General features: G+C 34.9%; 18 protein-coding genes, 1 long non-coding RNA gene and 1 other non-coding gene across 27 annotated transcripts; 9 read left to right on the forward strand and 11 right to left on the reverse strand.

Moving 5' to 3' along the window:
- Nucleotides 1-2,230: 2,230 nt before the first annotated feature.
- Nucleotides 2,231-4,509, reverse strand: LOC114722630 (lectin-domain containing receptor kinase VI.4-like). The gene is made up of 2 exons (XM_028908707.1): nt 4,057-4,509; nt 2,231-3,960 (listed from the first exon to the last, which is right to left on the reverse strand). The coding sequence occupies exons 1-2, from the start codon at nt 4,507-4,509 to the stop codon at nt 2,368-2,370; spliced, it is 2,046 nt and encodes a 681-aa protein (XP_028764540.1). The 3' UTR covers nt 2,231-2,367.
- Nucleotides 4,510-15,405: 10,896 nt separating this feature from the next.
- LOC114722631 (nodulation-signaling pathway 2 protein-like) lies at nt 15,406-16,887 on the forward strand. Its single transcript, XM_028908708.1, has one exon. It carries the CDS (start codon nt 15,406-15,408, stop codon nt 16,885-16,887), a length of 1,482 nt encoding a protein of 493 aa, XP_028764541.1.
- A 2,861-nt stretch (nt 16,888-19,748) lies between these two features.
- Nucleotides 19,749-21,981, reverse strand: LOC114722647 (protein LAZY 1). Its single transcript, XM_028908723.1, has 5 exons — nt 21,900-21,981; nt 21,731-21,797; nt 20,744-21,516; nt 19,943-20,234; nt 19,749-19,771 (listed from the first exon to the last, which is right to left on the reverse strand). The coding sequence occupies exons 1-5, from the start codon at nt 21,903-21,905 to the stop codon at nt 19,752-19,754; spliced, it is 1,158 nt and encodes a 385-aa protein (XP_028764556.1). The 5' UTR covers nt 21,906-21,981; the 3' UTR covers nt 19,749-19,751.
- A 5,910-nt stretch (nt 21,982-27,891) lies between these two features.
- Nucleotides 27,892-29,190, reverse strand: LOC114722548 (gamma-interferon-responsive lysosomal thiol protein-like). 2 transcript variants are annotated; one of them, XM_028908596.1, is made up of 4 exons: nt 28,871-29,190; nt 28,633-28,779; nt 28,247-28,339; nt 27,892-28,162 (listed from the first exon to the last, which is right to left on the reverse strand). In XM_028908596.1, exons 2-4 carry the CDS (start codon nt 28,711-28,713, stop codon nt 28,025-28,027), a joined length of 312 nt encoding a protein of 103 aa, XP_028764429.1. In that variant the 5' UTR covers nt 28,714-28,779; nt 28,871-29,190; the 3' UTR covers nt 27,892-28,024. The 2 variants fall into 2 exon arrangements, with proteins under 2 accessions (XP_028764429.1, XP_028764428.1); XM_028908595.1 differs by having other exon boundaries at nt 28,247-28,408.
- Nucleotides 29,191-30,203: 1,013 nt separating this feature from the next.
- Nucleotides 30,204-31,956, reverse strand: LOC114722632 (gamma-interferon-responsive lysosomal thiol protein-like). Its single transcript, XM_028908709.1, has 5 exons — nt 31,693-31,956; nt 31,388-31,453; nt 31,024-31,164; nt 30,810-30,902; nt 30,204-30,708 (listed from the first exon to the last, which is right to left on the reverse strand). Exons 1-5 carry the CDS (start codon nt 31,954-31,956, stop codon nt 30,622-30,624), a joined length of 651 nt encoding a protein of 216 aa, XP_028764542.1. The 3' UTR covers nt 30,204-30,621.
- A 531-nt stretch (nt 31,957-32,487) lies between these two features.
- LOC114722633 (gamma-interferon-responsive lysosomal thiol protein-like) lies at nt 32,488-35,498 on the reverse strand. The gene is made up of 5 exons (XM_028908710.1): nt 35,175-35,498; nt 34,267-34,332; nt 33,118-33,255; nt 32,777-32,869; nt 32,488-32,682 (listed from the first exon to the last, which is right to left on the reverse strand). Exons 1-5 carry the CDS (start codon nt 35,496-35,498, stop codon nt 32,488-32,490), a joined length of 816 nt encoding a protein of 271 aa, XP_028764543.1.
- A 1,057-nt stretch (nt 35,499-36,555) lies between these two features.
- Nucleotides 36,556-39,043, forward strand: LOC114722581 (40S ribosomal protein S4-3). Its single transcript, XM_028908653.1, has 5 exons — nt 36,556-36,663; nt 37,379-37,456; nt 37,553-37,733; nt 38,079-38,176; nt 38,406-39,043. The coding sequence occupies exons 1-5, from the start codon at nt 36,661-36,663 to the stop codon at nt 38,838-38,840; spliced, it is 795 nt and encodes a 264-aa protein (XP_028764486.1). The 5' UTR covers nt 36,556-36,660; the 3' UTR covers nt 38,841-39,043.
- A 350-nt stretch (nt 39,044-39,393) lies between these two features.
- LOC114722582 (ferritin-3, chloroplastic-like) lies at nt 39,394-41,589 on the reverse strand. Its single transcript, XM_028908654.1, has 8 exons — nt 41,242-41,589; nt 40,735-40,818; nt 40,581-40,641; nt 40,386-40,473; nt 40,151-40,212; nt 39,965-40,030; nt 39,715-39,778; nt 39,394-39,492 (listed from the first exon to the last, which is right to left on the reverse strand). Exons 1-8 carry the CDS (start codon nt 41,547-41,549, stop codon nt 39,452-39,454), a joined length of 774 nt encoding a protein of 257 aa, XP_028764487.1. The 5' UTR covers nt 41,550-41,589; the 3' UTR covers nt 39,394-39,451.
- A 3,862-nt stretch (nt 41,590-45,451) lies between these two features.
- LOC114722653 (mitoferrin) lies at nt 45,452-46,744 on the forward strand. Of its 2 annotated transcripts, none has more exons than XM_028908732.1 (2): nt 45,452-46,244; nt 46,334-46,744. In XM_028908732.1, the coding sequence occupies exons 1-2, from the start codon at nt 45,498-45,500 to the stop codon at nt 46,529-46,531; spliced, it is 945 nt and encodes a 314-aa protein (XP_028764565.1). In that variant the 5' UTR covers nt 45,452-45,497; the 3' UTR covers nt 46,532-46,744. The 2 variants fall into 2 exon arrangements, with proteins under 2 accessions (XP_028764565.1, XP_028764566.1); XM_028908733.1 differs by having other exon boundaries at nt 46,363-46,500.
- A 191-nt stretch (nt 46,745-46,935) lies between these two features.
- Nucleotides 46,936-47,006, forward strand: TRNAG-GCC (transfer RNA glycine (anticodon GCC)). Its single transcript has one exon. It is a non-coding gene; the product is annotated as a tRNA-Gly (tRNA).
- A 178-nt stretch (nt 47,007-47,184) lies between these two features.
- LOC114722547 (uncharacterized protein At5g01610-like) lies at nt 47,185-48,307 on the reverse strand. Its single transcript, XM_028908594.1, has 3 exons — nt 48,221-48,307; nt 47,691-47,745; nt 47,185-47,558 (listed from the first exon to the last, which is right to left on the reverse strand). The coding sequence occupies exons 1-3, from the start codon at nt 48,305-48,307 to the stop codon at nt 47,185-47,187; spliced, it is 516 nt and encodes a 171-aa protein (XP_028764427.1).
- A 5,030-nt stretch (nt 48,308-53,337) lies between these two features.
- LOC114722595 (abscisic acid receptor PYL4) lies at nt 53,338-54,439 on the forward strand. Its single transcript, XM_028908674.1, has one exon. The coding sequence runs from the start codon at nt 53,484-53,486 to the stop codon at nt 54,105-54,107; it is 624 nt and encodes a 207-aa protein (XP_028764507.1). The 5' UTR covers nt 53,338-53,483; the 3' UTR covers nt 54,108-54,439.
- Nucleotides 54,440-59,415: 4,976 nt separating this feature from the next.
- LOC114722634 (protein trichome birefringence-like 34) lies at nt 59,416-61,408 on the forward strand. Its single transcript, XM_028908712.1, has 6 exons — nt 59,416-59,423; nt 59,518-59,541; nt 59,833-60,010; nt 60,117-60,313; nt 60,663-60,821; nt 60,931-61,408. The coding sequence occupies exons 1-6, from the start codon at nt 59,416-59,418 to the stop codon at nt 61,277-61,279; spliced, it is 915 nt and encodes a 304-aa protein (XP_028764545.1). The 3' UTR covers nt 61,280-61,408.
- LOC114722648 (protein trichome birefringence-like 35) lies at nt 60,761-66,673 on the forward strand. Of its 2 annotated transcripts, XM_028908725.1 has the most exons (7): nt 60,761-60,765; nt 63,044-63,240; nt 63,338-63,617; nt 63,968-64,139; nt 64,372-64,568; nt 64,652-64,804; nt 65,999-66,673. In XM_028908725.1, the coding sequence occupies exons 3-7, from the start codon at nt 63,526-63,528 to the stop codon at nt 66,327-66,329; spliced, it is 945 nt and encodes a 314-aa protein (XP_028764558.1). In that variant the 5' UTR covers nt 60,761-60,765; nt 63,044-63,240; nt 63,338-63,525; the 3' UTR covers nt 66,330-66,673. The 2 variants fall into 2 exon arrangements, with proteins under 2 accessions (XP_028764558.1, XP_028764557.1); XM_028908724.1 differs by lacking the exon at nt 60,761-60,765 and having other exon boundaries at nt 62,939-63,240.
- Nucleotides 66,674-76,589: 9,916 nt separating this feature from the next.
- On the forward strand, nt 76,590-77,229 carry LOC114722668 (uncharacterized). The gene is made up of 2 exons (XR_003738179.1): nt 76,590-76,697; nt 76,810-77,229. It is a non-coding gene; the product is annotated as an uncharacterized LOC114722668 (long non-coding RNA).
- An 8,372-nt stretch (nt 77,230-85,601) lies between these two features.
- On the forward strand, nt 85,602-87,117 carry LOC114722544 (mitochondrial pyruvate carrier 1-like). Of its 2 annotated transcripts, XM_028908587.1 has the most exons (5): nt 85,602-85,678; nt 86,191-86,308; nt 86,394-86,448; nt 86,655-86,790; nt 86,983-87,117. In XM_028908587.1, the coding sequence occupies exons 2-5, from the start codon at nt 86,216-86,218 to the stop codon at nt 87,050-87,052; spliced, it is 354 nt and encodes a 117-aa protein (XP_028764420.1). In that variant the 5' UTR covers nt 85,602-85,678; nt 86,191-86,215; the 3' UTR covers nt 87,053-87,117. The 2 variants fall into 2 exon arrangements, with proteins under 2 accessions (XP_028764420.1, XP_028764421.1); XM_028908588.1 differs by lacking the exon at nt 85,602-85,678 and having other exon boundaries at nt 86,001-86,308.
- Nucleotides 87,118-87,493: 376 nt separating this feature from the next.
- On the reverse strand, nt 87,494-91,567 carry LOC114722546 (uncharacterized). 4 transcript variants are annotated; one of them, XM_028908591.1, is made up of 3 exons: nt 90,555-91,567; nt 90,087-90,185; nt 87,494-87,871 (listed from the first exon to the last, which is right to left on the reverse strand). In XM_028908591.1, the coding sequence occupies exons 1-2, from the start codon at nt 91,434-91,436 to the stop codon at nt 90,129-90,131; spliced, it is 939 nt and encodes a 312-aa protein (XP_028764424.1). In that variant the 5' UTR covers nt 91,437-91,567; the 3' UTR covers nt 87,494-87,871; nt 90,087-90,128. The 4 variants fall into 4 exon arrangements, with proteins under 4 accessions (XP_028764424.1, XP_028764423.1, XP_028764425.1 ...); XM_028908592.1 differs by having other exon boundaries at nt 87,809-87,881; XM_028908593.1 differs by lacking the exon at nt 87,494-87,871 and adding an exon at nt 87,890-88,091.
- A 2,297-nt stretch (nt 91,568-93,864) lies between these two features.
- Nucleotides 93,865-94,567, reverse strand: LOC114722635 (PRA1 family protein B2-like). Its single transcript, XM_028908713.1, has one exon. It carries the CDS (start codon nt 94,565-94,567, stop codon nt 93,905-93,907), a length of 663 nt encoding a protein of 220 aa, XP_028764546.1. The 3' UTR covers nt 93,865-93,904.
- A 2,213-nt stretch (nt 94,568-96,780) lies between these two features.
- On the reverse strand, nt 96,781-99,210 carry LOC114722592 (macrophage migration inhibitory factor homolog). Its single transcript, XM_028908672.1, has 3 exons — nt 98,983-99,210; nt 97,892-98,092; nt 96,781-97,191 (listed from the first exon to the last, which is right to left on the reverse strand). The coding sequence occupies exons 1-3, from the start codon at nt 99,091-99,093 to the stop codon at nt 97,156-97,158; spliced, it is 348 nt and encodes a 115-aa protein (XP_028764505.1). The 5' UTR covers nt 99,094-99,210; the 3' UTR covers nt 96,781-97,155.
- Nucleotides 99,211-101,438: 2,228 nt separating this feature from the next.
- Nucleotides 101,439-103,656, reverse strand: LOC114722593 (macrophage migration inhibitory factor homolog). The gene is made up of 2 exons (XM_028908673.1): nt 103,490-103,656; nt 101,439-101,880 (listed from the first exon to the last, which is right to left on the reverse strand). The coding sequence occupies exons 1-2, from the start codon at nt 103,598-103,600 to the stop codon at nt 101,653-101,655; spliced, it is 339 nt and encodes a 112-aa protein (XP_028764506.1). The 5' UTR covers nt 103,601-103,656; the 3' UTR covers nt 101,439-101,652.
- Nucleotides 103,657-103,924: the final 268 nt, after the last annotated feature.

Consider the following 103,924-nt stretch of genomic DNA (forward strand, 5'->3'; position numbering starts at 1 on the left):
CGCCTCCCTCAACTGTCATTATCTTTTGGGGTCCAAGCCACAAATTGAGATGGCAAGTTGAGAGAGTAGATACGCTGTACGGCAACGTTAGACGGCAATTTCTGACCGGCGTGATGAAAAATGGGTTTAAAATTTCTAAGCTTTAAATGTGTTTCACACGAAAAAAGTGATGAGACTTGATTTCAGAAGAGATGAGAGGCACAATCATTTGGCAAGAAAGTCTCAGGCTTGCTGATAAATATGCGAATGGAATAGAAAGGCAAGAAGATTGATTATTCATTCAAGACCGCTAACATGCAGGAGGAAAGGGATTTCTTGAACTGTTTGATTGGCTTGTTAGTCATATGGCGCCTTTGAATTTGGAGTGGATGGCAATGAATCTGCTACGTTCAATACTTGACAATGACCTGCAACCACTAAATCAAGATGAGAAGAAACTAACAAATATGTCTGCGTATCAAGATTCAAACTTTATGTACGGTATGAGTGACGTAATAAAAAGGAAAAGATAATATGAGCATAAGGAATAAATAAAATAAATAAATTTCATACATACATGTTATGTTATGTTATTTTCTGGTAATATTGATTCTCTTTTCTTTTTTTTTCTTTTTTTGCTCCTTCTTGGCACAAGTTATGCGTTAGGCTAGGGACGTTCAATTTGTACGAATCGTGCATTAATGTCTCCCTTGCAAAGTATGCAAATATTCTAAAATTTTAAACTTCTAGAAGTGCGCATGGTTAATATGGACTTATGAAAAAGATAGGTTAATATTAAAATTCAACTCCCTTCCAACCCCCCCAAAAAAAAAAATCAACTCCCATTTGAATATAAAACCAATATTATAATATCAAAACTCAAATCTATTATATATATGTGTGTAATATGAAATAAAGTACTCCTGCAGTTCTTATTATAGGACTTAATTATTGAGTTTATTTTGGTTTTAAATATAGGACCTATTTCTCATACTTATTATTTTTTTAAATTATCTTTATAGATATTTCATTAATCATAATCAAATAGAAGAGAAAGAGAGGATATTAAAAAAGATGATTATGGTGTTTTAGAAAAAATATGTAATATTTCTTATAATTAATTAACTTATCTAATTTTTTAATCTAATTAAATTAGTTAAATATGTTTTATGTTAAATATCGAAGGAATATATAAAAAGCAGAATAACTAATAAATATAAGTAATTCATTCACGCCATTTTTTGTGCTAAAGAAACAGGCCACAAGCTAAATCTAGTTCTATTCTATTCCGAGGCTTTGAAGCTCATGCAAGTCCTGTATTCTCATATACAGTCAGTGACGAGGAATTTCTTTGTCCCCCCCCCCCCCCAAAATGAAAGGCAATTTTTTAAAATAAAGTAAAACAATACATATTGGCAACCATTTAAACTCGAACTGTCACTAATCTGTTTGATAAGAGAGAAAAGGAGTGAAAAGAAGGGGAAGAAAAATATTAATGAACTTGATTTAAAAATTAAATTTGAAAAAATGAGATTAAAAACTTTAATTTTGCTTGCTCTTTTATATTATATCTTCTTTTTATCAAAATTTTATAATCATATTTTTTTTTAATTTTTAAATTAAACTCGTTAAAAAAAATTTTCTCCACTTTCTTGCCCTCCAATTTCCTCGTACAAACATAGGGTAAGACAATAAAACCAAAAAACCTCAACAGAAGAACACAAAAAAAAAAAAAAAGAAGTTATGAGGAATTTGTTTTCATTTCTCATTGAAGATATATGGTCAGACATTTTTTAATCCTTTTATTACCATATGAAGAGTTTTAGAAGAAGAAAACCAACGCGGTGACATTATATGATATTGTGAAATAAAATGCTGCAACGTTAAAATGTGAAATAAGTACACTGACACCATGGAATGAAGTTTTCTTACATGATATTCATCCAAGAAAACTTTTTTTTTTTTTTTTTTGTCTTTAGGTGTTTTCCAAACACACACTTAAACTTAAAGTACGAGTCCTTTCAAAAAGTTTCAAACAAATTTGGTGCATATTTGATGAATGAACACATTAACAAGAACAAAGACATGATGATACGTACATGCATATATATGTGTGCGTGTGTGTGTGTGTATATATATATATATATATATGAAACAAATAGAAAATGATGGGCAGATAAATAAGAAGTTCTGATGCAAGCAAATATTATTGGAGGGAGGGAGCAAGAAAGCAGCAGATCGAGAATCAATATAGTGAATTGAATGTTCTTCTCATCATTCATAACTGAATTCATGTACGTCGTGATTGACATCAGAAAGTTAGAAAGGATCTAACAGATTCTAATTGAAAGAAAGAAGGTAAAAGAATGTATTAAGATTACATGCATGCTATCTACAGGTTTGGATAGGCCTACTATTTATGCTACTATTAGAGGTTGAGTTATTTACGGTTGAGATGGCACTTGAAGATACAATTTCTAAGAAACCCAGGCTCATTCTTCCACTATCTGAATCTGTTTGTCTCCTCCAATCCCCAATATCTGGCAGAGGGTCATCAAAGTTCAGGTACCTCATCACTTGTCTCATGGTGGGCCTTGACTCTGCATTATGTTGAGCACAGAGAAGACCCAGCTTCAGAACCAATTCCACCTCTTCCTCAACATGATTTGACCCCAACTTAGGATCAACCACTTCAAGAATCTGACCCATATTGTAATTCTCCACAACCCAGTCCACCAAAAAGAATTGTTCTGACCCAATAGGTCTCCTACCGCTAACAACTTCAAGAAGCAAGACACCATAAGCATACACATCAGAGCTTGTGGATGCCTTTCCTGTGCGAGTCAATTCTGGAGCTATGTACCCAATTGTCCCAACCACATTGGTTGTGTGCGATGCTTCACCATGATCATAGAGCCTAGCGAGGCCAAAATCACCCAAACGAGCATTTAAATCTCCGTCTATGAGGATATTGCTAGTTTTGATGTCTCTATGGACCACCACTTGCTCCCACTCTTCGTGGAGATATAACAGCCCATTCGCTATGCCTTTGATGATATTGAACCTTTGCTCCCAGCTCAGTACAAGGCTTTGCTTGAACAGAAGTGAGTCAAGGCTTCCGTTACGGATGTAGTCATAGATTAGAAGAAGATCATTCTTTCGCTTGCACCATCCTTGAAGATTGACTAAATTCTTGTGCCTTAACCTCCCTAAGCTTTCAATCTCAGCTGCGAATTCCCTCATTCCTTGGATTGGGCTCCGAACAATCCTCTTCACAGCAACCTCAGTTCCTGTGGAAGGTAAGACACCTTTGTAGACAGCACCAAAGCCTCCAACTCCAATTAGCTCACTCTCCTTGAAACCTTTCGTTGCGGTGTGAAGATCTCTGTATCTGAATCTGTGAGGACAATCTAGTTCCCAATCCTCAAGAGCTTCAAAATTAGTGTACCTCTTGTACAATGTTACAGAACACAAAGAAAGCAACAATATCAAGGTTAAAGCAGACAAAACTCCTATGGCAAAATTGACCCAAGAAAAAGAGGAAGTGTCTTTCACTTTTGGTGGTGGACGTGGAAGTTTTGTAATGTCAAGCGGAGGAGCAGGTGCATTGACTGCAAAGCTCCACCCCAAAATGTAATGAGAACTTGCTTTACTTGCCTCCCCTGTTGATGCTGAGAAACCGGCGTACATGTATTCGCCGTTTAGAACAGTGGTAAGGTTAATGGAACGATTTGATATAAGGGGTCTGGAAGGTTTAGTCACTCCTACGGGAGCCACGGTCACATTCACTGTCTTGTTATCACCATCATAATCTATCCAAGCTTGTACAGCTTCATCTTTCTCCATGCTGAAATTAACCGGTTTAGAATCCATCCCAATGTAATAAGCAGCTGGTTTAGAGACACCTGACTCTGTACCATTGACATTGATCCCAACATCGTTCCCTTCTGTGTCTGACTCACCTTTGTCGGAGCCATTCACCTGTACAGGAAATTCGGGTAGGCAAAAATTTAAATACTTAGGATATCAAATGAGTCAATTCACTCTAAATTTAATGAATTGCGCCATATACACTACCGTATCGAATTCCACTGCGAATATGTGAGTCTCCTTCACAGCATTGGAAGCGCTATAAATACCAAGATGGTGCCCTGCTTGAGCGCCCACAAACATGTCGATATCTGGTGCTAGGACGAAAGCAAGGCCAAAGCCACCAGGACCAGAGGTTGAGGAGACGATGGAGAAAACAAAGTATGTGCTAAAGGAAGAAGCTTTTTGTCGGTCGTCTGAATCGTTAAGCATTCGAATTGTTTTGGAATGGAAAGCACGGCCTACAACATCGTTGGATGTGTTGGTGAGCATAAGCATACGGTCATTCGTAATTCCCGCGACTTCCTGGAGGACTAGACTCCCATCGTTAACGAATCCTTCATAGGAAAATTGGGTCACTTCTTGAGCCTTGGCTGCGAATAGAAGGGAAAGAAGAACCAGATGGAGGAGAAAACCAAGTGTTAATGATGACGCAGCCATGATAGATTCTGGGAGCTGAGGTAAACACAAAAGGATCACACGATGTGGTTAGATGTTAATGACTGCTTTATATTGAAGAAGGGTGAGCGTGGTCAGGGAAAAACCTCACTGGGTCAAAGCATCGAACACGTAATGGGGGTTGCTAAAAAGAACCCAAAAAAGAAAAAAAAATCAACGGAAGTGCAAGTCAAAGAGAAACAACTATGGTGGTGACCATAGCAAGTCAATCAATCATATACACACACACAAAATCTGATAAAAAAAAAAAAAGAGTCGAATAATATTTAAGAGAAGACAGAAGTATGAAGAATCATTGTCCAGGGAGGTTAAGGAACAAGTTGAGATGGCAAGGGAGAGTAAATATAGGCAGGTGCATGGCGCTATCTAAGAGCCGTGATGAATGTGGGGGCTTGAATTTTCCCGGCTTCTAGGCTATGAAAAGTCAGTCACATGAGAAAGGTTGTACAATTACAAAAAAAAAAAAAAAAAGAGGGCCCGATATGTTGCTGCCCAGAAATTCATGGCTGTTTGATTGATAACCATGCAATGGGAATGATGTTTGAGGACAAAAGATTGAATTCATTTAATAATAGAATATGAAAAATTGAAAATGTTAAAATAATGAAAAAAAAGTCTTTTTAATTAATGCTTTGAATACTCTTAAAGAAATTATAACTTCTCATAGTTTGACACTCATGTTCCCGTATTTAAAACTTTCTGATTGCACGTTTACAAGTAAGATTGGTCTATTTTTTACGAACAAGGGGAATAGTTTTCAAATCTTTTAGCAAGTTAACAGTCATATTATTTGATCTGCACTTCATATGATCATTAATTTGTAAGTGAGATTTGTCTTTGTCTATTTATAAAGAAAAATAGACCATTTAACTTATTAAAGATATTAGGGAGAATTACAATAACATCGTCTAAATGATTAGTTAAAATTTATCATTTCTTACTCTACAACTTTTTATTACAAACTGCTCAGTTGTGTTATTAAGACTTTTTATAAATTATATTCCTTTCTTAGAACTTGCAATTCTTTTATTGGTTTGATATTCTTATTTTTTTCAACACCATAACCATTAGTTTATTATTTTACTAAAATATCATACCAATAAATTTATTACTAGGATCAAATCACTAAAGAACCTTCTTTCCTTATAATTTTAATATTAAGTTAATTCATTTTTTGGTTCACAAATATCATTCCTCGAATTGTGCAACGTCCAAGAGGGCTTCTTCACTTTCAGACAACCAAGCTGCAGTTTGCAAGAGGTTTCCCATTTCCCTAGGGTTTGAATTTGAAGTGTTTTGACATGACTTCTATTCAATTCATTTTCCACTAGTTTATCATTTTTTATATTAATAATTACATATTATTTGATCATGAATACGCACACACTCAGCCAATAACATAGTGACATAAAATCCTATCAAACAAAGGTTGTGAATTCAATATATAATGCTCGTGTGAATTAGTGAAAGTGGGTGTTGCAAAATAACGGAAAGAACACTTATTCACACATGAAATATATAGTATTATTTTTCATAGAGATATATAGATATTAGATATTACAAATTTCATTAGATATTTATTTGTTAATAACAATTATTTGATTTTTCATTTTGCAAGAAATAAAATTGAAAATAATAAAGATAGTATTTAAATTAAATTGCATCAAATAATTCATTCTATATATTTAAAATTAAAATAAATAGTTAAAATGAATAATAACATTAATGAAATCATGAAATACACAATTAAGAGATATGAAATGTCCAAATTTATTACCCCTCTTAAGCAGCAAGATATATTGTTTAAGAAGAACAATAGGGGATAACGAGCAGATCAATTTGAATATAAACCATTAAAAAAATAGCTTACATGATTTAGAAAAAGAAAAACTGGGTGTGACATTAAAATTCAATATTTTTTTTCATGTGAGATTTAAGCATCACGTATTAGAATTAGATCTACACACACGCATGGTTTCTGGAAGAAGTTGAGAATCCAATATTGGCCTTAATTACTAGCATAGGAAAAGTCTCAAGATAAGTAAGACTTGTTCCTTTATACCACAATGCTGCCTTTTATGTGAATCATATGTTCATTTATTGTGTCAATTAAGGATATATAATTGATAATTATAGGGTATAACTGAATTAACTTATTGTGTATAAGCATTTCTGCATTTAGCTTAAATATGACAGACTAATTTTTGTCCTTAGTAAATATAAAGTTTTTAGCATCAGGCAATGATATCGGTTAATATAAATTAACCTCAAGATATGAGTGGTGACAGTTTTATAAACAAAGTACTAGTACAATTTTTTGTGCTGGATTTTTAGATAATCAACCTGGTTAGTTCTCAAAAATTTTAAAAAAGACGAATTGTAGCTATTTAAGTTGGATTTAGGATATATGATCTGACATGAATATCTCTCCATTAAGCAGCTCGTTTTCTATTTATTTCATTTTTTGTCTCAAATTTCATTGAAGAATTAGAAAAACACGGCTCATTAAATTCAGATATAATATAAAAACACATATGAGCTACATTAGTTATCCTTTTAAAGATTAAATGAGTATTATATGTCAAGTATTAATGTGTATATTAAAATGATATTTTTTTAAACAATAATTATACAATTATCTTTTCAAGGATAAAAAATTTCTAAGTTGTTGACGCAGGTAGGCTGAAAGCCCGACGTCATATTTTAAATTGAAAATCACATCTTTTTACTTCAAAAAATCATACCTGGCCTCGTTTAATTAATCTTATCTTTAATCAACAAAGTCCTATCTATTTATGTATTTCTTTTTTAAAAAATTTAAACTATTTAAAGGTCACAGTCATATTAAGGATACAATTATAAAAATACATATCATGCGATTATATTTAATATGAGAATGACACCAAAAAATCACATAAAATTTATTTGATTTGAATAATAATAATAATAATAATAATAATTTTATTATTATTATTATTATTATTATTATTATATTTAGGTTCTAGGAAAAAATTTTGGTCAAGTTTCTTATAATTATTATGTCAAGTTTTTCAATCACATATGAACATATGTTCTTTTCTTTTCATATGAATTTATAATAAAATGTTAATAAATATTAATACTTCAAAAATAGGATATATACACGTAACGTGTAATTGAAAAACTTAATATAATAGATATAAAAAAAAAAACTTGATGTAAGTATTGTTTTTATTTTTGTACAACCTCTGATCTTTAGTATAAGACCCAATTTGACTTTTATGTTGGTCCTAAATATAAAACCCCAATCCATTTTATCTCTCATATTTACTCAAATTTTTCTAAGATAGTCTTTCTAATAATTATAGTTTTAACCCACATACTTGATTAGTAAGAATATTTTAGGAAAGATAACACCTATTTATTACAAATAACTAACTTACATTTTTTCTTAATTTCTTCAAATTAGTCAACTGACTCTTATAATTAGGACTGAAGATAGTATATACTAGTATTATATATGATGATTTTTCATGGTTGTAAATAAAAGAAAAGTGGCGAGGGACGAAAATGAAGAACGGATTGTGGGGTCGAGAGGTGAGGATATGTGTGGAGGAAAATCAAAAGTCCCAAGATCTTGGAAGGATTGGTGTTAACAACGAATCTATGCCCTCGTTGAATATTATAATATGCGAAAATTCACAATGGGCACTTTGAACATTACAACATAACAAGAAGTTGCCAATTCCCATTGAATTCCCATATTTAATTTTTGAGGGGCGTACAATTATATTGTAGATATTTTATAAAGTTTTTTCCATACTCCTATATCATATCATTGCTAATACTCACTTTTCTTTGAATTTGCTATCGGAAAAGATTTATTAATTATTCAAAAGCCTCCGTTCATAGCGTATATGAAGCTAAGCTCAGATGACAATCGTGGACAGGTCTCTCTTTACCCCCGTTGTCCAAAACAAAATCCTACCAGCGGCACCTTGTTACCTAGCTATTTTCTTTTTAATTTAAATTGGGAATTATTACATCACATCAGGAGGGTTAAAATCACAAAATTTATTTCCAACAAAGAAAAAAGGATAATTACAATGAGTTCCCATGCAAGAAAAAAAAATTACAAAACGAGTCTCAGAGTTATTCTCCACTCCAAAACTTGTTATTACAGGTTGCTCAAGTTGCTATTAGACCTTTTAGTAGTTATTTTTCTTGTACATGACTTGATTGTAATTCTCCCAAAGAAAAATCATTTTTTGTTAAAAAAAATTTAGATGGGTTAAGTCTCAAGACTCACCAAGATCAAGTATACTTGCAGGCTGAAAGAACTCAATCGCTCTCCAATAGATCGTCTTTACATTGACAGCAAGATCTAAATTTACAGCATTGTGGGTTATATATGAATCCACTCTTAATTAATTAGGCCAACTCTTATTGATAAAAAATTATCAGTTTGTTTTGGGGGAGAGGCAAGGCTAATTGTTATCAGCCCATAAGATAATGCATACGGTCCAATGGCCCAATTAATACAGACTTTTTTTTTCTTTTTCTTTTTTTGGACGGACTAAAATAACATCCTTTTCTCCGAAAATTATGATTTTCCCACATATATTCTCTGTTAAAGAGATTTGAAATTTCTTCTTTATTTCCATAATTCTGTTCCAGGAGCACAGAAGTCTTTCTTATCCACACAAACGAGTTTGAAGTTTACCAGGAAGCACGTTCTTTGCTCGTCATTTTTTATAAGCATGGTGTTCTCATCACTCAGATCCATCCTAATTAATTTTGAACAGTTTAAATTTATGGTTTAATTTAGTTTTTTTCACATTTTGAATAGATCTTCATTTAATAAATGAAGAATTCAAAGTGAATACTCCTTCCGCTATTTATTATAAGACCCTTTTTAGAATCTGGCCAAGAAAAAAAAAAACTCCTTTTAAAAGAAATTTTTGGTTATTTTCATAAAACTTTATGATAATTTCAGTAAACATTAAATATTTTTTTATATATGCACATATTAAGAAAGATAGTGAAAGAGTAAATTAATATGATGTTAAAATTTAATGTAAGTAATAAAAATAATATTAAAAATCACTTGAATTTTATGCAAGGTTAACGTTTTCAACTTTTTATTATGTGAATTACTCATTCTCAGTTTCTTATAATTAAGACGAGGGTGTATAATTTAATAACCATCAATCTAAAAATAAATAAATTTATCTTTAAAAATCACGAATAAACAAAATTTAAATTCAAACCAAATGTGTGTGAATGGCTTAGATTTTGGATCTCATCACAATTATGAGCATTCAATGCTCATAGCTATGGTAGTATTAATGAGGCCAGGCTAATGTATCCATTTTTGCTTTGTGATAAACATACTTAACTGTTTAATGAATTAACTTTTTCTGGTAAGTGGTAACTAGCCCACTTATATTGACACATCAATTAATATAAAATATATACAATTTAATTACGTAAAATTGCATTATTCATGAGTTTTAAATTAAACGATTAAATTTCTGGTTGGTTAAAAATAATAAATGATAAAATTCCTCTTAAACTCTGCAACTTTATATATATAAATATATATATATACATATATTCTTCCCAATCCCGTACATGGAGTCTTGCGGAATAAGTCACACAAAAAAATGTACGCAGGCACACATTGGATAACTTTATGAACAAGTCACCTTGATGCAAATTCTTAAGCCTGCAATGATTTTCCACGCAGACTTATCAACTTTATCAATACCCTGTCTTTTCGCACTTGTGATTAAATTAAATTAATTATGTTCAAGCAAGCCAGGTTGAGCTTGAGATTTTGCAAACCATACAATAAAAGTATTCATAAAGCCTAATTAATAGCCCCCACAAATACGAGTATAATGCATGCTGAAATATTAATATATTAATTCATGAAACATTACAGAATTTGAATCTCCAATGAAACAGGGCTAAAATCAACTTTATTATATTTGAAATAAAGTAATTCGAAAGAGCATAAGCCAAACTATTATTCGTGCTTTGGCTTCATAGTCATAGAATTTAAAAGTATGATGTTTGATTACTCATGATGACCTGATCCGAACACTTGTAAGTATTAGTTGATGAACTTGTGTATATTTTAAGGGAAGAACCTCCATAACAGGTCATCATCATGCACAATAATGTACTCGTATATCTTAATAAGATTATTCACGTAGAATTGCTAAACTAATTATAATAATGCTTTGTTGGCTCCTTCTGATGCTATCGGTATTACATATCTTATTCACGTACCAACGAGCTAAGTTTGAACTTAAATTCAAGATGATTAGGGTATTTAAAAAACGTGTCACATTTCTTATAATTAACTAACTTACCTAACTTCCTTAATCTAATCAAATTAGTTAAATGGGTCTTATATTAAGGATCGGAGGAGTATTAATTATTGAGAATAAAAATATCCCCTTGTATAATTAACATTTTAACGCATAGTGTTACTGCAATATTAATCTATTAAAGTTTCCATTTTACCTTTCGATTATTCACGTAGAATTGCTAAACTAATTATAATAATGCTTTGTTGGCTCCTTCTGATGCTATCGGTATTACATATCTTATTCACGTACCAATGAGCTAAGTTTGAACTTAAATACAAGATGATTAGGGTATTTTAGAAAAAATGTGTCACATTTCTTATAATTAACTAACTTACCTAACTTCCTTAATTTAATCAAATTAGTTAAATGGGTCTTATATTAAAGATCGGAGGAGTATTAATTATTGAGAATAAAAATATCCCCTTGTATAATTAACATTTTAACGCATAGTGTTACTGCAAATATTAATCTATTAAAGTTTCCATTTTACCTTTCCGAAAGCGTCATGAGATAATCCAGAATTTGAAGTTCCAATTACAGAGGGTTTACGCAACATTATTATACTATATTGAGATGAACTAATCTAATCTAGCTCTGTTTTATATATATATATATATATATATATATTTATACCTGGGTTTCAATGAATAATAAGAGGAACTAGTTTTAACTTTCCTATGTTTTATTAATTATTGTGTTGTCCCCTTTTATTATGATGTTATTATAGCATGGTCCCAACAGCTAGTCACAATATCAAAACACACACACAAAATATAGTTGACAGTTAATTAAAAAAAAAATCGGTCCTTGAGTTTAAAGAAGGGATCCCTAAGCAAGTCAAATAAGATGCTGATAACCCCCCCCCCCAAAAAAAAAAACCACGAAAAGGACCAGGTCATACGAAAGTATCTGAGATAATAAATCCTAGAATTCTTAATTTTGAGAGAGAAAATATTTGCTCTTATCCATATAACCAAAAATCATGCATTATTACAACACTTCATGAGGACGTACAAAATCACAAGGTTACAATTATGGAATCAGTTCACACACCCCTATGTCGCTGTTTCCATAGTTTTACTGCCATATTAAAATTCAATATAATAATTGGCTGAACTTGTTTCTGTCGGTTTGTCTTCCAAAAGAGTCGAGAAATAGGTTTCAGTAACAGAGGGTTAACGCAACTTTAATATTTTATTCTTATTTTGTTGTATATGCTTCTGATGGCGCATGCATATTCCTTAATAATTAAGCATTATGTTATTTATCTTTATCCCTTATAGCTTGACCCCTTTTAATTTTTTAGTTATCTGCGCAGCTTAAAATCCCGACTCATTAGTAGTTTTTGACTCAATACAATTATTCTCTCTTTTTATCTATCTATGTATTTATATGAATTTTTTATTTGACCATTTTATAATTATAATTATTGTCAAGAACTACTAGTCCTATGGAATTTTTACGGGCAAATATATATGATAATTTTTCAAAACGAATTATTGAGTTTGTAGTAACTTACATGGTTAATCAGCTATATATGCACTGTCTTTTTTTAACTCTATCGTTTATGTTGATTCTAATATACTTTTTTACTCCTTAATATAAGACCTACTTTAATTTATATTTTGCATTATAAAATGAATTTTATATTAAAGACAGGAGGGAGTACTAAATTCGAAACATAGATTATGCATTACTTCTCCTACATGCCTCTATCGGGCTACATTCTCTATAATAAGAAAAGAAGAAGAAGAGGTAAGCACTCATGAATCGTGGTCTATACATATATGATGAGATGATATATAATATATATATATATATATGGAATGTAAAATGGAAATGAGTTTTTTTTTCCTGTTCCGATTTTGCAGAGTTTAAATTCCCACTAGCCTTAACGATATATTTCTCCACATGACTATAGTTTCCTTGTTGAGGATTAATTAATCTTCGATTAAATTTTCACTTCAAATCTATGCGAATGGATTGCCAATCGAGTCCAAGATAGATTCATGTCATGTGGTTAAAGATGTACATCTCAATATCTGACTCACTTTTAATTTCTTTTCAGTCAAATTTGATCCTTTTTTTTTGTCAGATTTGATCCATTTGCCATAACAGATTTTCAGTGTTAAACAAAAAATTGGAATAATTATTTCAACAGAATAAATCCTGGTGCTCTTGATATCCAGATATATAATGTTGTTCTTATCCAAATAATCCTGCAGTAGCTAGAGGCAAATTAAATGAAGAAAAAATGATCGACAGCTTTATATTATTGATACACCTTTTGGCTGCATTATACTCTCAAATAATTAACGTTCAAGGTAAAATAATAATTAAGAAAAAGACATTGGGGTGTACTCTTTCGATCTTTCATGTATAAGTTACTTAAGTAATTTGAAGAGATTAAAAAATCTATATAAATTACTTAATTTGAAGAAATATAACCTAGCCTACCTAAAATGTTCCTGTGTAACATTTGATTATATATCAATTTATAAGTTCGATAAATTAGTTTGAAGAAAAGTGATAATTATGAAAGATGAAACAAATTAAAATCTTATATTTAAAATTAAAATCAACTCATTAATTAGTTTCTACATTTATAACCGAGAGAGTATTCAATTTGGACACCTCCAATTATATATGTATGTATGAATATATGTTATATCCCAACGTAACCCTCTTCCATATTAAACAGTGACATGCATGCACGGTTTATTTTATATTTGCTATTGTTTATTAGAAAACAAAAAGTTACCATCAAAGGTCACACCATGCACATATATATAACGCGTTTACAAGAATTATTGTTGGTTAAACATAAAAAAAATGGAGGTGTACTACTTTCTTTAGAAAGGTAAACTATATGCATTATTTCTTGTTTTATCATTACCTAACGCATTATTTTACCCTTTTTTTAATAATAAAATTGTCCTATACTCAGCATTATAGAATCATATTCAAGTACTCGACGGGGAATTAGGGGGATGATTACCTTTGATGTCGACATTTTTAACGTTGGTAATATAAACTTAATAATACTTTTATTACGTTGCTTTATCTATATGAATCATCCAACGTAAGAGATATTGAATCACTGTAATAATAAACAATCATATTTTTTGGACATTTCATATGAGCACATGTACTTAATTTATTAAGTTACATATGAATCCCGTTAGCATGAAAAATAAAATGCGTTACATATATTTCAATGTATAAGAAAGATGCCGATTGTGTGCCTATAGCCACCAATAATCCAGAGGAAAATACCTGATCTCATATAAATATATATAATGATCTTATAAAATTTATAAATTTACTGTATATAAAAACATTCTAAAAAAATCAAAATCCACTGGACTACATCAAATTATGATATATTTAGAATTGGAACTAGAGAAAGGCAAGAAGTCCTTCATTAAGAAGGTGTTTTATGTGATGAAATGAGACGCAATTGTGCTGAAAAAACAGGAATTATTAAGAAAAGTAAATTAGGGATTATTAAAATTGATTAATTATAATTATAATGAAGAACAATAAAAAGACAAAACCAAAGGATGAAGGAGACCTGGGGTGTAAACCCCGATGCAGATACCTGAAAGTGATTGGTAGCTTCGAAGGTCTATCCTTCCCCTATCCTTTTTTTTTTTTCCCCCCCAACCTTTGTACTCATTGTTTATTAATTTCATGAATATCCTTACATAGTTTGTGTAAAAATATGTTAAATTTCAAAAATTATTTCTCTTTAATTTAATTTTAAATTCATTTGACCACTATCAAAAACAATTTGCGAAACTTACCAATCCCAAATAAATTTCACACTTTATTTTTATGAATCCTATGAAAATCAATATCAAATTACCAATCAATCATCAATATTAATAATAGTGTATCAAAAAAAATCAATATTAACAATAATCAATTTTTTGACCAAAATAATGATCAATTGAAAGTATAAAATATGCAACAACTGCACAGTGCTTATAGCTTCAATATAATATAATTATTTGTTGGCAAAAAAAAAAGATAATATGATTATGTTTTAGAATTATGGAAATATGGTGTATAGAAATAATACAAAATTTTCTAGATATAATTTAAACCGTATGATTTTTTTTAAATTTGTTAAAATTTAAAACCATAAAAAAATAAAATCATACAATTGAATGTAAATGTAACGATGAACTAGAACGAGATTTATGTTAAAATAAACCAATGAAAGTGCCCCATAATTTCTCAATTATAATAATATGTTCCTCATCCTCTAGCTTGATTTGCCTTCACATTGTTTCTCCGCTTCCCTTATAAGTTCTGATGGTGCGATCATCGTAAAGAACCACTCATCACAAATCAACTCCTTAACAAAAGACCTTCCTTAAAGACGGAAGATGATGCCTCATCAGACTCTTCTTCAGCCCTCCACCTGGTCAGTCCCCAATGACATAAGCTCTGTTTTTATCCATTCGATCTTTCCTTCCCCTTCTTTGAAGATCATTTCCCATATCCAGTTGAAATGGGATCAGAAGCATCCAAATCCATAGAGAATTCCTTCTTCAATGAATTTGAAGTTTCTTCTGTCTACCTCTCTCAAGATAATTTCCAGTACCAAGTTGATGGAGAAGATATTCTGGGAATATCATCCATGGAATTGGATACTCTTGACCCTGATTTGAGTACTCAGTTTCTGAATATCCTTGGCTACCCAGAAGAAAGTGAAGAAACCTTTCATCCTTCTCAGAATCTATCTTCTGAAGCAGAAGATTCTTGGAGCTGTAGTCCATCCACGAAATCATCAGAATATTCCTCTCTTCAACTAGCATCGCTGAACGTGCCTCGAGAAGACATGGAAATGGATACCCGAGTGATTCTTCCCCATCTCCTAGAAGCCCATGTTGAGGCGAGAGATCAGAACCAGATTGCTTTGGTAGAAGAAATCCTGAGATGCATAAACCAGAAAACGAGCCCTCTTGCAGAAGATCCCCTGGAACGCCTGGCATTCCATTATTCCTCCCAAAACATCACGGGAAATCTAGAGGCGCATTTCCTCCAACAGGAGGCTAGCAAAAATTTTGATCCTGCCTTCAGGGTATTTTACCAAAGCACCCCCTATGGACGATTTGCTCATTTTGTAGCCAATTCAGCAATTGTAGAAGCCATACCGGAGGATTCAGAAGCTATCCACATAATAGACTTCGACATGGGAGAAGGCGTTCAGTGGCCCCCTGTGATAGAGGCCATTTCTCAACAGAACAAAGCGCTGAAGTTAACATCAATCAAATGGGAAACAGAGCAACAAAACTCTGAGGAACCCAAAAGGAACCTTAGTGAATACGCAAGATCCTGTGGTCTCAAGACGACGATAGAAGAAAAGAGTTTTGAGGAGTTGGTTACAGAACTCAAGAAATTGAACAAAAGAGGTGGGAGTGCGAGGAGAGATTTCCTAATCTTTAACTGCATGGTGGGACTTCCTCACATGGGGAGAGGAAGAAGCAGAAGATCAGTCACAGAGTATCTAAATTTAGGCAAGAACATGATCCGCAAGAACACCTGCAACAGGGGAATCATCACTTTTGGGGATGGAGAAGCCGACGAAAAACTGAGAAACAGTCTGAATTTCAGGTCATTCTTTGACGGTAACACGATGCATTACAAGGCCTTAATGGAATCAATTGAATCAAATTTCCCAGCTTGTTTCTCACAAGCAAGAACAGCAATAGAATTCTTGTTCGTGGAACCCTATGTGTCTTCCGTTGCTTGGATGAAGAAGTGGGAAGAATTGAGAGGAAACTGCCATTTTCAGGCAGGGAATGGGTTTGGTATAAATGGTAGAAGATTAAGCGAAGAGATTTTAATGGAAGCAAGGGAAATGTTGGGAGGAAGCAGGGAGGCGTCATGCGAGGCAAGGATCGAAGGGCAAAATGGGAATGAAATGGTTCTCTCATGGAAAGGGAAACAACTGGTCAAAGTATCAACTTGGGGAAGTCAAAAGGTCTGAAAGGAGTCGTGAGCTGTGCTTGCTGTGTGTGTCTGTATTATGTTCCGATTAAACCTGCATATGCTTGTGATATGATTTGTGCATTTTAGTATCATGCTCATTCGTAGAGAGAGAGAGAAAAAAAAGAGGTGCAGGCAATGTACGTGTATTCAAAGCTCAATATAACACAATCTATTGTCCAGTTCATGATCGCTTCCTTTGTTCACTTCTTAATGAAGTCGAGAATGTAAGAGATCTTGAACCTCTATCAATCTGTATGTTTGATTAAATGTGAAACAAAGAATGGAATCAAGATTTCAATAGCCAATCTGTTTGTTTTAGCTTATGTTTTGCACGCAGAAAATGGAGGGGAGAGGATGAAAGGGAAGGAAAATTTTTAATCAACTTGATTTGAAAAATCAAAGAAGTTGAGTTTTAATTTTAATAAAGAGAAAATATAAGATAAAAAATTAAATAAAAAGTAATTAAAATTTTTAACCCAATTTTTTTAGTTTTTTTAAATAAAACTCCTTAAAAAATTTTCTCCATTCTCTTCCACTCCACTCCATTTTGTCATCTTCCCATATTTTCATTCCTCGTGTAATCGAAGCTCTAGCTTTGATCTGAGTAGCAATTCCCATAAAAACAAAATGGAATGGACTCGATCTGACTCGTTAGATGATGTTGAAAATTACTTTGTTGACCCCATTTTAGGCCCCCGGATCAGATTTGGCCTTTACCATGCGGCTGTGGCCATTGAAAACAATTAAACTAAAAGAATAACAAAAAAAAATCCTTTATCTGTATTTTAGAAAAAATAATTAAAAGAAAGATGAGCAGGAGGAAACAATAATAATTCAAAATTCACATCAAAATGAAGAAATTAATTTTCCTCCTTTATTAAATAGTTGTATGAAAATATTTTTTTTGAATTAACCGCCCCTTCAACCTTAGCCGCCTCCGTTCAAGGTGGAAAGTCTGGAAGACAATCTTCAACTAGTTCTAAATTATTATTTTTTATCATAATGATGCACCTAATATAACCTTTAAAAGAGTTTCGACTCACAACCTTGTGTTTAAGAAAGTATTAGAGAAAGTGTTTAATGTCAGTTCGGTTATTTTTATTACTATCTCTTATCATTAATATAAGAGCTAATTAACTAATTTAAGTAGATTAAAAAAATTATTTGAGTTTATTATTTGTAATAAATATGTATCATTTTCTCTAAAATATCTTAGATCATAATGTGTATTAGCTAAAACTACTATTTGATGAAACCTTTAACATGTGCACCCACTACAATAACTACTTTGGGAAGAAAATAGATAAATATGAGAGACATTAGAGTCTTACATTTATGATCAAATTGGAAGTCAAACTAACTCTTATACTAAAAACAGGAGGTAGTATGATATAATTAGTGTTGGAGATATTAAGGTCCCGTTTGGTACGAAGTATTAAAAATGAGGGATTAGGATTGTGATTGCAATTAAAAAAAATCATTAAAATAATATTTAGCATGAATAATTACTTATTATATGGGATCAGGCAAACCCATAGAGGTGGGATTGGGGAATACCACTTCCCTCCATGGTATTTTCCAATCCCACATATATGAGTTTAGCTAATCCCATATAATAAGCAATCTCTTATACTAAACAATGTTTTAATAAATTTTTTTTCAATTGCAATCTCAATTCCAATCCCTCATTTTTAATACTTCTACCAAACATAACCTAAGGATTCGTTTGGTATGAGGGAAATGGAGAGGAAGGGAGGGGAGGGAAGGGGAGAGAAAATTTTAATGAACTCCATTTAAAAAATTAGAGAAGTGGGGTTAAAAACTTTTAACTAATTTTGCTTACTCTTTTATCTTACCTTTTCTCTTTATCAAAATCTTATAACTTCACTTCTCTAATTTTTTGAATGGAACTCATTAAAAAAAATTTCCCCTCCCTTTCCCTCCAATTCTTAAGTCAATTAGTTGGCACTCTATATATATAGAGTTTTCGCATCCAGGAGTCAGACATGTATTATCAAATAAATAAATAAATGTATATATCTCTGAAAGCATAATCGCATATAAACTTGACTGTGCAAGATATATAAATCTACCCATAGAAAAACAAAACACAGAGAGAAGAAGAATTAAAATCACATGGAGAGACCAACAAACGGTACCTCTAGTGGAGAGAGTTATAAGGTATAAGTATAGAGTCTTTATATTCCAATAGGCATGAATGCAAGAATCATCACTTTTTATATATAAAAAAAGAAAAACAAGAAGAAGAAAGAATACAAGGAGGAAAAAACTTCACATTATATATATATAAATATATATCACGATGAATTAATTTATCTGTTAATTCAATTGACTGTCAATAATAACCCTCTTATTATCCATCTCCAAACGAGGACGAACAGCTAAAGGCCACCAAAAGCCATGGATAGCTTCTTAGGCCTGCTTTTACTGTTTTACATTATTACCATTTATGAAAGCAAAGGAAAAAAAGAAAAAGAAAAAGAAAAAAGACAAAATATGACCATTAGATGGTGGGGCTATCCATGTTCATTGGTTCAATAATGATCAGTCCTGTGAACTCATGTGCATGACTGTAAACATTATTTATTATAACGCTCAGACCAAAGCAACGCTTCACATTAATTAGATACTAATTGCAGCGAGGTAGCATCGGAGAGAACCACCTCTCTTATTTGTTTCCTTACCAAGTTCTTCATATATAGCAGCAAACACATACATATATAGAACATGTTGTCTTTATGTGCTAAGAGCACCGAACAGAAATATCATACAAGCACACTTTAATTTTTTACTGATTATAGAACGTGGCTTCAAAGCGCGCAGCTCTTGAAACTTTTTCTTTCACAGCTCCAGGACTAGGTCTGCATTGCGCCACAATAAGTTGAGTCAGTGTAGTTAATGGATTCAGAGTAGAAGGTAGACAAACTATTAGGCACGTTAGATGAGATGTAAAGTATTCTGCTCATGGAAAAGTTCCATTTAAGAACTGCTAGCTAGGTCGTCGATCATAAATGAATAGTTGGAATGCTTACAATCTGCGTCTGTCTTGATCCAGTGCTCCCTGTTACCAGACGAATCTCCACTCACAAGTGCCAACTGGTGTGTATTCATTTGGCCCCTATAATTTCGCATGATATCCTTTGGGTTTAGAAAAGATCTTTTAGGCTGTCCCGTGCTATCTTCATCGGGATACACCGAGTCGCCTCTGTTGTGGTTTCCGTCATTCATCATTTTCTTCTTGCTCTCATGCTTCTGGTTTTTACCAGCCTTAACAATAATTGTTGAACTTTCAGGATGAACTTTCCTGTGAAACATGTGGAGAATCTACACGCTACAAATCATTATGGGCCACCAAAACCAAAACTTAAGGCTATAACAGTATATAAATAAATCATATTTAAACTGGGTAAAGAGTTTTTAGAAGAAAGACAACAAAGGACAGAAACGGCCAAAACTTTGTAGTCAATCTGTACAACGTTGCATACTGATTTACAGCGTTATCATGGGAATAAAGGAGATAAAGGAGATAGTATATATTTAGTTGAGCTAAGTTTTAGGACATGAATGTAATCAAATCTATGGTGTACCTTACACTTTTTACGCACGTGTTTTGAAGCAGAAAGACAATAAGGTTAAGAGATGAATAAGTATAATGAAGATCAACCAGACCAAATCGTAATACTCCTCCGGTCCTTAATATAAGACCCATTTAACTAATTTGATTAGATTAAGGAAGTTAGGTAAGTTAGTTAATTATAAGAAAAGTGACACATGTCATAGGTCCAGATTAGTTTAAGGAGTAGGAAACTGAATTGTCAATTCCATTAGTTTACCTTTTGCAGCTTTGTCTCTGCTGAAGCAGGATCAACAGGTCCACCATTTATGGATGAAGAGTTTCGCGAAGAAGCAAGAAGCATTCTTTTTTTCAGTTTCTTCTTCATCTGGTTCATAGCTGATTTATCTGCTTCTCTCTTGTCCTCCTTTTCACATTTAGCTCCAGCATTCTCCTCCGCTTTGCTTCTCTGAAATAGCTCTCCAAGTGATGTCCTGTGTTCCTTCTTTGCCACTGTTGTTGTTTCTGATAATTCAATGGATGATCCAAATAGATATCCCTGAAGTGGACAGACTGCAGTTCCTTGCCCATTGGACTCAATTCCTTCTAGTGGTTTTCCACTAAGTGTTATAATGCTTCCATGGCTGCTTCTCCCGGCACTGACATGGCTATTTCTGCCTGATGAGTCATTGCAGTAATCATCCTTGGTTTCAGCTGCCAACACTTTCTCTAGCTCATCGTTGATCAGCTTCAGTTCATTCTCAGTGACTTCATCTTCTTTCTCAGTTATGTTTTCAACAGAAATAGCAAATGTTGGTGTAGATGGATCTGTGACAACTTGCTCAGAACCAAGAGTTCCGATTGCAAGAAATCCGTGGAAGAGATCAGGTATAGCATCTGACGATTCTTCCTCATAGTCATCATCTCCTACCCTTGCTGCTTCAAGACCAGCAAATGATTTTCTAAGGTTTTGGTCGCGCTGTGCTTGCCTAAAATGCTTGGTCCCATGGTTTGGTTTCTGGTAGTTTTGTTGATCATCATGTGCTGACTGCCCTGAAATACAATTACAAGAATGCCCTGACACAAACAAATATAGCTAGGTAGACCTTGGGTTATATGGCACAAGGCAAGCCGCGGCATGTTATTCTAGAAAACTATAATGCAAGAATTATTGTCTAATTCTTGTTCAAATGATAAGTTTAATTACTTTCTTCGGTAAGGTACAATGCTACAACGCATGCATTGGGAAGAACAGCGTCTGACTTACCAATGATCAGATCTTTCAAGGGTTCGCTACTATTCTGGCGAAATTTCCGGTGCATCCAACCTAATAACTGGAGCAGCAAAACGTACAATAAATGAAGAAATCAGTTTACAGAGTAGGTTACAAAAAATTAAGGTTTTGCAATGCTATGGCAAACTGATCTTAATCTTACCTTCATCTTTTGATTGTGTACCGCAAAACCTTCAGCTTTGGTTGCCTAGCTAGCTTGTGAATACAGGGATGAAGGAAAGAACTCTTTTTCTTACTTAATGAATGATTGCTTATAAGGAGAACATATAAAATCTTCCTCATAGCTTCTCCTTATTTCCTGTTTGAAGCGTTGAGAAGAGAAAAAACAGAGGGATACATACAAATTTTGTTTGCTATTATATGTCAATATGGAAATCAAGTGGGCAAATGGTTAGTGGGTCCTAATCAATAGCAATATGATCATGTGCCAGGTCCACTATAACTGTAATTGCATCACTAATTATCTGTTGAAATGAATCTGGTAATAATATGTCATCCGTCGATTGTCTTAAAGAGAATTCATATTATGTTTGATGTATATCCTAAATACGTGAGAATGCGTCTCTTTGGTGGATCATGGAATTTTTCACATGTTGCCCTCAAGCACTTGACAAGGGAATAATGATAAGCTATTTATTGCAGTGACAAGATAACCCAACTGGCTCAATAGAATTTGCTGTCCAATGTACATTCATGGGGTCCGGAATAATTTACGATCATGCGTAGATTTTCTTCCTTGAGGCACACCAAGTTGGACCATTCTTTGCCTGGGTAGGTCCATATTCCATGGCAGAACGAGGCAAGTTGTTTGTAAAATTTGATAGCTTAATTCTTCCAGGCACATAACATGCAATAAGGGTTTGAATTGAAGATCTTTTATTGATATTTTTTTATCATTTGTCTGCATTAATTGTATTTATGAACTGAGATGCGCAAATAGCTGTTCCAAATGCCTTCATTCTCTCCACCCCTTTTTTATTGAAGAAAAAGAAGACTGAAAATGGAATAATTAATGAAAATAAAATGATTGAGGACATGCTGGTTTGGTAATGACATCGCCATCCTGTGATATATTGAGGCATGATAACATGTTGGTGTGACAAATGCCACATTGTGGAATTTTGAGCCTAAGCCCTTTTCCATGCATGATTGTGCTCAATTATACTTGTTTTCTTGGCCAAATGCTAAATTATGCCATTCAAAGACTTGATTTTTACCCAATACTGGGAATTATTTTGACAACCCTTTTCACCTTTTCTAAAGAGTTTATTTATTTCTACTCATAATATTAAAAAACAATCAACTATCAACTTGAAACTATCGGTTAGTCGGTAAGTTCCGAACATGCTATATTTTGCTTTTTGCTTGATGAATAATGCAACGACGTGATTGAAGGACTAGTATGTTAAGGATTTAATCCATATTTAACAAGAACACTGATATAATTCATATGATTAAAGGCTTGTTTGGAATTGTGATAGAAGCTTTCAAAAACAGCTTTTTAGTTATAGTTTATGGAATACGAAATAAATATATAATGAAAATTTTGTCTCAATTTATATGAAAGTATTTATAAATACTTAAGATGAACCGACACAAATATGCCCTAAATTTGGCTATCAATGTGAGGACATGGATTAAATCATGCTGCTCCTTTGGTCCTTAATATAAGACCCATTTAACTAATTTGATTAGATTAAGGAAGTTATGTAAGTTAGTTAATTATAAGAAATGTGACACATTTTTCTTAAAATACCATAATCATCTTTCTTAATACCCCTTCTTCTTCTTCTATTTGATTATGGTTGAGAGAGTATCCATAGGGGTAATTTAGAGAAAATTGATAAATATGATAAATGGGTCTTATATTTAGGACCAAAACCAACTCAACAATTGGGTCCTATATTAAGGACCGGAGGAGTATTTCCTATGTTCCATAATGAATGAGACTTGTTTAGATCTTGATAAATCGTCAAGGCTAACTCACTTAAATTTTTATATGGCAAAAAAAAGGATTGGATGGAATGAGAATTTTGCGAAGAATTAAGTAGCACCATGTTTGGATGACTAGGCAAAAGTGCGAGTGTGTGAGTGCATGTGTGTGTAAGAGTGGTCGGAATCTGGTGCAAGTGTCAAACGTTAGATAAGGATATAAAAGGGAAGCCTCCAAGGTACAAAGATGCGAGTGTGACGGTTGTTTATAAGGGACAAGTTGCGGAGAGCAAAGCAGAAGTAGGTGTTTAATTATGCAGGGAACAATGAGAAGGCATACCGACCCCCACCTTCCCTTTTCATCATTAATTCGGAGCCAGAACCTCCGATTCCTGTATTGTATATCATCTTTTGTCCCTTTGCCTCGTAAAAGCTACGCTTTTCAACAAAGTCGGCACATCCCTACACATCACTGACCCACCTGCCCTCCCGTTAAAAACTCCATAAGCTTTTACTGTTCGATCAATTTGAATTACTTTCTCTCATCACAAGCTGTGATACAGCGGTAGAACAATGCTTAAACCTACAGGTTCTAGGTACATCGTCAGAGAACATATAAGATCTTGAAAGAGGAAATGTTGGATATTTGATGTTAAATGAGTACACCATAATGAGCTGTTTATGAGGAGCAACATACATAGGTGAGTTTGATGGGAACTAGGGAGCTACGTTTGACTTTGAGTGAGGTTATAAGGGAGAGGCCAGTAGGGTGCCACGCAGATGAACATCCAAAGAGAAGGAGGTCATATGAAAGAGGACGAAGGAAGGAGATAAAGGAGAAGGAACAAGCAGTGACGGGAACACAACGAAGGCGAAGGGTGAGAATGTGGGAGATGTTAAACTGTAAGAACATAACAAGGCTTGGTCCATAGTGTTTGACGTGCATGTTCATCGCTAACAACTAATGCAAAATCACCATCTTGTCACAGACCTACCACGACGTCAAGTCACTCCATGCTTCTTTTCACTGCTCATCTTTCCCTTCGTTCTCATCCCAGTTCATTCCTCCTCGCCACTCACTTTTCTCTTCTTTTCTTTTTCTGGTAGAGCTGGTTTCATTTAGAATTGAAAATTGATGGTTCGCATTATTGCAAGGTATGCTTGGGATAACTCAAATCAGTGCGCACTTGTGAAACATGTAAATTAAAACGATGCACAACAAAAATCTTTATCCATTATTTTGATAGAACACAGCCTCGGGCCACCCAAAAGGAAAAAAAAAATGTCATGCCGCTGAATTTTAATTTTTTTTTTTACAAATTCTTAAACAGTTTATGTTTTAATTTACTTAAATCCCTTGATTCTATTTTGATTCCTTATAATTAAGGGGTATTAATTAATTCTTTCATTCGATCTAATTCTTATTCTTGTTCAGTTTTCTTTCGTTGAACTAATTATTTATTTTGTTTCATCGCCAGCAACACTACACAGCAGCTTTTTATTAAATATTTTGACATAATAGTATAAAATGTTATTATTGTAGTAAAATTAGTAGTTGAATAGTTGAATGAAATCAAAATAAAATTGAGGATCAAAAGTGAAAAATTAATAGCAAGGTAAACAGGTAAAGTTAACCTATCAGATTGATATATCAAATGAAAGTAGGATATAATAATAAAGTTTAGAGTTTGAGAGCGAACAAACACCGGCAATAATGCACAAAACACAGTATAAATCCTTTGAATCATTTATTCAAAGGGAAGCCAGGGTACAATGCTTAGATCTGCTTCATCTTTCTTGTTTTCGTTCATTTCAAGGTTGTTGTTAGAGAAATTTGGGTAATAATATAATGATTAATTTTGCTGTATTATTACAGATGTTCAGAAAAGAACCTCTCATGATTTTATTGGCAAAACTATGGAAAAGGCAAGTTTGCAATAGTGAGATGGCTGATTCGAAATCTCTCATTTTCCCTTCTCATCCTCTTCCCTCCTTTTCTTTTTCTAACATTTAGATTAACAAATTTCAACAGTTTAAATTTTAATTTTTTTACAAGCTATTTATAAAAAATTTTTAAAAATATTTAGTGCATTTGAAAATCATTAGGATTAAATTTTAATATAATTTGTAATTTATTATTTATTTATTTTTATAATTTAATGTTTTAATAATAAGTTTAAAAAGGTTTAAATCTGACCATTAAAATATTAATCCAGTAATTAAAAAAAAGAGAAGAGAAGAGGATGGGAAGAGAAGATAAGGGGTTACGAATTGTAAAATAGCACAGTCATGATGGGGGATTATCCTCCTCACCTCCATTTTTTCAAATTATTAAGGGGTCCTTCAACAAAGAGAGCAAGAAGGATACGCAAAGTAATGATGTGATTTAAAACAGATATTTCATGAGACATTATTTGTTTGATTTTTTTTTTCGAAAAAAAGTAGCAGAAGAAGGAAAAAGAAAAAAAGATAACTGTCCAGAGTTCCCATTAATTCTAAAATCATGACTCACGATCCTATTTGGGACCTTACGTTAAGGAAAATCATTGGAGTTAAGCATCACTTTCAATCAAACATTTCGTAAGTTTCAACTAATATTCCATTACTTCCGTTGATTTTTGTTTCTCAAATCATCAATATTTTTAATTGTCTTCTAATCTTAAAGTATTCTTTTTAAGTATAAGACCATCTCGTATCTGGAGTCAACAGCTTCAACTAATTTGAATTTGTAATGTATGGAGCTCTAATGCATGACTAGCCTTTTCTGAAGGTATTATCAATTGAAGGTGTTCTAACAACTTGTAGCACAGTGCAATTTTTTTTTTATATTTAAAAAAAGGGGTAGGTATTAACGATTTGACGGTTCGTTTTCAATCAAACATCCAGGTTTGACCCCCGTGACTTGCCTTTTATCACTTGAGGGCATTTTTGTATTTAAACCCCCCCCCCCCCCCCTTTCAAAAAAACAAAAACAAAAAACAACACACACAAACACATCCCCTCCTCCGAAGCCGCTTTCCGTCTCCCTTCGACAGTGCACTGCGCAGGCCAACCAAACTATGCTAATCAGTGGAAAGGAAACGGGCTTCCCTATCTTCATGACCAAACCAAACAGGCCCATTTCAAGTCCAGTCCATTATTTCTTTACGGAAAAAGAGTTCTGTTTAGTTGTTTAGTTGCTTAGCAATGGCCCAAGGGAAAAAGAAATCGTTTATCAGTTGGCATATGCTAAATCAGGAATAGTTTTTCTTTTGCCTGATAATCAAGAACAGGTATGTTGTGCTTGCAATTAAGAAAACAGGAAAAAGACTACATGTAACAATCTAAGGACCATATTATTAGTTTATTGGTTGAAGAAAATCATCCGAGTTAAAATTAAAACCGAATCATTTCCCATTAGGATTCAAAAGATCGGATCAACAGAAAAGAAAAGAAACTAAACTCATTCGAGATTCAAAGTTGTGACAACATAGTATTCTTAATCATACATGATTGCATGTTGATGTCAAGAAATGGTCCAATGACGTCGGGGAAAAATATTCCTTTTCTCTAGCTTGTCGGTTTGATACCTTGATTTGTCCTCAGTCCTCACTTTGACCTCCATTTTCATATAAATTGTGATCCCAAAGCAAAGGGAAGAAGATGAAGCAGCCCCAGTTGGTATCAATTTCAGGTCTCTCTGCCTTCATCTTCTTTCTCTGAAAGATCATTTGCGATACCCAGTTGAAATGGGGATCAGAAGAATCCAAATCCGTAGAGAAATCTCCATCTAAGAATTTGGAGACAATTAACAACTTCCATCTCTACTGACTGAGGATTTCTCTATGGATTTGGATGCTTTTGATCCCATTTTGAATGCCCAGGTTCCAGGTGCACAAAGTCACAGGGCTTGCCTAGAGGAAACTTGAGCATATATGGCTAATACGAACAACACTAGAGTATCTAGTCATTCTTTTTTGTCCCAACTCCGATATCATATCCATTGGTTTCTTAAACAAACGCATAAACATACTTTAAGAACAGTCATGCCCTCATTCTACCCTCACGTTGAGGGGCAAATCAAATTTGTTGGTTGTTGCTGATCGTTGAAAGAGACCTTAGTATTATTACAAAATAGTGAACATTTTGCCGAGTTAAAATAATCTCACTTTTTTAGCAAGTGATTAATTAGACGACAAACACATCAAACAGAACCAGTTTCATTTTTCTGTCGTAATGGTTAAAAGGTGTTCAGCAAACTAAACTTACTCACCAGTTCATTACGACAAAATGAGAATAATAAACAAGAGTTGAGTGTGCCCTAACAAATTATTTTTAAAATGAAACGCGATAGGATTAAGGGGACACAAATTTCGTATTCGGCGGATCACAAAGTGAAGGAGATAATGGAATTGAGCTGGTGGTTTTGCAGGCACCGGGTTTGGAGTTTCCTCTGTAGGCATTGCAGATATACTTTATGACATTGCTATAGTCCTGCACCAGCAAATCAAGGTTCTTCACACAAACAGAAATTAAAGATATCTTGAAGGGAAAATATAGAGAGAGTGTGTTGCTAACCCGGAAGAGTGGTTCGTTATTCACAGTCACCCAAGGGAGATACTTAGGAGGAGGATTCAGTTTTAAAGTTTCCTCAGCATTGTGCAGAATCAGCTGCATTTTCATTGTTTTGCATGGATCAGTTGGTGAGAGCTCTGAACCAATATATATATCCAAGTTCAACTTCAAGCAAAGGAACAGCGAGGTAATTATTTTTTTGAGATTATATATCAATAAGTTTCAGCCATTAACATGAAGACAAATTCGATCCATCTTTGGTAGAAGGCCTCTTTTATCCAAAGAATAAAGAGTAAAAATTATGTGGACTTCTCTTCAATTTCTGGCTTTTGCTTTTAAAAGAAATCAACATACCCAAACCCTTCATTTCCGAAAAAGTTACAACAAACCTTTTTTCCAAGTGCAGTAGTGTAACAATTATGAATAGAGTCAGGTTTCAAATTGAGATGGTTAGCACAAAGGTGCCACATAGATGTGTCCTTGCGTTTCTGCTGCAAATGAGCCTCTACACAGCGGATGAAGGGGAAACTCTGTGTCTGCAGTATCAAAAAAGTTGTGAGTGTAGTTTCAATAAGATTTATTTTATTTTTTAAGAAATTAAAAAGGGGGGTGTGGGATAAGACTTACTAATGGCCAAACATGAAGAGCACATGCTTCTATGGTATTGTAGAAGCACTCAAGAGGACCATGCTGCACATCCACATCAAACCCAAATAGATATTATGGGTAACTGCCAAAAATTATTGATAACAGGAGACATATGAAAAGACTAAAAACTTACTTCGGTTCTTTATAAATGAAATAATTATTTTTCACATTGGTCACCAAAACCTATTTTCCCCTCATTTTGGCCCTTCTAATACTAAATCACTAACTTCAGAATTAAAACATAAACTTTCCTTCTACTCTCAGGAAAGGCTTGTGAATATTTTCAAAATGGTAAAAAGGTCTACGGGATTTCATTGAAACTTGTGTGATTCAAACAAATTCGAGAAAAGTTTTCATGAATATTGAAAATAAAAAAAGTTATTTCATTAATTACAAGAGATTACATTAATTAATGAACTTAATGATCTACTGTCTCAAAAAACATGCTGCAGGTCACTAGAATCTAAATTCACTGGGGGTCACAAGATCCGATGAGAATACCAATTTATAAAGAAGCAGCCCGCAAATTGACCCATCTACAGATGACTATAAGAAGGATGAAGCAAACAAGAAACAGGTTGAACTTGAGGTTATATCTTAGATATAAAAGCAAAGGAATGGAGATGGAACCTGGCAATTCACAGTTTTGTTATTTGGGAATATGCGAGCATTGCCAAATGGAACCAAGTGAAGGTCAACAATAAATTTGAGATCCGTGTTAAGCATTCGCACAAGATGATCTACAATGAAGGACTGAGAATCTGAACAGAGGGTTTCGTAGTACAAGTTAATGTTGACCTTCTGGGGTTGTTTTTGATGAAGCTGATGGGCACGCCTATCATCTGAGATATTAACAGAATGAGATGTATAGGCCATTGTCAAAATCAGCAGAGAAATCAAAATATGCAAGCAGCCAAAGAAATTTGTGTGTGAAGCCATTTCTCTTTGAGAGCCTACATACAATATATGCTTTGATTTGAATAGACTGTCTCTCTGGCTTTGAGTATATTTATACATTCAGCATCTGAGATGCCAAATGCCTTCTTCAGTCTCTTGCTGAACCTTTTGTCTCATGGGATCCAATACGTCAATAAGCTAATTATGTGAGCATTGTCACTAACGTGCATGTCTCTATTTCTGTTTCATGCATATGCTGTGCTTGCCCTCTATTAGAGGTCATGCACGTGTTTAGTTAAGACCTTGTCAAGTCTTAGTTATAAGTCGGTTTAATTAGTTAGTTGACACGTCATCCACACATGCCATATGAGACTCTTTATATTGTAACTCAGATCATTCTGCAGTGCAAGATACCGAGTTCATATTCTATATCTCTCTAAATCCTGGTATTCTGACACCCTCCACCTCGTTGAATCATAGAAAGGCCACCGAGGGTTTCATGTAAATTGTTGTTTCAAATAATTCGTCTCTGGTGACATCATATATCCAAGTTGCTCTTTTTTTCCTTTTCTGGGTACAAATCAAGTTGGTTAAAATTAGTGAGTTCCGTAAAAAACTCAAGCTGATGCAACCCTGAGATAGACCAGGTTATAATATCTGCGATACTCTGCAGTTTCCGTATTGTTGAAGGCTTTTCAAAGAACCTCTCCAGCAATCATTTTTATGGCCAGAATAATAGTACCTTTATCACTATAAGCGTTTCCAGAAATTAAGAAAAGAAGAATTGCTTTGTTTTTCTTTTTTCTTTTTTTTAATTTCATTTCACAAATTGATTAGCTGCTTTCTAGTTTATGGCAGGCTGCTGGTAAAGTTGGGCCCTTATAAGCCTTGCAAACAAAAGTTGTAAAATTTGCGTAGTCCTGCATAACCAACAACGACATTGATTAATCAATTAACTTTGATGATAATCTTGGACATAATCTTGAAATTAAAGGTAGACAAAGAAGGCTAAGAGACAAACTTTTCCAATTGATTGATTGTTCACCATCACCCATGGGAGAAATTTACAAAGTGGCTTAAGATTTGCTGTTTCATTTACATATTTTCTTCCCAGCTGCATATAAATTCAAATACGTAAAATTTTAAGACACTAGAATCAATGAAGTAGGAGTACGAGAAATATATAAATTTATGGAAGAAGTATATAGATAAAAGTCAGAGAAACGTGAAATAACCTGTGTTCCTTTGCCTTGGTTGTAGCACTTGAGAACAGGCTGTTGAGGCAAATCCAACTCACTGAAACAACTTTCCCACTTCTCGAGCCTTCCCTCAATTACCAGGAATTCAAAGCAGTAAATCAAAGCATAATTTTTGTTCTGCATCATGGTTTTATTATCCAACATGTCAGATACCATCTCAGAGGTTAAATTTCTATATACATTTGAAGAATATGTTTAGATGGAAGAGAATCAACGAATAAAAAAATATTTGATTTCAAACTAGAGCCCAAGAACTGTCATTTTTCTTTTGCTTTCGTTAATTTTTTTTCCCTGATCCATACGTGCTCTTAAAGAAGCAGAGAGAGCATCTTAAGCTTACCACATCATCCCACAGATTAAGAACACAGGATTCCAAAGAGTTCAGCTTACATTCATCTGGGCCGTTCTGCAAAGTTTTGTAGAATTACAAGTCAGTTATAAAAAGGAAGACCACGCTTGAAAGCAGTTCTGAATTAGCAGAAAGACCAAAATTTATATTCCCTCAGTTTTCTATGAATTACATAAACAAGCATTCACCTCCTTCCCTCTAAGTATAATTAAGATGGTAGGTATGAAAGAAGCAAGATATTAACAGAGACACAGAACAAAGGTAGTGTTGAAGATTTAGAGAGACTAAATGGAAACCTGGCATGAGATGGAGTTGTTGGTGCTGTTGATAGAAGCATTGGCCCAAGGGACTAGCTGCAGATTCACGATATCAATGAGGTCTCCATTAAAGACTTCGCCTAGATTCCTAATGATGAATTCAGCACAAGGTTTGCCGAGGCTTTCATAGTACACTGTTAGATTAACTTTCTCAGGAGACGAAGTAGCACCCTCAGCTTGAAGGATTGGAAAGCAAAGGGAAAAAGTTATCATAATTCTGATGGCTAGTTTGAAAGAAGCCATTCTTGGGATATCTATTCAGAGTCTGATTCTGAAGAGCAGAGGGAATATGTTGCAATAAAAGCCAACTGGTCGTTGACATAAGGTGTGTTTATATATTCATTTAGAAAACCTCAATATAACCGTTAGGTAGCTGTAGTCTATTCTGTTGGTTAGTTAATTATGAGTTATTTAATGGAACCTAAAAGAAAAGGTCTCTTCTTTGTTTAGGGTTGCCAAACGGGCCTGAAGTTCACAGCATTCGAAGGAAACACAAAGCTCCATGTCATTGTCTTATGACAAGATACAAAATTTCATTTCGGACTTCACAATCTACATTCTCATGAGCTACATTTTAGTACATGATGTCTGTCTAAAATTTATATCGAGTTCCAAAGACAAATATTACAATGAGTTAGTGCAAAACGAAGCAAATTCTATAGTCTGTAAAGATAAATCAACCGATTCATAATAATGTACACTTGCACATTCACAGACAAGCTGTGGAATCTGGAGATTACTGCCAAGAGGATGTAGAACAAGCACAAGCATCGTTTAGGGGGAATGTGTCCCTAATGCCGTGGATAATGGAACGGTAAGATTTTGAGGGTAAGAAGCATGGCAAACTGGAAGAAAGGAATTGGTGTAATGGTTAGGATCAGTAGTGGGGACTGAGAGTGAGAGACAAGCATCTGGTTTAGGATTTCCCTTGAAAGCATCGCAGATATACTTGACAAAATTTGGATAGTCCTGCAGCCACAATTAAAAACAGAGTAAGACCAAAATGTTGCCTTCACAGTGATTGAGATCCTCATTTTGTTTAATTCGGTTAAGAAGACAAAACCTCTTGAAGTGAGTGGTTGTCCACAACCACCCAGGGAACAAATCTGATGGGTGGATTAAGCTGAGCTGTTTGGTTGGCGTACATTTGCTCAATCTACTTTGTTTTCATATTGCAAGGAAATGATGGCGAAAAGGGTAAGAGAGATTGATGAAATAGCCAGTAAATGAAAGAAAAAAAAATCATAGAGGAGTCCCAAGTAAGAAATTTAATTACTAACAAATCCTATTCAAGGCAAAATGTCAGGTGATGACATGCAATAAGGATATATTAATGATTAAATTTTTGCATTTAGGACTTATCAGTATTTTAGGAAATAATTGGGAAGGAGTGAGAGAACAGACCAATCTGCCGGTGCCATTAGAATAGCAGTCAAGGGGAGAGGAGTCCAAGCCACTCATTTGGAAGCAGTTCACCCATTGGTTTTGCATCTTCTCTAGCGTTACCCTCTCCACGCAGTGTATGAATCTGAAATGCTTCATCTGAACATCACTTTTTTTAATTAATTACAGACTTGGACATTTGTATTTATACTTTAAAAAAAAAACAAAGGATAAAATTTTAATGAGGCCAATATAATACCAATAATCTCAAAAAAGACATTAAATTTCAAAGATTGTTGGGCCTCAAAATCCACTATATTGGATAGGTCTGGATTGGGCGATTGGTTTTATACCGGGCCCGTAACATGTGCAGAAATACAACAAGCAGCTATGCAATTTGAATTTTATTTTTCTATATATATATATATATATATATATATTAACAAGATTTCAATATTAAAAACATTATTATAAATTTTAAAAATCTTCCAAGCTATCATCTCTTAGCAGTGGGGTCCTTAACTTTTCAGACACTGTACAACTACTGCTAAAGAAGTAATGTTATTAATATTCTGTGAATAATACGGTTAGAAGATTTTCTATCCTATATTCACGATACCTAATAAAATTCAAAATTCCTATGCATTGAAAAGTCTTTGAAGTTAGAATGCTCACTTTATCCCCCCCCCTTTCCAGTTTTTAACAATCAACTTGTCCCAGAAGCTTACCTATCAAGTTAAACGGGAAAAACTAAACAAATTTAAGCAGAGTACTTTTTCCAAGAGAAAACAATGAAGCATGTCCCAGTTTTCTAGTTCAAATTCTTCTATCAAGTGTCCGACTTGAACAAGGGAAAAACTATTAGCTAATGAAACTGTGAAATTGTAAACTATATAATAATTACAATAATTCCTCATTAAGATTGTGGTGATATGCAAAACATGGCCCAGTGAATTGAATTTGAAATCAGAACACCATCGTATCAGTACTTGTCAGCATCAAAGGCTAAATGAGATTATCAATTGAAGGTTGCTGCTTAATTGCACATTATTAAAACCAGAATGTAAAACTCAAGAAAATACCCCACTGTGATAACAATAACTAAGAATAAAATGCATAACAAAATTAAGAACCATGAGCGAATGAAAATGTAAGGGTGGTAGTGAGTACCACATCAGGATAGATCTTGATAGTGCAGGCCTCGACTGTGTTGAGTAAGCATTCCTCCTCTCCATGCTGCACTTTCCAAGAAAATATTATTAATTTGTTGTATAGTAATTTTCAATATGAAATCATTAATATCATAATGACATGATCTATCAAGTCCTCTTGTCGGGGTCAAATTTGGGGGGAAAAAAACTGAAGTAAATTGGGGGTAGGTGAAATATGCAGATGGGTAATAAATCAGCTACACAAACATTAAATTAATAAAGTCAGAGTAACTTCGGTGGATGCAACCATGATCCAAGGAAAGGACCCGTATCTGTAATAGATTTCGTTTCATCATCACAAAATTCAGAGTTCCCTCGAATATGATGATTACGGAGAACTTCGTCCGCAAATCCTACTCCGTTTCTTATCGATCTTTTTAATTAAATTGTGTAGTTTAAAAAAATTAAAATTAATTAAAAACAATTAATACATAGCAAATATAATTTTTTTTAAAATATATCCATATATAAATAGATAAATATGAGAGAGTAATAATAAGATAAATAAAGAAAGAGAATGTGTTAAATACATTAAATTAAGGATGAAATAGTTCAAACAAACTTAAAAAGGATATTATAAAAAGTAACAAACCTATTTAAAAAAATTAGATCTTATAATAAGGAACGGAAGGAATATTACGATGATAATTTTTAAGACGCGATATCAATGGGTTAAAGTGATGAAATATGACATGAAAACTTCTAATTTGCTACCTCAATAAAGAGATAATTTTTAGTTGGATCCTCACAAAAGAAACCGATTCTTGAAACAAGATTATGTTTGCAATTCAATTTCTGTACGATCAAATTTGACATAATGCTAATAACTACGGCTTATGAGTCAGTCATTGAAGGAAGGGAGGTAACCTGACAGACAAAGGAAGCATCGGGTTTGATGACGGCATTGCCCCAGGGGATCATTCTGAGATTAACAATGGAGATGAGACCCGTTTGGAAGATGGTCACAACATGATTCACTATGAATTCTGCACAATACGGACACAGAGTCTCATAGTAGACAGACATCGTCACTTTCTCAGCTTCAAGGTGATCTCCTCCGTGCGAAGAAGAAGAAGAAGAAGGAGCAGCCAGCAGGAACAACAAGAGCAACAGAGGAAGAAGGAGGAAGCAGAAGATGAAGAAGAAGAAAGAGCGAGGAGAACAAGAAGAAGACAGATTTGAAATTTGCATTTTGTATGGCGTAGCAGAAACAGAGAGATTGGCTTCAGTAGTTTGTATTGTGTATCACTTGCAGCGTATGCTTTTCATGGAGGTTAGGTATCTCTCCCTCTCTCACTCCCACTGTCACTTTTTCCTTTAAATGTGCATGTGAGAGTGACCTTTAGGCCATGCTGGATAGATGGTAAAGCAAAGTAGGGAGAGGAAGAGGGAGGCACCACTTTCTGGTGTTTGCTGAGAACTGCGAAGGAGAAGGATTTCCCTTGGCCAAGCAACTTTCATTCAATGCAAATAAATCCAAGTTTCACCAGCAATTCGCATTCCACGCCGATTATTGACTGACTATTTTAAAAGGGCCAGTTACTTTGGCATTTTTTTATTGGTAAGTTCTTCAATAGATTAATTGACATAAATTTATAATGATATGAGAAATATATATATATATATATATATATTCGAGACTTGACATTATTTTTTTCCCATTCTTTTGTTAAAAGTCAGTTCGCCTGTATCTCCTTTAAATGAGTCTGCACATAGCTAGAGGCGACATTAGAAGTTTGAAATGGTATATTTACAAAATTATCCATGAAACCCAAAGGATAAGAGTTAAGAGAAAATAATATATTTCTTTTAAAAAAATATTGTTTGGAGTTAAATAAGGTTCCTCATTTTTTATGTACTTTTTCAAAAAAAGTTCATATTTTTGTAAAAATGCTTACTAATTATACTTCTCCGATTTCTAAATATAAGACCTATTTTGTAATTATAAAATAGATCTTATATTTAGGACCGGAGGAGTATGAACTGACAGCAACTAATTAGATTTCATTGTCCTGTTGTATTTTACTGTTACTAATATTAATTTGAAGCATGGACCAAAAATAATTGGGCTTATCCACTTTTGTACGGGATTTTTTTTTGTTTTCCATATATAAGCCTGAAACACTCCGTGGGCGTGGAAGAAGGAAAACAATAGGCCCAACTTTGTTTGGACTGGATTCTAATCATCGGACCTACGCTTAACCCGATTCATTTTAAACTCTCAAAACCCCGGAAATCCAATCCTCTTTTATTCTGCGACTCGGTATATATACTTCAACGCAGCCTAGGGTTTTTCTCACTCAGAGCAGAGGCTAGCGCACTCAGGTTTCATTTCTGAGCTTATCATACCAAGATGGTCAGTCATTCTTCCCAAATCTCGTAGCCTAGTTCTGTTTTTCTCTTTCTCCGTTCTCCTTGAGTTTCATCCTTACTGGATTCCATATCCAGAATAATACGCATTGCTTTGTAATCGCAGTTTCTTATATGTAGCTCCAAAGTTCCCTCAGTTGTGATTTTGTTGTCCTTCGTGGGAGCACTGTGCTTGTGGCTGACCTTTATAGCGTCTAAGTGAATGGAATAAGATCTTGATTTTGACGATGATGCTTATGTTTTCTTTTCTTATTCTCTTTTTAATGACTTGATCCGTCAGTGTCGAGGGAGATAAATTTCCTTGTCTCATGTTCCGGTATATACTGCTGGTTTATTTTGCATCAGTGTGCCCTATTGTCTGATGTGTTTTTGTGTTGTAGAATATATCTACATTATCTGCTTTATAGCCTTCTGAAAAATGATAATACGAGTTCAGGCTCATATGGAGCTTAAAACGTTTCTCAAACCTCCACATGCCCGAGCAGGGAGTAGAGAATGTTATCCTACTTGAGACCCAATTGTACCCAACCTATTGAGTGTTTTCAATTTAATATCTTTTTGTGACTAAAAGCTATTTGAACTAGTTTGTATATGTTTATTTTTCTTTGAACGACTTTATTGATGTTTGTTGTAATACTGCGGAAAATTGTATGCGTTTATAATCTCATATTATCTGTGGTATCTATTTTCTTGAATTTCAGGCTAGGGGGTTGAAGAAGCACTTGAAGAGGCTCAATGCTCCTAAACATTGGATGCTTGATAAGCTTGGCGGTGCCTTTGTATGGTTCTTTTCCAGTTCTTGTTTCAGTTTCATTTGCTTGTTTTCTTTTAAAACATCCACTCTGAAGCACCCACTCAACATTCTGTTTGTGCAGGCACCGAAGCCATCATCTGGACCCCACAAGTCAAGGGAATGTTTGCCTCTTATCCTTATACTGCGAAACAGATTGAAATATGCTCTCACATATAGAGAAGTCATTTCTATCTTGATGCAGCGCCATGTTCTTGTTGATGGCAAGGTTAGGACAGACAAGACATACCCAGCTGGTTTCATGGGTATGTGAATTCAATTTGATTGCTTTATGATGTTGCTTAAACTGTTTTTTCCGAATTATTATTGATGTTGATTTGACTTGTTGGACAATGGGGCCACTTTCCAAGTATAGTTTCTTTCAATGGTTGGGAGTGCAACATTTGAGCTTTAGAATTATGAATGTCTTGGCAACAAAACTCAGAAAATTTAACCATCTCCTTATTCAAGTAATTGTTCATTCCCAGTAATTACTTTCTCCACACACTACTTTTGTATGGCCTGACAGTCTGCAATGAACTTAATTAGGTGTTCTTGTTGGTGTTCCGACCGTTTCAGATGGTTACCTTTTTCTTCATTTTTGTTGTCAGATGTTGTATCTATTCCAAAGACCAATGAAAACTTCCGGCTTCTCTATGACACAAAGGGCCGTTTCCGTCTCCAGTCCTTGAGGGATGAAGAGGCAAAGGTATGTCCGATCTGATTTTTCAAGTACTATATAACAAATTGACATTAAATGTTTACATTATATTTCGCGAATCACACGTTTGTTACCCGATCATTAGTTGCTGCTGCTAATTGACATTGTGAGAGGAAACATGTGGTTCGATGGACAAACTATGGACCTTTTACTTGGATGGATGTTATTTGTCGTGGTATTTTCTGTCTAAATGACGTCTGCATTTTACGTTTCGCAGTTTAAGCTTTGCAAGGTTCGATCTGTTCAGTTTGGAACGAAGGGCATCCCATATCTGAACACCTATGATGGGCGCACTATCCGGTATCCGGATCCATTGATCAAGGCAAATGACACCATTAAGCTGGATCTGGAAACCAACAAGATCACCGACTTCATCAAATTTGATGTTGGGAATGTTGTAATGGTGACTGGAGGCAGGAACAGAGGTCGTGTTGGTGTCATCAAGAACAGAGAAAAGCACAAGGGAAGCTTTGAAACAATCCACGTCCAGGATGCTACCGGGCATGAGTTTGCTACCCGCATGGGTAATGTCTTCATTATCGGTAAAGGGACAAAGCCTTGGGTCTCTCTTCCTAAAGGCCGTGGTATTAAGTTGTCTATCATTGAGGAGGCTAGAAAGAGGCTCGCTGCTCAACATGAGGCAGCTGCCTAAGTTTGATTCGCTTCGTATTTGAATACTTCTAGGTTGTTCGTCAGAGCTGGCCCTGCGGCTTAGTTTGATAATAGTCCTTTATTTCATTTTGTTCAATTTAATAGTGAAATTTTGAGCACTTCATCATGTTATTTTAATTTTAATTTCTCTTATTTTCGCCGAAGATAAATTTATGGATAATGTTGACTTGTTCCAGATGGAAATCGCCTTTCTATTAGATTAGTACAATACTGCAATTCCAGCTCTGCTGTTTCGCAAATTGCAAGTACCGGATTGGAGCTAAGCTTTTATTTGTAGAGGAACCATTACTGGAGGTTTATACAATATTCCCCCTATCCGGCACTGTTTCATGATGATTCTTACAAATTCAATTCAAACGAACTCTAGATTTAAAAGTCGGGTCTCTTCATACCCAATGGAGAATTAATGTGAGATGATGAGACGAGTACGTGAAATATTATTTCCCAACTAACCTCCTACGAGTTTCCAGTTCTCAAATTTAACTAACTAATCACCTAGAAGCAGTAATCTCAACCTCCTGCAAACAGAAACAAACTCGCACACCAAACTAGAGTAAAGCAATCGTCTCTTATTGTCATCCTGCATGCACCTCACGCATCATGACGAAGTCTTTGATCAAAGTGCCACACGCCTGCAAGCCAAGAAGCGGCAATTACAATAATCATCAATGAATGTAATAATCGAAGTGACGCCGCATCATCAAGGAATTCACTTTTGACATGCTTCCAAATCATACGCCTATTTATACTTGATTATGATTTGAGTCCATATATTGTGAATAGTGTTACGTTAATATATAAAGCAATACTTGAGGAACGGTAAGGAATGAAATGCAACATTCATGAACACATACCGTGACCCTTTCCAACCATTCTCAACTGAGCCACGTACTTCGCTATCTCCTCGATTGCTTCAACCTACACAAAGGAAAACGTATAAAAATATTGTCGTATGTCCTCCTTTTCTTCATCTTTGTTTTTAGCACTCTTTTCGACATGATAGAATAGTCAAGAATTAGAAGAATGAAACCTCATTTTCTGTCTATTGACTCCACCTCCAGAATGCATATGGATTAAAAAGGCCATAGAACGGATGAATGTTACCTGCTCACGGAGAAACTCGCTCTGAATGAAGTGAGCCAATTCAGGATCATTGTTGTGGTCCGCAACCTATCATTCATTATATATATAATATTCAACAACGAGGAAAAACACAGAGGTCTAACAATTTGCTGTTTCCTCATCATCAGGAACATTTTTCAACAAAAAGCTGAAGTAAAGAGACATTACACTGTACACATTCAGTAGTTTCTCGTTTGCTAACTTCTCCAAAGACAAGGCTAATTCCATAGCTGCGCAACTCATAAATGAAGGTTGGAACAAGAGAATATATAATTGCAGGGGTCAGGTGTGAATAAAGAACGTTAATTTTACTAAAAAGCATAAAAGTTTCCACAAACATGAGGCATGTCTCGATGAAATTTCAAAAGTGATACGAATAGTGCAATCATATCAGAAGACTCACCATACAATGCATCTCCCTTTTCAGCATGCTCAAAATCCGAGGGGGGATTCTTGATAGAGTGAAGTAACACTCGTCCACCACGATCGTTCTATAAAAATATCAGTCACAAGAATCATCAATTAGATGGACCTTTCTCCATATCCCAAGAGAGAATCTGAGAAAGGTTTAAACTCGTGGATTATGAGGAGGAAAAACCTGATATTTCATAAGTTTCTCAGCATGCTCTCTTTCTTCTTCACTTGATTCCTTGAAAAACCTGTTCCCCCCAGGAAATCAGAACATGCAATTGATTAGAGAAATCGTAGGATGAATTTGAGGGAAGCTTGATTATGGGGTTTCCGAATGTTACTTGGCAAAGCCTTTCAGAGCAATGTTGTCTCTGTCAAAGTACGCAAACATGGAGTGGTACACATAGGAAACGTTGTATTCCACACTGTCAGAGACAAGTTCAATAGGAGTTGTGAACAGTATAAAGAAAAGAAAAAGGGGAATTACAATTAAATCAAGAAATAATTACCAAAAAGTCCTAATAACAACCTCAACAGCTTATAATGACAAGCATATAATGACAAGTCCTACTACAGTGAAAATGACAACATCTAGGATTTGTTTTTCAATTGTTTTTCTTTCCTGTGATCTCATTGTAATTCTCCCAAAGAAAAATGACACGAAGATCTTTATACACTCGAGATCATATGGAGTTTTTCCTTAAGCAGAAAATAGAGTAAAAGAAGATCTACAGTTGAGTGAAAAGAATGCGCAGAATAAAGTATTCATATCTCCAAAAATTTCATTGTGAAACAAAAAATTCTCGATATTTTATAAGAAGAAAAAAAAAATGATGAAAAGTACTCACTTGATCTGCTCGTTAATCGCAGCTTCACACTCCTCTTGGTAGTTCTGACGAGCCAAAGAAACTTTAGGAGCAACGGGAACAGAAAGGACCTCCTTCTTGATCTCCTCAAATGGTTCGAAAATAACGGCTGTGGCAGCAGAATTCGTCTGAGGTGATGCATTGGCCACGAAATTTCTTCTGCTTCCACTGATCTTCGCAAGACTCAGTGAAGAAGAAGAAGAAAGCAAAGAAGTGTAGTTTCTTCGGAGACCCTCGCCATCAACGGCGGAAGGAGAAAAAGAAGGAACTTTGAAACATGCAAGAGCCATTATGGGCACAAGTCGGTATAATCCGGAAAATGGGTACTGGAAAAGAGAAGAGAATTGAGAAACGGCAATGCTGAAGAATGGAAGAACAACAGGAGTTGAATATATGTGGATATAGGCCGTGGGATCAAGAATACGTGGACGATCGTGATTGCGGGAAAAGTTCAGGCGTGTGGCGAACTCGTGGCCTGGGTAGCGGACACTGGACCGGTCCACTGTCCAACGTTACTTATTTAATATTATATCTCCAATGAAATTTCGGGAAATTTTAGAACAATGAGTTTAGGTGCGAGCAAATTGTTATTTACATTACCTGAATAAAGATCTCTTTCAATTTTCAATGTATAGAAAATTAAGCATTTTCAGAAGCCAAATCATGGTCAGTAAAACGAAGTGACACACCAAAAGAGCCGCGCTTATTATATAGTTTAGCTGAACGAGGCTGATGATCATGGGAAGGACTTGAATTGAAAAAATAATGAGAAAAGAATTTGCGGTGACTGGAAATTTTTGAAATAGAATCATTTCAAGAATAAAGTTGAGGGATATAATAACAAAAACGAGATCCATTGCATGGTAATGGCACAGGGCAAGGTCGTGTTGCTTGAAGATGTTGCCACCATCGCAATTACTGCCACTCTTCTCCTCCAAGCTTCTACACGTGTCACAACTCTCCTTTTTTTTTTTTTTTACTCTTCTTTTTTTTGATACGAAAGAGGGCAAAGCCCAGAAAACTACATTAGATTACTCATGAGGGGATTAAATCCCATACATTCAGTAGCAACTAAAGTGCTTAGATGAGGGGGACAAAAATGCAAAAAAACAGACTTGTTTAGTCCTTCCTTCGCCAATAAATCCGCTACTCTGTTTCTCTCTCGCGGGATGTACTGCAATATAACTTGCCAACTGAGTGCCAAAAGGTTTCTTATCCGCAACATTAGTAGACTTTCCATGATCACGTTGTTCTCGCCCTGTAAAGCCTGAATGAGATTATAAGCATCAGATTCCAACACTGCTTTTTTGAATCCCATACTCCAAGCTAATTCCAGGCCTTTGTAAATAGCCCATTGTTCGGCCTCCAACACTGAGCAAGAGCCTATGAAATGTTTAAATCCAGCAAGCCAGGTACCATTATGGTTGCGCAGAACACCTCCACATCCTGCTCTCAAGGCTGTTGAAGACACTGCTCCATCCACATTCAATTTTATCCAATCCCTATCAGGTGGTCGCCAACACACTTCCGTTTTATATTCCTTTGCCATCTGCACATAATTTCTCCAACTATTCATAATTATGAAAGATGGTTCATCTGATCCACATTCAATTTTTTTTTTGCTCTTCTCAAAACTCAATCTCAATGCCAAAATTTTTTTCCCCAAAGAATTTCGAAGAAAATGGGCTCTTTATGAGCTCAAGCACTACTAACTTTTTTGTTTGTTTTTTTCCTCCTTGGGCTGAGTCCTCTATGCCTGGAGGCTTACCTAAAAGTAAAACGAATATTGTATGAAAATAACACTGTTGAGAGAAGTTTATGTTACATAGTACTCTGAGAAATTAGTCTCTTACTATTTGATGAGAGGATACTCTTGAAAACTAAAAAAGAAAAAAAGCAAAATGAACAATCTCTACAGGAGGTTAGGTCTGGCAGAAAAATTATTTATATTTAGTCCCTGACAGTTAGACATAATTATTTTTAATAAAAGAATATATGTACTTAGCAAAAAAAAATTGAACGACCGCAACACACAAAATTTCAACATCGATTTAACGAGAATAATTAATTAGTTCCTTGATTATTAGAAGCACGAACCTTTGGAAATCTAAAGTCAATGCACAGTTGAGTGTATTTCTGCCATTATTAATCAATACTCTCCTTCGATCTTTAATATAAGACTCATTTAACTAATTTGATTAGATTAAGAAAGTTAGGTAAGTTAGTTAATTATAAGAAAAGTAATACATTTTTCCTAAAACACCGTAATCATCTTTCTTAATACTCTCTCTCCTTCTTCTACTTGATTATAGTTGAGGGAGTATCCACAGGGGTAATTTTGAGAAAATTGATAAATATGAGAAATGGATATTATATTTAGAACCAAAACCAACTCAAGAATTGGGTCATATATTAAGGACTGGAGGAGTAATATTTATCTCTTTTCATTAATTCTTATAGAAATTTTAAAACAATAAAAATGACTACTCATCCGGTCCTTAATATAAGACTCATTTAACTAATTTGATTAGATTAAAGAAGTTAGGTAAGTTAGTTAATTATAAGAAATATGACATGTTTTTCCTAAAATACGATAATTATCTTTCTTAATACCCCTTCTTCTTCTTCTTCTACTTGATTATGGTTAAAAGAGTATCCATATGGGTAATTTAGAAAAAATTAATAAATATGATAAATAGGTCTTATATTTAGGACCAAAACTAACTCAATAATTGGGTCTTATATTAAGGACTGAAGGAGTATTATTTAACATATCAGTTAGGTAATCTTCTCTGTTTGATTGTACTCTTTTCTTTTCCATACCAAAACATGCCTTTCATGGGACAAGTGAGCTCCGCTTTTGAAGATAAAGGCATTGAGAAAAGAAAAGCTCCAGGCTAACATATATAGTACGGAGTTTAAAATAAGTATGTGAGAAGAATTTTGTCTTAACCGATATAAAAGCATCTTTTCTAAGTATTATAAGGGTTCCCAAACACTCTCTTAATGAAATTTAAATATTAATTGCTGTACTTATACACATTAGATGGCACTTTACATTAATATGAGCCCTTCAATATATATATATAAGTAAATAGTTAAGGGAATAACAGGTGTTGAAACTGGTGCTGCAAGAGTTGAGGGAAAAAAGAAACTGCCACTTTAGAATGGATACTCTTGAAAAGCAGCTCGGGGACACCAACTCCCTTCCACCGCACAATGTTGAACACAAAAAGGCAAGGCATCCTCATCTGCATGTCACATTACCCGTCATTCTACTCCATTTTTGTTCGTATGTTAAATTCCACAAGCACACGCGTCAGCTAACAGACTAAATAGATTCGTTGTCATCATCACGATATGATACATAACATATCATATATGGTATAATTTGGAAGACTTGAGTAGTGTACAGATTTTACCGAAAGTTGAAATCTTTCGAAGCGGATATCACTTTAGATGCACATACATATATACATATATGGGTAATTGCGTACAGATCATAGCCGTGATAATTTCAAAAGATGGCCACAACCAAATCAGCTCCCTAACGTGAAAACTCATCAGAAGATCACAACCGTTTGTGAAAGTGAAGAAATATAGACAGCCCCAGAAATAAGAAGACGAGGGATAGATGTGGAGGGCCGATGTATGTGACAGACGATACACGTATGATGTGGAGGACCTACTCAAGAGAGAATAAGATGTGATTCACTTGGTTGGATTCTCTTGATAAATCTTGAATTCTTAATAATATCATCTTACAAAAGTCGTAAAATATCTTCTTAGAGATTTACTGGATCGTGCTCGGAAGACACTGAGCTCATGCAAGAAGCTAGATACTTGAGAAGTGTGAGGAGATGGCCAATCCAGATAATTGCACCTTCCTTCCCATCAACTTCACACCCATTTTCTTTGTCTTGGCCATTATCCTCACACCTGGTATTCCTAGATTCTGCTTATCCTTTTGGTTCTTTAATTACAGCAAGCAAGATGCAATGAGGAAAGCTCCTTTTCTTCCCCTTTCAGTCTCTTTATTCTTCCCCGTCCCATCTTCCGTCTCTCAAATATTCTCCCACTAAAGCAACTCCAGATATTTTCACATGCCCACATACCCCTCCTTCTTCACTCCCTCTTTTAAGCCTCCCCAACAAGTTGGATTCTAATCTCAAGAGTAACGATATTGCATTGTAATTTATCATATTCGTAACTGTTAACTGCTTCATAACCCACCACCAATGGCCGCTGCAGACGCCTCTCCGGAATTCCGCCCAGAAATTTCAGTCTCTCCGGTGGTGACCCACGACGGCTTACAGTTCTGGCAATACATGGTGGCAGGCTCCATCGCAGGTTCAATCGAGCACATGGCGATGTTTCCCGTGGACACTCTCAAGACCCGAATGCAAGCCATAACAGGGCTGGATCCGGCTCATCATGTCGGAGCCCGGCGAGCTCTCGGTTCGATCCTGAAACTGGAAGGCCCTTCCGGGCTCTATCGCGGCATCGCCGCCATGGGTCTCGGAGCAGGTCCCGCACACGCCGTGTACTTCTCTGTTTACGAAGTCTGTAAAGAGAAATTCTCCGGCGGAAATCCGAACAACCCCGCCGCCCACGCAGCTTCCGGAGTCTGCGCCACCATGGCGAGCGACGGCGTGATGACGCCGATGGATGTAGTGAAACAGAGATTACAGCTGAAGAGCAGTCCATACAAGGGAGTGTGGGATTGTGTAAAGAGAGTGTCCAAGGAAGAAGGGGTCGGTGCCCTGTACGCGTCGTACCGTACGACGGTGGTGATGAATGCGCCGTTCACAGCAGTGCATTTTGCGACGTATGAGGCAGCGAAGAGAGGGCTGACGGAGCTGTCGCCGGGGAACGCAGAAGACGAAAGAGCGGTGGTTCACGCGGCAGCGGGAGCTGTGTCAGGGGCGGTGGCTGCGGCGGTGACAACGCCACTCGATGTAGTGAAAACTCAGCTACAATGCCAGGTAAGAAAAACAATATAGCATAGAGGTAGGAATGTGTAGGTGCGGAAATAGAATGAAAAGTACTGAACTTTGTGGTGGGATTGTGACAGGGGGTGTGTGGGTGTGACAAATTTTGCAGCAGTTCGATAGGGGATGTGATTGAGAGGGTGGTGAAGAAAGAAGGATACAGGGGGCTCATCAGAGGCTATGTACCCAGGATGCTCTTTCATGCTCCTGCTGCTGCTATTTGCTGGTCCTCTTACGAAGCTTCCAAGTCTTTCTTTCTTTCTTCCTCTTTAAATTCTTGATGCTACTTATGCTTCCTCTATTTTGGATCCTCTAGTCTCTGAGATCCACAACTCAACCAGAGTCTCGTTAACCGGTGACTGTATATATGATTCTGCCTACTCTCCTCCCACCAAATGTTGGTTCAAGTGCTATCTGTGTATATATACATGTGTGTGCATCTTTATCAACTGCTTTTGCATTCCTGGGAATGGAATAAATGATTGTTACAGAAATATATAGTAGGTGCACGGAACATTTTTGCTGTTTAAATCATTGAAAGTTTATCTGTTTTACAAGCCGTAATGATAAGATTATTATTTTTTACGTGAACAAAATTGATTAAGATTAAATTCCTGTCTCAATTATACCAGTTTAATGATCTTTGTATCAAAATCATGTTTTACATTCAACACTTCGACAGAAAGCACCAGTGGTCTAGTGGTAGAATAGTACCCTGCCACGGTACAGACCCGGGTTCGATTCCCGGCTGGTGCATGGCTTTTTCCCTTTCTTAAGTTTTTGGACTTGCCACATTTGCGGTTCGCATGTTATGTTGAAATTCAATGAATCGCGACAGTTTCTTCTCCGTCAAGCGCAGTGTTTGAAACAGGGATAATCTATCATTCTAATCACAGTAATAATCAATCAATAGAAGGAAAGAGGAAGGATGGCATTAGAATTTTTCTACAACGACGCCATCTCTAGAAACCTCGTAAGCTTCCCTACTCCTAGTTTTCTTCAACCCGGAAGTGATGTGGAGCTTGGAAGGGCCTTCAGAAGCAATGTTGGTCACTTTGATCCAAATCAACATCTTCGTCTTCATTCCCTCTATTTCTGCCAGCCTCCCCTTCTCCAGAACTCCACTCACAGTTTTATGAAAACGCAGTACTGATGAATCCTTGTATCCCACCTCGCACACCTCTGGAACGTGAACCACCAGCTTCCTTGTCTGTTCATTATACTCATAGTTTGTCGCGTCTCGTGGAAACATTCCTATGGGCAGATCGTTCTCCTTCAGAAACTCTGCTAATGGCTTCTGCATCTTTCCTACACTCATATAAATATCCGAGATTCATTAATTTTAACCAATGTTGCCGGGCGAAATAAACAATACTACTATAATGCTGACATGTCTTACCAAAATCGTCAAAAAAGAAAGAAAGAAAGAGATATACAAACCTTTGACTTTGTTGACCAACCATTTTGTTCCTCCTTCGATACTGTTTGTCAGTGACTAACCACCAATAAGAAGAACAAATCAATCAGCGCAGGGACAGAAATTATGTTTATAGGAATATGTTAAACACAAACACATATAACGGATATTTTAAAAGTCATTTTCCTAATTAATTTCTTCTAGACATGCGTAAGACATCATCGTCACATGAATAGGAACCCACCAGATCTAACATTCGATCAGTTAAGAGATCAAATTCGCAGAGTTATGTTCATATGGTACGAGTTAGCGCAGGGGAGTATAGATCCCACTATATGCAAGGTCTACGAGATCTGAACTCAAAATTTGAGTCATGATTTGTGAATATTAGTTCCTGGAACGCGTATTTCAAAATTGGATATCAATAAACATGCAAGAGGCAGCTTTTAGAGAGAGAATTAACAAAATCAAAAAAGGAAGTCTGGAAATTAACAAAGGAAATTAAATGGATAGAAGTAGAGAGAGAATTAAGATGAATGAGATGTATAGTTACATTGATGTCACTGCCAACAGAAGAGAGTTCCTTGGTGGCCTTGTCTTTAAACCAATATGTTCCCACAGCGCTGGCCACTTGATCCATTCTCAAACCTTGTCACAATTTTGAACCCCAAATTAAATTAAAAGTCTCTCTTTCTGATCTCTTTTTCCCAAAGAGAACGAAGAAGACGAATGAAAATTTCAGAGCGAGGAAGAAGGAGAACCAGCCTGGTTCTTCGCTGCCCATTTCATCACACAATTTCTCACCTCTCTCTTTAATTTTAGGCCATCATACCTCATTGCATTTCCTTAATTAGTCACCACCAATCCGGTTAAAACTGATTCTCGGATAAAGTTAAATACATTTGTGAATAATAATTAAGGATTTCTTTATTCACCTTAACCTATGTATAAATACATTGTTATGTGTTTTAATCATAATACCTAAAATGACGTAAACATTGGAATGTCGTTTTTCTGTCATTTGTTTTATTGGTTTTTTATTCTCCTGTGATACATTCATACATCATTTAATTGACAATAACAATAACTATAAAGTTATACTAGATAAATCTAGATGATTGATAAAAAGAACTCCAAAAATTATGTATTTGTTAAAAAATGTTTTGGATCGGCAAAAACATCAAAAGATATTTTGGGAGGATCAAAGTGAACTCACTCTTTCATGCTGTATAAGAGTTAATTAATTAATTTAGATTTTAAATATTGGATGGGGCGGGCGATTCGAGAGGAAAGCAAACCTTCCCAATAATGAAGCAAGTTGTTGATAAAGCTGCAGATATCATGTGGTGGAATATTCCGGTAGATGTTTATTTATTATTTCATCCAATCCTTAACATAAAATTTTATTTGACTTTTATTTTGATTTTAAATATAAGATCCTAATTAATTTTGTCTCTCATATTTATTCTTTTTTTTTAAAATTAATTCTTGTAATAATGATACTTCTAATCAATATATTTGATTAACAATAATATTTTTAGAAAAGACAACACTTATTTCTTACAAATAACTAGTTTAACTAGTTTTCTTAATCTATTTAAATTAGTCAACTAGTTCTTATATTAAAAATCAGAGATAAAAACCGAAGGTAGAAGCTGCAACTTGTTTTGCAAAATCTGGAAAGTAGGATTCTGCGTGATTATTTTCGCCTTTATTTTTATCGGGAAAGTGACATTTAACACAACCTCTGATCAAACTTGAAGGCCCTCTCACGGCCATCTCAATGTATCTATGACCTTCACCAATTCACATGTAAAAGCATATATAAAGAGATCGTGCAGCATCCAAAAATATGAACCCCGGGTTTACTCATTTCGCTTATTATTTTTTTCCTTCTTTGGCAATAAAAAATACCTGAGATTACACAAATTTAAACAACGGAACACACGAAAGAAGAAAAAGAAAATTTTCTATTCAAACAAGAATTTTCTATGCTTATGCTTGGGGGACCAACAGGAATCGGTCATATTGCAATTGGCATATGGGTCAATTAGCATTGGGCCATCATTGTCACTAAATGTTTTTGGATAGTGCGGATGGGAAGAAACAAGGAAAGAGAGAAAAATATGAACTTTCTAAATATTTGATTTGAATATATAAGAGGCCACCAACTTAAAATACTACCTCCGGTCCTTATTATAAGACTCTGTTTGACTTTTTGTTTGGTCCTAATTATAAGACCCCAATCCATTTTGTCTCTCATATTTATGCATTTTTTTCCATGATAATCCTTCTAATAATGATAATTCTAACCAATATACTTAATTAGCAAGGATATTTTAGGAATGACAACACTTATTTATTACAAATAACTAACTTAACTTACTTCCTTAATCTCCTCAAATAAGTCAATTGGGTCTTATAATTAGGACCGGAAGTAGTATAAATATACTCTTTCTGGTCAAGGAGTCTTATATTTAGGACCAGAGGAATACTTTTCCACTCATATTCATTCAAAAAAAAACTAGAGAAGAATAATAATAAGCATACAAATAGGATATTACACATGTCATCTACTTGTAATGTGATGGAGCGTTGTAATCTAATGTCATATAAATTTGTGAATAAGTAAAAAATTGCAAGTTCGATCTTGCTTATAACTTTAAATTTTGAGTCAGGTTAACCCATAAGATTTTAGAATTTCCACCAATTTATAAGAAATTGTATATTATTTTATGATTCCTAACTATTTTTAAGGACAAGGCAAATTAATTGCATATCTACACAAGTTGTACCAACCTAAAAAGTGAAGGTGCGTACGAAGGAGAGAGGAAGAAGGGGGCAGCCCATGGAGATGGGGGCCCTGAAGAGAGTGTGGGCACGAATCAAAGGGAACGCATGCTGCTATTAATTTCAGGTCACCAGCCAACAGGGATTTGTCTAAGTGATAAATGGCATAGTATTGTTTAAACGAGGTTTCGAGTTCAAGTTTCAGTGTATGCAGAAATCCTCATTGAGAGATTCACCCACCACAGTCAGGTGCGCGACGCGGATCGGATCCAGATATAGTCGGAACAAAATTCTGGTAAACTGGATAGACAATAGAAAAAAAAAAAATTTCAGGTCACCATCTCACATGTGATTCCCCAGTTTATGCCATTCGCACAATTAAGACTTCTTCTTCTATAACATTAAGGCCTACCCAGCTAGCCTTACCCAAACAATACCAAACAAAACAGTGCGTCTGTGTCTCATAAATATGTTTTCGTATCCATTCCAAGCATAGTGGGCGCCAAATATGAATTCACTCACACTTATAGGTTTTAATTGTTGGGAAAAATCATTTAAAAACACCTATGAAAATTAAAAATTACATATATGGACTCGCTCACAAAAATTATTGTTATTTGCTTATCAATTGTTATCAAAACTAATACTAATATTGTAGCAATCCGTGTTTATAATTTTTCTATTTTTAAGATTTTTTTTTGGTGATTTTTCCTGGTTGTTTTCATATCTCCTACTAGCTAAACATTTTTGTAAAAAATTAAATAAATTTCATCATTTTTAAAAAAAAGTATTTTTATGTATTATATGGTAACAATATTGTTCTCCACTGACACTATATATACTCTCGTCATTCGACGTATTCCACTAGCTCACCTTTTAATTCTCATCTCGTTTCATCTCTCTCTCTCTCCCTATATATATGTGTGTATTTAATTCCCCAAAAAAATTACAGTTATTTCCCATTTATGAATTATAAATGAACAGATTTGACGGTGATAAGTTTAGAAAATGATAAAAGGAAATCAATATCACTTGACTCCCGCTCGATAAATTACTTGGGTCGTCTTACACCTTTAATTCCGCGTTCATGAGAAGTAGTTGATCGATTATGGGATTATGAATTGCTCAATTCATGTCTAGCACCAAAAAAAAAAAATAAAGTCAAAATATTTTGTGCCACGGCAATTTTTCTTTTGGTTAACACGTTGATTGGAAAAGAATATACATCCATACTCTAATGTTAAATGATGGGCAGGGAGTTGATTTTGATCATAAATATAAAATTTTAATTTATTTTATTTCTTAATATTTATATTTTTTTTAAAATAATATATTTAACTTGTAAATTACTCATCCGGTTCTTAATATAAGACTAATTTAACTAATTTGATTAGATTAAGAAAGTTAGATAAGTTAGTTAATTATAAGAAATGTGACATATTTTTCCTAAAACACTATAATCATCTTTCTTAATACTCATTCTCCCTCTTCTACTTGATTATGGTTAATGGAGTATCCATGGGGATAATTTAGATAAATATGATAAATATGAAAAATAAGTCTTATATTTAGGACCAAAACTAACTTAATAATTGAATGTTATATTAAGGATAGGAGGAGTAATATATAATCTATTAAAATTAAATATTTTAATTAGCTTTTTGAGTCACCCGAATTAATTTGAGGGTAGAATTTTTATTTTTTTTTGGCTCTGAGGTAATGATTTTAAAAGTCATGAATAGTTGAAAAGCGGACCGAAAGAGACAAGGCTCGAGAGGGGATTAAGAAAAAAGCAAAGGAAGAGAGAGCTTGGGGCGGGTGGGGCGTGCGTTGTAATTTGAAGGAAATGGGAGAAGACGTCAATGTCATCATCTCTTACGAAAACCCCTCCTTGCAACTTGATCCTCTTTTAATGCACACTGGCCTCCCTGCGCCCCCCTATTTACCAAACTGCCATTCCTCCTCCCTTCCTTAATCCCAATAATACCCCCTCCTCCTCTTCCCATTTTTAACAGACTGATTGTTAGTGGATTTACAGTCAAATTCGCTCGCTCAACCTAGCTCGTCCTTTAAATGTCAATTCCACTCGAAAAAATTATACATATTTTCAGAGAGACAAGCCCCTTAAAACCCTTCCTAAAAGATGGTGTTATGGTGCTTCGTTGTCCTTCATTTCTTCTTTGACGTGACAATTAAATCTATTATCTTATGCAGAAAAAAAAATCAAGAAAGAAGTCCCCTAACTTCAGCCTGTCCTAACACATTAAGAGGGTATTTGAGTAAAAGCTAAATTATGATTTTACAAGTATTTTTATAATATACAAAGTAAATAATTAGAAAAATTTATCTTGTTTTACGAGAAAATGTTTTTTAAAAACATTTTTAATAGTTACCAAACACCTCCTAAATGTGTTTTCTTGAGAATGTATTTGCGATAAATCTCGTTATTTTTGTTTATTCTCATATTTGAAATTTTATATATATATCCACCATTGTGAAAAGTTTCTATTGCGTACATACAAGCGTCTTTTACCAAGATTTGTTCAAATATTGTCATTAAACAAACTGACCTCACCATTTGTTTGACGATTTGGCACCTATAATGAGCTTGTTATTTACCACGCAGAGGAGACTTATCAAATTAATGAATTTTGAGACAGTCGGGTGTTGTCTTCAAACTTGAAACAAGCCAGACAGTTTGAAGAAAAGAGTCTCGCAGGCACGCACGCGGGAAAGAATGGAAGGGAGGTGGTGGGGACAAAGTGGTAAATGGGAACATCCAAAGCAAGGGCGTTTTGGTAAATCAAGGAGGTGCAAGTTGGCCCCTAATTGGCTCATCCCACATGAACTTCGTTAACCCTTCCATCTTTCCAAAGTCTGCCCCCCCAACCATCATCAGCTTCTTTCCTTTCCTTCTTCCTTCATTCTCATCTTACCATTACTATATAACTCTTACTCCTTAACTGCCCCGATCCCCCCGCCCCTCCCTCTAAATTCACCCGCACGATAATTGTTCTTTATCAAAAATGACTCCTAAATCTTCTGTTCTCCTTCACAGAGTCAACCATCCAGGCGCCGCCGTCCCCCACCACCACCTTCGGGACGATCCTCTCCCCGCTTCTTCCATCGCCACCATACCCGACCAGGTGGCCCGCTACCACACCCACGCCGTTGCTCCCAACCAGTGCTGCTCCGCCGTCACCCAGAACATCACCGCCCCGCTTTCCACCGTGTGGTCCGTCGTTCGCCGCTTCGATAATCCCCAGGCCTACAAACACTTCGTCAAGAGCTGCCACGTCCTCGTCGGCGAAGGCGACGTTGGCACCCTGCGGGAGGTCCACGTCATATCCGGCCTCCCCGCCTCTAACAGCACGGAGCGCCTCGAGGTCCTCGACGACGAGCGGCACGTTCTGAGCTTCAGCGTCGTCGGGGGGGAGCACAGGCTCTCCAACTACCGCTCCGTGACGACACTCCACTCCGCTGGGGACGGCGAGGGCACCGTCGTGGTGGAGTCGTACGTGGTGGACGTGCCGCAGGGGAACACGAAGGAGGACACGTGCGTGTTCGTGGACACGATCGTCCGGTGCAACCTGCAGTCGCTGGCGCAAAAGGCCGAGGACTTAGCCAGACGAAACGACATGGACGATTAGCAAATTTCTTTCTGGCTCCTCCTTTTTCTTTCTTCTTTTACTGAGAATATTTTCTGAATAGTATCAGAAATTAGAAATTCAATATTTTATTATGCTTCTGTATTCTTGAAAAGAGGGCACCGCCTTGTTTTGTGATTACGAGGATTGCAAGTTCGCCGTGGCTAGCTGTCTCTGTTGTTGTTGTTGGTGTTTTTTTTTTTTTGGGTTTAGTATTTTTGACTTCTCCCATGGCTTGCTTGCAGAAAAACATGCTTCGCACTGCAATGCAAGAGATGACTGAATGGATTATATATATATGTATATGTATATCATTAGCTTGTTTAATTATTAAAGAAAAAGGGAGTTGACATTGCTGAAATTATAATTGCGATGATCGAGGTCATTCGGCATGTAATTAAATCTCTATAAAGATGTTAAATTGATCGCAAACCCTGCAGTTTTGCTGAGAATAATGTCGATTATGTCAGTTTGGAAAGTATAATTTGTGGCAACAAATTAAAGAAGGAACAATTTAGAGAAGAGAAAGCGGATCATTACGCGATATTATTAGGTGATCTTTTATTATCTGTGGATTATTAGGGTTTACAAGTGATGTAAGCAAGAAGGGTAATTATTGTGGATAAATTATTATTATTATTACAAACAAAGAAACATGAAAGAAAGAGGAAGAAAAGTTGGGGAGGAGGGAATATGCGCGAGGTAATGGCTGATTTGGGACCGCTTATAAGTTATAAATAGTTTATAACTAGTTTTTCAATATAAATAATTTTTTAATAATTATTTACGAAATACGAAATAAATATATTAAAAAAGTTTAATAAATATATAAAAAAAATTTTATTTTGATTTATATAAAATAAATTTATGAGAGATTTTTACCACTCTTCCAAATAGAGCCAATCAGTAGCTGTGATCGGCTGTAGGGCGAGCTTTTCTCTGAGTAAATAATAATGGGGGATGGGATGGATGCACATGAAATAAAGGGACATGCAAGTTGCTGTATTATAATACGTATATCTATCATAAAGATAAAAAAGATGTACTCTCTTTCTATGCTTTGCTCTTATTTTATGAAGGAGACAGATCAGGAATGAGTAAAAGGGACCAAAATGAAGGAATCAACGACGGTGCGTTTTGGGGAGGGGGTGTTGTTAAGAATTGGATGAGAAGAAAGAAGTATAGACACAGCTAATTTTAGGTGTGTATATGATGGAATAAAATTTAATTTATTAGAAAAGAGAGAGAGGGGGGGTTGTATATAACAAAAATGGGGGAAGGGGAATGAAGGAAGAGACGTGATGTCATCATTTGGTGGGAGGGAGAGGGAGGAATGAATGGGAACGTCGTCGGGCAATGCAAGTTGGGGGGTGCAAGTGGGGAGGAAGATAAGCGGAGAATGTGAGGGAGAGAGAGAAAGAGATGCTTTTTATAAATATAAATAAGAATAAAGGATGAAAGGGTGGGGCATTCTCTGTCCCTCCCGCCCACTTGTTTCGTTTGCCCCAGTTTTGATTTGATTAATGTGACCCCTTTCTTCTTTCTTTCTTCTTTCACGCCACCTTCCCCTCTCTCCCTCTCTCTCTCTCTCTCATGTTCGTGTGTGTAGCTGCGGAAGAGACTCAGTCTGTCCCCATCGGTACTTAAGTTTGACCACACCAATGCCGTCTGCCAGCCTGCCCTCCCCTCCCCTTTCTCATGTAACCTCTGTATGCCATTGGCCCCATTCTGCTACGTCCGAATTTTTAAGTCACCGCCAATGCCATTCACATCCTCATGAATTTATGACACCAGACAAAATTTGGGTCAAAGACACAATTGCCCTCGCCTTCCTTTCAAGTCTGATGCACACAAGCTCCACCTTTTGGCTTCAAACATCTGGAAACATACCATTTGAATCCACATAAGGCCGTTTAGAACAGTTTATAAGTCATTTTTTAATAGTGATTTACAGAATACAGGATAAATATGTGAGAGCAATTTCAGCTTACATGAAATATGCCTATAAGAAATTTCTTAAACCCTTCCAAACAGGCACGTGATCACATCTAGCAAACTCCGACCATCAGCGGTCTTGGGCTCGACCAGAATTTGGTGAACTCGATCAAAAGGGAGAAGGTGGTGATGATCCAGTCGAGATGGTGGAGAAAGCTATGACGGGAGAGGGTATTTTGGTCCCAAGCCCCAACCCTTTCATCCCGTGTACCAAACAAGATTTAAGAGTATGTCGTTACAAGTTGTGTGCGGTTTCAGCTCTCTTTTTTATTTCTCAAAATCTCACGTTCACTGACCTTTACATAAAAAATAGATGATTTATATTTAATGTTTTATAAAATCATTATTATGAACATAAATACAAATAATCAAACTGTTACTAATATAATAAAAATTTTATCAAATATTAAATTTTAACTATCCATTTTTTGATCTAATTAAAAATGGAGTTGAGATTTTGTGAAGAAAAGAACGAGAAAAAAGAGAGTGAGAGGATTTGCTTCCCTTGTAATACTAACAAGTTTAGATAGTATTTTCTTCTATTTTATTTATAAGTTTTAAATTTAAAGAGAGGTGTAATCTATTTTATAAATTTTAATTTGGAGTTTTTTCAACATTTAATGTATTTTTTTTAATTTTACTTTTAATTATTTATTTTCTTTTCTTTGTCATACTCTTTTATTATATTTTCATGTACATTCTCTTTTATCCTTTTTCTCATTTATTATAAGGGTATACTCCTCCAGTCCTTAATACAAGATCAATTTAATTAATTTGATTAGATTAAGAAAGTTAGGTAAGTTAGTTACTTATAAGAAATGTGATATATTTTTCCTAAAATACCATAATCATCTTTCTTAATACCCCTCTTCTTCTTCTACTTGATATGGTTGAGGAGTATTTATAGGGGTGATTTAGAGAAATTGATAAATATGAGAAATGAGTCTTATTTAGGATCAAAACCAACTCAACAATTGAGTCCTATATTAAGGACCGGAGGAGTATTTGAAAACAAAACTAGATTTTTAACTTACTTATTATTTTTAACTAATTGTTTGTTATTTTTAAATTAGTTATTTGAAACTTATAATAAATACCAGACAGAGTACTTTGTAAATGTGTGTGTATGAATGTAAAAATAACTAAACTACCATATCTTTTATTATAACGACAACTATAACATTTTGAATTGAATTTCGCTGTTAAAAAAAAAAAGGATTCAATTTCAATTTGTAACGTTTTTTGTGGTTGCCTAAATGACTACATGCAGCCTAGCATGACATTAATATACTCAACTTTTGTGCTTTTGCTTTCCTTTCATGTTTTCTCCCTCACAATTCTTTGGGTTGGGTGCATATTCAAGTCTTAGGGCATCCTTGCTTCCAAGACTTCAACTTTTCAAATTTTATTTTATGAGATTTCAAAAAGAATCAATTTAGGTTCTAGTTAAAGAGGAAATGGGAAGTCTTGAAGAAGGCATCACATACATGAGATTCTTCACCATTCTCAAAAATTTTGGAGCCTTTTTCTTTTTGACCTGAAAATGTTTGAAGCCTGTAAGTTAGAGCGCAACGTATGGTGCATACCCTCACCTTCGCCTCTCCGTATGGAGGCACGATCCCAGGATCAAAACGGAGATACAGTTTCTCTCTTAGTATTTTTTTTAAATATATTTTATTTAAGGGTTAAGATGCATCCGGTATTCTGAAGTATTTTTTTAAATATATCAAGTAGCCTAAAATATTTTATGGTCCATCTAATACCTTTAAATATTTTTTTTAAGTTCATCTAGCACTTTGAACCATTTTCTGATGCATTCAGTATCTTAAAATATTTTTTTATGTGCGTCCAATAGCTTGAAATAGTTTTTAGGGCATCCAACATCGAGGCAAAAAAAAAAACTTTAAAGTACTAGATGCAGCTGAAAAATATTTCAGGAAACTAGATGTATCACAAAATATTTTAAGGTGCTAGATACACCTTAATCCTCTATTTAAAAATGCATTTACAACTAAAAAAAACCTCGAACTTTTTGCAGGACAATTTAACAAAAAGAAAAAAGAAAATGGTACGCCAAAAGAGCACATATAAAACCCAACTTATTTTGCTTGTTCAAATCACCTTGCAAGTTGCTCAAATTGTTCTAAAATGGGGTCGATGATGAGAAGTTTGTAAATGAAGTGAGGACCCGTGATGCTGGACTGACCAAAAGTGAGTTGATATTCAAATTTCAAAGTATGTTTGAATTCCTTGTTTCGCAAGTGAAGCTGACCCTTTGCTTAAAGCCATCCCAGTGTTGGATGCTTTCCTTAATTGTGTGCCCACATTGTACTTCTCTCCTTCGCTGCGCGTGCACTTCTACTTAAAATACCACAGAAGGAATTAAACATCTAACAATATTAAAATCTCTTTGAAAAATCTACAGTGTTAGGGATTAGTCGTTCTTACTGACAGTAGATATTTGGGCCAACCGAAACTTATTAAAGTCAGTGGATCCATATAGCATATTCAACGAATAAGAAGATCGAACCGATTATCAGATGTTGCAGTGTAATTCATTATTGCTCTCCACATTATAATGGGATACTAGAGGAAAGCGAGCCCCTCTTCAGACATATTATTATTTATTTAGAGCATTATATCGATGATAATCATACTATATATATATAGATAAATTCCCATAGAAATAGTTTTCCTTAAATTAAAAATTAATATTGAAACCAATGACAAAGAAAACATAATTACTACATATTGCATATTAAGTTATTTATGGCACTAGATTTATGTGGAAGACGAAGGGAGTTGAGGAGGATGGGTGTTGAGCTATCTTCAAGCAATGTACTTGGTTGCGGAAACGTCAACAGCACAACCAAAATGGTACATATATCCTTAAATGTCCCTTCTCAGTCATGTCAAACCGAAGTTTGATACTATTAATATATATATATATATATATATATATTCAATGTTTCAAATACATAGCAGTGGTACATACACTAGTATTTATTCGTCATGTATGTATGACCAAAAAATTTTAACAAATGAAATATACGAGTCATGCCTATGTTCCATGAACGACTTCAAAAATAATCGTTAAATAGGTCATGTTTAAACTCTGGTGTTCTACATGTACCGTGACACCTGAAAAATAACATGTGGGTTCAGTTTTTATGGTTGATTATATGTATTCGACACACTATATAATTCAATTTCAGAAGTTGAATCAATTGGTTTTGTGAAATACAGAGAAAATAAGATTGTCATTTGCAAGCAAACAGGAGGAAACTTGCAAATGCATCATCATCTTGTACCTACTATGAGCAAGTGCGCTGACATATGGATAATAAAAGTCGTCTTTTTTCTTTGTCACCACCAACAGGAAAAGAAGGTTGATAAATTAAAGGAGGAGGGGTTGCAGACCCCACGAATGTGACCTACCCAGGTTGACATGTGTTCCACACAATAATATACACCCAATTTTAGTCACTTCTCATTGTTTGTTATAATAATGATTCTTATATGCATTTATTAAAAAAAATCATCATTTTTAAATCATGATGAAAGTTCATGTAGATGAAACACTCTAGTTTAATTAATGCAAATTTTTCATTATGATTATGATTCGTGAGTGACATGATGAAGAAGATGAATTCGCGTGTAGCTACAAATATGAAGTGTTGAAGGAATGAAGTTTTTGAGGTCTGTGTGGTTTTGTTGTTTCTATGTTAATAAGGTTCAATGCCACAGCATTGCTTGAAAGGCTAAGGAACAAGAGGCTTATGTTTTGTGGGGATTCCCTCAACAGAGGCCAATGGGTTTCCATGGTTTGTCTTCTTGACGCTGCAATCCCTTCCTCTCTCAAATCCATGCGCACCATTGCCAATGGTTCACTCAGCATCTTCAAGGCCAAAGTAAGCCAGCCTTCACATATTCTTATCACATTTACCAGTCAGGTATATATCTTGTTCATGTTTCTAATGAATATATGGCTACTTCATTGAAACATATACATACAAGGAATACAATGCGACCATCGAGTTCTACTGGGCTCCCTTACTGGTGGAATCAAACTCGGATGATCCAGTCACCCACCGCGTACCCGATCGGACTGTGAGAGTGAAGGCTATTGAAAAGCATGCCAGGTACTGGACTGATGCAGACATTCTGGTTTTCAACACTTACCTCTGGTGGAAGAGACCTGTCATGAATGTCCTGTAAGTATATGGCTACTTCATTGAAACATATACATAAAGGAATACATGCAACCATCGAGTTCTACTGGGCTCCCTTACTGTGGAATCAAACTCGGATGATCCAGTCACCCACCGCGTACCCGATCGGACTGTGAGAGTGAAGGCTATTGAAAAGCATGCCAGGTACTGGACTGATGCAGACATTCTGGTTTTCAACACTTACCTCTGGTGGAAGAGACCTGTCATGAATGTCCTGTAAGTTCGACATAACTATCATCCCTTTTTTTGATTATCCATTATCTTCTATCTGTATCCCTAGCTACTACTCCGCCGTTAGCTAATTCTCAAGTTTCTTGTTTTGATGGAGCAGTTGGGGCTCATTTGATGACCCAGATGCGATTTACAAAGGAGTAGAGATGGTGAGGGTGTATGAAATGGCACTCAGGACTTGGTCTGATTGGTTGGAGGTTCACGTCAATCCTAATAAGACCAAATTGTTTTTTGTCAGCATGTCACCCACTCATCAAAAGTACCTCTCCTTTTCATACTTCATTTACTTATGAGAAGGTCCCATTGGGCCTTTTCTAGAACAACTCAATTTGCCTATATACATTCTGAAATCTGATACCATATTTCAGGGCAGAGGAATGGGGAGGAGCAGAGGATGGGAACTGTTACAAAGAAGAAAAAATGATAGAAAAAGAGGGATACAGTGGGAAGGGGTCAGAACGGAGAATGATGAGAGTGGTGGAGGAAGTACTCCAAGATCTAACGACAAGAGGCATAAATGTTCAGATGTTGAACATCACACAGCTCTCAGAGTACAGAAAAGAAGGCCATCCTTCTATTTATAGGAAACAGTGGGAACCCTTAACTCCTCAGCAGATGGCCAATCCTAGCAGTTACGCAGATTGCATTCACTGGTGCCTCCCTGGTGTTCCTGATGTCTGGAACCAGCTCCTCTATGCCTATATCTTTCATCAATGACACATGGTTTCACACAGATTCTTGGGTACCCATATATGTGCTCCTAATTGTACGCACCACACGGTACTCGAGATCTTCTCACATTTCAAATCAAGTACTGAGTTTCGTCAATGTGCATATATATGTCAAGTGTCTGAGTTTTTCCTTTTTCTTTTTTTTTTTTCATTTTGGTTGGGGAGGGAGTTGAAGTGTAAACCATATTGGAAGTCTCCTAATCCTCAAAATGCTAGATTTGGTTTTTTTTTTCCTCCTTTTTTTTGGGAAAATGATTAAAAAAAGTTGAAAAATTATAAATACCAAATAAAGAATATCAACAAAAATTTGTCGTAATTTGCAAATTTAGTGTTGCTATCAAATCTGATTTGAGATTTAGTAATTTTCAGTTTCTTTTTTTGTCATTCTTCTTTCTTTCTTTTGAATTGTGGTTTTTGGTTATTATTGGTTGAGAGAAGAGTCCAAAATTATAGAGGTATCTCAGGAAGTGAAGGAATTGTTTTGTGGAAAAAGAAAAGAGGATAAAAATCGTCAAGGTTTCTTTCTTATTATTTGTAGAAATATCATGACCATAATGCTTTCAAATTCCATGATATCCCAGCGAACTGAAATTCATAGGAAGAGGTTACGGCGTAGCTTCTAAAATGATATAAATGGGGAATGCTTAATCAAAGTTTAAGTCGTTGCCCCGAAGAGGAAGTGAAACAATGACAGCTTTGAACAATGAGGTCCTACCTACCCACAAGGCCGACTTTTTGAAGATTCTGCCATCAGCCTTGTTTCTTTAATCTTCTTCTTCTGCTCTCCAAGAAAATCCTAACTTTGACAATTTCCTAATCCCGCTCCAGCTAACTTTTGATACCCATGTACCTTTCATTTATTACAAAACTAAAACAAGAAAAAATAATAACATACCAATAATAAGAGCGTCCCCATGTACCCTTCGTCAGGCACATCATACCTTTCTTCAGCTCAAAAAAAAAAAAAAAACCCAAAGGTACATCATACCTTTCTATTCCACATGTGTAACAGGGGTTTGGAACACATTAATAACTTTCCTCTTGAAATTAATATTCTGTTTTCTGTTAAATATGATGTCCAACTTGGTTCCGATTATTAGTTCGGCTAAGTTTATGTACTTTTTTCCCAATTCAATCCAGGTTAATATGATTGAACAAGGCCAAGCTTACCACACCACCATTTTTTTTTTATTGAAGTATAAGTATCTTCCTATTAAAAGTAATCTTATTCGAGATACTGTCAGGCATCAGACCACCAAATTATTTGGGCAACTACTGGATAAAAGCATATATCATATTAATTCCATAACAAGAGACAAATTAATGATCATGATATGATCAAAATCAATTATTCCCTGCAGAGGTGGTTAAGGAGGGAAACTAATCAGAGAGAGGTGGTTCCTAATCTTCTATATATCTTAATAATATAAACATAACATCCAGCCTGATTTGATCATGCCATGCTTTGGCTGCTGCCTTTGTAATTAATCAAGCGAAATCAAGGCCAAAAAAAAAAAATCAAGCGAAACGAAGGGTCTTATGGGGTTCTCCGAATGCTGACATGAGTAAAGCACCCCATCATTGCTTTTAATACGTGGGCTCATCATAATACGGACCCCATATTTAGGAAGAAATCTAAAACTGGCTCACGTTCCTTTCAGTGTTCTACTTGGTCAAACGCTGGCCTTGCCCACGATTTCGCTTCTCTCGTCCTTTCCATGTGAACCACCACCATCGTCATGATGCAGAGGTGGAACAGAAAGAAGGCCCATTTTCCTTTGCTTGTGCTTTTCTTCCTCATCTTCGTGGTCGTGACAACCTTCCTCCACAGTGAAAGTAGTATACATCAAATCCACGAAAACCCTGATCATGTTCATAATCATCAAGAAACTTCTCCAGTCACATATGTCAAACCCAATCTTCCTGCTCAGCTCAACCGTGCTTCAGGTATAGTTGTTCACTCGAGACTTTGAGATTTTTTGTCTATTTCCTTGGTTTTGTGCTTCTTTAGCTTGGATTTGAAATGGGTGTGGTTGGATTTTAGGGATTTTGGATAGATTCAGTAGATGCAACTCCACCAAAGAGTATAGTGGCAGGAAAATTTCGTCGGTAGACCGTTCCCAGCAATCCGGCAGCGCGAGAGAGAATCTTGAAGGCTGTGACATTTTCTCGGGGAAGTGGGTTTATGATAATAGCTCACACCCACTGTACAACGAATCGGATTGCCCTTACATGTCGGACCAACTGTCTTGTCACAAGCATGGACGGCCGGATTTGGGGTACCAATACTGGAGATGGCAACCACATAACTGTAATTTGAAGAGGTGCTTTCGTTTTCTTAGCCTTCTCCCCCCTTATTTATGATTAGGAGATTTATTTTCTTTTGGCTTTATCCGAGTAAAATTTGGCGATCTTAGGACAGACTATTTGTGCATTTAGAATCTCGCTTCTCTCTTGCCGTTGTTTTCAATTTATGCATCGTCTACGCTTTCGTTGATGGCATTAGACTGAATGCTCAAAATAGAAACTTTAATTAAAGTTACAATATTTTTAAGCAGTTAATGAAGGACTAAGTATAAATAGTGTAGTTCGTAGCAGAACAAAATTTGTTCCTCTGAAATTGGAGTCGCTGAATGATTTCTGTCAAGATTCGCTGATTTCTTGTTTTAAACAGATGGAATGTGGCCGAGATGTGGGAGAAGTTAAGAAATAAAAGGCTAATGTTTGTTGGCGATTCGTTAAACAGAGGACAGTGGATTTCTATGGTGTGTTTGTTGCAGTCAGTAGTTCCTGCGGATAAAAGGTCAATGTCGCCAAATGCCCCTTTGACAATTTTCCGAGCAGAGGTAGGCAAAGGAGCTATCTCAACTGTAGTTGCCATAATGTATATGTGTGCCTTCGTATTAATTTTAGTCCCCCCCCCCCCCCCCAACAAAATTTTTTTTTTTCTCAATGAACATTTTCCTTTTCTGGCATGTTCTAAGAATTTGAGCTGATGAGCATGTTCGCTCATCACCTGAACTAATAGCTGAAAATCCCGTTAACATCACTTTTCTGTTATCTATATCTCATTTGCAGGAGTACAATGCAACTGTGGAATTCCTCTGGGCTCCATTGCTTGTCGAATCTAATTCTGACGATCCAGTAAATCACAGATTAAATGAGCGGATAATTCGTCCAGATTCTGTTCTTAAGCACGCATCACAGTTTGAGCATGCTGATATACTTGTTTTTAACACTTACTTGTGGTGGAGACAAGGCCCGGTCAAGCTATTGTCAGTATCAATTTAGCAATGTACCAATGGAATTATAAGATCTTTCCACTGTAATTTAATTGTATCATCATGTACTTCTGCAGATGGGCTGATGCAGAAAATGGGGCCTGTGAAGAGTTAGATGGGTTAGGAGCCATGGAGTTGGCCATGGGGGCCTGGGCAGACTGGGTATCATCTAAAGTTGATCCACTCAAGAAGCGAGTTTTCTTTGTGACCATGTCCCCAACACATCTTTGGTAAGCACTTATCCTTAGATCTAATTTTATTTAGTAGGGTTTGGATTATCCCTCATCCTTAGATCTAAATGTATTTAGTGGGGTTTGGATTATCTTTTTTAGTAAGAAACATCTTTAGCGATTTACATTTTTAGACATGAATCTTTTTGCCACGTTCAGTCTGAGCTAATTGCTTGTCAGATAACTCACTATTTAATTCATTAGGTGTCTGTTAACTTTTACCTTACTAAGTTCTATAACAAAATTGTAACATGTGAACACATTTCGGGCTCAACACCACAATACTGACCCTTCAATGAAGCTCCTCCACTATTGAAGAACTTTGTGGCTAAATACTTGAGAACTACACTTACATAAATGATCGTCAAGGTTGTTTCATCGTGGTTAGTCCGTTTTAGTTGGTCATGATTAGTGACCGTGATCTTGGTGACTGTTCCCTCTCCCCTGGCTGGCTAGCTTCTATGACTGAACGAATCTCTCATCAAATTTTGCAGTGTCATGAACCCGTACTAAATTTATGGCAGTGAGTTTTTTTCCTCATTTAAAAGATCTTCTCTCTAGAGTTTTCAGGAACCAACTTTCTTATTGATGGGACTTGGACTACATCCCTATTTTCATTTGGTGTAGATTATGCCAACATTGCCAAGTTTTTTTTTTTTTTTAAATATATATAAGCCAACATTGCCAAGTTAATCCAACTAGCTTGAGCAATGGGCCTCTTATTGTTGGATCCAGGTAATTGTTTAGGATGATTCTCAGAAGTGGAATACTTAGTCTGTGAACTACTCCTCTGGTCCTAAATGTAAATGCAAGACCTACTTTAGGAGATAATATTTCTCCTTGTCAACTTGGATTCGATATCATAGGACCGTCTAAGAATAAAATTCTCAATGCACTGAGCTGATATTGGTAAAGGGTGACTTGAGATTGCGTAACAAGGAACTTTGCCTGATCGATTCCCAAGGACACTGTTGAGCATAACTAGGGAAAAAGTGAAACCAGTTCACTTCATACTGATAATTGTATAAATTTATAATTTATAATGCAGTTCAGTTATTCATTTGTTCTTCCCTTGCATTGAATCCCATCCAAAAGAGAAATATCTGTCAAGTTTTGACTATTGCCGTTCCTGGTGATAAAAACATTTTTTGCTCTACATGTCTGACTGGGCTGAGCCCTAAAAATTATATGCAGGAGCAGAGAGTGGAAGCCAGGGAGTGAGGGAAACTGTTATGGGGAGAAGCAGCCTATTGATGTTGCGGGATACTGGGGAAGTGGCTCTGATCTGCCAACGATGCGCATGGTGGAGAATCTCCTGAGCAGGTTAACCTCTAAAGTTTCTGTCCTCAACATAACGCAGCTCTCAGAGTACCGAAAGGACGGCCACCCATCAATCTTCCGGAAGTTTTGGGAGCCATTGCGCCCTGAACAGTTGTCAAATCCTCCATCTTACTCTGATTGCATACATTGGTGCCTGCCGGGGGTACCCGATGTATGGAATGAGTTACTATTCCATCTCTTGTAGATCCGTTTGCAAGCCTTAATATTCTTGATTCGTGATGGCAACTAATCTCAGTATTTCAGATACAAGAAAAAGAGAGTTGTCCATTCTTTCTTCTGCAGATTCTTGTGGAGGGAATTCTTCATTGTGGCAAACCACAAAATTTGCATGTAAAGGATGATGTTGCCGTTGCTTCCCCTCATCCCCAACAAGAAGCACCCAAAAAAAGAAAAGAAGAAAGCAAAAAAAGACTAAAAAACAGAAAAAGGCAAAAAAAAGGATCATATATTGCTTGTGTGGATGTTGATGAATGCTGTAATTTCTATGACGATCACCCTTGGTTGCAGAGATTTTTGGGACTTAAAAAATGCAGCCCGTGAGTAAATTTAACCAGCACCTGGGCATTTTATTAGATAAGAATGCGTCGGAAGCTTGATTTGGGATGATTTTTGGGGGAATTCAGGCCTACACTCATGGCAGGTGAATGAGAAATATAATTGAAGCAGGAAATATGGGCTTGGGGATAGCCCACAGAAGAAGCCGGATATAGTCTCAACAGACCTGGGAGGTGGGCTCAGCCCATATGCAGGAAATTGTTGAAGTGATGTTTAGGGTTGGCGCGTAGGTAGGAAAGATTAAATAATTGAGAAGAGTGAACTGAAAAATGAGAGCAACTGTTTGGGCCTTCAGCCCTAAGGACATTAAACATACTGCATCGGGTTTTAAATATAAGAATTAGTTAACTAATTTAAGTAGATTAAAAAAATAAGTTAAGTTAGTTATTTGTTATAAGCATGTATTATATTTCTTAAAATATCCTTGAAATCAAGTGTATTCGCTGGAACTGTTATTATTAGAAAGATTATTTTAAAAAAAGATTAATAAATACGAGATAAAGTGGATTGGGATCTTATATTAAAGATTAAAATACTGGAGGCAGGATATTTTTAAGTTTTTTTCTCTCTACAAATATGATAGTGGTGAAGAATAGTGAAAAAAATTTTTAAAAAAAAAAAAAAAAACAAAAGCACGAGCAGATGGGGAGTAACAGTAACAGGGAGGAGGGTGAAAAGGATGAAAACATTGGGGAAAAAGGGGGGGAGGAGGAGGAGGCTGAGATCCGGGAAAGGCGCGGGATGCAAGAGGGGGATGAGGACAATATAGGAAATGAGGAATGGGGACGGAAGATAATGTCGGATCATGGGGGGCCCACCCCCCTGTATAAGGGATCAACGGCTCATCGTATTCATAGGAATAATGTATATAGGAGTAGATTTGACTATTTGACTTTTGATGACGACAATTCACAACAGTGTCATTTGTTCCCCCTCTCCATTCATTCATTCCCTCATTGCCAGCTGCCACCCCTTGTCTTTCCTTAAAAAATATTTTTAACGATAACTATACGTATCCACTATCCAGTACAAAGTCAGTTTATGACTGGATAGGCTGAAAGGCATGGCGTTAGTTGGGTTTACGACAAAAGTTAATTTCGGTGAATCCAGGGTTAAAATTTTACCGGGAGAGGTGTATCTTAAAAAGTACTACTATAGTTCACCCTAAAAAAATAAAAAAAATAAAAAGTACTAATATCTCTATCTCCGGTTCTAATTATAAACGAGATTTTATAATTAGAATCGTAGATATTATTTGATGTAAGGAAAATAGAGGAGAGAGGAGGGAGAAAAAAAGTTTAATGAGTTCTATTTAAAAAATTAGAGAGGTGGGATTCTGAAAATTTAATAAAAAGAAGAAATAATATAAAAAAGTAATAAAAAGTAATTAAATTTTTTTAACCCTATTTTTTAAAATTTTTTAAATCAAACTTATTAAAAATTTTATTCTCCTCCTCTCCTCTCACTTTTCTTGAATAGAATTCTTCCTTAAAAAAACATGAAGGTGCCTAGTTTTAACAACAACAAAAATGATTGAATAGGGGGGTAATCCAGTGGCAGTGGGATGGCCTCGGTGGAAGCTTTTGAAACCATTAATTCAAAAACGCTGAGCTGAAAGGGAAAATAAAGAAATAAGTCAACAGTAGTGTTGGCGCAGTGAGGAAGTTACAGGGTTTATTGTACAAACATGTATTCATTATTGCATTACAACATCCAAGAGGGACCATGTCTGCATCCAAACAAATTGCGAAAAGTTAGCCCAGCCATTGCTTCCGCCACAGTATCTATGTGCCGAGCTGGCAACTTGCGATATACTCCTCCGGTTCTTATTATAAGATCCAATTTGACTTTTTATTTGGTCCTAATTATAGGACCCAATCTATTTTGTCTCTTATATTTATGCATTTTTTTTCAAGATAATCCTTCTAATAATGATAGTTTTAGCCAATATACTTAATTAGCAAAGATATTTTAGGAATGACAACACTTATTTATTATAAATAACCAACTTAACTTACTTCCTTAATCTCCTCAAATAAGTCAATTGGGTCTTATAATTAGGACCGGAGGAGTACTATAGAATGAACAGAGACATCATGGCCACGTCGCTTTTCTAATTTTATGGCCTCAGTGGAATAAATGAATTATGCTCTTTTTTATTAGATCTGAAACATCTTTTTTTCAAAAAGGAATTATTATTATTTATGGCGCACATAAGCAAATGTCAAATCCATCACATATTGTATCGTCTCCACGGAGTGCAGGGGCAAAGGCATGCCCAGCTCTTGAATCTGGTCAGGGCCCCTGTGCCCCGTTCCATTTCCTAATTACCACGTCTGATTTTATTTATAAGAGTTAATTGACTAATTTAAAGAGATTAAAAGAAAAAAGTTAAATTAATTATTTGTAATAAATATGTGTTGTCTTTTCTGAAATATCTTTACTAATCAAATATATTGACTAGAAGAATATCTTGGAAAAAATACATAAATATGAGAAATAAAGTGGATTGAAATCTTATATTTATGACCAAAATAAAAATCAAATAAAATCTTATATTAAGAACCGGAGGTAGTATCATTTCAGGATGAAAATTTTGTAAATACAACAAATCATCAGTCCCGAGTTCGAAGTGTGTTAGAATTAATGTGATAGTCTAGCATATAATGAATGGTATCCAGACACTGTAAATTATTTCTAATGTCAAGATACACATAAATATTTCGAAATAACATGAAAATGTCACGGAAATTAGACTCAAAACATTCATCATTTAACAAACAAGTTAGACAGGAAAAAAAATGATATAAAAGCATGTATGAAGATTTTAAAATGGTAAGAGTACAATAATGTCATAACCATTGAGTCAACCAATTTGACCATTTGACAAGTAATTCCCACGCATTTTAAAACGTTACGAACATGTGTCGAGATGGTTGAGCTAACTCGTTTGACTGTTTAACAGATAATTCCCACACGTTTTTTATCAAGTACATCTGCTAAACGGTGAACGTTGATTGTAATTTTTTTAATATTTTAAAATCTTCATGAGTCCATAATTACTGATACTAGCTCTGTTATTTACCTGTTTGATTTTTATTTTGGTTTTAAATATAAGATCCCAATTCATTTTATCTTTCATATTTATACATTTTTTTCAAAATAGCCCTTCTAACAATGATAGTTCTAGTTAATACATTTGATTAGCAAAAATATTTTAGAAAAGACAACACCTATTTAGAACAAATAACTAACTTAACTTACTTTTTTAATCTCTTCAAATTAGTCAACTAACTCTTATTATTAAGATCAAATGACGGGTGAGGTAATGTATTGGGTTGATGAGTAGAGGTGAACAAGTGCAGGCGGGGAATAGTGGGGGAAGAATTAAAACAGTGGAAGCGGTGAAACCCAAAGGAGTGATGTTACTGGAATGGAATGGATGACCATACCATAATAGCTTGTTTCCCACCTACTACGTGTCTCTGCCTTCTATCCTCATCATTGTCAACTCATCCCACGCTCTCCTCTGTTAAAGTATTAATCTAAAATCTTAAATGAAATCCAAGTCACCATCGCACAGTTCATACGACAGCATCCCCACGCTCATCATGCTTCTAAACATCAAAACCTCAAAATCACATCAGCTGATGATGCCGGGAATCGGCATTTTTACCCAAACCCTATAAACAGTAAAAGAATTTACCTAAATGCTACAAGGTAGAAAGTATTCACGAAAATGCTACATCAGAAATCATTCTTCAGAAGAATGATTTTAAATTTTTGAATAAGTCGTTCACCTGAAGAACGATTTCTTTATCTAACATTCTTTTTTTCAAATAAATAAATTGAAATTGTTTTGTAGATGAATGATTTTAACGTTGACATTTTTTTCAGTAAAAATTACAACTAAAAGCTCACATTACTAACTTTGCCCTCTCCTTCTATTTCATTATGAATTTTGATGAGAATTGCAGTTGATGACTCAATCCCCTTAGCACATACTTTTTATTTTTATTTTTTATTTTATGTTTTCTGCAAAAGATGAAAAAATATAAGTAAAATTTATGGGAAGATTATTTCTTATCTTGATACTTAAATCTAAAATTAATATATAAAATAAACTAAATAAATGTAAAATATGCTTATATTCTCTTTGATCTCAATATAAATCACTTCAACTGATTTATCATAAGAAAAAAAGTGATAGTCAAGTCAATAAATCTGTTTTAGAATGAAATTTTTTCAACTTTACCATATAAAATGAGGTTTTGGAGGATAGAAAAAAAAAACAAGGAGCCTTATTTTAAAATATGAAAAGACTTATTTAATTTAAGCATCAAATACATGGAAAATTCGACAAATCAATATTTTGAGTTGCATCCAGTATTCTGAAATATTTCTCTAAGTGAATCTAGCACTTTGTAGTATTTTTTAATACATCCAGCACCCTAAAATATTTTTTAAAAATACATCTAGCACCATAAAATATCTTTTGGTGCATCCAATACTAAGGCAAAAAAAATATTTCAGGGTGTTGGATGCACCTAAAAAATACTTCTAGATGTTAAATACACCACAAAATATTTTAAGGTTTTCAAAGTATTGGATTTATCTTAACCCTAAAATCTATTTATATTTTTCATGTTTTGCAGAAAATATAAAATAAAAAAAAATGTATGTGTAGAGGGGATTGGGTCATCAATTGGAATTTTCATCAAAATTCATAATGAAATTGAAGGAGATGGCAAAGTTAATAATGTGGGTTTTTAGTTATAATTTTTACTAAAAAATGTGTTGGTGTTAAAATCATTCTTTTGCAAAATCATTTCAATTTTTTATTTGAAAAAAAATGAAGAAATTATTTTTCAGATGAACTACTTCTTCAAAAATTTAAAATCATTCTTTTGAAAAACGATTTCTAATGTAGCATTTTGGCAAATACTTTTCACCTTATAGTATTTAAGTAAATTTTTTTATTGTTTATAGGGTTTGGGTAAAAATGCCTCGGTACTCCCTATGATGGAAAAGGGGCTCGCCGCACCCCTAATTGGGGCCACCCCTCGAATTCCCAGCTCCCTCTACTCACTTTTTTTTTTTTTAACATAGTCTGGACTACTTTAAGTTTATCCTCGTATTAATTTTAATTCTTCAAATTTTAAATTATGAGTTAGGATAAAATAGTTTAAATTTTTATTAGATTATAAGGACCAATCTTATAAATAAATAAAAATTTAAGGGACTAAAATTTATAATTTGAAATTTAAAAAACTAAAACCAAAATGAAAACAAATTTTAAAGACCAAAATTTATATTATCCGTTTTTTTCTTCTTTCATTTGGTTTTTTCCCCCCAAGAGGCCCCATTTCAATTCATTTTTTTTCCAATATACTTCCCCCTTCCATATAAAATATAAGTATCAAATAATTAAAATTAAAAAAATTGATCAAAATTAGTTAAAGATAATAAATATGTAAAAAAAAAATATAACTTATCTTTTTAAAACACTCTTTTTTATAGAGAGAGTAAACGAGAAAGAGAAGTAGTGAAAAAAATGACGAAAAGTAAGTGCAAGAAAAAGAGATGAGAGAGACATATAATTAATTAAAATAAAAATAAAAAATGCATTAAATGATCATATAAATTCAAAATGATTATTATAAAAAAAACCTTTTCAAAGATTTGATACTTATATTTTGAATCAAGAGAGCACATTTTATATAAGAAAAGAATTTTAAGAAATATCTAATTCTAGCTCCCCCTTCTTCAATATAATCTCTTTTAGCTACTTTTATTAAAATTAACAAAATTTAAATCAATAAAATTTATAAAAAAAATTCCTTGATTTTTCATTTTAAAATAAACAGCATCAATTTATAAACATATTACAGCTCTGATAAATGGTAAAAATAATATTTTACAATAGAAAAGTTTTTCTGAAAAATTCAAGTACTTTAGACAAACACGAATGAGAGGAGCATACAAGTCGTGTGTTGATTTATTTTTTTAAGATTTAAACGGAGGGCGGAAAATTGGTTCTTTCGATACCGCCCGCGATGGTAAGATTAACCCTTGAAAAATAATCATTTCTAGAACAACACTGATGTATAATTAATTAGCAAGTGAATAACACTATGCGGAGCTCTAGAAGGCGAGGAAATTAATTATTTTATGCAAACTATCCGAAAAACAATTGCTCCTATTTATCAATTATTTTAAAAGTCTAAGATAAATTAAGAATATAAATAAATTAAATTACGTGAAAATATGAAGGTAGTAATAGGACTGATCTAATAAACAGTAGCTTTGTTTAGATGGAAAAAAGGGTATTATTGCAAGTGAATGTGCAACGTGTATATAGTTAAGCGGTAATCTGAAAGAAAAGGATGTAAGTGATGAAATCTTTAACATACATGATGGTTAGGTTGAACAGCTTTTTACCTACAATAATATATAATCTTCGAATTAGCAATGATTAAGGGGGGTACCTAATTTTAATAGTTAATGACTTAAAAAAATGGCATGATTCAACATGTGGTGGGGAATATAACGGAAATCGATAAAAATATGTATGGAGATTATATATATATATATACATAACAGAGCATTGAATTCATATGCACATATATATTTGCCGAATCAAGAATCAGAATTCCCTTTCAATGTCTCCCTACTGCGTCTAACTGTACTGTAGTGATGTGTCCCACTTTTGCTTAATCAATCCTTCCGCGGTTTACATCACGTGAAATTAAATTTCCACCGATTATATAAACAATTCACATACACCACATTACCTCCTATCATTAATATAAGAGAGCTAGTTAATCAATTCGAGTAGATTTAAAAAGCTTGTTAAGTTAGTTATTTGTAACAAATAGGTGTTATCTTCCCTACAATATCATTATATTACTAATCATGTGTATTAGTTAAAACTACTCCCTCCGTTTCTTATTATAAGAGACGGATAACCGAATTACGTTGATAAAAAAAATAGTTAAAATTAGTTAAGAACAATCAATGTGTAAAAAGTATAATCTTTTTTTCCAAAAATGCCCTCATTAATAAGGAGAGAGAACAATGGTAAATTATTAAAAGAAAGAGAAGTGGGAAGGAGAGAGAGTGTGAGTTGGAGACAATAAATATGGGTAAAATAAGAAATCAACAAAAAAAAAATAAAGACAACTTTTAAGTGTCCTTTATATATAGAAACATGCCATAAACATTAAATGTCTCTTATAATAAAGAACGGAGAGAGTACTATTTAACGAAATATTTAATATGTGCAACTATTATAATGATTACTTTTAAAAAAATTGAATAAACATGAAAGATAAAGTAAATTAGGATTTTATATTTAAAACCAAACTGAATATTAAACTAATTTTTATATTAAGGATCCGAGACAATATTATATATGTTGAGGGTATGGTACTACGTACACTGCTACAACTTAATGGAAGAAGTCCTATTTTGGGAGTACTTCTAGATGTTCAAGCGAGGGAAATTTAGGCAAGCTGCCGACTTAATTATCATTACTTGTGAGAAACCCAGTTTGAGATTGGAATAGTTCGAGTCTTGAGATGATAATTGTCGAAGGATGAAAAAGATAAATCGTCGACCTTGACCCCGACACAAAAGCAATAATACACGTAGCAGTGGAGAAACCTAGCATCGAGTAGTAGTTGGCAATAGTTCCAATTACGTTCATTAAAAAAAAATCTTCTTATTACTCAATATAATTCCCTTTAACATTTCATAATTAATGCGTGTATGTATCCATGAATGCCTTTTTTTAATCCATGAAATTGTTTATGATCTCTTCGTAACAAACAGTTTAATTTGGACTTTGGAACATTACAATATAATCCTCTCTCTGGTCATCACTTCTTATGTTAAATATAATCACGTGATTTTGATCGATCACAAGACGAATTGAAATTCCAGATAGGATAATAATATTAATTCTTGAAGCTTAAATTCGGGGGAAAATATTATAATCTTTTGCACTGATCCTACTGACCCATATAAAATAGAACCAGAGATTTGAGTTATGCTTGAAGAGGTTAGGTTGAAATTTTTCCAATTCACTTAACCAATACATTTCCAATAAATCTTAGAAAAACTTAAGCATATTGTAATCTTAAAAATTAATAAATTTCACTATGCAAGTCACAAGTTTTAATTCTAATCATCAACTTCATTTTTGTTTAGAATAGCAGTAAGATCGTTTAAAAAGAACTTTTTAATCATAATTTATGAAATATGAGATAAATATGTGATGAGAGTTTGGTTTCTGCTTACATAAACGTGCTTGTAAGTACTCAGTATAAGTATGTAACCATATGCAAACAAACCCTCTTTTTCTTCACAAAACATTTTCGATAAATCTTTAAAAAAACCTGAGCACAAGCCAATATTTAAAATTAACAAATCCCATTATGCAGATCATAAATTTCAATTTCAACTTAATAACTTTCCTTTCTCCAAATACATTTGCAATATCAGGTCAAAAAAATACATGTTTAATAAAGTTTGATTAAATCTAGAGGCATTGACTTAATTTGATCAACTTTTTAAATTCCTCTTTAGGTCATATAGCCTTATTAAAAATTTCATAAGTTCAGTCACTCGACTTAGAACATGGATCATTCAGTTGGCTTTTCAAGCATATTCCATAATTTAATTTATACATAAGCTTGTGATAAAATGAAACAGCTTTAACATAAAAATTCGTAACTCAATTTGATGTTTAAAAAAAGCTTGAAAATAGGGCCAAAAAAAGAAGGTAAAATGACGAGTTGAGCTGGAGAAAACAAAAATTCAACTAGCCTGCCCTAGCCCACAACCCACAACAGTTCAGCTCTTCTTTTTTTTGGAGGAAAAAGGAGTTTTATGAGTACGGTACGGGGGTTCCAATTTTGTTAATAATGGTTAGAAAAAAAAAATCCTTTTGGATGAATAGTATGTAAATGTATGCTAATAAATCTTTTCAAATGCTTTTACCATTTAAATTGTGTTTGTCATTAGTGGGGATGTGGCAGATAAATTAGCAATCAACTAGACGTACCGGTCAATCCATTTTGACTTTACCACCACAACACCTCATCCAGTTCCATTCCACCTCATCTCCACTCACTCCCCTCCACATTAATTGAATTATTTTGCTTTATATTTTCTTTTTGAATTTTAATATTTTATAATAGTATCTTAATTAAATGAAAAAATTAATTACACATATAATAGTGATGATCCTAAAAACAAAAAAATGATATGCATGTAATCTCTAGACAATGCTTTTCTATCAGTAGTCATTAGCTATTTCTTTCTTCAAGTAAGATTCCAAACTTTTGCATATATAAGAACAATGTGGTAAAGTTGCATCAATTGTTAATTTTAGTTTTCTCTGTTTTTTTTTCCTCTTCTTATTTTTGGGATCACAAGTAGTTTGTGTGTGTGTGTGTATGCTCCGCCAACACCGTAGAAACTAATTAATTTTATTCCTCTGAAAATATGAAGGGTAAACAAAAAATCACTCCAAACTAAATTTATGAGTATTTCATAGGTATACAAGATAATTGAGAGCAGTAATGGGAGAGTAAATAATTGGGAAGAGAACAGTAGTTTTGAAGGAGGGAAGGCGGAGGGAGGGTGAATGACTTGAGGGTGAATCGCACTGAAAATGGGGACATATACGTCTGTCTACAAATAAGAGGCTGGGCCACTCTCTCCCCTCCCCATCATCTGGCTGTATAAATAGGACCCAAACGTCCCCTTCCCTCCTCACCCTCTCCCACTTCTTCCTCCTCCTCTTCCTTAATTTGATTCTCCATCCCTCTCTACGTGCAGAAGAATCCGTAAAGCTCAGGAGGGATAGCGCCATGGCTGAACCTATCTTCTCTCTGCCGTGTTCTTCTCTTTGCGCTATCCATCCTGAGTTTCATGGTTTCTTCATGCTCTCTCTCTCTCTCTCTCTTTTCCTCCTTATGAGATCTTCTAGGTATGTCGCTCTTCCCCCTCTCTCTCTTTTTTCTCCTGCTTTTGTTTCTCTTAATTTGAAGCTCAATCTTCTGGTGTTGTTTTGCTTTTAAGTTGCACTAATTATTCCCCAGATAGAGTTTTTAGTCAAGTGCTTGCACGGTGAGGCTGAAATTGAAGTGGTTCTGTGGGGTTTGGATCTGAGAATGAGGAAGGAGATTTCATTTTTGGAGCACTGTTCAAGCAAGGGCTGCAAACACTGTACTGGATATGCTAGTACCTTTTAGGAGACCCGCTTGGGTTTGGCGTCGTCCGTCTGCATTCAACCAGCAGCAATAAATAAGCAAATGAAAATGGATGGTGGTCACGTGGGTGGATATGTGTGTATTGAATTTGGTGATTGTTGACTACACCCAAACTCCCAACTTCGTGCACGTCACGCTATAACCTTTCACTACTTCTATCCGTTCCATTCTCAATTGCTTACAAGCTATTTGTTTCTTTATGCAAAAATCTCAACAACACATAAAAAAACCTTTCTAATTTTAAAATCATAACTACCATAAAAATGTATTGTTGTTTACTATTTTTAATATATCAGTATAGTTAATTACTACTAAAATATAATAAAGAAGATTAATGTGAACTTTTGTTCACACAAAACTAATGATAACATTAATAAACATACTTACATACAGATCAGATCGGATGTTTTCTGCGACTATATATCAAGATTATTCTTGAGTATTATGTCCAATTTATTTCAAATTAACTCATACTTTGATGTTTTGTGCTTTCAAGTTATGGACATAGTGAAATACCACATAGATGTCTGTCTTTATGTATCAGTCACATAAAATGTGATATTTTCACAAGTTCTTTTGGTAGTTCGATCGGGGAAAATGATCACAGGATTTTATAAATTTTGTGTACATATGTATAAAAGAACACATGGTAAGTAAAGATAACATCAAAATCTTCTTGAAAATGGCTGTGTAATTATCAAATTCACACGTGATCATTATATATATATATTTATATATATGGGTGGTGAGCCACTAACTCATTGGGTGTAAGTCAGTGAGTTTGGAGAAAATTGTAGAACCCTCGACAGACATCACTATGCAAGATGCAAATGGCCATTTGGCCTCTGAAAATGAGGGAATAAACACATTAGCTTTCGCGATATTTTTCAACAAAAAAAAATCGTTTATGGGAAACCATTCATCTAATTCGAAGCATGTATTTTTCACTTTATTAGTTAAAAAGAATAACGAGAGCCACAAATCTAAAAGTAATTCTGAGAAAAATTAAATGCGAGACCTAATTAGAAGCTGCCTGGGGAATAAAATAAACACAGATCTGATGTGTGCGGAAAAGACTTTGAGGCCTCGGATAAAGAAGGAAAGTAAATAGATAAATACATAAATAAATAGGCCTAGAATATAAGGGATGAGAATATAATATGTAGTGTTGTATAAGAAAGCACATGTGGGAAGGTTATTTTCTTTTTTGGGGTAACCAATGGCTGCAAGCTTGCGGTGGTTCATTGCACGAGCTAAAAAGCATAAAAGTAAAATTATATACAGCTCTAGTGGAGAATCTGGAGATCTTCTCTTCCTAATTTTTAATCTTAATTTGGTTTGATATGCAGGCTACCACATATTTATAATTCTAAATTGTCTTCGCGAATCTTCGTTCCCATCTAATTATTGCTCTAACTACTGCTCTGGTCAATCCCATACTCCAAAAGATATCACTATATCATATCACACTTGCCCTTTTATTTTCTGTCTAGTTATTTCAATATTCTATTTTATTTAGGTATCATGGTACAATATTTAGTATTACCTCTGATCTTAATTATAAGAGCTAGTTGACTAATTTGAGGAGATTAAAAAAATAAATTAAGTTAGTTATTTGTAATAAATAAGTGTCTTCTTTCCTAAAATATTTTTGTTAATCAAGTTTATTGGCCAGAATTTCTATTATTAGAGGGACTACCTTGAAAAAAAATACACAAATATATATAATAAACCAAGTAGATTGGGATCTTATAATTAGAACCAAAATAAAAGTTAAACAAGATCTTATATTAAGGATTGGAGGTAATATTATTCATCACTCCAAAATAACAATCATGTTAATTTAATTTACTTCTTATCAATAATTTTACAGTAACTATAAAATTTTGAATTTTTCTTCGCCATATAAAACCATGCATGATACCACTAGCCGTTTGGTCGAGTAGTATGTGTGTGTGGAGTGTGTGCGTTGCAGGTTCGATCCTGCTCTCTTGTAACTCAAAAGAAAAAAAAGAACCGATTTGCATGATGATTTTGATTACTTTAAAATATTTCTTCCTAATTTATATAATCAGAAGAATATTAAACTTTCCGGAGCTGAAAAGTATAAACAAAGACTTCTGAAAAAAACAAAAACAAAAGATTGCAAAGTGCTTGAAATTAATGGGGTATTTGGATTCTTCCAAAAGTCCTTTTAAAAAGTATGTTTATGCAAGTTGAGATAAAACTCCTTTTATGTGTTTACTTTGTATACTGTCAAAATCACATTAAAAATCATGATTTAGTTTCTATCCAAACACTTTTTAAATATGATAGGGCTGTACAACATGGAAAGAGTATTACAAGCAAGGCCAATATAGGGGTAGCACTTTTTTTTAATAAAAAGAAAAGGAAAAAAAAGGCACTAGTCTCGAACTGTTCTATTTTCATTCATTGGGATTTTATAGCCTTTTTCAGATTTGGAAGGAACAAGGCATATCTTTGGCTCTATTTAATTTGTTTATTCAACGCGGCTTTCATCCATCGTATAATTTGTTTTTTTCCCAATTAAAACTCCTTTAATTTGGATTATGAAACAATTTATTATTAGCACATTAAATCAACAAGACATATAACACTAACAACATCAACTCACGCCATCAAAATCCCTTAATTAACCATCACAAAACAAGAACGCATAATTCACCGCAATATATGCAGTCCAGAGTTTTATACATGGCTTATGAGGAGGCGCCAGCTTGAAAATGAAAAGAAAAGAAAAGAAAATGCCAATGTGCTCCTCATACTTGGATCCAAATTTTCAACCTTCATTAATTTTTAACCTAAAATAGAAGTAACCTCTTTGTGATATGGAAAAATATTAACAGTGGCGTTATCCCTGCGGTTAAGGAGTAACCTCTTAGAATCTAATTATTGAGTTGATTTTGGTTCTAAGTATAAGACTTATTTATCATATTTATCATTTTTTTCTAAATTATCCATATAGATACTCCCTTAATCATAATTAAGTAGAAGGAGGGAGGATACTAGCTAAGAAAAATGATTATGGTGTTTTAAAAAAAACATGTCATATTTTTTATAATTAACTAACTTACCTAACTTTTTAAATCTAATCAAATTAGTTAAATAGGTCTTATATTAAGAATCAGGGGAGTAATAATAATAATAATAAAAGAAGTTCATTCTAAGAGACTAACATATTGTGAGAAGGGGGAATTTTAGCACTTTACTTGGTTTTCTCCCAGTCAAGACCTATTGTAGGCGACTCTCTTTTCAATTAAAACACTACCGTTAGTTTACCCCCGAAAAAAACACTAATGTTAAGGGCATATTCAAAGACAAGCTTATTAAAAAGAGAGAAATTCTACTTAATCTACGAAGCCACCTAAGATCGAATACTATAGAATTGCACTTTTTGCCTCTAACAATATTTTAACATCGGTCTCCCAGTAAAATACTAAATATAAGGAGAAAAACTATGTGTATATATGAAAGATTATATTTATTGGAAGGGAGAAACCTCGATCACTTTCTTTCGTAAATCTGCTGGATGCACAATTCGCAATTGCAACTTTTTCTCTAAAAAAAGTTAAAGAGTAGGGACATCATTCTAAGGTTGGGGCACTGTTCATGCTTCTTGACTTTCTCAAATAGTTCAAATTGCAGAGAGGAGACAATGGCAATAGGATTATTATATGAGCAAGTATTTGGATAGAAAACAAACGATGATTTTAAAAATAATTTTATGATATACAAAATAAATATGTGAGAGGGGTTTTATTTTGATTTGAATAAAAATATTTAAAAAAAAAAACTTTCAGGAGAAACCAATATCTTGAGGAATGAGGGGGGAGAAAAGAGGAACTGGACGGTTAACAAGGACAGCCTTAATTATAGTTTTGGGACTTCATCATTCAATGTCACAATGGGTACTCTTTTGTCACAATAAAATAAAAGTAATTTACACCTCAAAAATGGTACAATTCATCACCTAAATCCATGTGATAATTTCAGAACTCCAGATGTGTTCTAAAATTTGTTTTCCCTCAGCAAATTATCTGACAAATTCTATGCAAATATGTGCTCTCGCAGCCTGCCATTTCAAATAATGAAAAGGTGACAGAACAAGAAAACATTGAAATCGGCGTTCTGTATTGCAGAGTTGATTTGGATATTAACTATAAGCACCAGTTCTTTTCCCATCAGATTATGAGCTGGTAGTTTACTCTCACATTCATTTTTCTTAAAATTCTTGCAATAAATCACTTTTTGGAAATTCTTAAAAATATATTTTCTCACGTAAGGGGAGCTTTGCATTTTTTTTAAAAAAGAAATGATGCCGGCGAAAACTTAACCCTAGTCATTGAAAAGCTGTTATTTATTCTGTTTTAACAATCCAAAGCCCGTTGAGCATTTTTTTTTCATCGGGGGAAAGCAGAGAATTTTACTTACTATCTCATGCATAATACTGTGGACCACGCAGTGGAACCCACAAAGAACAGATATTCACCAAAACGTGGGCCTATGGTTCTTAAATGCTGTGGGCCCAGATGATGAATTAGAGGACTGTTCATTTCTGTACGGAAGGATCTGCTGAAGGCCCATTTCCTGGAAAGTTAAAGAGAACTCTTTCTACTTCTGGTCCAATCTCGAAGAAAGCTCCAAGCTCTGCATCCTCCATTTCTTTCATTCAGATGGAAACGGCCCAGACTACGCATGGGCGCAACCGAACAAACAGAATCAATTGTAGTTGTTGTACTAACAAGAGTTAGGCCTAGTAGAAGGGGCTAATCTCTCATAATGTGAAAAACTAAGATTTGAAACTCTGTTGGGAGAGAGTTGTCCACATTTAATGTTTGACAGTGCCTCAAATAAGATTGCTTTCCAATAGGAGGATACCTATGTTTTAGCCAAAAAAAAATTACAGGTGTTGTGATAGTGTCATTGATAGATAATTTTGTGGGTATCTTTGTAAATACTTTTTAAGTTTTAAAGCATGCTTTGATCCTGAAAAACTTTTCAGACTCAACTTTCAGTAGCATCAAAGCCACTAATATACATGTTTATCCACGTAAAATTTTACAATCATAGAACTTGACTATATATAAAATATTAAATAAGTTAATGGATGTCAAAAATAGAAAAAGAAAAGGAAATATATCCATAATTTTATTTATTTTATTCCATTCATTACATTTAAGACATAATTTAACTTAGCTAACTTCTCTATTCATAATGTAAGTCGCTTCTAGAATAATGATTTGGTTCAAAATGTAAATGATTTGAAGAGTAATTCATAATTATTTGTCAAATCTGTTCATGCAATTAATAGTTAAATGTAACTTCTCATATCTCTCTTTCTTTCAAACCTCATTTAATATGAGTAAAACTGAAAAAAATACTTTCAATTTGAGACAAATTTAATGAGCTAATGATCATTTTTCAGTTCTAATGAATTTGTTAAAGTGCTTATACTGTGAAGCAGAAGCAGGTAAAGTACGGATCATCAGCCCAACAGAAAAAAACCGTGAAACAATGGAGGCTGAGCCTAACTGTTGGGACTTGGTAGTCCTTATGACGGCTTGATCCACAGAATCCATGGCCTAGTCATACCCCCTTTGTTTTTTTTGGGCACATACTCATGCCCCAATTTCAAAGCTCATTAATGAGCTATCCATTACACTATTTTAAACGGGCCTATCAGAATTAAATGGGTCCATCCCATCATGATTTCCGACCTGACTAAACCTAACATGAAGACATGAAGTATTAGCTTCAACCAATAGGGGTTGGTCCAAGTGGTAAGCGGCTTGGTACTGCTTAAGTAAGGTCTTGAGTTCGAGTCTCAGCGTATGCAAAAATCCCTGTTGGGAGATTCACCCACCACAGCCAAGTGTGCGACGTGGGTCGGATCCAGATATAGTCAGAGCAAAGCTCCGGTGAACTGGGTGCCAAAAAACTCACCCTAAAGTTGCAGAGGAACTTTATACCAAAGAGTGAGGGGAAAAAAAAAAGCTTTTACCGGTGACGGATGTGAAGCATCAAATGCACCCTGAACTCCCTTTTTCTTCCCCTTAGCTCTCCCACGACACAGAGAGGCGCACGGTTAATGAAGATGTGATTGCGCTTATCTGTTCTTGAAGTTGCACTGAGAATGATTGAGGTCCTTACTTCTTGGTATATATTTATCATATTCGTGGCTTCATTCCTTTTCCATTATTTGGCTTTTGGGCAAGGTTAGGAGTAAGAATGAAAGCCTCATCCATCTTTCACCCTCCTTTCTAGTTGTGTCTGAGTGTTTTTTTTCAATGAACAATTAATTCAGTCTACTGACTATCGTTATTATGTCATCTATCTAACCTATTTTTTATTGAGCGTCAGTATCAAGGCCTCCTCTTTCCGAGCATTCTTGAGCAGCCCGGATCGTCCGAAAACATTCCATTTTTGGGGAGCTGTTGCCAACTGGGGATTTGCAGCTGCATTGATCATTCATTTATTTGTTTTATTTTAGATTGGAGGCCATAAAGAATGTTCTTGTTATACAGGATTACAAGTTCTCCTGTCATGCCCTCATGACCAAGTTTGTAAAGCAGTTTTATTACAGGGGCTTGCAAACATGAATAAGCCTCCAGAAAGGATCTCTGCTGACATGACAGCAGGTTGAAACTAATTGTATTCCTGAGAATCTGGAATTGGACAAGACTTAAGTGGAATCCCTTGAGGCGTTTGTTATCGATTTTTCCGAAGAAAGTGTAATAAATGGAGGACATTTATAGAGCTAATTATGTAGTACTTCTACAAATACCCACCTGTTATGCTTTTACATTAAAATATGACAGCAAATACCTAAAAAAATGAACCTAATTTTTGGTCTTTGTACGTTGGTTAAGTCTTCCCTGTTGGCTGTGTTGGTGCTACAGAAATGTGCGTGTATTCATCTTGTTGATGGGATTTGCTTGGATGGTTCAACCACGCAATTTTCTGCAAATTGCTTGGCACGCTTCAAATGAGACTGCGGCTATACCAATTCTCCTGCCGGGCAAAACCTGCTGAGCATGTGATTGAGTCAGAACAACTCTATCGTGTTCAATCTTGTGTCTCTTCGAAAGACAAAATTTTGGTGCAATGTTTGAGAGAGTTTGTTATCAAGTTCTTCAATATGATAAGATTATGAGATGTGAAAGAATTTGGTTGATGAGTCAACCACAGGGTTACAGTCCAGAAAACTATCCATATATTATAGCTCTATTCAAAAAACCTGCGTACAATTATGGTTGTGCTTCCATTTCTAAGTTGGCATCTATGGAAGTGTTGCTCTATTGAGGTACTTGTCACAAAGGAAGAAGCTGCATCCAAGAAAATTGATGCTGATTTTGCTGTTACCATGCACATATCAATGAAATACTCTGCCCAAGGGAGGGAATTAAGTAGAGCAGCATTTTGATTTTGATCGTTCAAATGCAAGAATGATTTGATTATATGCTGTTTTCCATTAAGTGTATATTCTACCTTAAATGATTATTCAAAATTCTCAGGTATAAGCTGTGAAATAACTTTGATTGCAGATTTCGTTCAATAGGTCAAAGCCTAGATAATTTGAATATTTGTTTAACTCACCTGACAGTGTTGTTTTTATTTTTATTTTTTTCACAATTTGTTATGCAACAATCACTCTTTCACATTCTTCCAAACCATATACTGTATCAATAAAGTGCCTGTGCCCTGTGGGGCTGGGTGATTAATGATTGGGTTCTTCACTGATATCACATGATTTCTAGTTAAGGATGTGGTTGCTTTAACATAAGAAACCAAACATATACTAGTAAAGATTAAAATTGTTCTTATTCACATCAAGAATAACTTAGTGGCATTTTTTAACACTTAGAATATATCAAATTTTTCTTATAAGTAGTTTGCTCAGGCAATTAGGGATATTTTAGTGTTTAGTTCAGTTCAATTTGAATTAAAAATAAACTGAATCAAATTAGTTGATTTTATAAAATAAAGGATCTACTTCCTGTGAAGTTGATATGACTCAAGTTTCAAGTAGTCTCGATTCATGTTTATTTCTTATTTAATTCATGATTGTTTTACGAGCTATTGTTTTTAATTCAATCATACACCACCACGCCATTAACTAGTATGCTAAATAAAATGAATTCATTAATCATCATTTATTTATTATTCATGAACTTGGCATTAATATAAAACTAATCATCTATCACTATTGTTTATTATTCAGTCTTTTTCTAAATATTTGAACACTCGATGTTTTCATGCTATGTGTATTTTTTTTAATAATGTAAATATTTTTGTGCAATTGCCGATAAACATTTCCAACTATTTATTATAAATGTCAAATTGAAATTTATATAAAAAGTCATAACTTCTTTTTCATAACAAAGGCATCAGCAAAAACTAAATGAAAGTCAAAGAACTAACTTCAGTTTATTTTTGGGAGGAATGGCTCTTCATTCTACTTGTCAAGCCTAAGCTTACATATTATGATAGTTGCATGTTGATAATTTTTTATATGTAAAAGACTAGTTTAGATCTATTCCATTCAAATTTAATGGTGATTCACTCAATTTGGCCTTGTTTTGAATCCACCGTCTTCTTAATAACATATCACCACCCTCTCTATTCCATTCTTCTTTCTCAGATTCAGTCCTCATACTTCTGTGCACAAGATAATAAGGTAAACCTCTTCTCTTTTAAGTGGATTTCGTCACACCCCTCACATCAAAGTTTCATCTCATTGAGAACTGGGATTGTGTTTTGGCCTCGGTTTTCTGTCTGTCTGTGTGATAGATATATATATATATATATATATATATTTGCCCAAGTTTTCTGTTGATTTATGGGATTGTTGGGTCATTTGTTATTAGCAGTAGTTCCCCATTTTTCTTTGTTCCTTGCAATCCATGCAACGCCCTGTGACTTGGGTGGTTTCGCCAACATTTTCTGGTTGTTGAAGCTATTTTCCCCCGGGGTCAAGGTTGGTTGAAGCTCAACAAGTCGTGTTGTCGTCTGAGTACTTTGTATGAGAAATTAAGCTATAAGAATTGGTGGGTGAAAAATCTTGGGAGGTTATAACATCGGAATCAGATTCCTAGGAAATCCGATTAGATTTTTTTTTTGGATGCTACTTTGCATATATTGGTTCGAATGACAGGTGGCTAAATTATTTTGTCCTGACCGTTGGAGCAGCCAGAGCGTCAGTATCAAGTGAAATATGGCTTACTTCCGAGCATTCTGGAACAGTCCAGTTGGTCCAAAAACAACACACTTCTGGGGACCTGTTGCCAACCTTGGATTTGTGGTTGCAGTACGTTTCTCTTCACTTTGACTCGTTCCTTTTTTTTTTTTTTTTGGATGATCAGGTTGGTAATGGTAAAGCTGTTTCATTGCAGGGGTTGGCAGACATGAATAAACCTCCTCAAATGATCTCTGCCAACGTGACATCAGGTCGAACATTTCTGTATTCCTCAGAATTTGGAATTGGACAACACTCTTGTGCAAAACTTCTTCCGTATTTGCTTTGCCATCAAGTTTTCTGATAGCGCCAAGATATTTTTGTTGTGATATTCAACAATCTGTGGCATTTTACACTTTTTTATTTTTTTAAAATAAGAGCGCGAAAGTGATTTAATGAAGGAGATAATGTGGTGCAGTAATGTGCATATACTCTGCACTGTATATGAGATTTGCATGGATGGTGAGACCACGCAACTATCTGCTGCTTGCTTGTCATGCTTCCAATGAGACTGTCCAACTCTACCAATTCTGCCGCTGGGCAAACGCCAGGGGGTGAGAAGCTAGCTTCTGATTCAATCACCTAATTTATTTTAATTATTATATAACGATAAGTGAAAATTAATCACGTTTTATATTCACGGACGTGATGATAAGCCGACATGATGTTTTAATTTTAAGCAAACAGCAAATAGTTGTGATCTCACATTCTTTATTTGGCATTTAAAGGTGTTTTTCTCTCCATAGGTACTCGTCAGAGAAGGAGGATGAAGCTGTCTCGAAGCAAACTGATGCTGATTTTGCACGTAATCAATAGAATATTAACTGATCGTTCAAAACTCATTCCACACCACCGTTAGACGGAACCAACATCTTTTGTGTCCCCCCCCCCCCGGCTTTTCTATATTTTATAAAACGATCACCCTTTGGGAGAATTATGATATGTCAGCCGGCCTCTGTAACTCCAAAATTCGATCCTAAAGTTCAGTCAAATTAAACATCATAATTAAAAAACTTGCTATTTACCAAATAAGATTAATATATTGCTCAAGTTCCGTCATTTAACAATTGGATTGAATTAAAATTAAATTTTTAAGCAAAGTTGTTTACTCAGAGCACTAATCATTTAACACTATTCCTAGCCATACATGCAAGAAAAGATGATACCTAAATTTAGGTAATTCTTTTTTCTTTTTACCTTGAAAGTTTGGTAAATCAGAACATCGTATATTTCAAATTGAATTATAACGTGTAACAATTTAAAATACTACCATGCACATTGATTGCATTTCTCTCCTATAAAGCAACCTTACGGAGGCAGTACAGCAAATTTCAACTAAAGCTGAAAAGATTTTCATTTAACATCGGTAAAAGGAAGGCGCAGGGAATACAAGGCAATACAAAATATAGATGACAGCAAATTACATGAACAGAATTCGACTACCCTGCACAATTACTATTACATGCTTGAGCCTAAGGAATCACCCTAGATTTAAAATACAACATCATCTGCCCGAACCGCATATACCACATTTCCACCAAAGGGTACTCAGTCACATGTTTCTAGAGGATTCCAGAAGAAACCGTCAATAATCCGAGTCAAGTAAAGAGGTATGTTGTTTATCGTTTCTCTTCTCTGCTTTGAACCACACAAAATGTAGACTTGTCAACGGCAAATGATTGGCAACGCCTTCAAAACCATAATGCATGAACATACGAATTGATAACAAAACATAATTTTTGCAAGAGGTCCATAAACAATATTGTTGGCACAAGAAAAGTTCATTGCAGAAATAATTGCTGAGCCTTCATATGATATCATTACTCCGGGTTCAAAGCTCAATCACATCTATATTCTGTCAAAAAATTTTCACATCATGATTTCAAGTGATCAATACATGGAAGCTGATGACGGTCTTTACAATGGTAACCTAAATAAAATACATATGCATGAAAAAGAAAGCCTTCAAAATATTGTAAGCTAAGGAACAAAGCCACTATGGACCATCAACCTTCATTTGACATGTCAATACGTCAATAGTTCACTTCAATAACATGCCTACTTGTCGCCTGACCACATCTCGAGTCAGCCATAAACTTGCCTTCTTATCAAGAATGAGGCTGAGATGTTATGAAGACCATATAGGGTAACAAGTTAGCAACTTACTCCTTTACAAAGCTCTAATGAAGGGCATCAGAAATAATGAATATAGTTTTCACCTTATCAAGTTAACCAGATTGGAACACAGTTTTAAAAAAACAAAAGAACATGAAGGTAGGAAAAGAATCTGAGCGAAATAGCATCTTTGAGTACATACAAGGAACACCATGCTGCTCAATTTAACATTAATGTGCAAACAATCCATGTAAGAATATGGCTTATATAACCCCATAGAGATTATAGGGTTTTAACAAATTGTTGTACACTGGGAAGGGATTACCTTTCTTGGTGCTAACCAAAAGGGGCCCAAGTGGTAGTCAATAAATTAAGAAATTACCACATACAAAATAAAGTGTGGTAATTAACCCGAATGCAGAAAAAGAAGGGCAATTTATCTTGGCAAAATAAACAAGGGGGGATAAAGGATTAACAAGACAACTATGTCCCAAACAAGAAATTCAAGAAAATTAGTTACAGAGATAGTTGACACAGTCAAGGCAAAAATGAAGTGTTTACATACGTACGGAAAAGGAAAATTAGAGAACAAGAGGGCATATAGGTAGGAGAAAATAGAGATCAGACTTGAATCTGGGCATGCAGCGCTGTTGTGGGTATTCCCCCTTTTTTAATACAGCTGTAGTAGGTATTCTTAAGGGGTGTTTGGATGGCATGAGAAGTGTTTCTGAAAAGCACTTTTCCGCAAATCGAGATAAATTCCTTCACATATTTATTTCGTATACTGTAAAATCACTTCTGAAACTATAGTTTGATTTCCATCCAAACACCCCCTAATTAATAGTAGTCTAGAAATTATCAAGACCTCAGCTGTAATCTTTTGTGAATTGACTTCTTGTCCGGAGGATTTTGCACGTATGATGCACAAATTTCCACAGGTCAAGCACCAATGGTGTTGCACAGTACAACATGCTATGGCAATGCACCATGTGGCTGCCGCACGTCCTGGCATGGTGTTAATAACTATATTTGAGTAAAATATAGCAGGTTCATATCACTGCTGATCCGCAGTGTTGTGAGGTCCTCATTAAATACAAAGAGACGAATGTTGGATGAAAATAATACTGGATCGGAAAATCATTGTATTTGATACAATGAGGAGGGTTCAATGGTTCATCCTTAACCAGTTAACCAGGATGGAATGACAGAGGAGAAAACACAAATTGAACCACCAGACCATGCTAGAAAGTCCCATCTCAACAATGATATACATAAATTTTGTGCACACTGCTCACTACTTGCAAAGCCATTTAACTCTAGGGTCATGCTCTTGTTGTCAATAGACCATGGCTTGTCACCTAAGAAAAAGCAAACCCGAGGATGCAACAGGATAACAACATTGTCAACTGGATGGGAATATTGTTACTATGAATTACGTCCCTATTTCATTGTTAATCAACTAATTGTGGGATGCCAAGAAAAGGCAAAACCAAAATTTACGGTGGTCCTTGAATTCCTAATTGGACTGTCTCAGAAAATATTTCTCGTGTAACTTGAACGTTAGTCGGGTTAATGCTTTCCATCAATGCAAAGGATATAAGCTCACGAAGTATAACAATGCTGACATGAAGTAAACGGCTCCTTTCTATTCTTCAGTGGATGAATTGTTCAATCATCAAAGGAGATTGCTGAAGTTTGAAAATTTAAGAACTGAAATACAAAGAAATAAAGTTACCTGACACAAAAAAGAAATGGTCGGCAGAAATGATATAGACAGTTATTCCGGGACAGCAGACTTCAGAATTTTGTATCTCAACTTCCTATTATGGTTTTCCTGTGAGATAATAAAGAAAAACGATCACCATTAGTTATTGCATCATGTTTTATAGCTTCTGATTAGACCCAAACAACATCAAGAAATGGAGATGTCTAAATCTTGATGTATTCATAAAGCAACAAATCTAATCCGTGCTAAGTAATTATTTGCGCTCTATAAGTGGGGTTACAATTTTTGGAACCCACATTACAAAAATATTATTAAATAGAAGTCACAATTGATTATATTCCTAAAACAATAAAACCAACAATTGAACGTATTAGGTCAGGGAGTATAATGAGGAAACCCGCATGCAATTTCAATCATCTAAAACCTAAAGCACTCGGAACATCACTGTATTTGTTCTGCAGCTACAACAAAACTCACCTGCTCAAGAACCCTGGCAGAACTCCTTTCCACTTGTCTGGCCAAATTTTCAATTTTAACAAGCATTTTCTCATACAAATCCTCCAAGCCAGAAGTATAACTCGCTGCTTCTGACCCCACCAATCGATTCAAGCTCCCAACGTCAAATCCGTCTGCACCCATATCCAGCTCTCTCTGATCCTTAGAAAACTTCTTCATTTGATTCAAAATCCTCTCATCCCGGTCCTCGCTCATTGGCGAGTTCCGAAAATCGCAAGCCAATGCTGGAAAGGGGGCAATAGGGCTAAAAGAACCATAATGCCCGCGAAACGCAGGCCCAATGTTAACTATATCCATTGATTTAGGGTCGAAAGACTCGGTACCTCTGCGAAATTGGTAAGCCCGGTACTCATGAGTATGGATGGATTGGTCCGATAAGGGCGACGCTAAAAGTAAAAACACACAAGGATTAAAATTGGTAGACCCTGGTGCATTCTTAACAGGAAAAGCGAGCTGCGTCATGGAGGAAAGAGAAACAGCGACAGCGAATTCTCGCATTGATGGCCGGGGGTGGGTTTTACGGCGACCGGAGAACCAACCGATGAGGGAGGGGTGGTGGTTGAGAACAGGGTCACTGAGAAGGCGGCGAAGTGAGTGAAGTTCGACGGCACCAGTGGAGTCATAGAAGCTATTGATAGTGCCGGGGCAGAGGAAACCGGTGATGGTGGCGACAAGGGTGGAGGATTCGGAGGCGGAGTCGTCGGAGAGTGTGGATGGGGTGACGTAGGTGACGTGGCCGAAGAGGAGGCCGTCGACGGCGCCGGGGGAGGTAGAGAAGCGTTGAATGATGGAGGCCAAGGTTGGGCCTGAGATTGAAATCTTGTGCAAAGGAAGCTCATCCATGTCGGCGGCAAGAGAAGATCAGGGAGCCACACCTACAAATGTCTCTCGGGAAGCAACGCCGCGTCGCACCGCATCCCACAGCGGCCAAAATTTTGGGGCAAAGGACAATCGATTTCAATGAATTGAATGCTCAATTACAGCAACGCTGGCTCTGATAATTTCTTTCCCTCCTTCTTTCTCTCTTTATGTTTTTCTTTATTTCTTTTTTTTAATTTTCAAGAAATTCACTCCGATAATTTCATTCATGTTAAATTGCTGTTTTGTGTAGTTAAAAAATTAAATTAGGTGAGTTAAATGTAAAAATATATCAGGGCCCTGACGTTCACTAATGGAATTCACACCTATGTCCACGCTGGTTAAAATTAAAGGAATAATAATAAATGGAGTCCATATGCTTGTAGCTCTTCAGCAAAAACTTCCAGGATAAAAACAGATATTGACACACTTAACAGCATGTCAAATATTAATTACTGGCCCCTTAATTTTTAATGCATATTCTATTATTCTAAACAAATAATAATCATTTCCTTCAATTAGGTGTGTATGGTTGTTAATAAAGCTAATTATCAAATAAGCATTGATCGAGAAAAATTATCGGAAAATAATAAAATTCAATTGATCATGCACCCAAAGTAAAACAAAAAAAAATTCAAGTAATAATTTAGTTTTAATTGTCTTTAGCAATTTGATTTATTTTTGCAATATTATGTGAATGAACAACCAGTAAAGAATTTCAGGTCTAAAACCCAGCAGAGAATATTAAATAATAGTATATAACGTTTTTTTTTTTTATGGTGACTACACATAACGTTATACATTTTTGTCATCACCAAAGTGTAGTAACGTGGTCCCTGCTTTGTAATTTACACCTGATTTAAAGTGAATATTGTAAATTTAACTTTATGACAGATTATATAAATAAAATATTTGTATAGCTTATAATATGGAACAAAAAATTAATATGGTGCTCAAGCTTTGAATGATTCATGTAAGTATCATTTCAGGTAAAAATATGTGTGTCTGTGTGAGCATCACTATTGTCTATAATTGGTCATGATTTTCTTATTTTTAGGTTTTATCATTAATTAGCTCATTTTTCATATATTATTTGTAAAATTAATTATATTATTTATAACTCATCTTCAATATATTGTACTATCAATTTTATGTTAGTAGACCCATTTTTCTATGCGTTAAAAGAAATTTAAAGAATATATACATCATTCATCATTTAAAAATAATACTGTTTCTTTGGGACTCAATTCAATTAAAAGAACTAAAAATGTGTTCTAAGAAGATTAAATAATTTCCAAACATTTTAAAAAATAATTAAATTAGTTATTTATAACAAATATGTTTGTTTAATAATAATTATAATCTTGTGAGCCAAAATAAATTGAATTCTTAGATTTAAAATCAAAACAGACCATGAACTAACTTTGTATTTAGGATGGGAATATTATGACTCGCTTTTTTTTGGGGGGGGGGGGGCCGAAGGTACAAATGCATGCATGAGCTTATTATTTGAGCACTAAACACAAACTGTGTTCAGAACGGAACAGAACAGCCAACTTGTTCATGGGTTGAAGTCTACAAAGAATAATGGCAAATTAAACTTATTTTATTGTGATCCCATTACGTGCAGAGAGTTTAGTCTTGTAACATGTAAAGTTATTATATGATCATACTTAATTAAGTTCAAAAGCGAACTCACGTCAACTGTGTCACTAGTTCATTTGCAATTTATGGTAACATTCGGATCTCCAAGTTTCGCAGGCGAGTCTCCTTTAATTCGAAAAGATGAAATAAATCAATCAAGACAACACAAGAAGTTAGATATAATCCTTTGGTTCTATTTATAGGACAGAGAGAAAAGATATTTTTTGTCCTATTTACAGGACAATGACAATTTTTTGTATTAACTTTATTTACATAATTTATAATATATATTAAATAGGATAAAAATTAAAAAGTTGTTAAACTTTAAATAAGAGTTAATAAAATTTAAATTTTTTTAATCGGTATAAAATATATCAGAAGTGGTTCATAAACAGGGTAAGAGCACTGTACTGTTTGCTTTATCGATCTGAGAAATGAGACGTCGGTCTCTCTAAACAACATGGAACACCTCAACTCAACGTGCACAGAAGGACGAGGGTGGGAATATTCTCGGAAACAAGTACAAACAATAAATCCTTCTCTTCTGTACAATCCAGAATCTACTAAGATAAATCGAAAAACTCAACATCGAATAAACCTATTGAAGAAACATCACAAATCCTACACCATACAAAACAAAAACAAAAATCAAGATGTCAAATCCATGCAAATCCCATGCTATTCCCCTATACATGTGTGTGTGGATGTATATAAGAGTGTTGATATTGGTGCAAAAGATTTCTTCTACGCTCAATTCTTTCCCAGAAAAATCAACTAAAGCATCAAGTGAAAGTTCCACTACCCCCAATCTATCGTGGAGGGGCCGGAGATGCGGCGGTGGCGGCAATAGCAGCGTTAACTGCCGCCGCGCCACCTACGAAAGCGACATACCTATTATGCTGCGAGCTCTCCTGTGCTTCCATGAACATATCTTCCGGCATCCTCAGGGCGCCATGAATGCAAACAGCAGCCACACCTACCATCACCGACGACACCAGAATCGACCCAACACTGGTCAGAAACACAACACACAGGCTCAAACCAGAGAGCAGGACCAAGGTTTCAAAATCGGTGAAGATTCGACCGAAAAGAACCAGAGGCTGATCGGAGGGTCGGAAGACGTAAAGGAAGACCCAGGCGGCGAGAAGACCCAGGAGGATCAGGAGAGAGAAAGGGTTTGTAAGGAGAGAAACCGCGAGAGCGAGAGCGCCGATGGCATAATAATTGATGCGGAAGTAGGAGAAGTTCTTGCGGATGCGGAAGGTGGCTTCGGATAAGGTCTCGGGTTTAGAGAATGCGGTACGGTCGAGGAGTTCGGCCCAGGGACGGCGCTGGGAGAGGCTGTGGCGGAGGGAATCGGAGGCTTTGGAGATGAAGGCACGTAGTGGGGGCTGAACTTCAATGACAGGGTTGCCGGCTCCGGCGGATTGGGTACTGGTAATGGGGAGGACGGACGGGGCTGAAGCGGCCATTTAGGATGGGAACGAATCAAGAGGGAGAGACAGAGGGAAAATGAAATGGGAATGAAGAAGAGAAATTGACAGTTGAGAAAATGGTATTTGAAGCGGGAGAGGGGAGAAGAGAGAGAGAGAGGGGAAAGAGGGACGGCGATTGGGAGGTAAGGGTTTAACGTAAGAAATTAGAAAAGTCGTTTCACAGAATTTTGTGTTGTGAGATGAGGAAGGAATTCAAAGGGACGTACGATGATAGATACTCCTTGAAGGAAAGCGCGGAAAGAAAACGGCAAACGCCGATCAGTTGCATGGTCGCTGCTATTCCCTCCTCCCTTTTCACGTGAGTTTGCTCCTCCCACTATTTTTTTTTTTTGGGTTTTCTAATTTCTTACAATCTATTCCTGACTCTATATTTTTTCAATAAGTTAATGGTGGCTTATTCCTGAAATCTTCTTGACTTGTAATATTGTTTCCACTTTCCACCCCAAATTTTCAATTTAATCCTTTAATTATTTTTTATATGCCAAGTTTGAAAGAAGTCTGCGTTAAGAATAGTAAGATATCTTTATAAATTATCAATATCACCAATGTCATTATTAGCTAACATAATACAAAGGGAAAATCACAAAAAAAGACCGTCAAAATAAAAAAAATTATAAATAGAAAACTGTTACAATATTAATATGTGTTTTAATAATAATAGTTTGTGTTTTAATAATGATTTATGTGAACGGATTCTTGTGTACAATTTTTTAATTTCAGCGGTCTTTTTTTTGTGATTTTTTTAATACAAGCGAGAGTCACTTTTTGTTAGTCTTGCTCCGGTGTTCTCTTATATTAACATTGAGTTGCTTGGTTACTTGAGAACATCACATGGGTATGAAAAGCAACATGAGCTGGTTATATCTGCCATTCTCTTTCTCCTGTTTGGGCACATCCAACACCTCCGCGTTGATATCTGTCTGGGAATCTCTCTTTCTGGACCAAAATCAAATCTCTTGCTAAAATAATACTCCTCCGGTCCTAATTATGAGACCCAATTGACTTATTTGAGGAGATTAAGGAAGTAAGTTAAGTTGGTTATTTATAATAAATAAGTGTTGTCATTCCTAAAATATCATTGCTAATTAAGTATATTGGCTAAAACTATCATTATTAGAAGGATTATCTTGGAAAAAAATGCATAAATATAAGAGACAAAATGGATTGGGTCTTATAATTAAGACTAAATAAAAAGTCAAATTGGGTCTTATAATAAAGACCGGAAGAGTAATTCCATATAGTACAATCAATCGGAACAATCGGAGATTTAAGAAGCCAGTCTGACAGATAAAGCCCATTAATTTTATATCTTCAACACATTCGCCAGCCTGTAAGGCACAGCCGAGCTAGTCCCTTATAATTGACAACCATTATTGTCCATGTTCTGCCTTTGCCTGGACTCCACCGCCGTAATAGACCCCATTCGATCCACAGCTCGGCATCAGGATTATTAATAATTAATCATGTAAATTGAAACAGAGATAAAATAGCAACAACAGAAATGAAGCCGGCGGTGGAAAGCTTAATAAAAGTATCGAGATGATTACAAATTTTCTGTGGATAATACAAATTTCAGTTTCTTTAAGTTTGTTTTCTTTTTAGTTTTGGTCTTTTAAGTTTCGAACTATAGATTTTGGTCCCTTAAGTTTTGACTATAGATTTTGATCTCTTAAGTTTCTTTTCATTTATAACCTTAGTTCTTATAATCTAATAAAAACTTTAATCATTTTGCCTTTCAAAGAACCAAAACCTATAATTTAAAATTTAAAGGATCAAAACCGAGATGAGGACAATTTTAAAAGACTGAAAATTATATTAACCCTTGTTTTTTTTTTGGGAGGTTTTGCAACGTGCAAGCGAGGGGTCAAATACGGCTACAGGTAATCGGATTTAAGAGCACTGATTTCCCTTGGATAATGTTTCCAAGATTGGATCCTTGTGCTCGGAGCATGAATAGTGATCATTTTGTACGTTTGTTTTGTTAGAATGTACTTCGGTGTTTAGGAGAAAGAATGAGAGAGAATGGAAATTAAAACAAAGTAGTATCGTTAATCTCTCCCTCTCCTTGGATCACTGACTTCATGGCTATTGCCAGAAAAGGTGAATACTATACTTAGTGTTATTTCCATACACAATGGCGAAAACATGCGAGGATCAAATTTCAAACGCAAAGAAGACAACAACGGAAGAAAAGAGCAACTTTTGTACTTTTGTTTTATTAACAAAACACTACCCATACTATTACTTTGCTTTTTTCCGCTATATGCTATCATACTTGCAGCGTATCAAGCACATCCTCCACAACCATACGTAGATAAAGATGAACATATGATATAGAATTTTTAAAAAGCCACAACCAACGTCCATGATGCCATTCATTTCAAATTCATGCAAAGCACACTGCTTAGTTATTCTAGAGTAAGATTCATATTTTCTTCATTTTCCCTCACGCTTCCTCCCAAAGTCACCATTCATGATCAGAAAGTCGGAGTACTCATGACATGACATTTACAAACAGCGAATATATCCAACACTGAATCCCCCACAGCCAAAGTAAAACGGAATTAGAATGTAGATCCATTCCACCCAAATTCGGAACCCTGCACAACAAAAAAGCACCGTCAATCAGCAAGAAACCAATGTACATTAAATGGACAGATATAAGTTGGATTATCAAGCACGCAAGATTTTTTTTAGTTGATGAAGTTCATGATGAGCATACATGCTTGTACGTTTGGTTGTCTGTTCACGATGGACTTAAGTTATCTCCTTTGAAGATGAGTCAACTACGTACAAGGTATAGGGCTTCAGCTCCCCATCATAAGCATCAGATTTAATTGTAGAGCTTACGTGAATCACAAGTTCTCCAATCTCATAATCTATGGGCCAAAAATAAGAATCTCACAATCTAACTTTTAGAGTCGGGTTCTCCCGGAGTATTAATGTTATCGGAGCTTTTAGCATCCATCCAAATGGGACTGTGGATTCTAAATTGGAAGTATGGAATTATAAAAGGACTGCAACCTTGTTAGTTAATTTTTGAGACATGACTCTCCCAAAACGGTAGATAATCAGGTCAACCTAAGGTTTTTGTCACCAAGAACAGCAGAAAGGAGCTACACTAAGTCTTGAACAGTAAAGATTTATTTTAAGTAATCTAGTACTGGGGAAAAGCATGAAAATATTGCATATTCTTGACATATATTCACCTAAAGAAAGATGAAGAGTGAAATAAGGAAAGAGCAACAGAGTAATTCTTCCTATATTTTCAGGACAACTTGACGTTATAGGTAAACTTGCCTTCGAGCCATAGAATTTCAAGAAGAACCGTGACTTGGGAACAGATAACTTGGTTTCAAGAATTGAGGAAATTGCAGCACTAAGCTTCTTGTTCTCGTCGGGGCCAAGACCACCAATGGTCACCAGTTCACCATAAGCAGCTGGCTGTTCATTCCCACCAAAAGATATGGGCACCGATCCTTTCAGGACAACCATTACATACTGCAAATACGAGAAAGAGCACAATATAAAGGCATAAGGACACTCTAAAACAGGAGAAAACAAGTGCCTATGTATATAGGTGTGTCAGCAAAATAGAAACATCATTCACCAAAGTATAAAGAGTCATTTTGTTTATCTAAAACATCAGGTTTCTGGATCTTCCCAAAAGCATTCTTCACACTCAAGAAAAATGATCAGTTTGATAAAGTTCAAATTCGGTGAGATCATCATCACTAGGAAACTTCACAGATAGAAGGCGTAAATTTAAACTCAAGAATTCCGAATCATACCTAGAAATTAAGCCAAAAAAAAATTCAAAATACCTTGCAACTTAGATGCCTCCAGATGTAGGAATAGTAACATGACAAACTTTATAATATTTAATCAAGGAATTTACAACTTCATAAAAAGCCTCGTGAAAATTTTCAGATGTGAAATTAATCAAATTATATATAGACCCTTCAAGAAATATTCACCAGATAAATTATCAAGAGTCGGGAAATACACCAAAGCTTGACAAAATATCCGACATACCTAAAATTCCATAGAGCCTTATGAGAATTACTGAACAAAGTCTCTTGTTTGAGATAACAGTATAATCTCTGATAAAGGGGTAATTCCCATCAAACCAAATTAATAATTACCACTTAGCAAACGAAGAAAACAGATAGACGACCATCTATCCCAGCAGAAGCGGGAACGAAATGTACCAATTTAGTGATTTACGAACTTACAGCAAAGATAGCAAGAACCGAAACTCCTAAATCATGCTTGAAAAAACGGAAAAAAAAAGAAAGAATAGGAACACTAGACAAGAAAATTGCCGGGGGGGTGTAGAAACGTCGGGAAATGAGGATGGAAATGAACAGAGGAATGGAGGACGACCGTACGGCCTCAGGTTTGCCGATAAGCTTGGCGAGGGAGGAGGTGGCCTCGGAGAGAATGGCGGAGGTGTCGACGCCGTCGAGGCTAACGTTAGTGGAGAGGTTTAAGCACGGCATATTTCTTCACTCTTTCACCCTTTGCAACCCGTAGCTTCCTCCGATTGACGATGGCGCAAAACCAACTCTACTCCAGCCAGCTTTATAAACGGATAAAAAAATATCTCCAAAAAAGTCAATGAATTTTTTTCGTGATAGGACTCTCAGCACATTAACGCACTAGAGGAGAAACAGGGAGACCGGAGTAGTGGTTGAGTCTGTTTGCACCTTTTTAAGAGAGCTGAATGAGTCTTTTAGATTTTATTGATTTTATTAATGATTTACTAGTTGAATAAGGGGACCCCAAGTCAATGAATTTTTTTTGCCAGCAAAATGTCAACGAAACCTTAAACTAACTTACTAGACCGTCAAGGGGCAAAAAGTTATCAGGTCAAAATGAAAAATAAAAAAAAATTAAATCAATTAGTATCACGTATAAAATAAACTATTTTGACACATCATCTATGAATGAGTTTATTTTTGTTGGTGAATTATGAGTTGACCTTTAATTAAAATAAATTTTGAATTACTTCACTTTTTTTTTTTCACCGAGGTTATATCTCCAATTAAATCCGTTGTTGTTTAGCACAATTAATCAATAATATGGCTGATGTTAATGATAAAAAGCTGTATAGATTAATTTTATAAATGCTTTTATTAAAAGAAACATAAAGAAAAATTAAAATAGTTTCCAACTATAATATTAGAATAATGAAATTTTGTTCGTGTGATTATCTAACGTTTCCTTGATGAGGTAGGAGACAATTTGATGATATAACTTTTTGTCAATGAATCCTATTCGAGATATTATCAGACACTAAATATAGAGTATCTCTCTCAATAAAAGTTTAAACCTTGATTTGTCACGTTACGATAAACTTTTTTTTTGTTTTTGTTATACTCAACTTCCGCAACTTAAAAATTAAACTTGACCAATTCCGTAAATAAAATGTTCGAATGGACCGGTAAGGATATATATATACTCCTCCGATCCTTATTATAAGACCCAATTTGACTTTTTATTTGGTCCTAATTATAAGACCCAATCCATTTTGTCTCTTATATTTATGCATTTTTTTTCAAGATAATCCTTCTAATAATGATAGTTTTAGCCAATATACTTAATTAGCAAGGATATTTTAGGAATGACAACACTTATTTATTATAAATAACCAACTTAACTTACTTCCTTAATCTCCTCAAATAAGTCAATTGGGTCTTATAATTAAGACCGGAGGAGTGTATATATATATATATATGGCCCTAATAATCCAGTGAGTCCATTTGAACCATCCAAAGTAAAGATGGGTTCAGAATGGAGGGGCAGTTAGATGCTAACCCTGGTCGTTTTGTGCTCTGGATTAAGCTTACTTTGTCTCAGTTTCACTCCTGAAACTTAATCGCTGGACATCTTTCTTATGCTACAAGTTTTTTCAACAGTTTCTTTTAGAACTTGTCCTCGTGATTTTCTCCTTTTGCTTATGTAATTTATGTTTTAGATACGTATCGCCGTTCAATTCCCATTTCATTTTTTTTTCACACATAAGTATATTTTTATTAGAGATTTTGTTGTGTGCTAAATGTAAACATCTTTCTCAATAAGAATTCAAATATTAATTTACCATAAGAGACTGACTTCTTTCATTAGCTTCCTTTTAACCCATTTCATTTTGACTCCTCATGTGACTGCTTTGTACATGTTCTGGACTTGGGCCGTAGCCTCCTCTTAACCCAATTCTTCTGAGTTCATAACAGTCTTTTAAAAAAAAAGAGTGAAATTAAAATCTGAATCTGTAAAGTACTAGCTCTGTGCATATGTATTTATATAATTATCATTCAATTAATAATCTACATACTGTGAATATACTTGAGCACTTCAACAACTGTACTCCATTCTCAACAATCAATATGGGCATGCCTGCTGGTGGACCAGGACCACCCACTATCCTAATTAATTCGATTAACAAATTTTCTCCCAAACACTAAGATGGCCAACCACCCTATGACGACTTGGCCAATATGTATTTTGTATGAGGACAAAATGTCTATTTTTTCAAATATATGGTCTGATTTTTGTTGTGATCAAAATCTTAAAAAGTTAGGCTAAATTTGAATTAATTAATCCATCAACATAAATATTACTACCTCTAGTCCTTAATATAAGACTTCATTTAACATTTATTTTGGTCCTAAATATAAAACCCCAATCCCTTTTATCTCTAATATTTATGTATTTTTTTCCAAAATTGTACCTTCTAATAATGGTAGTTCTAACCAACACTCTTGATTAACAAGGATATTTTAGAAAAGACAACACCTATTTATTACAAATAACTAACTTAACTTATTTTCTTAATCTCATCAAATTAGTCAACGGGCTCTTATAATTAGAACCGGAGGTAGTATATTCCCCAGTAGCTTTACAAAATTGATTCATGTAATTGAGAAACTGGAGGAATTGAACATGAAGTTGCAAATATGTAATGAAACAAATAGGAGGAGTACAAAATATGACTTGATTGATCATTACTAGAAAGTGATCAATGGAAAGGGTTGTTGGTCATAATGGAGGATTGTGAATTAGAGTTTAGAGACACTGCGAAAGACAGTAGTATCGAAGACCTTAAGGAAGAAGCGAGTTCTGGGGACACAAATCTTGTCCTCCAAAATGGAACCCAGCGTAGCAATGAGCTTCCTCTTCACTTCTGAGTTGATTCCTCCCATTGACACTATTTCTGCGTATGCCGCTGCCTCTTTGTTCCCTTCAAACGATATTGGCACTGACCCCTTCAACACCACCATCACAAACTGCATTTTTAATCATCAATTCATTATTACTCAGCACCTTATCTTTTCAATTTTACATGCTCCAGATTTTAACTCATAACAATCCTCCCTAATCATCTAATCATATTATTATACTAATTGCTTGAGCCACATTAGAAGACAGTCCCTTGTATATATCGCATCTCTTTTTAGTGTCACGGACATTATTAGTACATCTATCAAATACGTGGCGAATACACGATATCATCATTATGTGTGGATCAAATTCCTGTACTATATTCAGCGTGCAAATTAGTCAAATTCAGCTGCCCGTTATTAGAAGCATTCTGTGAAAATTAACCAAGTTTTGAAGTGATTTGATCTCCGTGTAATTAAGATCTTTATTCTTTTAATGTGACGGTGTACAATATATTACTTACGATATTCATGTCTTATATGTATTAAACTGATGCTGCATCTCTGAAGTACTACTAATATTCTAAACATGAATAATTAATATGATGGTGTCAACCAGACAAATACCTCTTCTAACACAAATGCTATTAATTAAATATCGATGATGATGATGATCGACCAACCGAAGAATATATTGGTCATATCATGTAATAGAGAATACTATTAATTTGAATCATGGTCATCATTCACTCGTTATCCTTACTGTTGGAGATAATCCCAAACAGCTCATTATGGTGCTTTTAAAAGAAAATTAAAAGGGGCCTCAAACTCAATGAAAATATATAGACAACTGACTCACTTGCTATGCATTAAATAATGTAATCCGAATAACAGTGGGAAAAAGGATCAAGTGGTGCACTAGTTAGTTAGTGCTCCTGATTGATGTGCAATTTGCAGAAGCAGTACAGAGTCCATTTATCTTTGTGATAGAGGAAAAGAAAGAAGTACGGAAGAAATTTTGGAAGGATACTGCCCACTTGATACTTTAAAGTTTAAATATTTTCAACCCGTATCTAAGTATCTATCAGTTGTTGTTTTCTTCTGCACGGTTCAATGAACTTACTTTTCCCATATATACTGTTTATTTGTACAATCACGACTTTATTTTACATTAATCATAGTTTCTCAATCATTATTCCATTATTTTATTTTCAACCTTAGACTAAATAACATGTAGACTCTAGACTAGCTGCTGAAAACTTACGCTGTTTGATTTGATAATCAGACGCATGAAGAAATATTCCTAACACAAAATCAATAGTTAACGATAGTATGATCCGTCGTCTGATCCAAAGCTTCCAGAAAATAATCAAAGGATTCATATCTATGACCAAATAGTATATAATAGCATATCAATTCGGTCAACGCAGAACTGTGCAGAAGGTAAGTGTAGAGAGAGTGATATTATATTTCTAAATGGCTAAGTAATCTCTTTCCTGAAAAGCAAATCCATGTTTCCAGGGAATAATCAAAGAATTCATATCTGTGGGTATATAGGATATTCCTGGAAGTCCGACGAAAAGAAACTTAAATAATGCCAACTTAATTTGAGCCCCAATAAGAATTTCACAGGAACTGTAAATAGATTGGGCCAAATCTGATAAGCTTGAAAAGCACAAACACCTAAGAAGCATTAAGAAAGAGAAGAGAGGAAGATGAATAGAGAGAGAGACACCTGTTTGGGTTTTCCGATGATGGAAGAGACAGCAGAAGTAGCTTCAGAAAAGATGGGATCGGTGTCAATTTGATCCAAGTTAACGTTGGTGGTGATGTAAAGGCAAGGCATGTTGCTGGAATGTGATTTCTAGTTGATTTGTTTCTTTTATTCTGATACAAAGAAAGAGAGGACTCTTCATAAAATATGCCCATCATTCCATTGCTATTTATAAGCCAACACTGCATGTTGCCCCCCTCCTAAGCTTTTGACACGACACTACCTTATCCTACTATTTATTTATTTTTTCAATATATATATTTTTATTATCATAGGTTTTTGGAAAAATTATAAAAAAATCTTAAAAATAGAAAAATTGTAAATAAGGACCCATTATAATATTAGTATTAGTTTTGATAATAATTAATAAGCAGATGATAACAATTTTTATGAATG

The sequence above is a fragment of the Neltuma alba genome, unplaced genomic scaffold (assembly GCF_004799145.2).
Source record: "Neltuma alba isolate B1F8T4 unplaced genomic scaffold, ASM479914v2 tig00012097_pilon, whole genome shotgun sequence".
Taxonomy (NCBI): Eukaryota; Viridiplantae; Streptophyta; class Magnoliopsida; order Fabales; family Fabaceae; genus Neltuma; species Neltuma alba.

Excerpts from the sequence above, each read along its gene's own strand:
- LOC114722647 (XM_028908723.1), bottom strand. Across the intron at positions 21,517-21,730 it reads CTTGAAAGATCTGATCATTG|GGCAGTCAGCACATGATGAT; the intron begins GTAAGTCAGACG and ends ATTGTATTTCAG. Across the intron at positions 20,235-20,743 it reads CAGAGACAAAGCTGCAAAAG|ATTCTCCACATGTTTCACAG; the intron begins GTAAACTAATGG and ends TGTAGCGTGTAG.
- LOC114722635 (XM_028908713.1), bottom strand. The coding sequence starts at position 94,567 with ATGGCCGCTTCAGCCCCGTCCGTCCTCCCCATTACCAGTACCCAATCC.
- LOC114722548 (XM_028908595.1), bottom strand. The coding sequence starts at position 28,713 with ATGTGGCACCTTTGTGCTAACCATCTCAATTTGAAACCTGACTCTATT. Across the intron at positions 28,409-28,632 it reads CTACTGCACTTGGAAAAAAG|TTGAACTTGGATATATATAT; the intron begins GTTTGTTGTAAC and ends CTTTGCTTGAAG. Across the intron at positions 28,163-28,246 it reads ATAACGAACCACTCTTCCGG|GACTATAGCAATGTCATAAA; the intron begins GTTAGCAACACA and ends TTGCTGGTGCAG.
- LOC114722632 (XM_028908709.1), bottom strand. The coding sequence starts at position 31,956 with ATGGCTTCTTTCAAACTAGCCATCAGAATTATGATAACTTTTTCCCTT. Across the intron at positions 31,454-31,692 it reads ACAACTCCATCTCATGCCAG|AACGGCCCAGATGAATGTAA; the intron begins GTTTCCATTTAG and ends AAAACTTTGCAG. Across the intron at positions 30,903-31,023 it reads ACCAAGGCAAAGGAACACAG|CTGGGAAGAAAATATGTAAA; the intron begins GTTATTTCACGT and ends ATTTATATGCAG.
- LOC114722582 (XM_028908654.1), bottom strand. The coding sequence starts at position 41,549 with ATGGCTCTTGCATGTTTCAAAGTTCCTTCTTTTTCTCCTTCCGCCGTT. Across the intron at positions 39,779-39,964 it reads GCGAGTTTCTCCGTGAGCAG|GTTGAAGCAATCGAGGAGAT; the intron begins GTAACATTCATC and ends TCCTTTGTGTAG. Across the intron at positions 39,493-39,714 it reads AATGGTTGGAAAGGGTCACG|GCGTGTGGCACTTTGATCAA; the intron begins GTATGTGTTCAT and ends CTTGGCTTGCAG.
- LOC114722581 (XM_028908653.1), top strand. Across the intron at positions 37,457-37,552 it reads ATAAGCTTGGCGGTGCCTTT|GCACCGAAGCCATCATCTGG; the intron begins GTATGGTTCTTT and ends CTGTTTGTGCAG. Across the intron at positions 37,734-38,078 it reads ATACCCAGCTGGTTTCATGG|ATGTTGTATCTATTCCAAAG; the intron begins GTATGTGAATTC and ends TTTTGTTGTCAG.
- LOC114722633 (XM_028908710.1), bottom strand. The coding sequence starts at position 35,498 with ATGCAAATTTCAAATCTGTCTTCTTCTTGTTCTCCTCGCTCTTTCTTC. Across the intron at positions 34,333-35,174 it reads ATGCTTCCTTTGTCTGTCAG|CATGGAGAGGAGGAATGCTT; the intron begins GTTACCTCCCTT and ends TGGAAAGTGCAG. Across the intron at positions 32,870-33,117 it reads CTAATGGCACCGGCAGATTG|ATTGAGCAAATGTACGCCAA; the intron begins GTCTGTTCTCTC and ends AAAACAAAGTAG.
- LOC114722648 (XM_028908724.1), top strand. The coding sequence starts at position 63,033 with ATGATGCAGAGGTGGAACAGAAAGAAGGCCCATTTTCCTTTGCTTGTG. Across the intron at positions 63,618-63,967 it reads CATAACTGTAATTTGAAGAG|ATGGAATGTGGCCGAGATGT; the intron begins GTGCTTTCGTTT and ends TGTTTTAAACAG. Across the intron at positions 64,140-64,371 it reads TGACAATTTTCCGAGCAGAG|GAGTACAATGCAACTGTGGA; the intron begins GTAGGCAAAGGA and ends TCTCATTTGCAG.
- LOC114722592 (XM_028908672.1), bottom strand. The coding sequence starts at position 99,093 with ATGCCGTGCTTAAACCTCTCCACTAACGTTAGCCTCGACGGCGTCGAC. Across the intron at positions 98,093-98,982 it reads TTATCGGCAAACCTGAGGCC|TATGTAATGGTTGTCCTGAA; the intron begins GTACGGTCGTCC and ends TCGTATTTGCAG. Across the intron at positions 97,192-97,891 it reads TGAAATTCTATGGCTCGAAG|GGTTCCGAATTTGGGTGGAA; the intron begins GCAAGTTTACCT and ends TTTGTTGTGCAG.
- LOC114722546 (XM_028908590.1), bottom strand. The coding sequence starts at position 91,436 with ATGGATGAGCTTCCTTTGCACAAGATTTCAATCTCAGGCCCAACCTTG. Across the intron at positions 87,882-90,554 it reads CTGCCAGGGTTCTTGAGCAG|TTCAAAGCAGAGAAGAGAAA; the intron begins GTGAGTTTTGTT and ends CATTTTGTGTGG.
- LOC114722593 (XM_028908673.1), bottom strand. The coding sequence starts at position 103,600 with ATGCCTTGCCTTTACATCACCACCAACGTTAACTTGGATCAAATTGAC. Across the intron at positions 101,881-103,489 it reads TCATCGGAAAACCCAAACAG|TTTGTGATGGTGGTGTTGAA; the intron begins GTGTCTCTCTCT and ends TTAAAAATGCAG.
- LOC114722631 (XM_028908708.1), top strand. The coding sequence starts at position 15,406 with ATGGGATCAGAAGCATCCAAATCCATAGAGAATTCCTTCTTCAATGAA.
- LOC114722634 (XM_028908712.1), top strand. Across the intron at positions 59,542-59,832 it reads CACGAATGTGACCTACCCAG|GTTCAATGCCACAGCATTGC; the intron begins GTTGACATGTGT and ends TATGTTAATAAG. Across the intron at positions 60,822-60,930 it reads ATGTCACCCACTCATCAAAA|GGCAGAGGAATGGGGAGGAG; the intron begins GTACCTCTCCTT and ends ACCATATTTCAG.
- LOC114722547 (XM_028908594.1), bottom strand. The coding sequence starts at position 48,307 with ATGGATCAAGTGGCCAGCGCTGTGGGAACATATTGGTTTAAAGACAAG. Across the intron at positions 47,746-48,220 it reads CTGTTGGCAGTGACATCAAT|TCACTGACAAACAGTATCGA; the intron begins GTAACTATACAT and ends ATTGGTGGTTAG. Across the intron at positions 47,559-47,690 it reads GTTGGTCAACAAAGTCAAAG|GAAAGATGCAGAAGCCATTA; the intron begins GTTTGTATATCT and ends ATATGAGTGTAG.
- LOC114722595 (XM_028908674.1), top strand. The coding sequence starts at position 53,484 with ATGACTCCTAAATCTTCTGTTCTCCTTCACAGAGTCAACCATCCAGGC.
- LOC114722544 (XM_028908587.1), top strand. The coding sequence starts at position 86,216 with ATGGCTTACTTCCGAGCATTCTGGAACAGTCCAGTTGGTCCAAAAACA. Across the intron at positions 86,309-86,393 it reads ACCTTGGATTTGTGGTTGCA|GGGTTGGCAGACATGAATAA; the intron begins GTACGTTTCTCT and ends GTTTCATTGCAG. Across the intron at positions 86,449-86,654 it reads CTCTGCCAACGTGACATCAG|TAATGTGCATATACTCTGCA; the intron begins GTCGAACATTTC and ends AATGTGGTGCAG.
- LOC114722653 (XM_028908732.1), top strand. The coding sequence starts at position 45,498 with ATGGCCGCTGCAGACGCCTCTCCGGAATTCCGCCCAGAAATTTCAGTC. Across the intron at positions 46,245-46,333 it reads AAACTCAGCTACAATGCCAG|GGGGTGTGTGGGTGTGACAA; the intron begins GTAAGAAAAACA and ends GGATTGTGACAG.
- LOC114722630 (XM_028908707.1), bottom strand. The coding sequence starts at position 4,509 with ATGGCTGCGTCATCATTAACACTTGGTTTTCTCCTCCATCTGGTTCTT. Across the intron at positions 3,961-4,056 it reads TCGCAGTGGAATTCGATACG|GTGAATGGCTCCGACAAAGG; the intron begins GTAGTGTATATG and ends TTTCCTGTACAG.